Source organism: Akebia trifoliata, chromosome 15 (genome assembly GCF_017979445.1).
Source record: "Akebia trifoliata isolate Shusen 1 chromosome 15, ASM1797944v1, whole genome shotgun sequence".
Lineage (NCBI taxonomy): Eukaryota > Viridiplantae > Streptophyta > Magnoliopsida > Ranunculales > Lardizabalaceae > Akebia > Akebia trifoliata.
The window spans coordinates 4,344,908-4,489,086 of record NC_141389.1 but is presented as its reverse complement, the minus strand read 5'-3'; the positions used below and the strand labels follow the sequence as shown (position 1 = coordinate 4,489,086).

Below are 144,179 nucleotides of genomic sequence, written 5' to 3'. Positions count from 1 at the left end.
TAATTTTTAGAGGAAAAAGGAAGGTTTTTTTTTTTTTTTTTGTTGTTGTTAGATTTTAAAAGTTTAGGGCATTTAAATCATTTTATATTATTATTTATAAGGACTATGTAATCAGCTTATAAAGAGACTTGTCATGTCTATTACTCTTTTCATTTTAAATTTCCAAAGCATTTACATATATGTTTTTAGGGAAATTATTTAATAGACCTTGCATTCATGTTGAAATGTCGATATTGATGATTTATAATTTTTGATCTCAACAATTGGAACAAAGATCAATCTCAGTGGCTTGAATCGTCAATCTTGACAAATTGAATCATGGATCTCATCAATCGAAAGTAGGGTACATTAAGTAATTTTTCCTAATTTTAATAATATCAATAACCTCGCCCCTTGGCACTATAACATAATATGATTTTATCTACCATTATAACCGAAATGCCCCGTCACTATTACATATGTCGGGATTAAATCTTGGAATAAACTACAAAACATGAGGGACACAAAAGGTACAAATTAGTCTTGTATGGGCCTAAGATATTTCTTTATTTCCTTATGTATTGATTTTTATAAATGTTCATGTTATAACCATAAAAGACTTTCATTCGTACTTCATTTGGATTTCTTTGATAGGAAAATCTATTTTCCCAAAAAAATGTGATTTCTCGTGTTTTTCCATATTTGCCAGGAAATTGATTCTATGGAGAAATTTGATGTGCCATGAGAAAATCATTTTCTTACCATTCTTGATAATTTATTTTCACGATGGACAAGAAAATTTGATAATGATTTTTCATGTCGTTCCGCGTGTGATTTTCTCATAGATTTTCCTAGGAATCAATCTTCCATATGGCACTGTAAATGGTCTTTCGAATCTATTTGTACATAGTGTAAAATGAATAGATCGACATGTAAATCATATGCCATGTAGATGGGAGCAGATCTTCTGTAGCGCGAGTTTCCTATAACTCTCTTAGTGCTAACCAACGATTGACAGTGTGCCACATCATCTAGAGAAACACCTTGGTTCGTTTAAATTTTTGAATTTTTGAATTTTTTTTATATTATACAATTTGATCTAATTAGTGGATTCAAGAGGAATCAATGATTTTTTTCTTCTTCTTTTGATTATGGTGTTTTATGGACTTTTTTAAAGGTGCTACAGGAAATTTGTGCTACAGACGATCCGCTCTCCATGTAGACATAATAGGGCCACCAATAGGTGGATGAGACTCAAAAGCTGTCATGTTCCCATTCTAGTGGACAAGATTTAAAATCACAAGTGAAAGAGATCAACTTCATTTAGATAAAAGAGATGTCTAACATATTTCGAGTCCATAACCAAATAATGGGCTTTTTGAGACAATATCCTTAAGGAGAGTCTATAGTCATGTTCGATTTCTAAACCGTAAATTAAAATTATAGTGACAACTCCAATCTTATTAATAAACCCAAAAGAAAAATCATAAGTTCAAGACAAATCCAATGCAATTATCTTCAACGTGAGAGTAAGAAGCCAAAACCTTTACCTCATATACAAGAAAGCTAATATGTGTGTGTGTGCGCGCGCGTGTCTGTTAGGATCTTGATTTTCAACCTGCAAAAGTAAGGTTTGGAACTTGGGATCACATTTAATCTTTGTCAAGCTAGAGCCTAACAATACCCATCCTTCACACTACTATATATATTTGAAAAAATTACTTAAAAGACCCTAGTAGAGGGGTTTATTTATAAATAATTCCTAAGTTTTAGGCGATAACTTGATAGGATATTTAGTAAAATTTTCATTTCTTAATAATCCCTCATTATTGATGAACTCACCGCTTTTTATTTAGAGTTGTGATTTTCTGACGCCTTTTCTGACATATGCTTCCTAACGTGGCATGGGCTTGAACCATAGATCTTTTTCTTCAGGATACACGACTGACTACACATCCCCATAAATATGTGCAATTGTGTCCTGAGGAAAAAGATCTATGTTTCTAGCCCATACCACGTCACGGGGGGTATGTCAGAAGGAAGCATCAGAAAATCATTATTCTTTTATTTGTTGTCGATAATAAATAAAATAATGAACTTGACACTAATAAAACCCACCCATTTTCGAGTTTTTTTTTTTACTAAAATACATGGAAAAATCAACTAAAAAATTGAGATGATGACTTTTTTATATGATTTCAAACCAAAAGAATCATTCTTTATTGATTTTCATTCAAAAACTAAGAAAAAAAGTGAAAAACCCTTAATTTTTTATTACATCTTCAAAATATTTGAAAAACCCCTTGAAAATGGTATATTCTTTTTTCTTAAATATTTTTCGATGTATTATAGACTCTTTGAAACTCGTTTGAGATGCCAAAAATCTATTTTTTATATAATAAAAACGATGAATTCAAACGGTTAGGACATTCAATCATGAGAAATGTGGGAGATGAGATCCAAGGACTGTTAAGAAAAGAAAGAGTTACTAGATGAACTATAAAGAGACCGCCAAAAACTTGGGGACTATTTAGAAAAAATTTCGTCCGCCAAAGTCCTTTAAGTAATTTCCCTATATTTTTTTTTATCGATAATTCTATACTGACGGATTTGAAGCCATGTCTCTAGTATCATCACTCAACAACTTTACCAACTAAGCTAGCCAGCACATGCTATCCCATAACTTATATTGTTTATAAGTATTTTATATATTACTAAACACGTCATAAAATAATAAATTTACCTCATTTTACTATAGTTCAACTATATAGAGAATGGACTCTTATTTTGATAAAATAAAATAACAACAAATGATTCTAAACTGTTGTAATTTTGGTTCTGTGTTTTGCACGAAGAAATTGAAAGAACTTATCGATGAATGAAGCACGGAAAAGTCGTGGTCCTTAAAACTAATTTTGTCCCCTTAGGAATAAATCTCTCGGTGCAATTGAGTTCAAATTTCCAAGATTAAATAGTCACTGTCTTTGCTAACAATGCACTCGAAATATTGTTTCAGAGAGAACAATAGAATAGATAAGAAGAGAGAGATCGAAAAGATTTTTTAATTTATTTTAAACACTCTAGAGCTAGGGCATGATCTGTTTTTATAGATAGTAGGCCCAACGATCCATGTTTGGAATTTTCAAACGTTGGAGGATTCAAACGGTTAGACAGATCAACGGTTAAGATGAGTTAAAATTCAGAAATTAATCTCACCATGTCTTGAATCAATTAGGGTTGAGATTGTATTTAAGAGGTTTAGTTCAGATGGAAGTTTAGGGTCATCCAAGTCCAGTTCGATTTGATCCATTCGGGTCAATGCCAGCTAATAATCCAATATCAGATATGTTTGAGTTATATACGTCACTTTCCATGTGACGGCTGGCAACAAACCGTATTTGATAAAATTCCACGTCGTTACCGTGTTCGCCACGTGTATTTTCTTTTAGTCCTTATCAAAACTTTGATAAAGACATGTGAACTTGATTGGTGTGAAATGTTGTCGTCAGCTCGAGTGAACTTTACGACTTTCTAACAAGTTTAGATCTAAAGAAAATTAGTGGTTAACAATCTAGGGATGACAGTCGACCCGTGTTGACAGTAATGGAGTTCAATTATTTGAAAGAAACGTCCAATAACGGTGTTTGTCGTGCGTGTGAGTTACGGTCAACCCATCTCATCTAAAGGAGAAACTTCTGCAGAATATGACCCAAGTAGTCGGTTCGGATACAATAATATCCGAATCCGATTTTTCTATCGGATATCGGATAATATCCGATTAGAATTCGAATAATTTGTAAATAAAAAAACATAATTTTTTCAATATTAAAAAAAAATTATTATATGATATCATATTTATATAATAAATAAATAAATAAATAAATAAAATATATTATATTATTTATATAAAAAATTAATCAAATAAAGTAATATATATTATATATTATTTCGAATATGATATTATTGGATTCAAAAGTTTAATATCCGATAAGGATTCGAACATATAAAATTATTCGAATTCAAATCTGATATCTGAAATTTTCGAATGATATTTGATTTTTTGACTATTTATTAACATCCCTAGACATACGGACACCCACATGTTTTCAAACTGATGACATATCTCGCTTGACCTTAGTCTTGTCTAATAAATAAATGAAAAATGACTTAAAAACCCTCAATTTGTATTAAAAAACTCTTTTGGAGTTGAATTCGACAAACCTTACTAACACACTAAGGAAAAAAAAATCTCGCTACAAGTCTTGAGATCTTATTTTGCACATCTTGAGATCTTTTTGATAATGGGTGAGACTTAATAATGAGAGGAGGAATAGAAGTGATTCGACATCAAATTTTAAATGGTAAAAAATGCCCTCACTTTTACATTTAAATTTAGTATGCCCCCACTTTAACATTTAAAATTTAATACTATCAGTGTTATTTTCATAAAAATCAATAAAATTATATTTCAAAGACATTATAATGACGTTAATTAGTTTTAAAATTACAAAACACCTTTTTATATTATTTTATTTTCAAAATCTATTTAATTAAATATTTTTAATTACAAAAAAGACCCTTATAATACATACACGTTTGTACATGCCACCTAATAATTATTTTTAATCGATTCAATCTTATCTTCAATCCAATTTTTAGCTCTTTAGACCTCTATAATAAATTATTTTTATCTATTCAAATTATCTTCTTCGTGTAGTTTTCAATCTACCCTTACCTTAAACCCTTAGTAGAAAGTCCTAGATTTTTCTATCCAAAATTTCATCTATTATATTTTTTTTTCCGAAAATCCTATTCTGCCTTGATATTTAAAGATTAATGTAGATAGATTCTTAACGTAATTTCTTTTAGTCAAGAGATTTGAAGTTAGAGTTGCAACTTGGGCAAATTGGGTTGGGGATTAACATGAGCCTAACATAAACTTGGCAAACACCAACTCGTGCCTGTGTCTAACTTGACCTCAAGCATGAAATGCTCAACCCAAACCCAACCCAATTTGAGTTGGTTAGGTTGTTCGGGATGGTAGGATTAATTTATTCCCCATTAGTATTAGATAATTTAGTAATGATAAGGGCTCATATAAAGACAAGTGGTATGTAAAAAAGACTTAAAATTTACTATAATTTGTCTTAAAATTGTGTTTCAAAATTTACATACTAAAATTATAAGCAAATTTAAAAAAGAAAAAGATGATAATTAACTAACGTAACCATCTTTATTCATTGTTAATCATAATTTTCAGCCAAAAAAAAAACAATTAAAATTTATAATATAATCATTGTATGGCAATATGAAATTGCATAAACAAAAGCATTAAAACAAAGCAATTGTTTATTTAATGAAAATAGTCACACATTAGTTTTTGTATATAGGTCTTGCTTGATATACTACGAATCATTTGCATTTGCAAATGATTTGTGATAAATGATTTACAATGCTTGGTAACCATTGGGAACTCTCGTGATTGGTTGATCCTTGTAATACAATTTTTCATGGTGATTTTGCAAATGATTTGCGGTATTTTTTGTACCGCAAATCATTTGTTGAAATTTCCTAAGAATTTAGGCAATCCTTGCAAATATTTTGCAATGCAAATCATTTGCATTGTGTTACCAAGCATCCATAAAATTGATTTAAGAAAATTATTTGCATTTACAAATGATTTGCAGCATACCAAGCACGACCTTAGATTAAAAAAAAGAAGAAGCAAACATATTGAAATATGAATTGTGAATCTGAAAGAAACCAATATATAAGAAATATTTTTAAATTATAACCATATTAAGTTTGGGTCCGGGAAAATTGAGTTATCCGATGCCTATGCCCTAACCCAACCCGATTTTAGTTGGGCATTTTCTTTTGTTGTCTGGAACCAAGATCGAATAATTAATTAAGTTTTAATTTTCTTTCCAAAGGGGATGTATAGTATGTAGAGGTTCATTGTATCTAGTTCAAACTTAAATTCATGAATCCAAATTAATGGATCTAGATACATTGATCAATGTTCATAATATTAATGTTGGTTCATAGATAAATGTTTATCCATTAATTCTATATGAATAAATTTAGAGATAAACTTAAAGTTGGAAGGTATTATAAACATTTATTTAATAAATACGTGTACAATGCATCTTAGTTAAAAGGTTTTGTTAGACATGTATCAATTTATTATGATATATTTTTCCAAGTTCATCTCCACAACTATATAAACTCCTAATCCCATTGATTTTTAAAACTCACTCAGTTTTCACTCTACTATTTGTAAAAAAATTTCTCCATCTTTCTTTTGGACATCCAAAAGAGGCAAAATACAAGTTCCTACTGAGTAGTGCAAACTCATAGAGGAATGTGATTGAGTCCAAGCTAGATTGAGTCTCAAAGATAATGTTGTCGTGTTTCCTTACACAAATGGGAGGCTTCGACTATCTTTAATAAGCATTTACACACCTCTTAGCCAAGTTAATTTGATCAAGAATTATAATTCTTTATTTGTTTCTTTCAAAGAAATCAAGTTTTGTGCTTGATTTCCAACAAAAACTATGTCGCAGACGTAGCCTATCATTATTTAACCCTGTGCCACACTCAAATTAATTCCCACAAACTAAATCAAGTCAATCTTAACAACAAAACCCTAGACTCACCCTAATTCACTTGGCTACATAAATACAAGGAAAATGTTGAAGTGACATTGATAATGTGGATGTAATAAGAGCCATAAATACTTTTCATCGAGATATGTTTGAAAAGAATGTATAGTTATGTATTTATCTCTATATCAACAATGTGTGAATCAATGTCAATTTCAATGTTACTCCAGCACGACTCTAAATATATATTGGAGTCGTGCTAAAGTGATCTCAACATGGGACACACGGAGGACACGTTGACATGGTGACTCGTGCATGTCCATAGATGCGTTTTACTTATATCTTGAAAAAAACACATATATGGGCATGCGCGCACCACCATGTCAAGACGTCCCCCGTGTGTCCCCCACTGAGGTTATTCCAACATTAATCTATAAATTGGTATGAAATATAAATTCTCATCGTGTGTTCATGTAGGGGAGTGTGGTTAAGTGGGTTTCACTTGATATTAGACTTGTGGTCATGTGAGAGTCATGGGTTGTTTTCAGAAATTCCAACACCACCACTTACACATAAAATTAGTATGCTTAGGGTACCTTTTGTGGTGGTTGTTTAATTGGTGATGATCTTCCAGATTTTCAATGTAAATATGAAGACCCTCAGAAGATGTAATATCAAGGGATGATGGTATTCCCCAATGGAATGTAGATACAAACACAACATAAAAAAAGTCCATAATCGATAGACCAAGGTGTCGGATTTTCATTGTAAATATTTTTTTTTTCGAAAGGTTGAAACCATCAAATAAATGGAGGATGAGAGAAATTCGATGGCTCTAAAATGTGTAATTTTATTTTTTGTAGGAAAATACTATGTTTTTGACTCTGGCTATCCTAATATGCCTGGTTTTCTAGTACTGTATAAAGGAAAGCGACATCATCTTAATGAATACCAAGGTCATGATAAAACAACAAAAATTGCAAAAGAGATGTTTTGGGGTATTGAAAAATCTTTTTCCCATCTTGAAGATGATGCCAACATACAGTCTTAGCAAACAACGGAATATCCTCATTGCTGCATGTGCACTTCACAACTTCATTAGAAGACACACTCTCGTAGATGATATGTTTGATATATATGCAAGAGATGACATAGTTGTTCCTAGCGAAGGTGACAATGGAGTCGATAAGACATCTACAAATGTAGATGTGAGCCAGAGACAATGACGAGAAATGAGAATTATGAGAGATGAGATATGTATGATGATTTTCATTCATTATCGCTTACTTATGTTATTTTTTATATTTTGAAACCTTTAAGGAATTAAATTGTATCTTTTTTTTTTAAGACTTTTTTTTTTATATTCATGCTCCTACGCTAATTCATTGTCTAACCTATTAATTTTTTTGGCTGTGGTGGTTGTTATAACGTTGGAGTGGTAGATAATGAGGTTGTGATGTTATTCATCAACATTAATAATGAGAGCTTCGATTGCCACACCAACACTTGCTATCTAATTCTTTGATGATTTACATATGAATTTAGGTGGCATTAGCAAAAGATGGTGTGGCAAAATAATATATATATATGGTCCCGTTCAGCACCCTACGCTTTACCCTACCCTACGTGTTTTGTCCTACATGGGGTTAGAAGTTTTGGAATGGGCTGCTTTTTAGTGAGAATGATCTCATCATAATTCTAACCCCATCAAAGATGGACGGTCCACAATTTTTCAACTTGTAAACATAGGGCTAAAAATTTCGGAATGGACTGATTTTTGGTGAGGAGGATCTTCTAACTGTAGAGATCATCCTCACCAAAAATCAGTCTATTCCAAAACTTCTAACCCATGTAGGACAAAACACGTAGGGTAAAGCGTTGGGTAAAGTGTAGGGTGCCGACCATTTCCCATATATAACTTTTTTTTTTATACCAATCATACTTTTTCTTTTAAAAAGTATTTTTTTCAAAGTTACTTTTTGTAAAATTACTTTCTATTTCAATCCAAACGGATCCTAAAACCTAGAACAAAAATCCTTTTTACAGAGAAAGAATACAAATTTTACTAGAGTTAAAATTGTTTACATTGATCAACCTTGGCTTTCCATGGATTGGACATTAGATGCTGATTGATCGGACATCAGATGTCGATCGATTGGTATATGGTAAAAACCAAAAATCAAGTTAGATTTTTGAATAAAGAATTTCTAAGCACCTATCGTTTAATGGGTCTCTAAGTCACTTTCCATCATAATAATAGAGTTACCGATATGCTATTTATATTTTCAAATTGATTATATGCCTCTGCTACATTATTGTGAGTATTTGAGATTCCTCCCTATATTTGCAAATTGATGTCGCCTTGACCTTTGTCTTATCTTATTAACTACTAGAAAATGACTTCAATGCCCTAATCATCATCATCTTCATTATTGTTGTCATCACCATCATCATCATCCTTGTCGTCACTATTGTTATTATCATCAAGCGTCATCATCATTTCTTTATATTTTCAAATTGATGACATGTCCCCGGACCTTGGTCTTCTCTCATAGCCACAATCACTATTCCTTATCATAATCATTAACAACATCGTCATCTTGAAGAGGTTGAAAATGATTGGTTTTTAAAATAAAAATAAAAAAAAATCATTTTAATACCCTTACGAGTTAATAAAAATCAAATTTTATTTTTTATTTTTTGATGTTCATGTGTTGGACCGATCTTCTATGAGTAAGTATGCCCATGAATTGTGCTATGTGGCATGTAACAATTACACTTCCGCTTAGTGGACCCACTGATAAAAAATTGCTCTGATTGGTGATTTTCAGACATCTACCCATCAAGTCAATGAGTTCTAGGAGTGTCAATGGGTACCCATTTAACCAGAACCGAATACTCGGTTCTGAATTCCTTTTTCTTAGAATCGATTAGGGTCGAGTCTAAAATAGAACTGAACTGATAAAAATCGGAACCGTTAGGTTCTATCCAATGGATACCCGTGAGTACTTGGAATTGCTTTATTTTGTCATTTCTTTCCAAATTATAGATGATTTGAAGTATTTTTTATTTGAAAATAAATACATGTTATATAAAATTTTTCAAGTTTTCATATAAATTATTGATTGAAACTTAAAATGAGTTACTCTTCTAAAAAATTATTAATTTTAACAAAGATAAATTTTTATTTAAAAAAAAAAAAAATTAATTAACTTGTATATAACAAATTATAATTAAGTTAATAATTTTGTTGATAATATGTTAATTTTTTTAAATAATGATTTACATTACTTTTCTTTTATTCGATTCTTGAGAACCAGAACTAATCAGTACCCATGAGCCCAAAATCGACAAAAATAGGAACCAAACTAATATAATAGTTATGGTTATAAATTTCTTAGGAATCCAAGCGGAACCGACCCTTTATTGAGTTCTCATCGGGAAAGTACACACTTTTAAGAAAGTCCGACTAACCTTACAAAGTTAGTAAGGATTACACCCTCACCAAGGGTCCTTAGGCTCAAATTGTGGCATCCAAAAGCATGAGTTGGTGGAAGTTCCGTAGCTGTCTATTTTTAAATTATATGAACTTTAAAATTTTTTTAAAAAAAAGTTATTTTTCACTTGTTGAATTTAAAATTTAAATTTATGAGTTGGTGGAAGTTCGATAGCTATCTATTTTTAAAAGCTTAGATCAAGTTCAAAAGATTTTTTTTTCCTCGGATATGAATTTTTTCGAAGTTCGATAGCCGTCTATTTATGAGTATGTGGTGTTGGATTTCTGATGTTGTGATCCATTTGAACTAAACGACCCTTAGTAAGTCTTAAAATCTTGCTATGTTAGTAAGAAAGGTGTTTCGTTTTAATAAATAATAGTGTAATTCCGGGAAGACCATCATCACTATGTCAAGAACATCTACAGAACGTCTGGATTCGTTTGTGTGAAACTGGACGGTCTGGATCTTGGAACATATGTTCTCTCGAGCTGACGGCAAGAAGGTCTAATCTTTAAGTATGATTTAGACATGCCGCCCCCTCATATTTTAGTGAATATTAGATATAACCCCATGCCTGTTTTTTCTATTTGATATCTTGACCTTTGTCATCTTAATAAACTAATGAAATAGACCTAAATGCCCTCATCTTCAACTTTCAACCAAGTTCCCTTGATTTTCCTTCTACAAACCCTTTCATCTCCAACTTTAAGATTCTATCTATTTCAATCTTCAAACCTTAAAGATAAGATAGGAGTGATACAAATTTTGGATGAAACACTTAAATTTTTTTACAAAAGGTTAAATTTCAAAAAAATATAATGGAATAAAGATAAGATTGAAAAATACCCTACAAGTTGAATTGCTTGAAGAAGTTTGTTTGGGAAAGAAAAATCAAATAAGATTTTTGAGAAAATAAAAAACAACAAAATTTTAGTAAAAAATATTTACGAATTTTTTTTTTTTTACAGATGCATTAATGCTATTATGTTGAAAACGATAAATTGATAATAAAAAGTTCAATATATGAAAATATATATATTTTTTTAACTGAAGAAGAGGGTATTTAGGTCTTTTTCATTAGTCTATTAAATAGAACGAGGTCAAGTTAAACACAGGGGTATCTCTAATACTCACCAAAATGTAAGGGGCATTTTAAAATTACCCAAACTTTAATATTTTCTCTTTAAGGACCAATCATTTAAGTTTGGCTTCTGCACCCTTTCTCTCTCCTATAAAGATTCCATTGACATTGAGAGAGAGAGAGAGAGATGTCGACGAACATTATTTCTGCAAATCCTTCTCTTCTCCACCAACGGTAATTAATCGAAAACCCTATTTTCTATTTCTCTAACTTGCGCCGATGTGTTTGATTTCTTTCCACAATATCTACAATTTATATGATTTTTATTTTCTCTTATTTAAATGGTTGAGATTGCTCATCTTATATGATGTGGAGTCATGAATCCAACGGACTATAATCATTTGTGTGTCTGATTAGAGATACCCATTTCATCTCAGCCGTTAAATTAGATCTCCAGAGTGATCTTTGGGTGGTTTTTGTTATGTGGGTTTGGATTTGGAGGAAAAGCTGTTTAATAGAAAAAAAAAACGATGAGAATCTTGTTTGGTTACAATCATTGTTTTGAAACTCGTTGAGTCTACTCAAAACTTGGACGAGTCGACTCGTCCATTCAACTTATTTGTACCAACTAGCAAGAGTGAATTTTAAATTTTTAATACTTGAAAAACACGATTTCAAGTTGACAACTCGCGAGTCGACTCATTTGAGTAAAAAAAATTACATTAATAAATATTTTAGAAGTTCTCAAAAAATATATATTATGCATAGCTGAATAACTTGATCAAGTTCTTTCATGACTCGGTGCATTTTGGAGCTGATTCGGCATAGCTGATGAATTGACTCAGTGTTTCCATTAAATTTTTACTGAGTCAACTCAAGTGCAACTTGGTCGAGTTTACTCGGCCAACTTTCAAGTTGATTCAATTTTTTACAAAACCCCCCCCCCCCTCTCTCTCTCACAATTTTTTGTTGATGACATTGCCTCTTGACCGGGTCTTCTCATATACTAATTGGAAATTACCTAAATATCCTTTTTTCGACTTCAAACCAAAAACCTCTGAATTTCTCCCTAAAATCATTCGTCAACAACAAAAAAAAACCCCACCTTTACTTGCTTAGCTTCCTTAAAAAGATGGATTTTTATGTATGATATTGTTACCACTTTTCAGCTTAATAGGGAAGGTGGCACTAGTGACAGGGGGCGCCTCTGGCATTGGTGAGAGCATCGTCCGACATTTCCACCAACATGGTGCGAAAGTTTGTATCGCGGATCTGCAAGATGAGCTTGCCCAGCAAGTTTGTGAGTCCCTTGGTGGAGACTCCAGTGTGTGTTTCATCCATTGCAATGTAACCATTGAGGACCAAATATGTCATGCCATCGACTTCACTGTCGAAAAATTTGGCACACTAGATATTATGGTCAATAATGCTGGGATTGCTTGTGGTCCTTCACCTGATATTAGAAATGTGGATATATCCGAGTTCGAAAAGGTGTTTGATGTGAATGTGAAGGGTATCTTCCTAGGTATGAAGCATGCTGCCCGTGTCATGATCCCACGAGCCAAGGGTTCGATTGTGTCTTTGGCTAGTGCTGCAAGTGTTATAGGTGGACTTGGACCTCACACATACACGGGGTCCAAGCACGCAGTTGTGGGACTCACTAAGAGTGTCGCAGCGGAACTTGGTGCACATGGCATACGTGTCAACTGCGTGTCACCATATGCAATCCCTACAAATTTGGCATTGGCACATTTGCCCAAGGAGGAGAGGACAGAGGATGTAATGGAGGGGTTCCGTGCATTTGCGGCGAGGAATGCCAATTTACGAGGAGTGGAGTTGACAGTAGATGATGTAGCTGATGCTGTGCTTTACCTATCAAGCGATGAGGCGAGGTACATTAGTGGGGTGAACCTCATGGTTGATGGAGGGTTCACGTGTGTGAACCACTCACTTCGAGTGTTCCGATGATGAGTACGAGTGTAATGAATGTGCAATAACAGATGTTATTTTATCTGACTACTCTATGTGGCTATTATGTTCTGAATGAGAGCTAGAAAGCAATTTATTAGCAGATGATGTAACAATGCAAGTATTTTAATTGCGATTGCTTCTTCGTAGGTCCCGTCGACCTCCTCCTCAATTCCTCTCAACAGAACTTTTTTCGCCGCTTATAAAAGAGAGTTGTTATGGCACCCCAACTTTTACTTATTACACCCAAGTTCTTAAATTATTTATAACACCCCAATTAAAGATTAAAACACACTATTCAAACATTGCAAAGGCCCATCTAAAATTAAATCTCAACATTACAAAACAGTATAACACTCATTCAAACAATTTCATTAGCTGTTTACAATTATGATTATGACTCATAACATCGTAAACCTAAAAAATGAAAAGCTAGCAAAAAAAATTGAGAGAGAACTTTTATTGGTGGCCCATATTTTACTTATTCTCAACCATTTACTAATGTTCTTTATTTTTAATTGGAGTGTAATAAGTAAAAGTTGGGGTGCCAATAGCAGCTCTCTAATAAAATCTGTTTTCTTATAAAAAGTACCACCAAACGGATATTTAGCAATTTTTTTTTTCATGGTGGTGTGTTTTAATGATATGTGGATGTATACTCCCAAGATTCAAACATTCATAATTGAAGGAAAGAAGCATTTTTAAGTTCTTGTTGATGTATGTAGCTCATATTGAGTGGAACACGTATATAAAGAATATAGGCAGATGCCGGCGTGAAGCCGGAGTGGAGAGAGGAGAGTTTTGTGTTCCAAGCGGAACGGAGCGAACGATGGCATCTGCTAAAAACATATGTTTGCCAAGGACGAATTTTGTAGGTTGGGGGTGCGGGGGCAACGGCCCCGCGATATGGTACATGGGTATTATTGAAATTTTCTAATACCTATTGTACGACTAGAGTTTATTATAAATTCTTATGATGTAACCCTAATTTGACATATAGTGAAAATTCAGTTTCTCGTTTTTGTGGATGTAGGCACATCGTCGAACCATGTTAAATCTGTGTGTTTATTTTATTTCTTTATTATTTTTCTCTTTCGTATTATCCATCCAAATTGCCGCACGTAGCACAACAGTTCTTAAGCTCTTAGACAAAGAACATAAATGAAGAGAAATTAATGAATTTGGAGATGTGGTTTGGTTTTGTTTATTTGTGTTTTGCAGAGAATCAAAAGATCATATGGTGCTACATGTAAGGGGAAAGTGGCAAAGAACCTCTCATGCAATAAGTGGATACAAAAACATGGTAAAATGGAAAATAAATGAAAAGTTAAAGAATGAATGTTGTTTAGAAAGATAGGACCTATAAAGCCCGCATGCCACACCCAAGTGAATTTGTGACCCACATTTACATCCATGCCTAAGCAAGTCTGGCCCAGCATGGTGTGGCTTAACATGCACATGTTCATCTGGTCTCCCCATACTTCATATGTAGTCTTTTACTGGGCAGGTTCCTTGCATTTTTTTCTCCACTAAGAATTCTCTTTAAACCTTACTTTTTCATCTAATTAATTGAATTTTCATTTATCATCTAATTAATTTTTTATGATCCCAAGATCCCTCAATCGTTTCTTTCTCTAGCGTTTCAAGTGTTATAGGTGGACTAGGATCTCACACATATACGGGGTCCAAGCACGAGGTTGTAAGGGCTCACTAAGAGCGTCAGAGGGGAACTTGGTGCACATGGCATACATGTCAACTGCGTGTCACCATATGCAGTGCCTACGAATTTGGCATTGACACATTTTCCCAAGGAGGAGAGGATGGAGGATTCATGGGAGGGGTTCTGTGCATTTGTGGCGAGGAAAGCCAATTTAAAAGAGTGTAGTTGACAGCAGACGATGTAGCTGATGCGGTGTTTTATCTATCAAGTGATGAGGCGAAGTACATTAGTGGGGTGAACCTCATGGGAGATGGAGGGCTCACATGCATGAACCACTCACTTCGAGTGTTCCCATGATGAGTACGAGTGCAATGAATGTGCAATAATCAATGCTATTTTATCTGACTACTACTCTTAATGTGGCTAGCTCTTATGCTCAAAATAAGAGCTAAAAAACAATTTGTTAGCAGAGCATTTAATGATGCAAATGTTTTAATTGTGATTGCTTCTTCGTAGTTCTCCTCGACCTCCTCCTCAACTGTTCTAGATGGAAAAAAAATTCGCCACTTAATAAAAGAGAACAATTTTTTATGTTCTAAGGCCTACTAAGGCTTGATTATCTGAATTAACAAGAAAAAGTAAATCGGTGATCGATGAATTGGACAATAATGGCGTCCCATTCTCACGTAGCACAAGAAAGGAGGGGAAAGATCGAGTGGATGCTCTTCTGCTATGTTCGTAGCTTTGCTACGCAACTTTAAGCTCTCGCCTGGGTGATAGCTCTAAAAGTTTGAGTTTCTGCTTTCGTAGTCTTCATCCAGTTGTTTATATGGAAAGTACCCTCCGTTAACTATCGATCGTAGCTTGCAGTTCTGCCGTTGCCTACTGAGCTCTCCTCCACCTACCTGTCCGTAGGCGTATCTGAGCTGCTATTGGAACCCCAAAGTTTACTTATTACATCCCAATTTCTTAAATTATTATAACACCAGAATTTAAGATTAGAACACGCCATTCAAACATTACAAAGGTGAGTTTCAAATTAAAATCTTAACATTACTAAACATTACAACACTTCATTCAAACAATTTCAGTAGTTGTTTACAATTATGATTAGGCTCATAAAATTCTATGAGCACCACCAAATTATACTTATTCTCAATCATTTACTTATTTTCTTTATTTTTAATTGGGGTGTAATAAGTAAAAGTTGAGGAGCCAATAGTGGCTCTCTAATAAAATCTGGTTACTTTAAAAAATAAAAAATAAAAATACCACCAAAAGAATATTTAGTATAAAATCTTTTCCATGGTGGTGTGTTTTAAAGATGTGTGGATGACTATTCCCAAGATTCAAAAAATCGCAAAATTGAAGGAAGGCAGCATCTCTAAGCTCTTATACTCTTAGAAAAATAACATAAAAGAAGAAATTAATAAATTTGGAGATGAAAAGAACTTGTATTTTTTGTTTGGTTTTGTTTATATGTGTGTTGCAAAGAATCAATAGATCATATGATGCAAAGAACCCTTATGCATAAAGTGGCTACAAAATATGGTTTAGCTATGTGATTTTCGATAATGAAAATCTCATTTATACTTAGTTTGGAGTCGTCACCATTCTTTTTCAGAAGAAAAAAATGTGTGAATGGTCATCCGAAAATAGTTTTATGGAAAATCAATTTTGTATGACATTGTAGTGACTCTCGTTCATGGAAAAAGGGGCATGGTCTACCTAGATCTACATAAGGAGGTTTAGTTAGAGAATAAAGAAGGTGTTAGGTACCCCATTCTCTCCACCCTAGGGTGAATACCTTTAGACTAGGTTATTTTTGAAGATAATTAAAGGAAAGAGAAATAATGTGTGAGAAGCATTGGGGGGGGGGGGCAATGTGTGAACAATGTACCTCTTTAAGAGAAGGATTTAATGGTGATGAGACATGGGGGGTAGTCCTACGGAGAAGGACACCCCTATTTAAGTTTTCACTTTAAGAACATGATAGAGTTGAAATGTTGGCGTTAGTGTTTTGGGGATGTTCTATGATTAGAATTTTTGTCATTCCTTAGCCTTAAATAGATTAATGTTATGACTAGAAACTTTGTATTTCAACTTCAAGAAAGGGGGCTACATGTCTTCGTCATTATTATGTAGATGTAAATGTGCGAGTTGTGTACATTATGATGTATGATAAAAGTTAATAAGGCTTCAACCCTACCCTTTTACAATTAAATTGCCTTACGTATTTTATACACAGGTTGAAGTTCAATCTACTAGAGATGGAAGAGAGTTTTGCAACACATCCTATAACATTCTAAAAGAAAACCAAGGAGGGTAGTAGAAGAAAAGGGATAGAGGAATGCAATTAACTTAAACCAAATCTACCTTAACTCACATTGTGTACTTGTGGTTCTCATTTGCTTCTTTTTTCAAGGCTTTAGTGAAGGCTTTTAGAAGAGAATGAGAAGAATTTTAGGGTTCTTGAAGAGTGGGGGCTTAGAGAGTAGTGCGAAGATTTTTTAGAAGGCTCAAGGTTAGAAAAAGGTTGAGAGAGAGAGAGAGAGAAGTAAGCAAATAGGTAGAGTTTAGGGTTGAGATGAGTGTGAAGACCAAGAGAAGCTAGGGTTTCTTATTCCAATAATCACTTAATTGTTATGTTATATAAAAACTGAACTATATATAAGAAACATAGAAAATAGGAAACCTACCAACAATAGGATATCTTCTAATAATAGGAAATAAGCAAAATAAATAAAAATAATATAATCTAACATCCCCCTTCAAACTCACGATGCTACTGCTAGAAGCATGGAGAGTTTACCAAACAAGAAACGAAAACGTGAAGTGGAGTGCGCCTTGGTAAATATGTCGGCAATTTGCACGGAAGAATGAATGAAAGGCAATGTGATGGTGCCAAGTTGAAAATGATGTCGAGTGACATGACAATCAATCTCAATATGTTTGGTCCGCTCATGAAATACCGAATTACGAGCAATCTGAATAGCACTCTTATTATAGCAATATAAGGGAGTAGGGTAATGAAGAAAAATACCCATATCTGCAAGCAACAAATGTAACCAACTATCTCACAAATAGTAGAAGCCATGGTACGATATTTTGCTTCTGTGGAAGATCTAGAAACAAAAGTCAGTGGTAGACTTGCGATCTGTAGGATCATCAGCCCAAACAGCATCAAAGTACGCACGCAGCTCTAAAGATGAAGTAGATGAAAGTAAAAGGCTCTGAAACTGAGTGCCCCGAAGATACCTTAGAATACGAAGAACAGTAGTCCAATGAACTGTAGTAGGCGCAGTAACAAACTGACTAACTACATGAACAACATGTGCGATATCTGGACGAGTGATGGTGAGATAAACCAAGCTGCCAACAATAGTACGATATAAACTAGGATCCGACAAGTGAGAGCCATCAGACAGAGAGTACCGAGCATTAGTCTCAAAAGGGGTATCAACAACCTTATTATCAGTAAGACGTGCACGCTCAAATATATCAGCGATGTACTTGGACTGGGATAAAATATACCCTTTTGGAGAGGAGGCGACCTCAATGCCCAGAAAATATAGTAGCATGCCCAAATATTTCATTGCAAAGCAACGAGCTAACTCAGACTTCAAAGATGCAATGTCGTCAACATCATCACTAGTAATAATCATATCATCAACATATAAAGAGAGCAGAATACGACCTGCAGTAGTACATTTGACAAATATGCCGAATCATGATGACTAGGATGAAAATCAAGCGAAGTAATCACAGTAGAGAACTTTTCAAACCAAGCTCGCGGTGCTTGTTTGAGACCATAAATGACTTTTCGAAGCCTACAAACTGTACCAGGTTTGTGAGAAATACCAAGAGGAGGCTCCATGTAAACTTCTTCATGAAGATCACCATTCTAAAAGGCATTTTTAACATCTATATGAGATATGTGCCATCGACGAATAGAAGCAACTGCGATGAGCATACGAAAGTAGTCATTTTTACAACAGGGATGAAAGTTTTCTCATAATCAATGTCATATTCTTGAGAGTAACCTTTAGCAACAAGTCGGACTTTGTATTTTTCAATAGATCCATCAGATTTAGTTTTGATTTTATAGACCCAACGAGAACCAATGCACGTTTTCCTGGTGGTAAAGATACCAATTCCCAAGTACGAGTTTGATGCAGAGTAGTAAATTCCTCAACCATAGCATCCTGCCAAAGTGGGTCACGAACAACCTCTCTATAGGATAAGGGCTCAGAAAGACGATGAATAGAAACTAAAAATGAAGCAAAAGAGCTAGAAAAACAAGAGTAGAAAAATCTGGTAGCTTAGTAGACTTACGAACACGTGTAGACTGACGAATAGGAGGAGGAATCGTAGTCTCACGAGATGATTGGGAAGTCGTAGGAGGAGGAACAGATGTATCAAGAACCAAAGTACCATAATCTATTGAGCTGTCAGTGGAAAACCTGCAAAATGCATTATCTAAAACTTGAGTAGCGGGTGGTGCTTCCTCAATGTCAATGGTGAAGGGATCAATGTGAATAAGATCAAGCTTGGTTATATTATGAGGACTAGCAAGAATAAAAAAGAATGGAATATGCTCAAGAAATACAACATGACGAGAGACATATAACTTTTGACTAACTGGATCAAAGCAACAATATCAGTTTTGCCCTACGCCATTGCCCAGAAAGACACACAAAGCAGACCATGAGGACAATTTATTACGCTCGACTTGAGGTCGAAGGACAAAACAGGTAGAACCAAAAACACGCAAAGAAGAGTAATCAAGAGCATATCCATACAACTTCTCAAAGGGTGACAGACCTGAATTGTGTGAGGTTGGAATCCTGTTAATCAAATGAGCAGCAGTAAGAATTGCTTCTCCTCAAAAAACGCTAGGAACATCGACAGACAATAAAAGAAAACGGGCTATTTCAACAAGATGCCTATGTTTTCTTTCTGCAACACCATTCTGTTCGGGGGTATCTGTACAAGAAGTTTGATGAAGGGTACCATCGGAAGCAAGTAAATTAAAAAAATCGTTAGAAGTGTATTTTCCTCCCAAATCACAATGAAAACACTTTATGATAGCCAAATGTTCAGTTTTTATAAGAGCTCTGAAGTTATTAAAAATAGAAAGATAATCAAAACGATGTTTCATAAGATAAACCCAAGAATAACGAGTGTAGTCATCAATAAAGGAAACATAATATCATGACCCCCCTTTTGTGGTTATAGGGGAAGGTCCCACACATCAGAATGAACAAGATCAAATGGAGCAAAAGAAAAATAAAGACTTTTATAAAATGATAAAACATCCCCATCATCACCTTCAAAACATCCCCATCATCACCTTCTCCAGCAGCTCCCAACCACCATCCAAGACGGCCCCATTGTCGCCTTCTTCAGCAGCCCCAATCACCGAAAAAAAAACAACCCATTCCAGCCCCTAAAACTATCCATTGCAGCCCCCTTGTTGTCCCATCTTCTTTTCCATTCAATCTGCAACTCACCGTCCATAACAGCCCCCTCCAACAATCCCTCTCCTTGCTATCTTTGACACCCAAAACGTCCTCCATTGACAGCCCTATTTTAGCCCCACTTCACTCCCATTCCTTCCTTTGGACAGCAAGCACGAGGAACTAAAAGATAAGAGGAAGGGAAGATCGAATAGGGGGGTGCTCAACCAACAACATGTCACTTTCATCCCCATTCTTCTTTTTTTAAGTTCATTCCCATTTTGGACAGCAGTCCTTCACACCACATTCGTTTTCGTCTTGTTCTTCATTAGCTCAACCATCTTCACGTTCAGCCACATCTTCACACAGTCACGTCCACTCCACAAGCAGCAACGTCCCCAACCTCCCTCTATTGTAGCTCTTGCTGCAACGCCTAAGTCACCACTTCATTGCAGTCATTGTCGCAACATCATCTCCATCAAGTCTCTATACCTCTCTTTTTGGATAGCATATATCCATCCTCTCTCATACATTCGAGCAGTAAGCAATCAAAGACTCTGAAGGAACATCACGTAACTCGACTCTTGCAAGTGGTAAGTTCATTTGTTTTTGTCTCTTCTTACGCCCCTTTAATCGTTATTTTATGTGTGGGTTTTTCTTCATGAGTGTTAATTTGTGAATGTGCGTGAGTCGACTCACTGATTTATGTGTGTGCACATGTGAATTTCAAAATCATTTTTTAATAAAGTGGCCATGTGAGTCAACTCACTAATTTGTGTGAATATGGGAATTTCAAAATTGAATTTTTAATAAAGTTGCCACGTGAGTTAACTCACTAATTTCTATGTACATTGGAATTTCAAAAGTGATTTATTAATAAAGTCACCACGTGAGTTAACTCACTGATTTCTATGTACATTAGAGCTTCAAAAGTAATTTATTAATAAAGTGGCCACGTGAGTCAACTCACTGATTTGTGTGAGTACGAAAATTTCAAAATTGAACTTTTAATGAAGTTGCGACTGAGTCGACTCACTACTTTTTTATATACATGAAAAGTTAAAATAATTTTTTTTAACAAAATAAGCATGAGTCAACTCATTGATTTGTGTGTACATATGGGTTTAAAATCGATTTTCTTTTTAATAATAAGCATGTGGATTGACTCATTGATTTCTATGTACATTGGAATTCCAAAATTGATTTATTAACAAAATAGACGTTGAATTAACTCATTGACATGTATGTGTGCATAGGAAACTAAAATTGAATTTTTAATAAAGTTGCCACGTGAGTTAATTTACTGATTTTTGGTGTACATAGGAATTTCAAAATCGATTTTTTGATGAAATTGACATATGAGTTGACTCACTGATTTTGGTGGATATTGGGGTGTGAAAACTTATTTTACTTTTCAAAATGTTGTCAATGAGTCGACTCGCCGATTTATGTTCACGTGACAAAACTGGATTCTTGAAAATTCACAACTTGCTAATTTCGGGGATTTATGGGTTTTTCTTTGATTTGTTGATTTTCCTAAAATCATGGTTTTCTATTCTTGGAAAATTGATATTTATAGATTGCTAATTTGAGAAATTCAATTTTGATAATTCTCTAATTTGAAAAATCCCTTTTTAAAATTTCTAATTTTGAACTCTCAATTTAGGAAATTTCTAATTTCTAATTTAGAAATTTCTTGAATTCCCAAATTAGAAGTTTCATATTCTCAGTTTTCCACTTTAGAAAGTTTTCACAAATTCATATTTTAGTCGATTTGGAAAATCTTCACATATTTGGATTTGTAATTGAAATGTTGCCATGTGGACTTTGAAGCATAGACCAGAATTAAGGTTTTTTCAAATATTTCCATCTTTATGCGAAATTCGAGAAATTATATGATATTTGGGGAATATTGGCCTTGAGATTCGTTTAACACATTCGATATAATTTGATGATGATGGTGACGAGATTGGACCATAATCTTGACTTTAGTCTCTATCCGTTGACCGTAGGACAGTTTGGATCGTAGTAGAGACTGATCATCTCGATCGGGCGGGTTCGGTGCCTAACACCTTTCGAAACCCGTAATCTGACCCCTTACCCATTTCTCTGATCCGTGGACCGACCCGATCTATTTTGGAGTTATTTTTGGTTCCTAGACCTGAACTAGGTGGCGACTCCTTATTCCCTAAAAGTCCCAAATTTATCAATCAGACCCTTATCCACAATTTTGTGGAAAATGGGTCAAGGCGATTTTAGTTACGACGCAAAATTATCCCACGTAATTCCTCAAAATCATCACGGAGGGCCATAAGAAATTGTACCAGTTGTTGCTCGTCTCTACGAGCGATGTAAGGTGAGAATGCTCGCAATTCAATAGATTCTATAAGTTCTAAGTGGTCCCATAATTCTGACATGGCAGAATAAAAATCCTGAATACTTATATCCTTCTACTTAAGAGCACAAATATCTGTCTCCAACTGATACTGTCTTGCAAAGTTAGACTGCGTGTATAATCTTATCAGATGATCCCAAACCTTTTTGGCAGTCTCATACTTTGCCAACTGAGCACCTTTAGAGTGCATAATAGAATTATTGATCCAAGTGATGATCTTCGAATTATCAACTTCCCAAACATCCAACGATTCTATATAATCAGTAGCCTTGTCTGTAGGTTGAATTCTTGTACCCGTAACATAATCCCACATAGATTTGCCTCGCAAATTTTTTTTTTTTTTATAACAGAACTCCAATACGAATAATTTTTTCCATCTAATTGCACACTAATCGACTGGAGAGAATCATCTTTACGAATAGCTATATGAGAAAAAAAAAATAAAGAAGACAAACAAATAATTACCAAATAATAATGAAATCAAACTGAGATGCAAAATCAAACCAGAATCCAATCAAGACGTGCGAAAGTGAGCAAATGGTAATGAAAACGATTGTACGAACGTACAAAAAAAAATTCTTCAACAACAAATTTCTTCAGAAAAATTTTCGAGGCTTCGCTCCGAACCTCAACAGGGATACGTTGCCTCCCGCACTCCCCAACGAACTCACCGTGGAGTTTGATCCACGAAAGCTGTGGCTAAGAATAATTATTCTTCAACAATATGAACAAAATCCATAAGATAGTGGCTTTGATACCATGTGAAAACCAAGAGAAGCTAGGGTTTTTTATTCCAATAATCACGTAATTGTTATGTTACATAAAAACTGAACTATATATAAAAAACATAGAATATAGGAAACCTACCAACAATAGGATATCTACTAATAATAGGAAACAAGAAAAATAAATAAAAATAATATAATCTAATAATGAGGACTTGAGAGTATGAGATTTCTCGTGGAAAATGAGACGTTCTTAAAGGTTTTGTGAGTAATGTAATCCAACCCTAAAGACTTTGAGAAATAACATAAGATTTGTGTGTGAATGCCTTTTAATTTTCAATCTTCTTGAGAGTAAGTGATTGAATCCGATATGGAAGCTCTAGAATCAAATCATTTGGCTAAGTTATGTGTGTTAGACCATGTGACATATGATTTTGGTTAACTTTTAGTGATAGGTGTAAAGTGAATTTTGAAAATGGATGAGGGAAAGACATGAGGAAAGGTGGTAATGGATTTTCATGTAATTATCTCAAAAAATTGAGGCGAATGATAGAAGGCAAAAAATAATTTTGGGAGGGTGAATATGAGAATGTTATGTGTAAAGATAAGCTTTGGACCTTTGGTATATATCTCACAAAAAGGGAATGACATGTGGAAAAAAAGGGACCAAGTGTATGTACTAAGCTCTTTGACTTTTGACGGCAATTTGAGAAATTTTCAAACCTTTTGACAAATTTACCAAAAATCTTAGGCACTTTTCTTTTGAGCTTAGTCTCATAGGGGTATACAATGGTCCTTGCCTAACTAGCTCTTTTTGGGAAGGGCGATGGGCCAAAAAAATGAATTTTAGGGTTGTTGGACCTTTAGTTTGGATACGGGCTAGGATGGGTGAGGGTTAAAAAAGCTTTGGTTATGGGCTTAAATGGATGTTATGGAGAGTTGAAAAAATGGCATGGGTTTTTAGATTTTTATTGAGGTCAAAGATTATGAATTTCTGGAAAGGCTTTTTAAGCTTCTTTGGAAACTTTTTTCTTGGGTCAAGATTAAGCAATTTGAAGTATCCATAGTTGCCCATCTTTATAAGAGGTGCTTTTATTGAGGATGACATGAATATGAGTACTTTGCAAAGGCCTGCAACGAGGCGAGCTACTGGACGTAGAGGGACTGGCAGAGGTGGTAGTCAAAGTTGTGGTAGAGGTGTGTTAGACACTGGATTCCCGTAAAGGCCAATGAGCAGGTGCATGATACTTTGCTCCTTCATGGGCTAGGATATTAATTATCCATGTACGTGCGGATGGATGTTCTCACTTCTTATCCACTGGCTAGCTTAAAAGGACGTTGCCATGTGTTTATTGATACTACAAAGCATTTTTTCGACGATATCAAAATGCAGTTTGCCATTGTCAAATTTGATTCCTTCTTTCGCATTCCTCCTTTCTGGGCTGACTATCCTCTTTTCCTTCGTATGATCAAGCGGTGGTTTTCAGTGACACACACCTTCCATATGCTTGAGGTAGAGATGAACATTAGGTTGTTAGATTTTGTAGCGATCATCAGTATCGCCATGAAGGGGTAGCCTTTACTATCTTATTCTTTTACTCATTTTTTAATAATACCCATCTAACTTTACTATCTTTCCTCTTTAACTCAAAAGAGGATGCCCATGCCTATAAAACTCTAAGTACATATATAATAAAAACACAACGGTGAACCACATTTCCTTTAACCCTCACTTAAAGATAGGTTGAGATTTAATCTTCCTAAGAATTCACTTCTCTTCATTTTTAAGATTACCCCTCCAATTTTATTACATTTCCTTTATTATGTATTTTTTATGAATATCCTTCCAAATTTACTATCCTTCCTCTTCTGGCCTATTATCTCTAAAGGGGATGCTTGAGCCAGTATCCAAAGGTAAACTCTCTTGCATATAAGATATATCTCTACATTGAATCCTTTTATAGGACTAGAGTTTGCCTGTGCCTACTGTACGAGCATTCTCTTTGGGATTAAAGGGGTAAAAGAAAAATAATAATAAAGTTGAAAGGGGTATTAATTAAAAATCTTTGGGGTTAAATAGGTAAGTGAGGGAAAATAATAAAGTTGGAGAGATATTATTAAGAATGAGAGAGAATAGGGAAGATAATAAAGTGGGTTAAAGGGGTAAATAAGGAAATGTAGTAAAGTTAAAGTGGTATTATTGAAAAGGGGTAAAAGATGAAAATTAGTAAACTTGGAGAGATTATTGAAAGGGAGGGGCCGAAGAGAGGAAAAATAATAAAGTCCAAGGAGTGAAAAGGAAAGGGTAATGTCGACTTCATTCCAATGTAGTTGGATGGGACATTTATCCCTCATAACTGTTGTTGGTGTGGGATCCATCATTTTATTTTATTATATATATTATAGTTTGCCTTGTGCCTATGATACATGCATTCTCATTGGGGTTAAAGGGGTAAAAAAAAATGATAGTAAAGTTAGAGGGGTATTATTAAAAAAGGTGGGGTGGAGGGGAGGGGAGGGGAGGAGGAAACTGAAAGGAAATGAAGTCGAAGGGGAAAGAGGAAATGTGGGGTAGTGTGAACCCTACTCAAAATGGGACATTTATCCTCCCACAAAATGTAGCTTAGTGAGACCTACCTTACTAACATAATAAGATTTTCAGCCTTATTAAGGGTCGTTTTGCTTAGATTACCACCTCAACAATCCAACACTACCTCTAAGTTTCATAAAAAAAACTCAGATCCAAAAAAATAAATAATAATAATTCACAAAATAATTTCTTTTAAGCTTGATCCAAGGTTTTGAAAATGGACGGCTACCGAATTTTCATGTAACTCCCAAACTTAAAATTGAAATTCAACGGTAAAAAATAATTTTTTTGAATTATTTTATTTTATTTTTAAAGTTGATAAAATTTTGTCCTCTACAACTTTGAATTGTTGGATCATGTTTTTGGATGCCACAAAGTGAGCCCAACGACCCTTCGTGAGGGTGAAATCCTTACTAATTTAGTAAGGCTAGTTGGACTATTTAATTACATAGATATTTTTGTTAGAAATTTAATGATATTAGATGGATTGTATCTAATAGTAATTAATACATTAATGATAATCATTGTTTTAAATAATTGCCCCAAGCACAAAATCAATCAAACAACCTCATTCTCTTCAATTGATTGTAAATGAGTCCGACTAGCCTTACTAAGTTAATAAGGATTTCACCCTCACTCTTGGTCCTTGTGCTCAACTTGTGGCATATAAAAACATGATCCACTGCTTCAAGGTTGTAGCAAATAAAATTCTATGAACTTTGAAAAAAAAATCCCAAAAACTATTTTTCATGGTTAAATTTGAATTTTAAGCTTTAAAATTATTTGAAAGTTTTGTAGCCATCCATTTTCTCAAATCCTTGGACCAGGGTGAGGGGATCTGAGTTTTTTCGAAGTAACTTAGAGGGCTGTGATGTTGTATTGCTGAGGTGGCAATCCATTTGAGCAAAACGACCCTTAGTAAGGATCAAATCTTTACTAAATTAGTTAGGAAAATGTTTCTCATTGCAAATAGGGTATTTTGATCATTAAAAGGTAGAGCAATCAACAAACCTTCAATAATAAGTGGGCCCAAAAGTGTATCCATGTGCGAAGAAGCAAGTGTGAAGTTAGATAATAGTACTAAACTCCTGAAGTAGAGGATCCTCACTTCAAATTTGTAGGTGTCGATTTATGAACCACCAGATGTTTCTTTTGGGCAACTTCAGCTTGGATTCTATACTTCTGTTCTTCCATGGAGCCAAGCCAACGAACCCATCAAAGATTTTTAACCGAACAAACACTGTGAGAAGGATTTTGGTATTGGGTTTTCAGTCCGAGTGAAAAACACTACAATGGGAACTTCTTTGCAGAGATTTTTGAGCTTTGAGTTTAAAATTAAACCTCCATTGAAGAAGACAAGGAGGAGAGCTTCCATGGAAATATCTGCTTTTTCTTACAGGAAATTTATTCACTTTGCTTTGGAAGAAACCCAAAAGCATACCCATTTAGTTCCTTCACCTTTGCAGGTAAGGTGTGTGTTCACTTCCTGTGTGTGTGTGTTTAGATTCTTGTTACTACTTTTTGTAGAGTGTTTTTTCTGAAATATCTTAATTTGGAAAATTTTTTGGTATGGATCTGCTAGTCTTGATGTTGGACGGGTTATTCATTATTATTTTATTTTTAATTTTTGGTCAGGTTTTCTCTATTTTGAGTTAATTCTAAATATGTGAAGCACTTAATTGGGAATTCTAGTCTTGGTGTTGGATGAGTTATTAATTATTTTTAATTTTATAGCTAAGTTTCTAATTTTTTTTTTTTTTTTTTGCTATTTTTTTTTCCACTATATATGAGTTGTAATTCTATATATGTGAAGCTCTTAATTAGGAATTTAAAATAAACATCGAGTGATAATTTTTATTTTGTCGAGGTACATATATATTAATAAATATATATCAGTTTTACAACTTCCCTTTAGTGGGCAGAGCACAACTAGAACCATCACGAGTGGTGAGTGGGCAGATCAGTTGCCAACATAAATTACAATCACTTCAAGTTGATCTGTTAATTGGTGAAAGTTTGAATGAAGAAGGATATTTTTGCAAATGGAGTGACAATTGAGCTTGATATGCTTGGTGTGTTCGGGGAAGATGGGATTGGCTGCAATGTGAAAAGCAGCTTGATTGTCACAATGTAATTGCATATTGGTAGCAATATTGTGTGCAGAATATAAACATCCAAACACTCACAGATAATTGTAAGAAGGTTGTGTTCTAGAAGGGTCCCATGAGGAGTTTTACTAGAGAGATTGAGCACGGGTATTCAATTTATTAGGTAGGAAACAATTAAAACACATTTGATGGTTTGCTTGAAAATGCAAGGCACAAGGAACTTCAATCAAGTGTTAGTGTTTGTGCTCGACAACGTTGTTTTGTTAAGGGGTTGCCACACAAGTTCGTTGATGGACAATTCCCTTTTTTTTTTTTTTTTCCAGTTCTAATTTGTTAGTTTGTTCAAAGGAATTGAGTTTTAACCACAGAAAACAAATTCTTTAGAAAATGATATATTTAAGACTTGTATTGCCTTAAATAAACAGAAGTGCATTGGGAAAAATAATCAACGATGGTGAGAAAATAATGTGTGTTGGAATAGTCCCACATTGCTTGGGTACTATTGGGATGTGCAATGTATAAAGTGGGGGCAACCCTCTCCGTGTAAGCCGGCTTTCAAGGTTGAGTTAGGCCCATGGACTTTAACATGGTATCATAGCGGGTGTATGGGTTGGGTTAGTATCTCTAGCCTTGCGTGGAGGAGGAGAGCAGAGTGTCTCTAGCCTTAGCACTGAGGGGGAGTGTCGGAATAGTCCTACATCACCTGGGTACTATTGGGATGTGCAATGTATAAAGCGGGGCAACCCTCTCCTTGTCAGCCGGTTTTCAAGGATGAGTTAGGCCCATGGCCTTTAACAATGTGGACCCCAGTGTGTGAACACCCCCCCCCCCCCCCAAAAAAAAAAAAAAAAAAGTGCTTTCTATTGCAACCCTACACAAGTATTCAACATAAAGATGCATATCCAATGATCTTGGATGTTTACTTATTTCAGGTATTTGAACATTGAAATTTTCACGGTAGGCATGCAAAGCCATGATAACAATTTGGACCTTTATTTATTTTGATCAAAATCTATTGCTTTAAAGTATTTTTCTATGCTTGACTAGTTTAATAATTTGAAGTGCTTTCGTTTTGCTATGATTAGCTCCAAATGTGCAAGCTTTGTTGTTCTGCTTAACAGAATCTTTAACCATATTTCTTATTTTTGCTTGATATCAAATTAGTTTACATCACAGAATTCTAACCTTTATTCACTCAGTTTAGTATGATTTTTTGTTGTGATCTTTATGTGTATTCCTGATGGTAAATTTGCATTTTTATCTTTTCAGGAGCAGTACGGCTGCATCAAGTCCATGGATGGAAAAGCAGAGCTTCAAATGCTATCATTTAAAGCTCCCAAAATTCGACTCCTCCGTAGTTTGAGCATTGACGGAAATGAAGCAATGCAGGTAGTATTCTTTAGTAATTCTCTGTTACATATATTGGATGAAGCTCTTACTATAATCCAGTTTTATGTTTGGACTTTTGATCGAAGAGGTCTTTTATTACCATTCAATGTAATTGTTGGCTTGAATTATTGTGTGGGCTCCCTTAATGAAGCTGTTCATTCCATGGAAGGAGTCGCCCCTCAACTTAACTTCCAATGATTTGACCTTCCCATTCTTTCAGGACTTCGTTGTAGTCAGAAATTTTTGGACTAAACTAAACAATATAGAACCCCGTTAGTTAGTATAAGGTGTAGATGTTGATGATGATTAAAAATCAATAGCCAAACTTCTAAAATTGTGTACAAGAATTTTCCTTTTTTTATTTTTTAATACAATTCTTCCAAGGAAAATGAAATTTGGACAGAGGCTATGGTAATGGGTATGACAAGACCATATTTGCATGAGGAGGTAAGACAAGAAACCATGATGTCAAAGAACCAATCTACACGTCGGTTTTATTGACATAGAAATAATTTATTATAGAGCTTTTAGTTAATTTGGTGGTTGTTAGGGAAAAGAAAAAGAGGAGCAAGTATATTGACTTTATTAAGGACATGTATGCTGGAGTTGTAACTGGTATTAGAACAATTGGTGTGAGATAAGGACGTTTTGAGTTATATATTTTGGTTTATTCTAGGATAGACCAAAATCCTTATATATTTGCCCTAGTTTTATGGGTGGATTAATCACTCATATTCTAGTAAAAGTTTCTTGTGTTGTTATTTGTGGTAGTAGTTTTGGTTGATGAATAATTATGAGGGTTGAGATGCTAGTTGAGAATGACTGGCATGGTATTCCCCCAAAGAAACATTCCGAGCCAATCCAAATATTCCCTAGATATTCAATGTGACCAAAATTGGGATTTCTGGCAATGTTCCACAAAGACATTCCAAAATGAAACGAAACTTTGAACCATGATCCCATATCTTTACTAATATAATGAGAGAAGGCAGAGTAGAAGTGGTTCGACAACAAAAATTGAGTGGCCATAAATACCCCCACTTTTATGTTTAAATTTAATATAAATAGGGTCATTTTGGTAAAAAACCAAGAAAATTACAACATGTTGCTTGGTTTTCAAATTTCAAGAGTGTCCTTTTTTTACATGCGCGTTTGCATAGGCCACCTTGTAGTCCCTTTTAATGAACAATGTGTGCCAGAGTAGTCTCTTAAGCCTGCATTTCTTTCTTTTGGGCACCATCTATTATTTTGAGATGCTCAAAATCATTCACATCTCTCTTCTCCTGATCAAGCTCGTGTAACTTGTTTTCTGCAGGTTTTGGATTTTGCGGTGTTTCCTGAACCAGAATTCGACCTACCCATATTCTGTGCCAACTTTTTTACTGCTGCTAGTATGAACATAATTGTTTTGTGAGTTAACTCTATAATTTTTTCCAATTTTCTAAAGCATGACACACTGCCAATATTTAGTCTTATACAACTATTTTTTTAGTTTAGTTTGGAGAGATCTTTCTATTTTCACTAAACCAAGTAACAATGCTGACATGATCTTATCTTGCATGAAACATAACTTTTCCTTTCAATTTATGAACAAGACAAGTCGGTGACATCTTTGGATGAACTTATTTCGTTGACTAGATAGCTTGTTTTAATGTGGTGGTTTGGGAAGTGTTGGTTGGAGGTAAAGAAGTGTTGATTTCGTTTGAAGTTTTTAATATCAGTTTGATAGAGTGGTTCATAGTTCATACAACAACTCTTGTTGGCGGTTCTTAAAAAAGAGACTACGTAGACGAGTTAGATATGACTCATCCATATTTTCATGCCTTGTTCCGAATGGACTTGTTTTACATACACACAAACTGATTTTTAGCTATTGGACATCCCAAATGGCATAGAAATTTATTTTTCTAGCAGTAGTCGGTTGTTAACAAAAGTGAGTACCAACTTCAATGTTGTTCATTCTCTTGTTAAGATACCTCTTGGAGGATATATGGTGCATAGTAGTTGTGGACACGGGAAATCCCTTCTTTGTATGTGTCTTGAAGAAGAAAAAAAACTCAAAAAAGGGAATCCATCAATCAACAGTGAAACTTTCTGCAACAATGTTGTTGATGTCCTCTAGTATGCAATGTTTTTACACACCTTCAAAAAATCTGCTAATGTGGAATCCCAACAAAAGGATATGTCTGCTTTGCAATTTTATTATTTCGTACATTAACTCACACGACTACCTTTATTTGTTTTTATGCTAAAATATAAAAATTATACATTCTAACAATTCTTACTGTAAAAATCTTGTAATATTAGAAATCTCATTTCATTTAGCATTGTGTAAATACTAAAATAATGATATACTTAAATGAACAAAAACTTAGAAGCATGGTTTGGAAATATTTGAGGGAATTACCCACATGTGCCTCCATGTCCTGAATTTGGGAAATTAAGATTTGTATCTCGTATCATACCAGTGTCCTTGTATCTACGTAGGCATCATATAAATATCTTTAGATTGCCTGCAAATTTGTGACTAATCATGGACTAATAGTATGTATGAGTTGTATGACTGCGGGGTTTTTCTTTTTAATATTTTTTATTTGAGCACTGGCACATTTTTCTCTTTAAAATATTCATTTATTTAAATGGGGCAAAACATAACTTTCGTTTGTGCGAGAACTGACTTTTGGAGCGAAACGCAACTTTTGTTTGTACGAACTGACTTCCGCACACATTATATGCAGATTTCACTTAATCGTAAGTTCGATATCTTCCTTTTCCGAATTCTTTGAGATCCTGCATGTGGTAACTCTGGCTATCATCCCTTTTAGCTCCAAACAAATGGCCAATTAAGCATTCTTGTTGTTTATGACAGTTTAAACTCCTGAATTTTATGGGACTTTTCAACTGTCTTGAAGCTTAGTTTTGATTGGCAATTTCTAGGGACCTTAATCCTTTGCATGATGTCATCATTCAAAGTGATTACAAGGAGAAGTACTACAAAAGCTTAGTGCCTCTTGGTGTCAAATATGCCGAGGTAATGGAAATGTCAAGAACTATTTCATCTTCTATCTCATAGTTATGGATCAAGCTTGATTCATTTTGTAGAGTTTTTTTTAAATCATAGTGAGTTTATGCAGCTTTTACCATGGGGAGGCAAGTTAACAGGTGAGTCTTTGAGATTTTTCTCACCAATTGTCATATGGACCAAGTTCTCTTCAAGCCAATACAAGCATGATGTCTTGTATTCTGCATTCATGGATTACTACAAGGTATGAACTTCTAGAATTCTTTTTTATTATCTGATTTACTATATTTTGAAGGCTAGTCATACATGATCTAATGGATCATAATCTGTTAATATTTATTTAGAGAAGCTGCTATTGGCATCCCAACTCTGTTTAGAGTACTATTTGTTAGACATAGGATTTTATACGAGCCTAATCCTTATTGGAAATAATCTAGTTGTTAGTTTAGTCCTAGATGTTTTTTAGTAATAGTTTTTTACTTATTTCTTAAATGTAAAGGCAGTTTTGTCTTTGAACTCGTTTATTATTATAAATTCTTGCCAAGCTTTCAGATTGAGACTTGAAAATTACTTTTTTACAATTCTTCTTGGTATCAAAGTATCTACCGACCCCCTCTTGAGTTCCCCTCTTCGGTTCTTGGGATCTTGACGTTTCTTCTCTTTCTCCCTTCTTCAATACCTCTAGATCTTGAGACCTAATAACCTAGTAGCAGTTTCGTTAGAAGGTGTCCCCTTCGGGGAAATTTTTTTTCCTCGATTCTAATACCCTTAATCGCATGTTGCGATAGGGATTTTATCCGTTTTTCATATTCTGTAATAGCTTTTTGCACTACATTTTTTTTCCTGCGATAGGTTTTTTCTACCTTTCATAGGCTGTTTGGTTCGATTTCTACATCTACGATAGGGTTTCAGTCTATGATAGGGTTTCTCCCCTTACTGCTGTGAAGTCCTACGGTAACAATTAGGGTGTTTGTTTGGTTGTGTGAAACCCTGCGACAACACCTAGGGCATTCTTTTGGCTTGCGGCAGCAGTTAGGTTGAGTTCTGTGTGGCTTGCAACAGGAACTAGAGAGGTATTGGGGGCTTGCGACCACAACTAGGGAGTATTCTGGCCTTGCTACAGTAACCTGGATGTTATTTGGCGGCTTACAACAGCAATAGACTGCTACTGGGTGACTTGCGATAGCAGCAGGATTTTTTTTTGGCTGCCTGCGATTGGGCGTCTGGTTGTTTGGTGATATGCACAACACCATAGCCGTGTTTGGTGGTTTGCGATCCTACTTTGGCGGATTGTGATAACACTAACCTGTTGGTGGGTGATCTGCAACTCTAATTTGGGGGTTTTGTGGTGGTCTGCACAGCACCACCTCCTTGTTGGGTGATCTTCGACAATTTTGGTAGTCTGCATAGTACCACAACCCTGTTTGGAGGTCTGCGACTCTAGTTTGGGGGCTTCTTGGTGGTTGCTTGTGGACTAGGAGCTGTCTTATTTGGGTTGTGTAAAGGTTTACAACAACAACAACAATGCTGTGTGGGTTATTTGTCTTCCTTTTCGTTGAGAGTTATGATATTGCGTCAGTCTTGGTCTCAGTTCGTAAGACTCTATTTGGGAAGTAAAAGCAAATTTGGATGGGTTTTGGGTACTGTTACTACTCGTTGTGGCTGCAGGGGCCGTAGTCATGGTCGAGGGAGTAATTTTATTTGCAGTCTTTGTGGGATGATAGTCCATAAGAAGATCCGATGCTTTCTGTTCTATCTTCATTTGTTGAGTTGTACTACCACTCCTTTGTAGGGGCATCCTGCTCCCCGTGCTGCCACTGTAGATTCCTCACTTATTCCCACCACTGTCTTTCCTAGCACTATTGATCTACAACAGCTTCAGACCCAGATTGCTACTTATGGTGCTGATCAGATCCATACTTGCTCATCTTCGACTGTGGTCTCAAGTATATCTTCTGTATTTCAAGTCACCCAGTCTGGTCCAGCTCACTTGACACGAGTTATTGATTTTGGTGCCTCTGATCACATGAACAGTGAGTCTAGCCATTTCACTTTATTTATTTTTCCTGATACTCATAGGGAGGTTTGCCTTGCTAATGGTTTCCTTACTACTATTTACGGTAAGGTACCATCTCTTTATCATCTGGTATTTCTCGACTCTATGGTCCATGTTCCTTACCTATCTCTTAATTTTTTGTCTGTGAGTATTACCGAATCTCTACATTGCTCAGTGATCTTTTTTCCTACTCACTGTACTTTTTAGGACCTAACTTCGAGGAAGATTTTTGGCAAAGGATATGAGAGAGATGTGCTGTACCTATTTGGATCTCCACATACTACTGTTCCGGCCTTTGTGTTATCGTTTTCTTTCGTTTAGGACATGTTAATTTTCAGCACTTATATTCTTTATTTCTTACTTTAAGAAATTCTTATAGTGGGCGTAAGTTTTAGTGTTCTATGTGTGAGCTCTCTAAATATACTCGAACTTCATATATCCCTCGCATGCATCGGTTTAACACTATACTTGATTTAGTTCATTTTGATGTACGGGGGCCTTCTCATGTTATTGCTTTTACTAGTCATCAATATTATGTTACATTTATCGGTGACTATTCTCGTTGTACTTGGGTCTACTTGATGTGATCTCGGTCTGAAGTGCTTTTGATTTTTGTTAACTTTCTTAAAATGATTCAGACCAAGCATATCATCACCATTAAAGCTCTTTGATCTAATAATGGAAGTGAATATATTTCTAATGGGATTTGTTCTCACCTTCATGAGCATGGTTTGCTTCACTAGTTTACCTGTCCCTACACTCCTGAACAAAACAAGGTGGCGGAACGCAAGAAATGCCACCTTATGAACATTGTCTGCTACCTTCTTCGAGGCATGCATGCTCCAAAATCATGTTGGAACATGACAGTCCTCACTGCGACTTTTCTTCTTAACCGTGTTCCAAATCGCATCCTAGGGGGACAAGTGCCTTTTCATGTTCTTCGCCCTAATAACTCCCTCTTTCCGATTACACCTAGAGTTTTTAGGTGTGCTTGCTTTATTTAGGACCTTACCCCTCATCGCACAAAATTAGATGACAAAGTCATTCATTGTGTTTTCTTGGGTTATTCATCCATGTCAAAGGGGTATCGTTATGATCATATTTCTCATCATGTCATACATTCTATGGATGTCATTTTTTATTTTTAAATGTTCCCTATTTTCATGCAACATCTTCTTTGCAGGACTCTTCTTATGATCCTTCTTGTATAGTGTTGACTTCTCCGATCTTCGATCCAACTTCGCCAGCACTTAAGGTTTACTATCGTCGTCTTCACCCCTCTCCAATCTTGCCAACCTTCTCCTTGAACTCAGGTATATTATCTCCTACCTCTGCTCTTATCCCATCTATTTCTAACTCTCACTTACCTATTGCACTTCACAAAAATAAGCGGGGGTGCGTTACTGATCATCCTATTGCTCAATTTATTTCCTGTTAGGGACTCTTTTCTTCTTATCAGGTCTACCTTACTGCTATTGTTTCTATTAGAGTTCTCTGGTCTGTTTTAGAGGCTTTGCGAGATCCTCAATGGATTGCAACCATGATTAATAAGATGGATGCTTTGCAGAAGAATTATACCTGGGAGTTTTTTTAGCTTCCCTCTAGGAAATGGACTATTGGTTGTAAATGACTTTTCAATGTCAATTATTTGGTGGATAGCACTGTTGATCAATACAAGGTTCGTCTAGTTGCTAAGGGATTTACATAGATCCCAGAAAAAGATTTTGGTGCTACAAGGTTCGTCTAGTTGCTAAGGGATTTACATAGATCCCAGGAATGGTGATCTGACTGAGGTTATCTATATGGACTCCCCTCCTGGGTTTCGTCTTTTGGGAAAGTATGTCGCTTTCTCAAATCTCTGTATGGCCTGAAGTAGTCTCTACGAGCCTGGTTTCATCGTTTTTCTGAGGTTATTTTATCCATGGTTCTCTAGATACCACTCAGATCATACTTGCTTTATTCGTCAAGAATTGGATGGCCGTTGCACCATTGTTCTGGTTTACGTGAATGATATTATCCTGACTGGAGATGATGCACAGTGGATTGACAGGGTAAATATGTTATTGGGTCGTACTTTTGAGGTTAAGGACTTGGGCTCTCTCAAATATTTCTTGGGGATAGAAATGGCCCGCTTTCACCGTGAAATTTCGTTATCTCAGCACAAATACACATTAGATCTTCTTCAGGATACTGGGATGCTTGGTTATCGTCTCGCTTCATCCCCAATAGATCAGAATCACTGTTTTCATGCTGACTCTTGTGATCTTTTATCAGATCCTTCTTCTTACAGAGACTTGTAGGTCGTTTGATTTATCTGACTAACACTAGATCAGACTTCTCCTTTGTGGTCAGTCAGTTCATGCATACTCCGCGTACTTCTCATTTTGATGCCGTTTATCGTATTCTTCGCTACTTGAAGTTGCATCCTGGTCTTGGGCATTTCTATTCTACCACTACTTAGTCGCATTTGTCTTGTTTTACAAATGCTAATTATGCAAGTTCTCTCACAGATAGGAGATCTACCTTTGGTTTCTGTGCTTTTTATGGTGATAACCTTATCTCGTGGAAAAGTAAGAAACAGATAGTGGTTTTTTGTTCTTTTGCTGAAGTTAAGTATTGTGTTATGGCCCTTGATACATGGGGCTAATTTGGCTTCGATCTTTATTGACAGAGTTGGGATTTTTTGTTTTTGGTTATTCTATTTTGTTCTGTGACAACAAGTCTGCTATCATGCTTGCCTCTGACTTAGTTCTTCACGAAAGAACTAAATATATTGTGGTTGATATTCACTTTCTCAGGGATAAAGTTCAATTTGGTGATCTTCAGATAGTCTTCGTACCTTTTTCAAATTAACTTGCCGACATGCTTGTTAAGTCTGTTGGTTCTTCTATCACTAATTCTCACCTTGTCAAAATTGGGTTTAGTTGATATATTTGCCCCAGCTTGAAGGGGAGTATTGAAAATAATTTAGTTGTTATTTTAGTCCTAGTTGTTTTCTAGTAATAGCTTTTTACTTATTTATTATATGTGAGGGCAGTTTTATCTTTTGACTCTTTTATTATTATAATTCCTGCCAAGCTCTTAGATTGAGACTTGACAATTACTTTTCTACAATTCTTTTATCATAATTATAAACAATTGTTGAAGTTATTTGAATGTATTATAATGCTTCGTAATGTTGAGGTAATAACTTGAACAAAACTTTCGTAATGTTTGAATGTTGTGTTTTATTCTTTCATTAGTTTGCGATAAATAATTTAGAAATTGGGGTGTAATAAGTAAAATTTTGGATGCCAATAACAGCTCTCTTAACTTAACGTGACAAGCTTGTTATTGAATGTGACAGGCTTGGCTTGAGCTTATGGACAAAGCTGTGGAGGAGACCAATGCTTCTCGGATTACTTGTAATCGTGCAGCACAGCATAAATATCTAACATGGAGAGCAGAAAAGGTGTTTCTTTTGGGTCCTTGGTCCTCTTTCATTCTTTTTGAGAGTTTATATTGCCTAGGGGTGCAACTTGGTTTGGTTTTGGGATCAAATTGGAACCAAACCAACCTAGGTTGGTTCCACTAAATAAGAACCAGAACAGAACCAAATTGCCCATGGAACTGAACCAAATCAAACTGAATTAAGGTCGGTTTGGTTTGGTTTGATTCAATAGGTTGCCAATACCACATAAACCTTCTTGAAAGCAACGTATAGTTTAATGAAAAATAAATAAATAAATATAATAAACATGAAATATTTCATATAACAAGCCATTATTCGATGTTCTAACTCCTAAGCAATAAGCACAATAAAAAAAAACATCAATCATCCTCCACCTTCTTTCATGCACCAATCCATAATTAAAATATACTTATTCATTTTATAAGGGTTCGGTTCTCGGTTTGGTTTGGTTCTATTCAAGCCAAATCGGAGAGCTCCTTTGAAGCTGCCGCCACTTGACGAGAAGGTAAAGTATCTGAGTGGTAATACCATAGAAATGGGAGCAAAACCCCAAAAGCCTGCTTAAGTATGAAAAAAAAAAAAAAAAAAAAAAAAAACTAAAACACAAAGAGCTTCTTTGGAGGAGGTGAAGAAGGAAAATGGGTTGTGGACATAAAAAAATAGAATGGTTATAGACACCCCAAATAGCATATTTAATTTCATTGTTTTACGTGTTATAAAAAATATTGGTGTGGCAATATAAGCACTTGTCCTTTTAATTCCACACTTGGCACCAAACCATAGCAATTGGCCATAGATTTTAAACATGTGGCTCCAAAACTATTTCCACTATACATAGAAAGCGAAATATAATTTAGAGCAATGTAGTTCAGTAAGGATCAACCATCTTAAAAATTTCTACTTACTTTCGTTATTTCCATCACCAATTTGATAGGTGATAGGTAGAGCTTAGGAGGTAGGGCATTGATTTCACATTTCGGGACCTTAAAATTTACAAAAAACTTGGCTCTTTGGCATAAGGCTTTGTTGTTGTTGGATGCATTTTTATGTCGACCTTACAAATTGTTTATATATAACTTCTTAATACCAGGATCCGGGTTATCAAATTTTGAAAAGGTCGATTGGAGAGAGTCGAGCAAAGGTATCGTTCTTGAATAAGCTTTGCAAAGTTTTCTCGTTTGATTATCAACTTTTAATTTCCCTCAACCATTTTCATTTCTCTACAGGAGTTAGTGAGGAGTTTCCTCTTCAATGGAGTCGATACTCTAAGTAGCCAAACATTTTTGGACTACTTTCCAGACTATCGTTCCGAGGATGGAATGATAAACGAGAAACGAAGCATGATCGGGAAGTCTTTTGAAACTCGCCCATGGGATACGGGAGGAGAATTCATTGGTAATGATCTTAACTGATGGTTATATTCTTCGTTTTTTTTTTTCCTTCATTGTCGAAGAAGTAAGATGTCAATGTCGAGTATGTTTGCATGATAGACTTGTAGCTCTTACTTGAACTTATTATATACAATAATTCTGATTTATATAAATTTTGACTCTGACATATATATGGATTCTCAGATTGTATGAAAAAAGCAATATTTTGTTAAGAAGCTAAACCAATACTCCAAAAAGTCTTAGATCTGTTGGAACGCATCAAATTTAAACCCTCGATCACTTAGGCACGTAACGAACCACAACACTCCATAACTTTCATTCTTGATCACTTAGGCACTTCTCGGCCTCCTATGGTAGTTCTTCCCATCAACTATCACCCATTTTATGGACCTATCAGGTTCCCTATGAAACTAAAATGATTGTGATGTGGGTGTTGTCTTAGATTAGTCGTAAACCGAAACATGCATCCTCTCAGCATTTGAAATCATTTGATTAAGTGTCGTTTCGAGTGTTTTTATACTCGAAAATGATCCAAAATTAATGGAGCTAAACTATACCTTTTACTATACATTCCTACCACAAAAATGTTAGGCCACCCTTAGGTCTTGAGTGTTACATTAATTTGAAGAAGGATCCTAGGGAAGCTTATTTAAAGGATCCTTGTAGGAGTTTAAAAAAAAAAAAAATTCACAAAACTCCTTGGGATTAGTAAAGTTATCAAATCAAGGCATTTGGATCCGGTTCAACCCGATCCAAATCCAATTATCTAAATGGTTCAAATATCCAATTGTTCTGACCCATAAAAAACTCATACCTCAACTGGTTTGGCTACTAAGGGATCGGCTTCCATAGGAACCGACTCCTTCAATCTCTTAATTCACAAGGTGGTTCAGCCTCCATAAGAGCCGACCCTTTCACTCATTAACATAAGATGGTTTGGCCTACTTTAGAGCCAACCCCTTCACTGGTTACTTCATATAGGGTGGTACGGCCTCTTCAATGAGCCATTTTAACCATTTCAGTATAAGGTGGTTCAACCCCTTCAAGGAGCCAACCCTATTTTAATTCATGATAAGGTAGTCGATCTCTTTGAGGAGTCAACCCTTAAATATAATATCTACACAAGGATCAATCCCTTTAGGAGAGTCAAATCTTTCTATCAAATATTATTACTAACACTTCAATTTAGAACTACTCAAGTTGTGTCATAGGGAAAAATTATGATATTGACAAAACAAACCTTAGGTACATAACACGATGGAGTCAAGTCGAGAAACTGAATATAGTCTTCGAGTTGGAGTAGTTACAAAGTAAAAGTCAGTCATTTTATCAATTATGAAGGCCAAGAGAATTAAAAAAAAAAGAGTTAATTTTCACAATTGAGTTTTAGTTTTAAATTGGAAGCTCAATAGCCATCCATTTTCAACATCTAAGATCAAGTTCAAAAAGTTTATTCTTTTATCTACATTTTTCCATGAAATCTAGAAGACTGTTGTTGTTGGATTTGTAAATTTGATCATCCATGTGGTCCCAAAAACCCTTAGTAAGATTTTAAATCTTATCAAGTTAGTCATGGCAGTCGGATTCATAAAGTAAGGTTTGTGGAGGTAACAAACCTATGGAGTAAGAGAATTTTTGTAATAAAATTGCAATACATTGCATTAGGGATGCATATGCTTTGGTTTAGATTCGGGTAAAATTGAAATCGAACCAAACTTGATCAGTTCTACAAGCTTAAAATCAAAATCGAACCGACTACCTCCTAGAACTGAACCAACCCAAATCAACCTTAGTTCGATTTAGTTCTCAGGTCTCCTAAACATAGATATCAAGACACCAATATTCAAATCTTACAGTTAAAAAATATACGATCATCAATGATTTCACTTAAAAGGCACAACAAAAAGAATGACATTGGCAATATAATATTAATATCTTTATAGTCTCAATTATCTACTAAATAACATGAGTGATTTTTCCAAAATTGAAACTCATTAGATGGTTAGGGCCATGTTATTTGGACCATTCAAAATTGTTAGAATACAGAAAGCAAACAGTAAAAGTTATTTTTTGTTAAATATATAATGAATTTGGTTCGGTTCTCGATTTGGTTTGGTTCTATTTTTTAGGATTCTCTGAATCGATAATCAAACCGACTCAATCGATTTTTAAAATTATAAATCAAAATTGAACCAATGAGCGAAAAAATTGAACCAAATCAATCCAAAATGTCTTGATTTGGATCGATTCTCAATTCGAATGGTGTGAAGTTTGAACTATTAAAACACATTATCCCTTCTTTAGATTATCTCTCATATATGGTAGGCCCACCTCTTATTAGCACTCTCCTGTTTAATTTTTGAAAAATTCCCGAATTTTTTATTTTTTTCAATGAAAGTATTATTCTCCAGATTATCGCACTATTCTGAATAATTCATGAATTTTATGTTTGAAAAGAATAAAACGCCTTTTTTTTTTTTTAATATGAATTTTTATAAAACTCGGTGGAAAAAAATACCACTATAACTTGTTTTATGTTGCAAAGTATAAACTTGTAAGTTGTGACATGTAAAACAAGTCAAATTTGAAGCGGTCATACTTCAAAATTTTGGAGGAATACACTTTTTTATGTGACAACTGTCCATTTTATCTTTAAAAAAATAATGACATATCCTTTTACATTTATTTGATATTACACCTTAATTTTTTAAATTGATGATTTGTCCTTTAACTTTGATCTTCTTTTAAAAATCAATGGAACAATAACTTCAATGTACTCATTATCACTACCATCATTATTACCATCACCATTAACATCATCAATTTCATCATCACCTTCGAATTTTTAAAATGAAAACAGATAATACACGTATGAAGCATATGCTTAGGGTTGTCAACGGATGCTTATCGGTTCGGATACAGCAATATCCGAATCCGAAATGTTTATCTGATATTTGAATTCGAATTCGAATCCGACGGATATTCTAAAACTCTATCCGAATTTGAATTCGATTATCCTATCAGATATTGGATAATATCTAATTAGAATTCGAATAATTTATATATTAAAAAAATACAATTTTTCCTTATCCAATTGATTTTTCATTATTAAACAAAACCTATTATATATTATATTAGGTATAAAATAAATAAAATAATATATATTATATATTATCTTGAATAAGATATTATTAGATTCGAAATGTTAATATCCAAATCTGATATCCAAAAATTTTGGATAATTTTTTAAATTCGAATTTGAATTTTCGACTATCCATTGACACCCTTACATATGCTGCATATTTTTCATTTATCGAATTTTTTGCCGAATTTTATAACAAAATATTATAATTCAAGATCGAATAGAACTTGAATTTTTGCCGTATTCCGAATTGCTAACAAGGGGTCACCTACAAATAAGAATCCCAAGTAATAAAATAAGAATTTTATTTTCATGGAAGTAAATTGAGTTGAAGTACTCAAACAAATGAAAGTCTGTCCCTTTGAACAACATCTGAACAAGCTTCCCAAGTAGAAAGGATTAGGACCCACCACTGAAGGGGACGAGATTTCTAGACTCCAAAACACAAAATAAGGGTTTTTTCTAATATTAACAAAAATGGGTGGATTTATTTCTAATATTAACCAAAACGTACAATATTGACCAAAACAGATTGCGTCACGAGTGTTCATGCACGTGTAAAATGCATGGAGATGTCAACTTATCTTTACAAGCACATTTTGCACGTTAAATCATTATTTTAATGGGGGTGTTGTTAACTTCTGCCTTAGGCAAGCATTAAATGCACCAACAAAATCAAAATCTAACTTACTACCTAAAATGCCCTTTTTTCTTATACCAAAAATGCCCTCAAATGATTATCTCCAAGAAGAGTAAAGATAGTTTGGATTCGATAATTATCTGGTTGAAGTTGAATTAGATTAATATGGAAAATTTTATAATAAAAAAGTGGAGATTATACAAAATATGCATTTGAAGTTTCTTCTTGAAACCCACCATTTTCAACCTCTCTAAAAATCTTATCTTCTTTTTGAAGTTTGAATGTTAGAAAAAAAAAAAAAAAAAAAATTTTGAAGACGATGGGTAAAATTGTTATCGCGTTCCTCGATTAATTGAGCAATCATCAATTAATTTGATAATTCAGTGATTAAACAGATAATCTTTAATCACTGAGTTGGAAACTTTAATGCACCTTTCGGTCACACAATGACGAAACTCTTTTATTTAATAATTACTTGTGTTGACAACGCTACCATATATTGTTGACAAATCATTTTTGAAGTGTTAATATTATGTAATAGCTCTATCAACACTACACATCACGAATTGGCGAGCGATTTACGATATGGATGAATGAACAGTTGACACATACATTTTCCAATAATCGGTGCTAGAAATGTTTGACACAAGATCAACAATTAATAAAATAATTTACAATAAAGTAGTAATGAGATTACAAGTATGATTCCATCTGTTTTAATCATTTGTACACTCTTCTCCATCCCCAAATGGCAGGCAGTTCACTTGAACTCATCATCTGCACTAGAAAATTTCTCCGGATTACAATTGGAGGACCGTTCGACGTCGTAGTTAGATTCAACTACATCATCATCGTCTTCACTTTCAGATGTTGAGCTGACACTCATTTCATTTGCCGGACATTCGAGTTGGACACACTCTTCAACCCGACTCTCAGAATCACAATTTCTAATCGATACACCTACATCTTCCTTCTTCACAAGGTTGAATACGATCCCATTACAAGTCCGTTCGGTTTGCAATAGGTCTCCGTCGGTCACCGTAATACTAGAAGTCATGGGTGCTCTAATACTGGCATCCCGTTGATCGAACTCTGTGTTATCCGAGCTTCTATTTGGATCGTTACTCGCAATTGGAATCACAATGTGGTTTAATCCATTGATCTCATCTTCCCTACTACACGATTTGCTCAGTTCCGCATCAACATTCAAATTTTGGATAAAATCGATGAATTTATTTGCCGAAGTTGTTCTCATCAAGGGCCCACCGGACCTCGTCCAAGAATGGAGTTCCATGCTCTCTGACTCACTATCACTTCCATCATGTACATTACGGTGAATTCGGAAATTCCGGCTCGAAGCTCCCCCAGCGTCCGTAAGATTCTCTTCATCGAGGGACCCTGTTGAGTTCTCACGTGCAATACGGTTCCATGAGGGTATTCTTTTACAAGCGTTGAATCTAACTGTATTGGTTAGTCCCTGAGAAGCAACCGCAGCTCTCTCGGAACTCCTCTTGAGCCTACGCATGTGGTTGAGAAGTGCAACACACTCGTCGAGGACAAGTTCGATCCCGCAGTTGGCTTTTATGGTGGAAAGCTTCTCCCATGTGCACCTCCTGCCTTGGTTGGAGGCCTTTTGAAGCTCCATGTGAGATGGGTTTTGTATGATTTTCGAGTACTGAGAGAGAAAACATAAATAGGAAAAAAAACTTAGTTGTTAATCAACCACCACAATCAATATTTTAAATTGGTACTGAAATCATGTTAACAAAAAAAGTTGTTTTGTCTAGCTTTTATTTTTTTTTTTGGAAAAAAAAAATAAAACGTCTTGTACCTCTATGATTAAAAAAACACATATTTTTTAAAAACTCATGATTTTTTTTTTCACTTTCTGAAAAATTCACATTTTTTTCCGTATTAAACGCAGTTTTTTATGCTTTAAACAAGTTTTTTTCACATTTTTTTTCCAAAAAAAAAAGCCAAACACTTTCTTTGCAGCTTTATGGTTGTTTTTTTTATTATTCATATTTTTTAATGTGGGATTTGATACATAATAGAATTTGATGATTCATAAATATAGAAACATGGGATTTGATGATGATATTTTGATGTTATGATTTTCTTTTTTTCAATAGTGCATTATTTTGAACAAAAGATATGTTGATGATGAGTAAACTTTTTTTCGGCATAACAAGTGTAATTATGTTTGAGAACATTTCATATTGAAAACATAGAATAAATTATAATAAATGTCTAACGCATTATTAAATATATGCATTTTTCATAATTTTTAATATATTTTTTATGTTTCATCATTTTCTTTCCCGTTTTCTATGTTTTTTCAGAAGTTTTCCCTTGCCATTTTAAACCCGTACTCTATCTTTGTGACTATGCTGATAATGCAGTCTTAAATATAGAATAGTAAGAAATTTATACGACTTGGGAGCATTTTCTTATCTACCTGAGCGAGTGTGGCGGGCATAACAACAGTGACATCTCCCTCCCAATCTTGAGCGAACAACTTGGCTAATCCCCCTAAAGGAAAGCCAAGTTCTAGTATCTGGTTGCATCTGTGTTTAACCTCCATCTCCGTGAGATGAGCTAGCTACACAAGGAAAAGGATATAATAGTCAGTAGTGTCCACTTATGAATGAAAACAGGTACAAAAGGCCAAAACAAAAGCTCTCTGATTTTTTTCTTGTTAGATTTCTATTTTTTTTGGGTTTAGGATTTTTATATGAGCCTACTCATAGTTGTAAACAATTACTGAAATTGATTGAACAAGTGTTACAATGTTGAGATTATAATTTGAGCCAAACCTTGGTAATGTTTGAAGAGTGTGTTTGAATCTTTACTTGGGATGTGAGAAATAATTTAAGAAATTGGGGTGTAATAAATAAAAGTTGGGGTGTCAATAGAAGCTCTCAAGTTTTAAGTTAGTGAAAGTACCTTGGCAGCAAAGTTTCCTCCATAAGCTCTTATAAAGTCCTTCAGCCTCAACAATGGTGCAATGTGAGGGTTTGCCTGACTCACAATAAAATGGTTGACATTGAACAGCTCTTTAAGCTGCATCATGGGTAAATCACTCTCCAAACTACCATCTCTCCACCTACGCGCCGAAGTACTCGACAACTCATCGGGGCCCAAATGAAACGGTGGATGATAAGGAACAATCTCACCACTTCTATCCTTCGCCATAAGTTCCTGAGCCTCAAACAAACCAGGGAACGCACAAGAAGCTGTTACCGCGCTCCATATAACAACATGAGGTGATGTCAGATAGTTAAGGCATCTAGGTGGCTCATGTTTCCTCGAAGAACAAACCGTGATCCCGAGAATTCGACCTGTCATATCGTATGCCTCTTGGAATGTAAGATTATTTGTGAGATGCCTCAATAACATCTGCAATTGTCTAATCTCGTGAACGGCCCCTTGTGTCATAATTCTCTTAACAACCGCAAAAACCCCGCCCATTTGATCAAAGAACTGTAATGAATGCCAAGAATCCTCGAAGAAGCTCTGGAGCTCAGGCCAAGACCTTGTCGCTACAACGGAACACATTATGGATCCCACACTTGAACCCGCGATTATTCGGGGTAGAAGCTTATGCTCTACCAAAGTCTTCACTACTCCGACATGAAAAGCTCCAAGTGATGCACCGCCACTCAAGAGCAATGCCGTCCTCCCAAAAGCATGCCTCGTCTCATGCATGAACGAAAGCTTTTCTTCCAAGAACAGCTCCTCATAATCTGAGTTGCAAACCATTCTCAACTGCCTAGAGACCTCATCAATGTACTCTTTTATGAGCTTGGGCACTTGGAGCCTACCCTTGTGAAGCTCAGGATTGCACATGTTACCAAGGTTTCTAACTAAATCGGCTCGCATACAGAAGATAATATCTCTCAAGGATCCCTCATGTCGACGGTGCCGAAGCTCTTGGAGTTTGTTCCTCACGAGTTCCTCGTCGTAAAGATCCGATTCATTCGTCTTAGGTGTTTCCTTATCAAGCATTTTCGCAGCGTGAGCCCATTCCTCGTATGACAATGCACTTCTCATCAAATTCCTCCAGAATTTCCTCCGATAAGCCAACTCAGCTCTTACTTTCACATTCGTGTATCGCTTCAAGAAGAAAGCTATAAGTGTCACCATTACCAAGATCCCTTGAGGGTTTCTTGGGTGAAACCACGAGACCACGGGTATGACAGAGTCCCTAAATTTACAGAACGAATTCAATAAAACACGGAAGATCTGTTGCCTTAATTGCGATACTGAGCCACAGAACAAGACCTCGAAAGCAATTGTGCGCCCAACAATTGAAGAAGGACCAATCGAGAATGGATTGACACTGGCTTCATTTGTGATATCCATCTATGAAAGGGTTTTTCCACCTAAAACTGAATTCGAACAATACCTGTATAAATACAAAGAAATGGGAAAAAAGAGAGGAGCTTTTTAATCCCAAAAACTGAGATATGGGTAGTTAATTTCAACACAAACATTGCAAGGTTTGGCCCTCAAGCTCTAAATTACAGATAAAGAGAAAAAAAAATACTAACATGAAATTTTTTTGCCGCAAAATTGAACAAAGGGTATCTCTAATTTGAGTTTTTTGTTTTTTTGTTTTTTTGCTTAAAACCAAATTCGAACAATACCTAAATACCTATATAAATCATTAAATCCAAAGAGATTAAAAATTTTTAAAAATAAAAAATAAAAAAATAGGTGTTTAATCCCAAAACTGAGATATGGGTATTCAATTTCAACACAAACCTTGCTTTCCTGTCAAAGATTTATGACAGAAATTTTGATTTTTGACACAAACCCATTGCAAGATTTGTCCCTCAAGATCTAAATTGCAGAATCCCTAATTCAACTGAATTCTTTCGGCAGTCATAGATAGAGGAGATAAAAAAAATTAACAAGGAATTACTTTTTGCCACAAATTGAACAAAGGGTACCTCTAATTTGATTTATTTTCGCTTAAAAATGCAACTTTACACCATTATCAAGGGCCGAATTGGAAGAAAAAAATAGCAAATAAAACCTAAATAATTAAAAAGGGGTGAATAAGAACTCACCTCAATGAACTTTTCAGAAAGTCTGGCAGAAAGAGTCTTTCACCCCCAAAATTGTGAATTGGGTTCCTTGAAAAGTTGTAAAATTTTCTGAATCACAAGATTTTTGCCCCAAATTTTTATATATTTTTTTACAGTTTTTCCACCGATTCAAGAACTAGAAAACTAAGTTTCCGCCTTAAATCCGAAAAGGGTTCTCAACCCAAAACTTCTTTTATCCACAATAAACACTAAATCCAGAAGACCAAGAGCAATAATCTCAGAAATGAGAGAGAGAGAGAGAGAGACTTAGAATTTAAATAATTGTTGAAGAAGGTAACCTTCTTGAGTCCGAAAAGATCGAATGGATGACCCAAACTAAAACTCGTGACGTCGATCCGAATCAGCAAGAGAGAGAAAAAGAGATAAGGAGGAGAGAGAGAGAGAGAGACAGACAGAGCGAGAGCGAGAGATCCTCTCTGACGTGTCAAACCTACCAAAGAAATTTCAGACAACATAAATTGTCTAGAATATTAGAAATACCTCCCTGAAAATAAAAGTAATAACATTACCATCCGTCTATGAGTAAGGTAAAACACACGTTTTTTTTTTAGCTTCTATTGCTACACCAACCACCGTTTTAAAACTCGATCGAGACCGAGACGTATTGTCCAAGTTAACTCGATATCAGAGTTGAACGAGACCAACTCATAAATCATTTTTTTTAATCGAAATTTAATATCTTACATTTAATTTTTTGATTTTTTAAGTGAGACATCTTAAATGTATCAAAAAAAACTCATTCGAGACGAGAAGCAAAACCTGAGTTTTAAAATGATGACACTAACTTTTACTGACAGCAACTCAAAATGTGTTTTAATTCAATAATTATTTGATAATTTACATATGAATTGAGGTGGCCTTAGCAAAAATTGGTATGGTAATAGAACCTTTATTTTTATTTAATATTATTTATGAATAATAATTTAATGTTATTTCAATAATGACCAAATTGTTGTATTTAGGTAGAAATATGCAATTAATCATGTGTGTGTAGAATAAATCACCAAATGGGTGGTCGAGTGGTAGCACTTCGGGATCAAGGGGTGTGCTCCCCCTATGGTCTCAATTTCGATTCCCACCGACTACTAATATCAGTGGTTACGGACCGTAGGATTAAAATTCTGTTTCACAAATCTTGTTTGGGGAGGAGGGAATAATTGATGCACACAAGCTGGCCCAGATACCCTTCTAATAAAAAATAAAAAATAAAAAATAAAAAGTGCGTGTAGAATATAGATACTTTTTCCTCCTAAAGTTTATATTTGTGGACCACTTGAAATTAATAGATAAAGACTTGATGATATGCTTCTAACCCTCTAGGTCTCATCTTTTATAGGCCTCAATTATTTGTCTCTTCTTAGTTAAAAGTTTTGTCTAGTGGCATCCTCCTTATGGTGCCACCTCAGCTCCAACTCTCTTTGTATCATACATTTTGAATGCGTGGCATTCCCTTCCTTGACACATGTAAAGCATGATTGTGTTTGTCTCCTCTATGTCGACATCATTCACCTTTCTCTTATGATGTGCTAGAGTTGTCGATTCAAATTCTTTAGGATAGGTGGTTTAATCCTATTTAGATGAGGATCTTATCTCAAATTAGAGATTAAATTAGATTAAAATTTATTTTATTAATTTAATTTGAGTTAAATTTATTTTACAACTTAGATTAGGATTATATCTTTTTGTTTGAGAATTTTGATTTTAGTAGGATTTTGTTTTATTTGTTTATAAATAACAATCAACGTGAATCATTGTTAGTAGATAATTTTTAATAATATGTTATTATTTCAAAGAGAGTATTCTCTCTTAAATTTTCTTCTTTCCCTTTTGGATGTCTGGTGCGGGATTGTATTACCCTTTTTTTTTTTGTTTTTTTTTTTATTTGTTGAGAGTAAGCATGTGTTTTTAATTAGAAAATCACAAGAGAATTGCGATTTACTCGACGTTGAAAGTTTAATAATTGGCATAAGAGTGGGACGATTAATTGGGAGAAAGTTTTCGGCATGACTATGCAACGATTTTATTGAAGAAGAAGATGATCGGTGACTCAGGTTTCTTATTTTCGCGAAAACTCAACAACTCTAACTATGATTTATGAAAATTATGTAAGGAGTTGTACATGATAAGTCACGAGCTTTGTGACATGATGTGTGGAGACAACACGATACCGCAAGAAAACCTCGCATCGAAGACAAAGTGAAACACCAAGGCTGGTCGAGCTCTCTACACACTGAAGCAATTTGTAAATTATGACATGCTAGTTCGTATCTCAAATGCGAAGACATCAAAAGAGGCATGCAATATTTTCTCAGGTCTATTCTCAAAGAAAAGCATGTAGCGCCTTCAATTTTTAGAAAAGGGGATTAGAAGCCTAGAACAAGGAAAACGCTCAATAGTAGAGTATTTCCTTCACATGAAGATTGCATACAGGAGGAGTTGTCCTTATTGGATCCGAAAAATAAAATCTCAGATGCTAAGATGAAAAGACTCTTGATCAAGGATTTATGACCATAGTACGCGACATACGTGGCGGCTATTATGACATAATGAAAATGTGTGAATCAATAGATTCGATAGATTGTGTTCAATGGAACACTCTAAATCAATTTGAATCAATATATTCAATTGATAAATAAGTAATAGTTTAAAAGAAAATATAACATAAACCTAAAAAATAATTAAAAGAGAAAAAATAATTGAATTGATTGATTGATTATTGAATTTTCAGAGTTGTAGCTCTTTATATAGATAACTCCATCGTAACAACTTATAATCCTATTAAAATATTAAAAATTAATATTCAAAACATATCTATAACATAATATTAACTTTCTAATCCTATTAGAATTCAAATTGGGGACTTCTAAGCACTTCTAATTATGGTCTAAATAATAAAAACGACTTTAAAACAAATTAGAAATGAACAAGTAATTAAACTCTTAACTTAACTATGAAATAAAAATCCTACTAGAACTAGAAATAGAAATAAAACCTAATAGAATTAGAAAATTACTTAGAGTTGTAGATGTTCTACATCTGACCCCCTTTCTTTGTAAAAAAACTCATCCTCGAGTTATTCTTGAAGGTCTTTTTTCTTATTTTTTATTCATCTCTTGCTCTAATCCACTTTCAACGATATCCATTTTAAGATTTTATTTAGAGAATTCAATTGACCATAGTATATCATCAGTTAAATCCATCACGTAAGCATTATTGCTTATCTTCTTCAAGATATGAAAGGGTTTAACTTTTTTCAATTTGGTATTCTTGTAAATTCTGATTGGCAAACGATATTTACTAAGATAAACCATGACCAAGTTTCATTTTTCATACCTCTTGACTTTTCTATCGACATTGATTTTGTACTTGTTAGTAGTGTAGACACTCAATTTTCGTACTTGCCTGATTAATTAAGTCGTCAACCCGATTGTGACAGTTCCCAATGATGGATGAATATTCCAATATTTTTTATTTGTTACTAAATATGTTTCAAAAATTCAGATGAGGTATTTCAAGCAAACAAAACTTTAGAAACCACGCTACGCTAGGAAAGTATGACCTAAAAACATAAAAAAAACATCATTTTAAGACAAAAAGAACCTTTACAAGAAAAATCGTTAAATTACCAAAATACCTCTAATATCAAAACACCCCTTAGAGCCCATATTACAATTAGGAAAATCATTTCGAACACATAAAATAACAAATTAAAACTAAATAAATCGTTTTCCCAATTTTTACAAAATTTGACAAAATTACGAAAATACTTCTCATAGGATCTGTGGAGGATATTTCTCGCTAGGAACTAAGGGATGACACATGGCACCTAGGGATTCGAGTTTGGTATAGATATACGAGGGTAAACTCGACGAAGAATACATAATATTTACGAGATACGTCCCAAAATCTCCTTCTAAGTTGGAAAAAGGTAAAATTGGTAATGGGATCTAAATGAATCTGAGGGTCCCATCTCTATATATAAATGGACAAATGAGCTAAAAAGCATGAGTTATCCCCCCTTCAAACTTAACTTATCTTTTTGTACTAAATATCTAACTTGGACGTCGGAGTGGGGTCGTTGTAGGCACACCTAGGAGAACGAGGAGAAGGGGTCGCAAGGTCGCATAACAGATATCCCAGTAGGGCGAAAATCAGCATCTATAATTTGGCGTCATCTATGGGAAACGAAACAAGAATCATGAAAAATTACGTGGTATGATTAAAGATCGGATCTAGAATTTTCAATCTGATCTTACCGAATAATAAAGTAAAAAATTCTGAGGGAGAATCTAATCTCATTCGGAGTTCTGGGTGGCGAGAGAAGCATATATGTTGTTGGAACCAACACGATTAAACTTAGGTTTTGAAGGCAGGCATCAGATCCTTCATCTGTATTTTCCAGCACATCCACTCTTTTTAGTATGGGATCAAACTGAGAAGGAAATAAGTAAAGTTTTTTACGAACACAATCGAACACTATAGGAATAGGAAATGGAGGTCTGATCCATTTTCTCATCTTTCAAGTCTTGAAATTGTAGCCATGGATTTCGATCTAAAAAGACAACGCTTTGCGGAGTTGATCGTGAAGTTTATGATGGGGAAATGGATGATTTCGTTACGAAGGAATGGATAACCAGAGGCAAGAATGGTTTGTTGAAGACGATAGTAGTGTATTGTCTAGGTACATCAGCGAGTTGGTTAAGTTCTGGTACTCTAGATTAATGAAAATATGGGACTCACGTGCAAGTGGTGTGAAAAGGAAACGTGTGAGTTTGTCCCCACTCATGAAAGATGACATTGTCATTTATTGCGTGTAGATCAGCAACGCTAAAAGAAAAGCAACAGGTGAAAAAGTCAAAAGGTATGTTTAAAAGAGTAAAATTTGATACATGACTTATACATCAATCTTGATGTATGAGACTGAGATCTTTGTTTCATGTTTAAAAAGGGTAAAATGTATTTTCAAAGACTAAACTTTAGTGTATGGCATATACATCAATTTGGATGTATGAGCCCCTTTTTTCTTGTTAAATTCAAGTAATTAATAACATTGAAGGGATAACATTACTCAATGCTTGGCATGCACATCAAATATTTGATGTATATTAAATCTACACTCTTGTACAAAAAAACAAAAGTTAAGAAGGGTACATTGGACTGATTCGATTTATTGGATGCCCCTAATTCCCAATAAATTGCACCGGTTAGCAAAGTTGCTCGGGGGCTTAGGTAGCACGCGTAATAACGTGTCATGTGACCCTATTTATTACGTGAGCTAACTTAGCATAAAAGTGACATGGGACTCAATACGAGTCTGACTCAGTCACATCAAACTTATTATTTTGGAATCAATTAAGTTGATATACTCAATTAGTACAAATAAAAAAAAATTTGATCGAGTCAAGGTACTTCCGTTGAATTGTGTGGATATTGAATTATAAATCAGATTCGATCAAACCATATTGTTCTAAGCAATGACGCAGATCAACAACATTGGATTGAGAATTAATTGCTTTATTAGTTTATGCAATTATTATTGTTGTGTGTCCATGTTACTTTAAAGATGCAGGATGCAGAGGAACTTGACACACACTCAACTCGTATGGGGAGTCCGGTTCACATCCTAAGTTGGTCGTGCGGGACCACTTAGTGCCACACTCAACTCGTATGGAGAGTCCGGTCCACATCCTAAGTCGGTTGTGTGGGACCACTTAGCGCCACATAGCGCCACACCTGACTCGTATGGGGAGTCCGGTCCGTATCCTAAGTAGGTTACGGGACCACTTACTGTCATACCCGACTCATATGGGGAATTCGATCCATATCCTAAGTCGGTCGCACGGGACCACTTAGCGTCACACCCGACTCGTATGGAGAGTCCGATCCACATCTTAAGTTAGTCATGCGGGACCACTTAGCGCAAAGTCCAACCATATGAGGGTTGGTTTAGGGAAAGCCTTAGCCCTTTACTAGTGCCGAGCCCAACCGAGGGGTTGGTATAACGGAAAGCCTTGGCCCTTCGTGGGAGCCAAATCCGACCTAGGACTTCGATCAGTTATTCTATCATTCATCAAAGTCTTGGATCATTTTGGAATTTAAGCTCAATCTAGGATTTTGATCGGTTATTATATAATTCATCAAAGTCTTGGATCGTTTTGGAATCCAAGCCTGATCTGAGATTTCGGTCGATTTACCTATTATTTATCAAAGACTTGGTCTGTCATGGGAGTTGAGCCCGATCTAGGATTTCAATTAGTTATTCTATCATTTATCAAAGTCTTGGATTATTTTGGGATCCAAGCCTGATCTGGGACTTCAGTCGATTTATTTATTATTTATCAAAGCCTTGACCCGTCATGAGAGCTGAGTTCAATCTAGGACTTCGATCGGTTATTCTATTATTTATCAAAGTCTTGGATCCTTTTAGGATCCGAGTCCGATCTAGGATTTTGATCAATTTTTTTATTATTTATCTAAGTCTTGGATCATTTCAGGATCCAAGCCTGATCTAGGACTTCGGTCGGTTCTTCTATTATTTAACGAAAATCCTGGCTCGTGAGGGGAACAAATCTCGATCGTAAGGAAGTCGACACACAATGAAAATCTTAACGTGTGAAAGGAACCAAGCCCGATCAATGAGGGTTGGGTTAACTCGTCTTTATTTTTTATAACGATTGGTTCGTAAGGGAGGCAAGTCCATCCATTGGGGGTAGATTTAATAGATTTATGTTCCAAACCCGACCATAAGGGGTTATATCTATTGGCTTTAGAGATTTGGTTCGTGATGGCACCAAGTCCAATTGATAATCAAAAAATGACAATTTATGAGGTACGTGACTACGTGTTATGTGGTATCATTCATTTATTCTCGAGCGCTTGGACTAAAAATCCAAACCCCCGAAAGGGGGTATTGTGGAGGATATTTCTCGCTAGGAACCGATGGGTGACACGTGACACTTAGGGATTTGAGTTTGGTATGGATATATGAGGGTAAGCTCGGCGGAGAATGCATAATATTTACAAGATACGTCCCAAAATCTCATTCTAAGTTGGAAAAAGGGTAAAATCAGTAATGGGATCTAAATGAATCTAAGGGTCTCATCTCTATATATAGACGGACAAATGAGCTAAAAGGCATGAGTTCTCCCCTTTTCAAACTTGACTTATTTTTTTGTACTAAATCTCTGACTTGAGCGTCAAAGTGGAGTCGTTGCAGGCACATCTAGGAGAATGAGAAGAGGGGGTCAAAGGTCGCATCACAGATCTCCCAGTAGGGCAAAAATCAGCGTCTATAGGGTCCACTACCATTTCACGTCAAAAACCCATAATTGACACAAACTAATACTCCCATTGAATTTCTTACGAAAAAATGATTTCAAAATATTCCAAAACATCGAAAAATGACTTCGAAATGCAAAAACCCTCTTTGAGGGTAAAACGATAATTTTTCAATTCTAAAAATTTAAAATTTTGAAATTAATAATTAAAACATTAATGAACATAAAGTGGAACCTCAATAAATTAAATTTAAAATTTTAAACAAATAAAATTAATTAATTAAGCCCGCGGGTCAAATTTTAAGTGGTGTCCACTTATTCAAGTGGGGCCCACATGATATTTATTAGAAGGCCCCTCCACTTGGGGTCCCAAAGAATTAAAATATAATCAGGGGATTCTCTAAAAATACTAAAAAATATTCTTTTATTGTACGTAATTATAGAAACCCTAATTCAAAACCTTAATTAAACCCTAATTCGTTTTATCTAAAAGAGACTTAGTCAAACTTAAAAACTCCCAAAAAACTTTATAAATAGGAGCTTCACAACCCAATCTCATAGGTCAAAAGAAACATTAGGAAAGAGAGGTTAGAAACATCCTCCAACCTTCCCAAAATCCTAAATATAAAGCCCCAACTCCCTACCTAACATCCAAACCCCAGTTTTTGTTCAAAAAATACCTAGAAACCCTCCAAAAATATACTGAAACCTTCTAAAAAATACCTAAAAAACTAAAAAATACTCAAATCTAGGAGGAGGACACCTTATTTTAGAGATTGAAATCGGATCTAGTGATGGAGAAAAAGTAGGAAAACTCATACGAGAACGTTCTCTGCCAATTCTAAGGGAACCTATTGTTGCAATCACCTAGGTAAAATAGTCTTTTTTTTAATTTATCATTTAATTTATTTTTTGTTAGGTTTTTTTAACAATGTGATTTTTGGAAAAAAGTAGAGACCGACGTTTGTCGGGTAGGGTTGGTACCTAACACCTTCCAATCTTGTAATGTGATTCCCGGACTCGTTTTTTTTATAGACCAATATTTTCTTATCTATTTAGAGTCAATATTTTAGTTCCTAGACTATAATAACTAGGTGGCGACTCCCAAACCTCAAAAAAATGGATCCGCAACTCACAGATCGAGGGCACATTCAAGTAAAAGCTTCAAGATTCTTTTTCAGTTATTCCTTCAATATGTCATGTTCATTCAAACTCATCCCATAATAGGTTAGATTTGAGAAACTTGCATCAAGAACCAAATCGATATGGTGTTGTATATTCCTTATAGGAGACAATAAATCTAACATTTTCAAAATAAGAATACGAGAAAATTTGTCAATGAGGGATTGCATTTGATTAAAAACTTGAGTAGGAAGGTCTCAGTTGAAAGGTTGCATTACCATCGGGAACACTTGGCTTATTTCCTTTAAGTCATCATTAATGTTGGTAGAAACAAAGCATGTTCCATTCTTCTTGGTTGGTTGGGTAGCCTTGAGCTTTGAACGAGAATGATAAAAGATTACTTTGACACCATTATGTATAAAAAAATAGGTGTTGATTTTGCCTCGGTAGGTGACATCATTATCATGAAGCCAATGCCTTTCCAAGAAGATATGACATGCTCTCATTGGGATGATGTCACAAATAACTTTATCCTTATATTGTCCAATGCTAAAGGAAAATGAGAATTGTCTTATCATATTCTTCTTATATTCATTGTCCACCCAACCTATAAAATAAGGTGTAGGGTGCTGGATAGTAGGTACCTTCAGTGCATCAACTATGTAGCTTGAAATTATATTTTTCGAACTTTCACTATCTATAACCAATTTGCATAACTTATCTTGTACTTTGCATGTAGTTCGGAAAAGACTATGTCGAATAGAAAGATCAACATGTTATACTGGCAATAAATTACGAATTATACAATTGAGATGTTCACCTTCTTCAAACTTCTCAAATTTGACTTTCAATTCAGTTTTAGTGATGAATTCTCTTTCATCAATGGTGAATGTGGATCATAGCAAAAGCTCTGATACCACCTGACGTAACGGAAGTATGTAAATCAATAGATTCAATATGTTGTGTTCAATGGAACACTTTAAATTAATTTGAAACAATATATTCAATTGATAAACAAATAATAACTTGAAAGAAAATATAACATAAATCTAAAAAATAATTAAAAGAGAAAAGATAATTGAATCGATTGATTGATTATTGAATTTTTGGATTTGCAGCTTTTTATATAGATAACTTCATCATAACAACCTAGAATCCTATTAAAATACCAAAAATTAACATTCCTAACCTATCTATAACAAAATACTAACTTTATAATTCTATTAGAACTCAAATTATAGACTTCTAAGCATTTTTAATATGGTTTAAATAATAAAAATGAATTTAAAACAAATTAGAAATAATAAGGAATTAAACTCCTAACTTAATTATGAAATATAAATCTTACTAGAAATAGAAATAAAATAAAACCTAATAGAATTAAAAAACTATTTAAAGTTATAGATGTCCTACACCATATTGCTGGGTGGACGACACAACTTTTTTTTGGATGAGTCAGAAAATTTGCTCATCAACTATGAAATGGTGTTCGTCAAAACTAGTACCTTGAAGATTAAAGATAAGGAATAAGTCATGTTCTCTAAAGACTCCAAAAGTAAGTAGCGAGGTAATTCAAATTAAATCACAATAAAGTTGGATAAAAAAATGGGGAGATACCAATGTCAATAGAAAAAAATGACAAAAAAGGCACAGGATAAATAGACTAAAAAGTTAAGATATCGTTGTGGAAAATCAGGATACTTTGCACACGATTGTAGAATGAAGTTGATTCATGCAAAAGTTAATACAATCACTAAGGCCCCGTTTAATTCAGCTGTCAGAATCTGTTGAAACACTGAAAAGCTTGTTTGATACAACTTCTAAAATCTGCTGTTTAGGGTCAAATGACCAGAATACCCTTAAGGTTAATAGAACACTCAAAATGCATACAAATTTACCAGAATACCCTTATAAATATATAATTACACTAAATATATATAAATATAATAAAATTATATAAATTTTTTAAAAATAATTGTATTAATTTTAAAATATTTATAATTCAAAAAAAATATATACAAAAATTTATAATTCTACAGAAATTTCGATAACATCTCCTCTTAAAAATGGACATATGAAAATTTTCTGATAAACAAAATACCTGCATAATACGTAATTCAACATTCACATTACATCATATATACATAACATATCCACATCACATCATATATACATAACACATCCACATAACTTCTAATTTACATTCCGATATCTTATACATAATAATCATAGTTAATATAATAAGTAAAATTGAAATAAATAAAAACATGAAAAATATACATCCAACAAATGCATACAAAATATATTTTTCATTCTTCTTATTTGACTCCGTTACTTTATCTTGAGGAACATTATCATTGATAATGTTAACTTCATCTGCCCACACAAAAGAACCTGTATGTCTCTATAAAGTAAAATAACACATGAATTAATATCAATCTCACCAAATATAAATATACACCTAACATTAATATCAATATCATATTACCTGTCAAGATGGACACCTATAAAACATCCTCTCATAATTTTCTTTTGTTTTAGCTGTGATTAATGTCATCACTCGACCACATGAACAACATGGTGGATACGTATAATTTGTCATCAATGCTATTCATCATACACAAAGAACATAAATGAATAAGCATAGAATCTTCGAAATATAATTAAAAATAGTATAATCTTTATTCCAACATCGAATAACAGTATTTATAATTACAATACAAAGTAAAAAAATTTAATATTAAAATGCATCAATGATTGCTAGTAAAAATGACATCAACTATTGAATCCCTATGCATTTTCATTATTTGTTGACTCTGACGACCTACTGATGGGGGAACTGGATACTCTTGATCAGTGATCCCATCTTCTTCCTCTTCCATTGCCCCTTCTTCCTCAAATCGAATAAATTCTTCATTGGCAATCGCATATTTTCTAATAAAATTATGCAATGTCATGCAGACCACAATAATGTTTCGTTGTTTATTCAAATTATATGAATGCATCATCTTCAAGATAAGCCATTTTGCCTTCAAAATCCCAAAGGTTCGTTCGATCACATTCCGAAGTAAAGAATGTAAATGATTGAATATTTCTTGTCTACCATTTACTCGTGACCTCATATAGTCTTGTAGATGGTATCGAACACCTCGATAAAGTGATAGAGATAACCTTCCACGAGCGTGGGTACCCAGCATCTACCAGATAGTATTTACCTATTATCCAAAAAAAATTACTTATAGAATTGAATATAAATATATATAATTGACAAACTTTTAAATACAGACTTGGTGGAGGATATGAAAAATTTAAATTGAGAGTATTCAATGTTTCAAGGAAGACCCGTGAATCATTAGCCGACCATTCCCAACCAACCACCACATGAGTGAACAACATGTCAAACGAACATGTTGCCATTATATTTTTGTGAGTCCCTTATGTCCTCAATATTGCATTTGGTCTGCTATTAGTACAAATGCACTAACATGGTTTCATCTATTACTCTAATACAACCCTACATATTTTTTTAATTATATTAACCTATAAACATTAATAAAATAAATATATTTAAAGTGTATGTATATAAGAAATTACCTTAAAATATGACCAAAAACGAGGATTGTTACGGATGTGCGGAGACTTCATTGAGGTCGAGATGTACAATTAAGGACATTGACAAGTTCACAATCGTCAAAAGAACTATGTTGAAGTATTTGCTAACCGTTTCAAGTGAATGAACAAAACGATCTGCAATTACTCTTTGTCCTTGATTATATTCTATTATCAATAGGAACATCGCTATTTGTTCTTGAATAGTAATATATCGTTGCATCTTTAGTAAATCTCGTTCCTCCAAAATGGAACATAGATTCACAAATACATGGCTTTCCATTCTAAATAAATAGTGGCACGTTGTATTATCATTCAGTGTTTTCCGTATAAAATCAATCCCCTTGAACGGACAATTACTATGTTCCTCCCTATCTAAGACATTCTCACAATAAAATAAATAACCTAGGATGACACCTCTCGTGGTTATATTTAAAACACTTGACTCAATAGTATTATTGGTATCATCATTTGAATCCATGGTATCAGTCATATCAACAGTATTTGTGGTATCACATCTGAATCCATTTGACCTGTTTATGGATCCATATTAGTTGTATATACATCCAACTTATAATACACAATAAAATGATATCCACCACATACAATGAAACTCATTATCCACAATATTAATCACAATAAACATCCAATAGTGCAAATAATATTCATCTAACAGAAAATATAATATACGTCTAACAAAAATTAACATATCCATCTAACAGAGAATATTACATCATATTAGTGCAAAAAGTAACTAATGTATATTGTACCCTATAGATGCATCATCAAACCAACATAGATATAAAAGTAACCAAGTATATTGCACCCTATAGGTGCATCCCAAAATCAACATAATATAAAAATAACATGAAAAAATGTCTAAGAATCTCTCCCAACCAGATAATCAGTCATCTCGCTCTCCAACTACCTAAGACGAATATCTATTGATCGTAACTCACGAAAAATCTCTCTGAATTGCTTGTTTTTCATAAACATCTTCAACGCAAAATGATAGAGATCACTATTGAGGGTTATATCTGTTAGCTGGTTAAAGAGGTCGATTGACTCTTGAATAGTGCATTTCTTAATAGAAGTAAGATTGATAGAAGCAGATGTCTGATTGTTAACTACATCTACGAGCTTCTCCAATGACTGGCCAATTCGCATAGCAGTAGTCATCTTCTGCCTACGACCCTGAGGTTGTAGAGTATCGCCACTTCTACGTCGAATAAGGTCTGTGGGTGGGAGTACAGTAGCAGTAGCAGTATCCCCTAACTCATCAGCATCATCAGGAGTAAAGTCTAGAGGTGTCTGAGACTCCGGGGTAAGGTCTCCATGACATCTTCTAGATCATCCCCAAGATTATCTGGTTGGTTTACTGATGTAGATAGCATTGTACCAGATGCAGGCGACTACATCCGGCTACCAGTAGCATATGTGCCTCCAAAGATTACATCTAATTGCTTCGCAAACATCAAAGGCTTCGATCGAAATATTACATCTTTTGGATGATGCTTTAAAAAATAAAAATTCTAAATTATATATAAAAGAAATAAAACAAATTAAATAAATAAAATAAAAGAAGTAACAACCAAAATATACCTCTAACCACCCATCCCACCACTCCTCACTTGCATTTAATGTACCCGTCTCAACATTATAAGAGATGCCAGTATTTGTGCAAATCTTATTCCAACGTCCCCAAAGTCCTTTTTGTCTATCTCACTTATTTTTCATTTGCTCTCTATCATAGTAAACGTTAGTTATCCTTTTAAACTCCTTAACCAATGTTTCATATCCGATCTTACCAAGTACTTTATGTGGTCTCCTCCCCTTTTTAACTAATTCATAGCATATCTCGACCCAAACTTCATGTTGTTTGGGTGTCCAATCTGCTTTCACACTTTTTAAATTGTTATCTTCCATTGTCAATGGTAATAACAACAATAGTGCATGGAACAAAACATGTCATATTCTACTTCAATCTCATCATCAATCTTTTGTAAAATCTTCAGTTTAACAAACAAAAAAAATAACGAAATAAGTAAGAACAATAAAAATATTGTTCTCAATCCCACGGTGAGGGATCCCTGTGTTCTCTATCTTTGACTGTACAGAGTATAGTAATTGACGTGTGTGTGCGTGTGTAAGTTAAAGAGAAGCACACATACATATTTTGATTTTTGCATAATGTATAATCAAAGAGAGAAACCAGGAGGCAATGTCAGGCTATCCTATAGATAGTCGAAAGAACGCACAGTTCTTAGTCCCACGGTGAGGGATCCCTGTGTTTTTAATCTTTGACTGTATAGAGTATAGTAATTGATGTGTGTGTGTGCATGTGTAAATAAAGAAAAGCATTCATGATGCAAATATTCAAACTTTAAAACTCAATTAGTGGTGATTCAGTTCAAACTTTAAAAAAAAACCATCACAATTCTACAACATCTAACAAACATGATTCAAATATTCAAACTTTAAAACTTGGTAAGATTGCCACTAAGGACTCTTTTGCTCAAAGCTAAAATCCAGTTCTTACTCGAGCAAACCTTACATTATGAATCATGCTACAATTATGAATCCAGCCCTTATTGGAATTTCAGAAACTCTTGAAGCTAACCATTGTAATGCATGACTATTTAATTCAACCATGAATATGTAAATAATAAACACACCCACATAATAAACCCTTAAGAAACCCAAACCCTACAAAAATGAAATAAAATTGAGAAAAACAATTCTTTAATTTGCTTAAATAACAAAACTATAATCACATAAACCCTAAATTGATAAAAAAAAAAATTCTTAAATTTTCATGTTTATAGGGTCAGAAAATCAAACCAAATTAAATAAAATTGATAAAAAAAAAATTCTGAAATTTCCATGTTTATAGGGTTAGAAAAATCAAACCAAATTAAATAAAATTGATAAATTTTTTTTTGAAATTTGCACAAAACTATAATCAATTAGACCCTAAAATTGATAAAAATATAATTCTGAAATTTCCATGTTTAGATGGTTAGAAAAATCGAACCAAATTGATAAAAAAAAATTTGAAATTTGCTTAAATAACAAAACTATTATCACGTAGACCCTAAAATGATTAAATTTTTTTTTTTGAAATTTCCATGTTTATAGAGTTAGAAAAATCAAACAAATTAAATAAAATTGATAAAAAAAATTCTGAAATTTGCACAAAATTATAATCAATTAGACCCTAAAATTGATAATAAAAAAAAAAAAAATTCTAATCCATGTTTAGATGGTTAGAAAAATCGAACCAAATTGAATAAAATTGATAAAAAAAAAATTCTGAAATTTCCATGTTTATAGGGTTAGAAAAATCAAACCAAATTAAATAAAATTGATAAATTTTTTTTTTGAAATTTGCACAAAACTATAATCAATTAGACCCTAAAATTGATAAAAATATAATTCTGAAATTTCCATGTTTAGATGGTTAGAAAAATCGAACCAAATTGATAAAAAAAATTTGAAATTTGCTTAAATAACAAAACTATTATCACGTAGACCCTAAAATGATTAAATTTTTTTTTTGAAATTTCCATGTTTATAGAGTTAGAAAAATCAAACAAATTAAATAAAATTGATAAAAAAAATTCTGAAATTTGCACAAAATATAATCAATTAGACCCTAAAATTGATAATAAAAAAAAAAAAAAAATTCTAATCCATGTTTAGATGGTTAGAAAAATCGAACCAAATTGAATAAAATTGATAAAAAAAAATTATGAAATTTGTTTAAATAACAAAATTATAATCAACTAGACCCTAAAATTGGTAAAAAAATTTCAGAAATTTCCATGTTTATAGGGTTATAAAAATGGAACCCAAAATCTCATTTGTCGAGAGAGAAGAGATGAAATTTGCACAAAATAATAATCACAACTATAATCAAAGTAGCCCCTCAAATTAAAAAAAAAAAAATCAGAAACTTCCATGTTTATAGGGTTAGAAAAATCGAACCACAAATCCCGTTTGATTCCGCTGTTTGTCGAGAGAGAAGAGACGAAGTGGAACTCCGGCTACAAGCAGATCTATGCGTGGCTCGATAGAAAGAGAGAGAGCTTCGCGACGGAGAGATCTGTACAAGATCGAGACCGAACAGTTGTGCGCAGCTGTGTGAAAGGCTTCTCGACAGAGAAGAAACGAATATAAGTAGAGAGAGAGACCGTGAGATAGAGAGAGAGGTGTGATAGAGAGAGAGAGAGGTGAGATCGAGAGAAAAATGTGAGATATGTCGAAGGTTCTGTCGAAGAGAATAGAGTAAAGGGGAAGGGGCAAAATCGTCTCTTCACTTCAATCGTTTATTCGGTATTTTATTCCCCGCAAACGCGATTAAAAAAAACGTCTCAATCGAACTTCTCCAATTTGCGTTTCAAAACGCAATTACAAAATGCAGATTTTTAACGCCGTTTTTAACAAACGATAATTACGAGTGGAACCGCAGCTTTTCACCGCAAACGCAATGAAAGCCTCGTTTTGAAGCGGTAACAAACAGGCGCTAAGATTTCTGACATGGAGAAGCTAGAAAGCAAGGGGGAGCCAATGATGAGAAAGACTAAAATCCACAAGCAAACTATGCATCAACTATTGAAACACAAGGTTTATCTGTAATAACAACCATCGAGATGATCAAAGAGCACGCATGCACAGTTGTGGTGGAAGATCAGCATGATGAAACTAATCTAGCCTTAGTGAATTGCACATATAAGCATAATGCAACAATTGACTATGCGAAAGATTGGGTCATGAACTTTGGTTGTTCAAACCACATGACGAGTGATGAGAAGATGTTCAGAACCATGCATTCATATGATGAAAATCAAGTGGTAGTAACAATTGACAACTCACAACGTCTGGTAAAATACGTGGTGATGTAGAAATCATGATGAGATTTGGCAAGGATCGATTATTACGAGGAGTTTACCATGTTCATGACATGGCAAAAAATCTATTATTTGTTTCATAGATAACTAGGACAAGATGGTGCATCTTCTTCGAACCCCAAGAAGTGAAGACATTTAAGAATGTTAAAATAGATGGCATACTTATGATGAAAGGAATGCGAGTAAAGTCTATATACGTAATTTCGACAAAAGAGGTGTACATAAAAAAAATCAGAAAGAACGAGACACTGAACCTCTGGCATGCACAGTTAAGGCATGCAGGATACAAAAGGCTATATGAGATAGCAAAACATAAATTTGTTAGAGAACTTCTAAAGCTTAGTTTTCATTCAAACACATTATGTGCAGGATGTCAATTCGACAAAGCGTATCGACTACCTTTTGAACAATCAAAGTTTCAATCGAAAGAATCATTAAAGCTAGTACACATTGATGTGTTTGGTAAGGTGAAGTACTCGTTAATAAATGGTAAGCTCTACATACCACTTTCATCGACAACTTCTTAAGGTATGTTTGGGTATATTACTTGAAGGAAAAATTTGAAGCTTTCGAAAGTTCAAGAAATTTCATTCAGAGGAAGAGACACTGGTCAGGCATAACATCTATTGTATATGGTTTGATAATGGTGGAGAATATACCTCAAAGGAGTTTAATAAGTACTTGAAACAACACAAAATTAGAAGGTAAATGATTTGTGTAAGCACGCCACAATAAAGCAGAGTAGCTGAATGAAATAATCTACATTTAGATAACATGTGTCGATGCATGTTGTACTTTAAAAACGTGCGACAACAGTTTTGGGCCGAGTCAAAAGGGACAACAACGTATGTGATCAATCGACTACCGCAACCTCAGCTCGAGTTTATTTCTCCGTGCGAGAAACTACTTGGACAGAAACCAACAATAAAACATCTACGTGTTTTCGGGTGTATTTGTTAAATTTTTCTCACAAAAAATCTATGAACAAAACTCAATAAAGGGGCATTGAGGTACATCTGTGTGGGTTACGAAGAGAAAAGGTTGAAGGTGTTGTGATTTATCAACAAGAAAGATCTTTGTCTCAAAGCATCATCGTGGTGGTCAAACAACAATGTTTTGTTATCAAATTCATTATAATTTGAAAATGAAGTTCAAATTTATCTCAATAAAGATGAATCGAAGCAGGGGGAGGTTGATTAGTCCAGATCTGGATAAGACACTCAAGTGACCAAGGTTGGTAATGCTATTGAGCCTGAAAGTTCTCCAAGAAGTCATAGTGACCCTTGGAAAACTATAATTAGTTCACCAAAGAACATGGCATTAGAAGAAAAATATCCTTCACAACTTGAGACGGTAAAGGAAGATGCAGAACTAAAACCTTGGAGATCTTCACGTATAAGAAAACCTAACTTCAAATGCACAGATAGTGCTTTTGCAAAAATCATTATTGGAGAGAAACTTTCTTACAACACCTTCGAAGCCCACAACATAGATGAATCGACTTCTTTTGAAACAACACAAGGAGTCAAGGAGTAGGAAATCACAATGCACGAAGAGTTTATTGTCTTGATCAATAATGAAACATGGGAACTAGTCCCACGTCCTTAAGAAGTAAAACCAGTTACATGTAAGTGGGTGTACAAGGTGAAGAGACTGCCAGATGGAATAGTAAGTCGTTACAAGATGCGTTTTGTGGCATGCAGATTAAGACAACTATATGGAATTGACTTTGACGAAACATTCAGTTTAGTTGCAAAGATCATTTTTGTACAAGTATTTATTGCAATTACAACAACTAAAGGGTGGAAGCTTTGGCAATTAAAAGTCAAAAATGCATTCTTGCACGGAGAGATTGATAAAGAGATATTTATAGAGCAGTCACGTGGATTTGAGGACCAACAGAAGCTGGACTATGTTTGTAAGTTGAAAAAACTCTTTATGGACTGAAGCAAACACCACGAGCTTGGTACGAAAAGATTGTTGAATTTTTAGTTTTTAGTAGTTACATAGTGACACTAACAGATTTAAGCCTATTTTTCAAGCAACAAAATGAGTTGATTACTATTATGTTAATCTACGTGAAAAATTTCATCATTACTGAAGATGACATAGAAGAAGGTACATTTATTCGTGATAATCTTTCAGTGAGATTTGGGATGAAGGAGCTTGGGGAGCTCAAACACTTCCTTTACATCAATGTGATAATGGAGTGTTTTTGTGACAGAAGAAGTGTTCTATAAACTTGCTAGGCAAGTTTGGGATGGTGGACTACAAGTCAATCTCAACCCCAATAGAAATAAATGGAAAGTTGATAAGTGATCTGGGAGAGCTATTGGGGGATGGAACCATGTATCAACAGTTAATCGGAAGCTTAATTTACTTAACGTTGACACGACCAGATATTGCTTATGCAGTTGGAGTGATAAGCAAATTCATGTAAAATCTAAGGAAGCCACATTTATAAACAGTTCAACGCATCTTATGATACGTGTAAAACACAATTGATTTTGGGATTCTCTATGAAAAAGGAATTTCGCATCAAGTAAGTGGGTACTATAATGAAGGTTACGCAAGTGATTTATCAACACTCAGATTAAATGTTGGATACATATTCAACTTGGATTTAGGAGCAGTATCTTTGTGTAATAAGAGACAACCAACAGTGTCACTTTCAACGATCGAAACATAATACAGAGTAGTAGATATGACAACAAAAGAATGTGAGTGGCTCATGTAGTTGATGATAGACATCAAGCAACATAGTAACAATTCAGTTGGACTATACTGCGATAAGGCAGAGAACATCATTTTTCTTGTCCTCGCACTCTAGAGCAAAATGGCTAAGCCAAGTGACATGATCGTCACATTATTGAAATCGGGTTAAATCTAATGACTACTGCCTATGTCCCAACTTCCTATTAGGATGGCGTGTTTACCTCTACGTCTTATCTTCTTAATCATCTACCTTCACCTGTTTTACAAAACAAATATCCAATTGAAGAGTTTTTTAACATCTATAAATTTCTCAAAGTATTTGACTATCAATGTTTTCTTCATTTACACTCTTACAATGCTCACAAATTGGTATATTGATCTCTTCCTTGTATCTTCATTGGGTATTGTTCATCGCATAAGGAGTATCACTATCTTCATCTACCACCAGGCCAGATATATGTTCCTCGCCATGTCATATTTAACGAAGGTATTTTTCCTTTTCACAATAATTCTTCTTCAGCCACTCTTCCACCTTCTAACTTACCACCTCTTTTACCTTTAGATTTACCTACACCTACACCTACACCTACACATAAACCTACACCTATTGTTTCTTTACCCAATTCTCTTATTTCTCTACTACTATTTCCAACCTGCCTACAACCCTTTCTCAATCTTTTTCTTCTGATGTTCCCCATCCTTCCAACCCCCTTGATCCCATACATTCTTCTCATTTAACAGTTCCCTCACCTAAACCATATGCGCGACCTGTATGAATTGGCACACCTACTCACCCTATGGCCACTCGATTCTAATTGGGTATTTTCAAACCCAAAGCACTTACTACATCCAAGCATTCTCTACCATTAGACATTGTTGAACCAAGTTGCTTCACCATAACAAACAAGGATAAAATTAGGCATCAAGCAATGGTTGATGAGATAAAAGCATTTTCTACCATTAGACATTGTTGAACCAAGTTGCTTCACCATAGCAAACAAGGACAAAATTTGGCGTCAGGCAATGGTTGATGAGATAAATGTGTTACTGCGCAATAAAACGTGAACACCTATTCCCCCTCAACCTATAATGAATATAGTAAGTTGCAAATGGGTTTTTTGCCTTAAACAAAAGGCCGCTGGCTCCATTGATTGCAATAAAACACGTTGTCGCTAAAGGCTTTCATCAACAAAAGTGGTTTGAATTATGTTGAAATGTTTAACCCTGTTGTTAAACCATGAACCATCCGTACAATTTTATCAATTGCTATTTCAAAGGGTTGGTCACTTCACTAGTTGGATGTCCAAAATGCCTTCTTGTATGGCTCATTATCTAAAGAACTTTATATGAAGCAACCACCCAGCTTTGTTGATCCTCAACAACCTATCATGTTTGTTTGCTTTAGAAGTCTTTATGTGGAATCATACAAGCTCCACGTGCTTGGTTTCAACGCTTTAGTACATTCTTCCTTGCCAATGGCTTTCTTGGATCACAAGCTGGTTCGTTATTGTTTATCAAATGTGGATCTCATGATATCCTTTACATTTTATTTATGTTGATGATACCATCATTACCGGCTTATCTTCTTTGTTTATTCAACAAATGATTCGTCATCTACAAGATGTTTTTTTTCTATCAAAGACTTGGGTCAACTTCATTATTTTCTTGGTTTAGAAGCTACTCGTGGAATTGATGGTCTTTTTCTCTCTTAACGGAAGTATATATATTATCGATTTACTTCGTCGAACCAATATGGATGGAGCCAAGCCATGTACTACACCTATGGCTAACACATCCAAATTATCAAGATTTATTGGTGATCCACTTTCTGATGCTACATCTTTTAGGAGTATTGTTAGTGTACTTCAATATCTCACCCTGACATGTCCAGATGTGTCATTCTCAATCAACAAGGTCTCCCAATTTATGCAAGCACCTACTGACTTCCATTGGACTATTGTAAAACGGATACTCCGCTATCTCAAGTACACACTTGATTATGGCCTCATGATTACACCTTTTATTAAGCATCAACTTCATGCATTCTCTAATGCTGATTGGGAAGGATGCCCGGATGATCGTCATTTTCAAAGTGGATATTGCATTTTTCTCAGCCCAAATATCATCTCCTAAAGTTCTCGTAAGCAGCCCACCTTCTTAAAGTCAAGTATTGAATCTGAGTTTCAAAGTATTGCTCTTGCCACAACTGAGGTCACTTGGATTCAATCTCTTCTTTGTGATCTTCGTATTCCTCTTGATAGTCCAACTGCTTACGGTGTGATAAGTTAGGAGTCACTTATCTTACTGTTAATCTGGTATTTCACGCTCGTACAAAATATGTTGAAATTGATTTCCATTTCATCCAGAAAAAAGTCTCAAGTCGGTTTCTTGATGTTCGGTTCATTTCCTCTATGGATCAAATTGTCGATGCTATGACCAAGGCCCTTATTGTTCAACGATTTTATCTACTTCGTGACAAGCTCGTTGTCCATCACAGACCGTTATGCTTGAAGGAGCATATGAATGACACACATACGAAGAGTCCACATGATTTAAGAGTCATTACATATAAGGAGCTTTAGAGTTCTATCCACACATTTTGTTGAAGAGTTCACATGATTCTAAAATCCTTAAAGATAGGAGTTCTATGATCTAATGTAAATCACTTGTTATTTATATATATTAAACAGTTCTCTCTCACGTGAATGTGTTGAGAGAATCTTCAAATTGTCTTCTACATTGTTAGTGGGAAAATCATTTTTCTAAGGGGTAGGTGCCTAGGCTGAAAAATTGTGTAGAAAATGAATTCAAGCTTAATAGGTAAAATTATTTTTCCACTCATATCCCATGGAAAATAGGGTAATGATGAGCCTAATATTTAGATTTTGTTGAGAGACACTCGTCAAGATGTTTTGTTTTTTTTTTTTCCCCACAATTGGATCAATTTGGGGGAAATTACTTAGAAGACCATGTGGAAAGGGTTTCTTTCTAAATAATTCTTTACTTTTGGGCGGTATCTGATTTTTGATTTTCCATTTAGTAGATTTTTTATATTTAAATGGTCATTCAACCTCATCTCTGATTATAATATTTTTTGAAGTACCCAAGCTATCATTTTCTCATCTTCTTCGCTTACTTAGGTTTTTCAATGGTGATTGCAATCTTTTCCTACCATCTTTTATGGTGAATGATATACTCCTAATTTTGACGATTTGTAATAAATTATGACTGAAGTTGGGATTCTTAAATTTTGAAGACTTCATTGTAATGCGTAATTCGTGTGTCTATTTTGCAACTATTAATATATGCATTTTGGGTATTTCAATAAGATCAATCCAGTGTCAACGTCTAAAAAAAGAAACAAATCTGAATCACATTTGTAGTGTCGAGTTTAACACTTTTTATTGTTGAGTTCAATATTTTTATTTTGAGATCAACCTTTTTAGGGTCAAGTTCAATACTTTTTATTATCAACAATAAAAAATGTTGAACTCAAAATTAAAATTGTTGATCTTAATAATATATATAAATAAATAATTAATTAAAAATTGAATTCAACATTAAAAAAAATGTTGAATCCGGTGCCAAAATTGTTGAACTGGACAATAAAATTGTTAAAGTGGATAATAAAAAAAATGTTGAACTTGACAATGCAAATGTTATTCTGATTTTTCATTTTTTTTTTTCGTTTTTGTTTTGATTTCATTTTCTCATTTTTCAACTTTAACATTACATAAATCTTTTCAAAATACATATATTATAGTGTCACAAAACGGGCACTATAGTCAAACGTTTCAACAAAATCTTAAAAAATTTAAGAATCCTAACTTCATTCATCATTTCTTGTTGGAAATTGACAAAATGGATCGAAAAGTACACCTAAAATTTCAAAACTATGGGTATACCATTCTCCATTCGTCATTAACCATCAAAAGTCATCATAAAATTATTGCAATTGTCATTGGAAAATCTAATTATGTGAAGAAGAAGAAGAGAAAAAAAGGTTGCTTGAATACTCCAAAAAAATATTAATAAAGATAGATGATTAAGGACTTGAAGGACTATTTAGATATAAAATAAATTTACTAAATAGACTATCAAAATACCCCAAAAGTTAGGGACGGTTTAGAAAGAAATGCTTCCCACAAGGTCTATTAAGTAATTTTTCCATCAATTTATTGATAAACCACTTGTTTGACTTAAGGGGTCAACATTGCAATTAATTGTAGTCTATATGATAGAAAGCAACAATACAAGCCTTTCAGCATTATAATTCTAGATTTCTATATCACATTCATCTATTAATGAAGGTGGGAGGATAAAAATGTTTCTTTGACTTGTATGCAAATTTTTGCAAAATAAAAATTGGTGACAAAGACATTTGTTGCATCTGGCCTGCATTAGAGTTGATTCTAGATTATTTCTTCACGAACGATTGTGCGAGAGTCTATGTGGGTTGTTGCACAGTTGTTTTGCTGAAGAAGATGGCATCGAGAGGCATGCATGGTTTTAAAACTTGTTTTGACGTCTCATCTTGTCCATAAATGACATCAATTCATCTCAAACGAGATTTAGAACAATGCCTTTGAGATGACTTGTCAACTCATCTATTGGTGGACGATACCAAGATGACTCGGATGAGATTTAAAACCCTAAAGGATTTGAGGGATTTGGGAAAAATAAACAATTTTAAATGAGGGCATACTTGCCCAAAATTTTAAGTTATGGTGCTAAGTGCAAATAACAAATAGAAGAAAGGGTTAAACAACGTGAAAGAGCTGAATAAGTGCAACCAAATGACCCTAAATAATAAAAAATAAATAAAATGGTATTATATTAAGTTGTCTATTTAATTTTTTTTAAATAATTATAAAAATATAAATAATGTATAAATCTTTTTTTCGTATTTGCATTTGCACATGCCACCTACTAATATGAAATTAGGTGAACTAATATTTTTGATTGATTCAGTCTAAAAAATACATCTAGGATCTAATCTGACTCTATAATGGATGAAAAAATCTTAGACGAGTAGCGGCCAGGCTGCTTCAAAATTTTGAAGGAGCCATCCTCGAAACATGACATGTAATCCTCGAAACATGACATGTAAATTATTGTATTTATTTTACGTCCCTACTTTTTCTTTAATATTTGAGATACCTCATGGAGACACAACATGTAATCCAAAGGAGAGGATTCTACTGAAATTTTGAATTGAGATGACCACTTAAAAAGGATGAACAAAAAAAATGAAAATTTCACGTAAGATTTAATCTAATATCTCAAATTTTGTGTATTAAACCTTTATTATGCCTCACTAAATTTTGTATTTGGATTCAACTAACCAGTTTATGAATCTAAACGAATTATCTCTATGCATCCCTACCAACTAAGTTCAAACAAGCCGAACGAATCAAGCTCATCTGATTTATCTCAATATTGTCCACCAACAAGACGAATTGACAAATCATCTCAAATTTGATGTATTTCTCAAAAGTCACTCCATTGTCTCATTGTTGAACCAGACGACTCGAATAAATCTGACAACTTGTTTGATATAATTCATCTTGTTCAAGATGTCTAAACGAGTATTAAAACCATGGGTATAAATATAATGAGTCGTGGTAGAGTAACATTGGTGGGGAGGGGTGGGGGTATTTCTAACATGGACGTATGTTAGAACCATAGATAATTTTCCTCGAAATACGAGTGAAATCTTGATGAAAGCATTTATGATTATGACACACATCAACATCAAAAGAGTCCCCCATGATGTAACTTTACTTCAACATAATCCAAATATAATAACATATAAAATCTGCATGAGTCGTGCTCTCGGGTGACCTCATATCGCACTTCTTAACGTGGAAAAGGATAAGAACCATAGATGCTTTTTCATCTGTATCTCGGGGAAACATCTATGATTCACATACATGGTGTGTTGTCACTTCAGCATTATTATTCAATCTTCATGAAGTCACGATAGATGACTTGCCCTTGGCGGTGGTCCACCGCCACCGCCTTTAAGCCGACCATTGGCTACTTTTTTTTTTTTTTTTTCAAATAAAGGTAACACACCATACACGTGTCTCTCCCCCACTACAATTGTCGGTGCCAAGCAAACAATGAACCCACACTCTTCTCTTTTTTATCCCTTTGGTTCTATAAGATTACCTTTTAAGTATCATCGCTTTGCCCACATTAAAGGAAATTACAAAAATATCTGTTACAAAAGCCTCTCTTCCAACCCAAATTTTTAAAGATAAAAAGACTTAGAAGAAGATGATTTGTTATGACCCCAAATAAGAACAACTGGAGGATTAGCTTTGGTGGGAGGAGGAAGTCTTGAGGTGGTAAATTAAAGGGCATTCATGTAATTTCACCTTTAAGAAAATTAGAAATCAAAGACCTCTTATAGTGCAAGTCAGCTTTATATTCCCCATATCAGCTGCATTCAAAATTGATCTGCCCAATAGCTGAAATTCGCATAAGAAAAAAAGAGGCCACCAACACTAACCAAACCCCAAGCTTGGAATCTGTGGTAGTTTGGGTTTCAATAACCATCTTTCCTGGTAAAACTTGTCATCTTTCCTGGGTTTCAACAACAAGAAACAAGACTAGTTTTCTTCTAGACCTTAAACTCCCAAACTCAAAGGAAGAAATCCCAACTCCCATCATTTTACCAAAACCAACATTGAATTCTCATATTCTTTGCTTTCCTTCAATCCAATTCATTCTTCTAATCCCTCTCTTCAGTGATGGTCCAAAGAAAAGCTCATGAGAAGCTTAGCATCCAAGCTGAAACCATGAATTATGTTAAATCCGATATGCAGATCACGACGCCATCCACTCAACATCATTCAGATATTAGAAACAAGGGAGGAGGAGGAACTGAATTGAAGAAGAAAATGAACAAGTCGAGCTCATTCAAAAACTCAGAATTCGAGAACTCAGGATCAAATCCTACAAGACGAGCAAAATCACAATTCGATAAGCTTCGTAGCGGTGTATCAGATGTGTTGCCAAATTATATGAAATCCACAAATAGTTCGAACGCAAGGAAGGAGCATTCACAGGTAAGCTCAAATTATTTTAGAACTACTTGTAATAGTAAGAGTCGGACATTGACGTGTCATGACACGGTGAGGAGTCTAACAAAAACATCGAGTTTGAAACCTGTGAGAACTTTAACAAAGACATCTAGTATGAAATTGGGGAGAATTTCGAGCAAGAACTCGGGGGGTGCTTTATATCCCAACCAAAATGTAAGTAGGAGTACTTGTTCATCAACTCTGAAGGATTCAAAGTTCCCGACATATGTGATGCTTCATTCAGGGGGAACCGAATCTGAAGGAACTTCAATAATGAAGGTTTGCCCATATACATATTGTTCTCTTAATGGCCATCATCATGATAGTTCACCTCAATTAAAATGCTTCCTATCGGCGAGGAGGCATTTGCTGAGAGCCCAGAAGAGTATGAGACAGAAGGGTCAATCCCCAGAAGAGTACGAACGAAAGGAAGACGTTGATACAGGACAAAAGATCTTTAATAGAGATCCAAAGATTTTAGAAGAAGATTTGGCTGACGTGACAATCTCTCCTCTGATAGAAGAAGTGGGCGTGGATTTCTTTGTGGAAATCTATACTCAACCGAGAGATGATATCGATGATGAGAATGATGAAGCAAAGATTGATTTTTCCATGGATGATGATGCTGCCGAGAGCCCGAGAGGTGAATTATCACACTCGGAAATAAGTTGGGAAGACGATCTTGACCAAATAAGTGAATTTGTCCGAGCAGAAACAGATATTTCGATGGCCTTATCCAAACAAATTCAGCGGGAAGTTGAGGACACAGACCACTTACACTGTTTTATACGAAAAGAAACCGATTTTAAATCAGAAAGTGAAAGCCCTACCGAGTCTGAACTTGATGATTCAAACTCTGAGGCCACTGATGTGGACAGGAAAGAGAGGAGAATCACAGCCCCTTCTTTTGATAATGAGGCTGATTGTTCTTCCACCTTCGGAGAAAACAGGGGAAGTATTGATAAAGAATTTGGTGATGGTGATTTTGGACAGAATGATGGGGATCAGACTTCAGAGTTAAGTCTCCATGACCAGCTTTTTTCCATTGAGAACACATTTGAGGAACCAACAGTAACTAAAGAAGAAACTAATGGAGATAGCGAGCAAGATGGCTTCATCAACAGCGGTGTCTCTTCTGCTGCTGCTGAGTACTCATTAGAGGAATCAGTCGCAACCAGCGGAGAGAACTATGGAGTTCCTGAACCAGTCAACACCTTTCTCCAAGGGCGTAGTCTTCTTGGGGATGACAAACCAACAAGCGTCGATGATGTTGAGCATGGAACACTAATGAGCGAGCAGGAAAATAAATCTCTTGAAGATGAGTCAGAAATGGATCCAAATATTGACATTGAAGTTGGTTGCCAAATAAATGAACTAGAAGATGAGGGATTCCAGCACAAAGCCCAAACATCTGAATCTCTTGATTCAGAAACTAATCAAGGTATAGCTTCAAGAGACCTTGAACCAGATCAAGTACTCCCCGGTGAAAATGTTGGAGATGGAGCAGAAGAAAAAGACGAAGTTGAAGATGTCAATGGATTGATGGGGATCCAAATCTCCGGTTCTAGCCAGGTTTTCTCTGAAACCAATCAAGATATAGGTAATGAGGATTGTCATACAGGTGCCGAGGAAGAGAACACAATCATCAATGAAGAACGTGAAAATGATGAACAATTCTCTGAGAATTTTACCAATCTTAAAAAATCCATCAAGGGTGGGGAAGAACCGAGGAACTTCAACCCACGAGAGCCACGATATCTTCCCATGGAACCCGATCCGGAAGCCGAAAAGGTTGATCTCAAGCATCAAATGATGGACGAAAGGAAAAATGCGGAGGAGTGGATGCTTGATTATGCGCTTCGAAAGGCCACTACCAAACTTGCTCCTGCTCGAAAGAGGAGGGTAGCATTGCTTGTTGAAGCTTATGAAATGGTTGTGCCACTACCCAAATATGAAAGCCATCTGCAGCACAAAACAGCTTTTTTGAGCACAAGACCCATTCAAGCTTGTAATTAATGAGGATAATCAAGGTAAAATCAGTGATACCTTTTTTGGTAAATTTGAAGATATGTGTATGGGTGTAAGCTAATCCTTTCTCATTGTTAACATGCAGATTATGATCGAAGGAAGCAACAAAGTATCTTAACACAACCAGTATCACTATATTTTTAGCATAAAGGTTATATTGTTTGATGGTTGCATGAATAGGAATATTTATTCGAGATTTGTTGCAATAAAAAGAAGACAAGTTTGTTGTTTAGGATCTTCAAGGTCCACAGTTGTTGTAGATGGTACTTGTGAATATTGATAACTTGTAACAGTATTTGTTTCTTGTATAATTCTCTCTAGAACCATCATTCGAGCAAATGCACCATCGTTCCATTTTTTTTTTTTTTTTTTGGTATAGGTAAAATCATTTTGTTGAAGGAAATAAATACAAGCTTAAAGGAAAGCTCAGAGGAGGCCGAAGACACCTACCAAGGGAGCCAATAACAATGACCAACACAAACAAACCAAGGCCCCAACCTCCGAAAACCCAGAACACACTTTCCAAATACAAAATCAAGGCATCCCAAGCACACCACCTTCAATGCTGATGTAGCCTTACTAGGACTTAACATGAGCAACCCTCACCCATGTGACTCATATGTTAAAAAAAATGCTAGGATGAACTAGTTGGAACGAATTGGCTTCCAAAGTAAAGCAACGGAGGAAAACCAAAATATTCAAAACGATCACACAAATCTGCTAGATATTCACCCACATCATGACCACCAAATCACAATTGCCTGGTTGCAACAACTAGGACCTCAGAACACCAAACAAGAAAGATAGGTTCTCTGAGCATAATTCAAACTTCAGACCAATTCAAAGAGACAAGATAATTGTGACATAGAAACGCCTATCTGGGTCCAACAAATACAGCAACATGTCCATATAGCTTTTATCACATATTAAGAAAATACCATTGTCTTCGTCATCATCATCATCATTGTCAACATCAACAGAGACTTATCCAACTAACTGGGGTAGGCTAAGTGGCCATTTCTCCTTAAGGCCATATTATAAACTAAGGAATAATTTTAAACATAATTAGTTTATATAAGTATACGGTATACCTATCGGATGATGTGTATAGACAACTTTATATAATGAAGAAGCACCTACACAGCATTTAAATTATAGTTGAGAACAAGGTTCAAAGTGTCATTCCATTTCGGTATGTTTAGAACAGAAAGTATCAGCTTTTCGACAAAGTGGAAAAAGACCATTGCCGTATGTTCTGAAATATGGAATCAAAATATTGGCATGCTTCAATAGTATCAATATGTAAAGGTATGTCTTGTGATACATATTGGTTGGGGGAAAAAACATATGTGAATACCAAGTGCCAAAGATCACATTGGGTCGTAGGTTCGAACCAAAGAGGGGGTAGAAAGGGGAGGAACAGAACTCTATAATACCATAAAAATTCAAGGTATACAATATTTGTTTGGAAACTTTCGGAACTTTGCTAATTGTATTAATGTGTTGGAAGTGTGAAATTTAATTCTACCTGATTAATAACTTGACATTTTTCTTTTAATATTTAGGAATAAAAACTAGTTTTCTAACGTTTCAGAATGAATGCATCGATTTTTTTTTGGTTCCGCCTGATCTCACATTACTGAAACACCAAACAAAACAGCATGGTATCCAATGGCCAAGAGAATCATTTGACCCCTCATGTAAATTTAAACTGGTAATTAGCTTATGGATCTAGAGGTTATGCTTCTCACTTCTAAATGCATGTACCTTATTTGCATTATTTTTATTCTGACATTTGCATATAGTAGATTTGGACCTCTGCTTCCACTTAAATGAACATTGTTGCTTTATGTCATTCCAAAACAACTCGAGGCAATCCTAAAGCCATTTTATTCACTTTGGATAATGTGATGAAAAGAGGCCTCATTTCAGTAAACTTTTGCAGCCTTTGCAGAGTGGATGGAGTATCTGTGAGCCATGTACTTCTTCTCCGTCTGCTAGCTTCCAAGCTTTGGTCTTATTTTCTTGGTTTGTTTGGTGCGAAGGGTTGTCTCCCAATGATGCTTTGGGCTGTCTTTGAGTGTTGGTCTCAATTGGGGAGGGGGGTTTCAATTGGAAACTATGGAGCCTGATCCGTTTACAATTTGTTGGGGGTCGAGGCTTGAAAGGAATCTGAGAGTTTTTTAAGCGAAGGAGCGTGAAGATCAAGAGCTTATCATTGCTTTTTTGGGTCTTGTATTCCATTGGAGTTCAGTTTTTGTTGAATCAAGGGGGGTGTTTTTTGAGGACTTTCTGGGGAAGGTGGGATTGGGTATGTATTCGCTTGGGGAGTTCTTGAGCTCAGTTTTTTTCTCCTTTTCTTTCATTCTTGTTCTCCTTTCTTTGGACTAGTCATCTCGACCATCCCCTTTTTTAATAAAATATCTTCATTCATCCAAAATAAAAAAGGCATTGAAGCTCTAACCATCTCAATTGAAGGATCAAATAAATAACAAAAATAGTCAAACTAGCATACACTCCTATCTCACTAAAAGTGGAAAGGATGGATTAGTGTAGGACTTGAACTAATTTGTTTTCTTTTTCATTTTTTTTTTCTTCAATGCATTAAAAATAAACACTATATAAGGCAAAATTATCAAACAGCATGGTAGGGTTCCAGATATGCAATTGGCATAACAGATGGTAAACAATAATGGCTTTTAGTTTGATGAATAACCTACGACGTGTTGAATCATCAAATATTTCCTCCTAAACTATCAAAATTATGTGTTGAAATAATTAAAAATGGAAGTTTAAAATCTAATATACAGGGAAACCAAAACTTAAATGGAACTTACAAAGCTGCAAAACAAGGAAAATTGCCTATGCAAACCAATTATTAATTAGTTGTTGGTATTAAAGTACATGCGAAAGAACAAAGGACAGCTGCAATTATAAACTCATTGTAATCAATCAAAGAATGGGATCACATTGTGAAGACAATCCAAATTCTTTAATAGAGCCTAAAACCACCCAAGATAATGATATAAATACTAAATATTATTGGACAGTAAATTTCTAATACGAGCCAACGAATTTCCATTATAAAATTAAAATCCCAGTTTTATGTGAAAGGTATCCCACAGTCTACAGTTCAACAGCTGAATGCAGTCTAATTGTAGAAGATTCAAGATGAGATTTGAGCTCCTTAATGTACTTTCCCAGTTGACTACAGCTTGGTATTTCATATGGCATATTAGATTCTTCCTTCAATTCAGTAGACACAATTTCATCATTAAAGGAGTTAAGAGCACCTTTTGTTGAAATAGAATGGACAGACTCGTGCAAGTTCTGAAACTTCTCTCTTGTTTCTAATGTTCCAACCAACTTTTCTTTCAAGTCATCAGGAAGGCCAGCAAGAGCACTTCACAAGGGTTGTAGACATCAAAAAAAAAAAAAACCTTAGAAGGTGATTCAAATAAATAATTTAGAATCAATACAGAATACTGTGGTCTTTACCTGGTAATACCTCTAACAAGGCCCCACTTGTAACCAACAAGCACAGACTGCTTAAAACCATCATTGAAGCCCTCTTGTGCAGAAGCTTCCTTCCCTGATGTAAGACCATCACGATAGCCAATCTAAAAACTCATCAAGAATCACAAAATATCTTTGTTCTCAGAAACACACACACACACACACTTGTAAGGATACTGTATGGAATTGGTTGTGCCTCCTATGCCACTCTCTGTCCAAGTCAGATCCTATAAGCAACCCTTCATTGAAATCGTTGCTCAAAGACCCATCATCACACCAGATGTCATCATCACCATCATTATCTGAAAATAGATGTTTTGTTCAAAAAACAATGTCAAGGATTCAGAAAATTCTGAGAAGCTACCACATTTTTTAACGGTAAAATGAACATCTTCGGGAAGCAATCTCAAGGTCACTTCCAAGCTAGTTGAATGAAATGACCACTACAGATCCAGTTCTGTTCAAAACATGTATGCAGGCTGAACCCAATTAATTATGGGTCTAAAAGTGAATTCAAAACATACAACATCAAAGTGGGCCTATTCTTTTTTAATAAGTTTTAATATATTAGAACTGAAAGGAAAAGGACGCTGAGGTGGCCCCCAAAGTTACAAGGAAGAAGCAAAAAGAAGAAGAAACAAAAAAAACTAAAGCAAACAGAACTCCAAAAGTCTCAACAATACAAAGAGCACATCTCAAAGAACAGTCCTTCAATATTGCATCAGGTTGGATAGTAAATATAGAAAATTTGTATTCCAGAGTACCAAACCCACCTTGATCAATTTACTACAGAACTCGATACATGATCTTACCAACCTCAATACCATTAAATCCAAATAAAATCTATACCAAAACCTTCAATCAGGAAATGTGAGTTTAAATATTTCCTATAACTCTCAATGCTATCCAGGATGCAAACTATCAGGTGGTATGCAATTGTCATACAGAAATGAACATAAGTCAATCCTTTTGAACCCAAATAACATTTGGCCAGTCTCATACCTTAATAGGCAATTTTGTACCCATGCCAAATACCTGATCATCTGGAAGTGGTATGGTTTGAAAAAGGTCTGGATTCACTTTGCAGTCCCAGATATTAAATTTGTTGGGAAGTATTTTTCTTTCCCAAACTAAAATCTCAACCCTAAATTATTTGAAAAATATCTTAAAACACCCTCTATATTTTATAAAATTTGAAAAAAAAAAATTTTATTATAAAAAAGTTCTGAGAAATTCCAATAACAAAATAAATAATTTTAAAAACCCTAAATAATTGTTGATATTTGAGATATCTCCTATGTTTCAAGGTTTAAAATGAAATGTAAATGATACAATAACTAAATGTGTCAAAATTGGTTAAGCGGGTTGACATCCCTAACCTAGACATGACCCATAATCATGTTAGACGATTATGACTCAAACACAATAATTTCGTGTCATTTCCGAGTCGTGTTAAGATTGCCACCCCTAGTTGAAGGCTTTGACCCCAGGTTTGTGGTATTAGCACTCAGAGTCTTTACCAACACACCAATTTAGCAACTTCAAAAACTTTATATCCATATTTGAGAGAGGAGTTTGAACCCAAACCTTTGTTACAATAGATAGTAAAATTCTTTGTCATATGGTTTCAAACATAATGAATAATGTGATTGGATATCTTTTACCACACAACAATTCTTTGTTGTGTGGTAAAACTCCAATGGGATAAGATAGAACTCATAACCTACTGTAAATGCTAATAATATCTAGCAAGTAAGACAATAAAAATAAATTAGAAAATATTGGAATCAGAAATGAGTCCAGCTCTGGTCCTGCACCTGTCAAAAGAAATCCATACAACGAACGTATGAAACGGTTGGGCTGACACTTCGATCAATTATCCTTAACATCTGAACTCAAGTCTTCAAAGTTATGTTCTAACTTTATTGACCTAATAAACAATTTGGTTGGGTTTGAGAATGGGTTACCATGGTACACAAATTTTATTTTCACTATCCGACCCAATAAGCAATTAACCCACACTAGTCTGATTCATGTTTAATTTTCTGATGGGGATAGTGTCACGTTACCAAAGAGATATGGGCTTAACTTTCCACACAACCAACACCTAAGTATTTTTGGTGTATTGGTTAGGTTCCCATCAATTGGTAACAAAGCCAGCACCAAATCTCAAGTTCAAACCTCAGAAGGAGCAACTTGGGAATAGGGTTGCCTTGGGTCCAAAAAGGAAGGTACTGGAGTGAAGGCCTCCACAAAATGGGCACTGGAAGCATTAGAGGAAGGGGCGACCTGGGGAAAGGGCTACCTGGGGTTTCAAAAAGAAACATATCAAAGTGAAAGCCGCTACTCTCTGGTGCAATCCCAAAGAGGTATGGGCTTCACTTTCCACATCACTAACTTAGGTATTGGTTAGATTCGTATTAAATAGTAACTGTGTCAAGTTTGATAAAATTGTGCTCATATGTTTTACATACCTAACACCAATAAGTAACCCCAATTATTAGAAAACTAAGAAAAATTGAGCATTTTTGTTCTATTGTTCATAGCTTGATTAACAAAGTGCAATTAACAAGCACCACATCAACACAAGATACCCCACGGTATCATCTGCATCAATCAGTGGTACCAATCTCGAGTAATGTGAAAAACAAAAACTTCCCCCTCACGGTATCGTCTGCCTCAATCTTAAAAGCCAATCAAAATAAAATTCAAGAATAATTCTTCAAAAGTTTCAAACATCCAGATAGAGGGTATGACAGATTGATCCTAAAATTTACACAATTCTGAAAAATTAAACTGATGAGATTCGAATTTATACCATAGAGATCACCATTCTGGTGACTTTGAGCAGTAGAAATTGGACCCTTTTCAGTATTAGAAAGCTCTACTGCTTCTGTTGAAGTATGAAGTTCCTCCATCACTATGTAATCTACGAAAAAAAACCAAAAAACTCATCAAGGTCTTTAAGGTAAAAAAGTAGCAATTTTTAATTGTTTAAATGTGTGGAATTTTTGGAATCTAAACTCAAGATACAAAAGGGTCTGGTCTATGAATTTGTGGACGAAATTGATTCTAAATTTCTAACTATCCAATCAACTGATGCTTATCTTGAAAATTTCCCTAAAATTTATCTTATCCATCAAAATTCAAAACTCAAGTAATTTATAACTGAAATCAAAATCGAAACTTTTTCTTCTGTTTTACTTGATCAAGAATTCATGTACAGATATAGAAAATAATGATCAAATAAACACAAACTTTTGACTAAAAAATAAGAAATAGAGATCAAGCTAGACCTTTAGAGAAAAGTTGATTCAAGGGCTCCGAAATCCGAACCTCTGTACACCTAGGGCTGAGATTGGAAAGTAAAAGCCTCTATTGTTGAAGCTTCAAAGCATAACTTCAAAGTCTGCGTCAGAGATTCTTGACGAGGAGGAAACTCAAACCATCTCAGCCGTTCGTTGGATGTTAAGGGGGTGTTTGTATTGGATTCTAGAATCCGATTTTTTTTAATCATAATTTGACTTTAGAAATTCGATAATTTGTTTGTTTCAATTAATTATCCTATAAACATAATCATAAATTGGCTATAATCAAAAGCTGGTGATTCTCGTTTCTTGCATTTTGTTGCATAATATTATTTTTCTTTTGCCGAAATCCATTTGGAAAAACTATTAGCCAAAGTAAATTCTGAATGTTAGAAATCAGTTTTTCCTCATTTTGATTTTGACAATCAAAATTTAGAATCTAATATTTTCCGAAAGAGGTATTTTAATTTTAATGGAAATGTAGGGGAGTAAAATAAATTTAAAATGCCAAGTGTCTTTTAATGGGGAGGGTTCCTTCAAATTTTGAAGCAGGTTGTGTTGCTTCAAAGTTAAACTCCACATTTCGGTCACAGCACCACAGCCATTTTACATGTGGCCAGAAAGTCAAAACAAAAAAGAGAGAAAAAATTTCTCTATTAGCCACATTAAAAAAAAAAAAAAGGAAATTTCTTGGTTGATATCGAACTTAAAATAGGGTCTTAGTCGATTCGAGTATAATAAGTTAGTTATCGGATTAACTGATTATTAAACAGTTCAACATCTTAACAGCATAATTAGATTAAGTAGGGACTGAGTCACTGAGATGAGGTCCTTGTTAAAATCTCATGTTTAATTATTGAAAAATTCACGAATTTTTCTTTTTAATGAAAGTATTATTCTTCGGATTATTGAACTATTTTGAGTAATTCATGCATTTTAAATTAGATAATTATAAAAGAGAGTTACTATTGCCACACCAACCTTTACTAATGCCACCCCAATTCCTATATAATCACCCAAAAAATTACATGCAATTGGTGTGACGTTAGAAAAAATTAGTGTTGCAATAGCAACTCTCTTATAAAAACACTCCACGAATTAATAAGGGCAGCCTACATCATAGCTGAATTAATTTTTTGAATGCCAAAAGGTAAATCCAAGAACATTTTGTTATTGGTTTAGTTTATTAATGGTGACAACTCAGGTAGAGAAGAAGAATAGTGCTTTTCATTTGGACCACCTTCTAGCATCAAATAGATGATGTGATGCTTTAGGTTGTTTTTGGATTGAGATAAATGGAGAAAAAGGAAGAGAAGAGAAGAGAAAATCAATTTCTCTCCACCATGTTTGGATTGGCAAGAGAGAATTTGGGACATCTGTGAAATTTTAAAATATCTTAAAAGAGATCTAGGGGCAAAGTTGACCTTATAAAAAAATTTAAAAAGATTTCTCTCCTCTTATCTCCACTTTTGGAGAGAAAGAAAACTCACATTTTTTTTCTCTTTAATTCTTTTCTCTTCTCTCCTCACTTAACAATCCAAATAGGAGAAATGGAGAGAAAGTATTTATTTTTTCTTCTCTTCTCTTCTCTTCATTTTTCTCAATCCAAACACAACGTTAATGTTGTAGATGATAGAATTCTAAGAAATTAGAAGAAGAAAAAAATCTTTAAAAAATTATTTTTCATTGTTGAGTTTAATTTTTTAAGTTTAGAAGTTTGCTAGCCATCCATTTTCAAAAGCTTGGATCAAGCTTTTTCTTTTTTTTTTTTTTTATCTGAGTTTTTCGATAAAATTTAGAGGACTATAGTGTTGGATTGCTGATGTGGTAATCCATTTGAGCAAAACGACCCTTAGTAAGGCTCATCCCGTCAGATTCTCTCTACATGATCAAATGCATTAAGAATGAGATAATTAGCTCTTTGAAGTACATAGAGCTAATTAAAGAAATTCACATTTTGGTATCCACATTTCTCCATTGTGGATTTGAGCTTTATTGGTGCAAAGTGAATAAGGCAATAGATATTTTGGCAAAATATGGGTTTATTAGGTGATAGCTTTTTTGTAATTGAGAATGTAGATAGTAACAATGTAAAAGACAATTTGAAGATTCTCTCAATACATTCACGTGAGAGAGAACTACTTAATATATATAAATAACAAGTATTTTACATTAGATAGAACTCCTATCTTTAAGGCCTCTTCAATAGAATGTGTGGATAGGATCCTAAATCTCCTTATCTGTAAAGCTTTAAAAGCATGTGGACTCTTTAGGAAATCTTCAAGTATTTGGACTCTTCATACGTAACGATATGTAATGGACAGAGAGCTTGTCACGAAGTAGAGAAAATCATTGAATACTGAGAGCCTTGGTCATAGCATCGGCAATTTGATCTATAGAGGAAATGAACCGAACATCAAGAGATCGACGTGAGACTTTTTTCCAGGGAAAATGAAAATCAATTTCAATGTGTTTTGTACGAGCGTGAAACACCAGATTAACAGTAAGATAAGTGGCTCCTAAGTTATCATACCATAACGTAGGTGGACCATCAAGAGGAACACGAAGAAGAGATTACATCTAAGTGATCTCAACTGTGGTAAGACCAAGACTTTGAAACTCAAATTCAATACTTGACCTTGAGACCGTGGGCTGCTTATGAGAACTCCATTAGATGCTACTCAATCAGGAACTCCGCATAGAACAACATAATGTATAGATAGAATTCTAAGTCTCCTTATATATCAAGACTCTTAAAGCATGTGGATTCTTTAGGGAATCTTCAAGTATTTGGACTCTTCATATGTAGGTAGTTGTGACAGTCAAGACATAGACAGACAAGGTGATGAATACACAATGTGAAAAAAGCCCCAATTTGACGGTCTTGGGCCATCAAATTTTATAAAATTCAACAGGCAAAGGTGTCGAATTGGTGTCAAATTTTTCATTGTCAAATTTTTTTTTCGATGCGTTGAAACTATCAAATTAATAAAGGATAAGAGAAATTCGATAGCTCTAAGCCGTCAAATCTAGGAATATCTAGAATTTCGATGGTCCTATGAAAGCGCCCTCGATCCGCGGGGTGCGCGGATCCGCTTTTGACCCTTGAGGTTTGGGAGTCGCCACCTAGTTGTTAAGATCTAGGAACCAAACTGACTCTAAAAAATGCAAACTAATCTACGAAAAAGAAAAAGAGTCCGGGGATCACGTTACGGGGTTGGAAGGTGTTAGGCACCAACCCCGCCCGGCCAAAGCAGGTCTCTACTAACTTTCCAAATAAATCACATTGCTAAAAACCTAGATAAAAATAAAAAAAATTATACCTTTCCGATAACAAGGATTTTGCTCCCTCAGATCTGACAAAAATAGCTCCTTGTACCATACTCATTTGCTTTGTTCTGTCTCCGGATTGGATTTCGGATTTTCGAGATCAAGATATCTCCTTGTTTTTTTATCTGAACTCTTCAAGTTTGTTGCGGATTTAGAGGTGTTTTTGGAGGGTTTTTAGGTGTTTTCTAGACTAAAATTGAAGGAGGGATGTTATGTAAGAAGTTGGGACTCCAAAACTAGGGTTTGTGGGAGGCTAGGGGGGCTTTTAGACCTACTTCTCTTAGGGTTTATGTTTTTATACGAAAATAGGGTATGAGCACCTCTATTTATAGATGTTTTTAGGGGTTGATTTGGATAGAGTTAGTATTTAATTAGAGTTGTGTTTTAGTTAGACTTGTTTTAGGTAGAATTGTGTTTTAATTAGAATTGTTTTAGGTAGAATTGTTTTTAAGTTAGAATTCTATTAAATTGAGTTATTATTTAATTAGAACTCTATTATGACTTTTGGTCCTATTTGATTGACTTTTAATATTTTGACTTTAGTCTTAATTGATTGACTTTTAATATCTTGACTTCAGTCTTGCTTAATTGACTTTAATTTTGACTTCAGTTTCACTTGATTGACTTTAATACCTTGACTTCAATCTTGCTTGATTTACTTTTAATTTTTTAGAACCCCCCTCTAAAATATCTTTAATTCTTTGGACCCCCAAATGGAGGGGTCCTTAAAGAAATATCTCACGAGCCCTCAACAATTTTACTTGAAAATCCGATTGATCGATTTCTTCAGTTCAAAATTTTAAATTAATTTCATTAATGTTTCAATTTAATTATTTAATATTTTATTTATTAATTTCGAATTTTTTATTATAAAAATCGTGAAATTACCGTTTTACCCCCGGAGAGGACTTTTCACATTTTAAGTCGGTTTTTAATGTTCTAGGATGTTTTAGAATCGATTTTTCGTAAGGAATTCAATGGAAATATTAGTTTGTGTCATTTATGAAATTTTTTGTGTGAAATGATCATGAACTTTATGAGGGGCATTTTCGTAATTTTGTCAAATTCTGTTAAAATTGGTGAAATGATTTATTTGGCTCCGATTTGTTATTTTATGTGTTCGAGAAATTTTTCATAAGCGTAACGTAGGCTCTAGGGTTGTTTTGAGGTTAGGGGTATTTTGGTAATTTGGTCACTTTTTAGTGATTTTTATCGTGAAACTTCTTTTTGGTTTGCAAGATGATGATTTCTATGTTTCTGGAGTCGTATTTTCTTAGCGTAGCGTGGTTTCTAAGGTTTTGTCAATTCGAGATACCTCATCCGGATTTCTGAAACATATCTGGTAACAAAATAAAGCAATGGAATACACATCCATCATTAGGAATCATTGCGATCGGGTTGACGAGTTGATTAATCAGGCGGATGCAAAAATGGGGTGTCTACACCTAAACCGTCAAAATTCATTTTCTAAATTTTGTGGGCTTTGGCTTATCAATTTTTTCTGTCGAATTTTTCAGTTTTCACATAGTGATAGATCCAACAAAGAAAGATGGAGGATCATTTGTTACTCTAGTGGTGGAGTTGTTGACAGTAGAAGTGTTGGTAGATGCCATGATTATAGATTGAGAAGATGAAATCGTGTGGCTTATTAGCTCAGATACCATAGGTCCATAACAATGTAAAAGACAATTTTAAGATTCTCTCACCACATTCACGTGAGAGATAACTACTTAATATATATAAATAACAAGTGTTTTACATTAGATAGAATTCCTATCTTTAAGGATTTTAGAATAAAGTGGACTCTTCAATAGAATATGTGGGAAGGATTCTAAATCTCCTTATTTGTAAAGACTCTTAAAACATGTGGACTACTCTTTAAGGAATCTTCAAGTATTTGGACTCTTCGTACGTGTGTCATCCATAGATGATATTCCTCAGGAGTTAACGATTATCCTAATTGAGAATATATGTTTTAATTACTCGCATCAAGCTTGATTTGTTAAGAGAGGAGTCCTTCCAACCCCAACTTATCAACAAAAAATTTAAATAAATAAAAAAAAGAATCTTACTACGTTAGTAAGGAAAGTATTTTTTTTAGAGAGAGAGAGAGAGAAAAAAAAATGGTATTTTATGAATGAAAATTTACTAAAACGCTATTTATTCCATGGTTTTAAAACTCATCCGAGACCGAGACGTATCTCCTAAGTTAACTCAGCATCAGAGCTGAACGAGACCAACTCACAAAATCACCTTTTTAACTGAGATTTAGGACTCATGTTCAATTTTTTAATTTTTTGATTTTTTGAACAAGACGTCTCAAACCTATCGGAAAACTCGTTCGAGATGACTCAATATCGAGTTTGGACAAGATGAGATGCGAGAGTTTTAAAACCATGATTCATTTTAACTTTTACTACTTTGGTAAAAAAAAACTTATTTTCAAAACCAGTAATTTACCATTTTCAGAATTAATTTGAATATTGCACCATTTTGGGAATTAAACATTTTTTGGCATATTTTTTGGTAATTTAGTCTTTTGATCACGATCAGGTGGTCCATTCTTATTATATCTAAGTTTGGATCATAATATTGCGATCCGATAAAAGCTAGATGGATCTCATAAGAGTTCAGTCCAATTCTTATTGGATTGGTCCAAAATCAACCGTGATCCAATTCAGATCCGATCCATAGATGAGCCTTGCGATTTGGTCCACCAAAGAGTAAATAAGTAAGTTAATATCCCACCCACATGGAGTACAATATCATTACTCTTATTCATGTGGTGAAAGGGAAGCTTCGTGAGTAAACAGTTCCATTTAATAACTTCTAAGGAATCTTTCCATGATTTCAACTGAAACTCACGTTCTAATTCTATAACAAACCTCTCTCTCTCCCTCTATCTCTCTTTCTAAAAATATCGTCATTTTCACTGTTTTGAAGCAAACAAAATCTATGAGAATTTAATTAGATAACAAAAATTTGTTAACTTCAATCTTTGTTATTCTTTCTAAATTCAGATTTTTTTTTTTTTAAATATCAAAATAATTCAAAATTACTAAGAAGAATAATCAAGAAAATATGTCTTGATTGCCCAAGAACCCAAATTATCCCTCATATAGCTACTTTAAGAGCTCATCCTTATCAACAAACCACATGATTATGTGGGGATTAGAAATGTATAATTGTTACCTGCACACAACACTCCATGTATTTCTGTTGATTGCGTTGCTACAATAGAAAATTGGCGCGGCAATAAAACTTCTCCAAGTATACATTGGTGGGTATTATCATCATATGGGCTAATGTTCTAGATTTATTTAAATCAAAATCTTTTTCTCTAAAATAAAAATAAGAAAAAATACATATTACAAGTGATAGTAAATTATATATGTTGTAGTATGTATCTTATATTGAGTGGAACGCGTATATAGAGATAATACCCACCAATGTATACTTGGAGAGATTTTATTGTTAGGGACGCTTAATAGGTTAGGGGTGTGGGGGTAACACCCCTGTAATACGGTACAAGAGTATTATTAGAGGCGGAGAAAACATTCTAAGGGAACCCCACTAAAATCAAGTTAAAACAATAAATAAATTAAAAAAAAAAAACAACTCAGATTGTCTTACTATGGGTCAGTTTTCTCAAATGAATTATCTAAGTAACAATCCAATACCATAGCCCTCTTTAGTTTCATCGAAAAATTCAAATTCAAAATTGTATTTCAATAAACAATTTCTTTTGAGCTTCATTAGGGGTGTCAATGATACCCATTTACCCAAAATCATGTTGGTGTTACTGTTTTTCATACATGTTCTTGCTATCTTTTATTGAAAAATTGTATTCAATTGTCCATAGGATCAAATATTTAGAAATTTCTAAATGGCTAAACATTTATTTCTTTTCGGTCAATGAACATGTTTAAACAAATTTATATATTTTTTGGTCAATGAATATGTCTAAATAACCACTTAGGTAAATGATTTTGATTTATTTTATTAATTTATAAAGATGTTTAAACAATCAATTGGATTATAATGATCCATCATTTTGTTAAATTATGAACAATCATTTGTAGGTATTTTGCAAACATGAGCTTATTACTATGTGCAGGTATATTTTGATGGCTTAAATTTCGAACATTATTGTACAGGTATATTTTGATGGCTAAATATTAAGTCATGTTCATTAGACGTATTTTGGAGAATCTCACAACACCATTGTCACTAAAATCCTACCTATACATGTATTTCACTCGAAACTTCAGCCATAAAATTTGAACAAAAATAAGGCAAAAAAATTTATACTTTTTCTAACAATCAAACTTTGATTTCAAAAGAAAACTTACATGATTAAATAATCAAAGATACTAGTAAACAAAAAATTTCAAAAAAAAAAAAATTGATAATTATATCCAAACATTTACAGAACTCTAAAATAGCATCAATTTCATCACCATTGATGAAACTTTATCTACATTAACAATCCCATCGAAGCAATTACACAAGCAAAAAAACGAACAAAAAAACTAGGATTTCAAAAGGTTGGAAAACTTACCTTTCCCAACCTTCAACAGGTTTCTGCGACAGTGGCAGCTGAGAATGGTTTTGAAAAAATTGATCTAGAAACCCTAGATCTAATGTTCTTCACTATAGAGAGAACAAAAATGGTGGGAAAAATCAATTCTTCTGTTTTGATTTCGATTTGCTTCTTTTTCCCTCTTTCGTTTTTTCTTAATTAATCGATCTCTGCATTGGTGAAAAGAAATCAGTGATCACAGAGCTGCGAGTACAGAGACGAGGAAGGTATTCGATTAGGAGCTGCAACGACAAAAACGAGCTGCAACAGTTCGTTGAAAGTTGATAACGAAAGAGGGTTTAGGGTATTTCGATCTTTAAAACTTAAACCGTTTTTGGCGATCGACTTCGCACAGAAGCAAAATAACGAAGTCCCATTTCGACGACTCTTGAAAAGAGCTAATTTTGAGTTTTTTTTATATTCTTATGAGCCGAAACGAACAATACTTATATAGCTTTTTTTGGCTTTTAAAAAGCAATAAAAGCCAGCTTCTAAAATTCAAATGAACAGCCCTTAAATCTCCTTATTTGTAAAGAGTCTTAAAACATGTGGACTCTTTAAGGAATCTTCAAGTATTTGGACTCTTCGTACGTGTGTCATCCATAGATAACATTCCTCAGGAGTTAACGGAATCCTAATTGAGGATATATGTTTTAATTACTCGCATCAAGCTTGATTTGTTAAGGGAGGAGTCCCTTCAACCCCAACTTATCAATAAAAAATTTAAAAAAAAATCTTACTGTGTTAGTAAGGAAAGTATTTTTTGAAGAGAGAGAAAAAAATTATTTTTTATGAATGAAAATTTACTATAATACTATTCATTCCATGGTTTTAAAACTCGTCCGAGATCGAGATGTATCACCTGAGTCAACTCAACATCAGGGTTGAACGAGACTAACTCACAAAATCAATTTTTTGACTGAGATTTAGGACTCATGTTCAATTTTTTGATTTTTTGAACGAGACGTCTCAAACCTATCGGAAAACTCATTCGAGATAACTCGGTATCGAGCCTGGACAAGATGAGACGTGAAACCGAGATTTTAAAACCATGATTCATTCTAACTTTTACTGATTTGGTAAAAAAAATTATTTTCAAAACCAGTAATTTACCATTTTCAGAATTAATTTGAATATTGCACCATTTTGGGAATTAAACATGTTTTTTTGGTAATTTAGCCTTTTGATCACGATCAGTGGTCCATTCTTATTATATCTAAGTTTGGATCATAATATTGCGATCTAATAAAAGCCAGATGGATCTCTTAAGAGTTCAGTCCATCGGATTCTTACTGGATCGGTCCGAAATCAACCGTGATCCAATTCAGATCTGATCCATTGATGACAGCCTTGCGATTTGGCCCACCAAAGAGTAAAGAAGTGAGTTAATATCCCACCCATATGGAGTACAATATCATAACTCTTATTCATGTGGTGAAAGGGAAGCTTCGTGAGTAAACAGTTTCATTTAATAACTTCTAAGGAATCTTTCCATGATTTCAACTGAAACTCACGTTCTAATTCTATAACCAAACACCTCTACCTCTCTCTCTCTCTCTCTCTAAATGTCGCCATTTTCATCTCAATCAAGAGAGATGGATTTGAGTTTTGGATTTCTGGTTAGATCTTCTCTTTTAGTAGTTGTGGGAATATTTGTGGTGGTTTCAATTGTTATTGCAGGAGCAAATGCAAATAATGTAAGTGATTTACAGAACAGAAAACAACAGCAAAATATTTGCAATTTGTTTGATGGGAATTGGGTGTGGGATGACACATACCCACTTTACAGTTCATCCATATGTCCTTTCATTCGTAAGGAATTCGATTGCCAGAAGTACGGTCGACCCGATTCACTCTATCTCAAGTACAGATGGCAGCCCAAGACTTGCAATTTACCAAGGTACCCCTTTCTCCTCCCTCTCTCTCTCATTGTTTAAAAACTCGTTACCAGACCAATATGACTCGGAATTTGTCGAGTTTGAATCGTAGGGGAGACGAGATGACTCGGAAGAGTCAACTGGCTAGTGGTCACAAATGATGGGTAATCATATTGTCCAATGGACTTTTCTTTCTAACCTCATACGACGGTTGAGGTGAGAAGAGATTCTTAGGATTCTTACTAAATTCCTAAAGATCGGTTTTTTGTGTATCCCTAGGAAAACAAAATCCAATCTTTTAACTATGGTCAAAATCTCGTTTGAGGCTCTATAGTTTTACACTATAACTCGTAGTCGTAAACTCATTGAGTCGACTTCAACTCTCAACTTGATTTTAATCGAATTTTAAGTTCGTTAACTCAGAAATCTCAACTGTTAACTCGGAAATTAACATGTCAATTTGAAAGTGACACTATTTCTTGTAACCATGGACAAAGGTCATGAGATACTAATTAGAGAAAATTCCTCGGGATACACTTTTTGTTTTGTTTTGTTTTTGGTGGAAAAGAGCAATCGTGAATCCTGAGATGTACAGATATACGATTCTCAAACTTGTCACAGGAGTCAATTGAGTATGCCACCTAACGAGTCATATTGTAACGACTCTCATTTTAATTATGAAAGAGTGGTGATAATATGACTCTCCCATGTAGCATACTCAATCGACTCCCTGACGAGGGGTGTGCCAAAACCATAAATTTTATGCCTTGGGATACACAACCGTGCATCCTCATAAATATGTGCAATTGTGTATATGGGGATGTGAGGTTGTGTATCCCGAGGCATAAAGTCTATGGTTATGGCACACCCCACATCAAGGAGTCGATTGAGTATGTCTCGTGGGGGAGTCATATTATCACGACTCATTTTAAAGACATGCATAACGATATTACAAGGATTTTAAAGTGATGATCTCAAGAAATCATTGATATTAATTCGAAAAATAACAGTCTCGTTGATTTATAAAAGTAATGATCTCGCTAAAAAGCATGTTTTGAGAATTAAAATAAATAGTATACTGGAATAAGAATTTTTTCATAAAATGACAATTTACCCTATTAATTATCTTTTTGTATTTTTATTTTTTGATGATGGGGGTATCTGAACTTACATCTAACGAGTGGGGCTAGGTTAGTCAAAGCCTGAACCAAGGCATATTGGTCTCTCCCTTGGGCATGTGCAATGCCCATCCATCACACACACACACACACACACACACACACACACACACACACACGATAAGTGAATGTCTCCCTCACGGGCTGCCTCGAGGGTTTATTAATTATCTTATTACATATTAGAAAATTTTCAGTAGTACAATTTGGGAGACCTCACATTCTTAATGGTAGAAGTGTGTGGTAGGCATCTTGACATAAATGTAACATTAAATATTTTTGTAAATTTGAGATGTCTTCAATACACATGGACCATTAGAAATGTGGGGTCATTGGTGGTCTAGTGATGTTTGTCTCCAAAGTTGCACCCAAAATTTTGTTGGCCAACTATAAGGACTATTCACTTCATAAGAGGGTGTGGGGACGAGGCCTATCGCAAAAGGGTGAATCTCTATCTCAAGATGTCAAAAAAGAGTTCTAGAGTTGAAATCTAACAATTGGAACCAAAATACCCCTAAAATTTGAACTTGGAAACTTGATTTCTTTCAATCTCCATTGAGTCAAATTGACAACTCTTGATTGGTTTTGATTCAAATAAAAATATATTGAGTTTATTTATTGAAAAAAAAAAAATTAATATTTTAAAATAAAAGAACTACTATTGACACCCCAACTTTTACTAATTATATCCCAATTAAAAATAAAGAAAATGAGTGAATGATTAAGAATAAGTTAAAGTTGGGGTGTCAAGAGAAGTTCTCTCAAATTATTATTATTTTTTTTTTGAATGAGTTTTATAATGTCAAGATAATAATTTGAGCCAAACCTTTGTAATGTTTGAATAGTGTGTTTTAATCTTTAGTTTGGGTGTGATAAATAATTTAAATTGTTTGGGGTATAATAATTAAAAGTTGGAGTGCCAATAACAACTTTTTAAAATAAAGAAAAATAATTTTTCTAATCTCCACAAAAGCATTTGTTGACTTGATGAGTTTGTTCTACTGAGTTTGGAGAGCAGAATCACTTTGAAACATGATCTTTAAACTTGTCCGAGATCGAGACGTATCGTTTGAGTTAACTCGGTATCAGAGCTGAACGAGACCAACTTACAAAATCATTTTTTGACCGAGTTTTACGTCTCACAGTGTAAATTTTTGAGTTATCTCACGAGACGTCTTAAACGTATCGAAAAACTTGTCCGAGATGACTTGATATCAGAGCTGAACGAGATGAGACGCGATATCGAGTTTAAAAACCATGCTTTGAAATCCAATCGAGTCGAATAAAATAAAATCAGATCGAGTTTTGAGTCAAATCCATGAGTTTTAAAACTATTAATTTATCTATATTTAATGGATTTTGAACAAATGCAGGTTCGACGGTGAAGATTTGTTAAGGAGATTAAAGGGAATGAAGATAATGTTCGTTGGAGATTCTCTAAGTCTCAACAACTGGCAATCACTTGCTTGCCTGCTTCACGCTGCAGTTCCCCAATCTAACATCACCACTGAAACTAAGGACTCCATTTCCACTTTAACGTTCCAGGTTGGTCTAACAATTTTCAGTACACGTGGCGTATAATTAATGGCTGTCACATCAATTTAGTTATCCTTCACCAACAAATAAGTCAAATTAAATATTTTCTGAAAATACCTACTTTTGTCTTTTGAGACGGTTTTATCGATCTGGATTCTGGAGCTGGTGGGATCGGTTTTTGTGGATCCACCCACGTGAATTTCTCTTTCTACATCTCACTGTCTCACGGAGATTTGACGGCCGTTATCTCAATAAGTACAATTGAGATCCCATCTCAGCCGTACGATCTTTGGGCCACATTAAAATTAGGAGTCGTGATCATGATTTTTAAACTCGGTATCGCGTCTCGTCTCGTTCAGCTCCGATATCGAGTCGTCTTGGACGAGTTTTTTGATACGTTTGAGACGTCTAGTGCGATAACTCAAAAAATTGAACTGTGAGACGTAAAACCTGGTTAAAAAATGACTTTGTGAGTTGGTCTCATTCAACTCTGATACTGAGTTAACTCGGGCGATACGTCTCGATCTCGGACGAGTTTAAAAACCATGGTCGTGATAATCTGACGTCCTCATCCCAGAATTGTAGATCAATTGCTTCGGGACACGTAAAAATATTTATGATTCTACATATCCCGAGACAAATGATTAGGGCTCGATTTTGTCATGCAGTTGACGTGTAAAGACATAAAATCATAGAACTTTTTCATCGGGATACACAAGAAAAAGATGTGTAATCAAACCTTGGAGTGGATCGTAACCTCATCAATTTGTGGCATCTAAATACATGATCTGAACTTAGGAAAAAAAATAGTAAATTTGCATTGTTGAATTTTAGTTTTAAATTTAGAGGTTCAATTACCATCCACTTTCAACACCTTCCATCAAGCTCAGAAATGAATTTTTAATTTTAATATTTTTTGAATCCGAAATTTTTCATGAAATCCAGAAAGTTGTGGTCTTGGATTTCCAATTTTATAATTCATGTGGACCCAACGAACCATAGTAAGATTTGAAATTTTACTAAGTTAGTGATTCTAGTCTAATTCATAAAGTAAGGTTGGTTGAGAATCAAATTTGATACATGAGGAGTTTTTGTAATAAAATTGCAACAAATAGGTCTACCCGATAAATCTCTCTATATATGTTTTAAATTTCGTTTAGATGTATCATTTTATACATATACATTTTTATGAGATCTCATGTATCATATTGTATTGCATCGTACACTCAAATAGATCCAGAAGGATATATTATATCCGATTGGTACCAATCCAACTTGACCCACTTAATCCATTGATTCCAATTCTAAATAAGGTAAATTCTCAAATAATTACAAAAAATTTCGATATTTTTGAAGTGTTGCTAATGTAGATAAAGTTATCACATAATCAGGGGCGGAGCCGGAATTTTTCCCATGTGGAGGCAACCAAGAGTAGAAAAAAAATTGTGCGGACAAATAAGAGTGAAAAAATAGTTGTGGGGGCAATTAAAAGAGATTTTTTTTTTTTTTTTTTCTGTGTGAGGGCAATAATGATAGATTTTTTCATCCGTAAGACTTTGAAAATTCTTGCTGGGACAAGTGCCTGCACTGTAAATCCACCCCTGCATGTAATGTCATGGTTTTTAAAATCATCCGAAACGGAGACATATCGTCCGATTTAACTCGGTATCGAAGCTAAACGAGACCAACTCACAAAGTTATTTTTTAACCGAGATTTACAACTCACATTCAATTTTTTGATTTGTCTCACGAGACGTCTTAATATCAGAAAACTTGTCCGAGACAACTCGATATCGGAGATGAACGAGATGAGACGTGATATCAAGTTTAAAAACCATGCATAATGTTGATAATTTGATAACATTTTGTAAACATTAGGTGGTAGTTATATCAACAAATGTAATACTTTCGGTATTTTTGAAAACTTGGGTAATTATTTGGGAATTTACCTTTCTAAATAATAGAACAACAAATTATTGCCGTTAAGTTTGAAAAGTTAAACTTTTTATCTAAAGTGGTTTTAATTTAATTATTTAATTGAAATTCTAAAAATCTAAACAAATTTCTTTTTTGCAGGATTATGGAGTTTCAGTGATTTTATTCTCTTCTTTGTATCTCGTGGATGTTGAAGAAGAAGAGAAGCTTGGCCGAGTTTTAAAACTCGACTCGATCAAGAACGGAGACACGTGGAAGAATATGGACGTTTTGATCTTCAACACGTGGCTTTGGTGGGGCCGTAGAGGAATCAAACAACCGTGGGACTACATTGAAGAAGAAAGCAAGACTTATAAAGACATGGATCGTACGGTTGCCTTTCGTAAAGGGTTGACAACATGGGCCAACTGGGTCGACTCGGATATTGACCCGGTCAAAACTAAGGTCTTCTTCCAAGGGATTTCTCCATCACATTACAAGTGAGTGAGCCTCCTAACTCGGTTGATTATGTTTGAAATGAAGATATCTAGGTGTTGGATTGAAATTATCCAACACCATATCTACATTTTTGCCACGTTGCACACTTTTTTTATCAAACCCATCTTCCCCTAATGTTTGATTGGGGGAATTTACTTGAACCATCTAATTCTTATTTTTCTTAACCATAATTTTAAATCTGGTTGTGTTGACACGGAACTCTTGTCTGATTCAACTTGAGGTGATCAGCTCCGAGACTCGATAGTAGAAAATTCAAATTTGATTCGAATTTGAATTCGAAAAATCGGATATTATTTGATTTCAGATTTCAGATTCGAATTCGGATAGTTTTATATATTCGAATCCTTATCGGATACGGATTCAGATATTAATTAATTTTTTATATAAATAATATAATATATATTATTTTATTTATTATATATAGTAAGTTTTTTTAATAGTGAAAAATCAGTTGGATAAGAAAAAATTATGTTTTTTTTTTTTTTTTGTATACAAATTATTCGAATTCGAATAGAGTTTTAGAATATCTGTGGGATTCAAATTCGAATTTGGATATCAGATAAAAATTTTAGATTCGGATTCGGATACTATTGTTTCCGATCTGATAAGCATCCGTTGACAGCCCTACTTAGAGTAAAGTCATCAACTCAATTGAGTCAACTTGTAAATGCATTGAGTTGTGCTGCTATACTTAATATTTTCATGGATTATTAAAAATAAACATTATTATTTATTTTAAAATACTAAAAACTATTTTAAAATATTTATATATTTAATAAATTTTTATTTGACTCGTCTGAATTATCCGCCAAGTAATCAACTTAGCTTGACTTAATGGACATTCGAGTAGAGTCGATTTTTCGGGATCTTAGAAACCATCCAAATTTTGGATTTGTGACCATGAGCTTGGCCATGATAAAAAATGTTCAAATCTTGAATTTTTGTGTGTAGGCCCAACCAAAATTTAGAATGGGCTTGGCCCAATTTAGATTGGGCCTCAGTTGAGGTAGCAAATGTCGAGTTGGGATTAGGTTTAGGTATTCGACCACCCGATCGACCATGTTTTCATATTTTCTCTCCCTATCTCAATTCACGTTCTTTTTTGGTCTTCTTGATTATCGTTTAGTGGCATGGAGTGGAATGAGCGAGGAGTGATGGATTGCAGTAAGGAGACTGAGCCCTTAAATGGATCGATTTACCCAAGTGGTTTACCTTCGGCGACAATAATAGTGAACGATGTTTTGAGTAGTATATCAAAACCCGTTTATTTGCTTGACGTGACGAATCTTTCACAATTAAGAAAAGATGCACATCCGAGCGTATATAATGGCTTAAAGCGCATGGATTGCACCCATTGGTGCATCCCCGGACTCCCCGATACTTGGAACCAACTCCTTTACACAATTCTTGTAAGTGAACCCAATGTTACAATTTAATGTTGAACCATTGATTACTTTCATTCTCATTATTTGTTTTAATTTTAATTTAATTTTTCAAGATTTAGATTTAGCATTACTTGTCGCAACCCGAATTGCTAATTAGGGTTGAAACCTAACCGCTAAATATAAATAGTATTGATGATTATTATTATTATTTTTTTTTTTTTTGTGCCGTTGGATGAGAATGTTAAATCACGGAACCAAGTCCGACTTGACTTGAAATCCGAGTGATCTAAAAATTGAATTTACCGGGATTGGATTATTGGAGTAGATCTGAATATAAAAAAATTGGTCTAATATAATTCAATGTCCCTTGACCCGATTTGGATCCGGTTTGGATATATTCATCCCTAGATTTGTCAGAATGTGAATGATATATTACTTTGAAAATTATATTTTTAAATTTCTTGAAATATCCTTTATCTACAACATGTATTCTTATGAAATGAAAGGATTATAATGGTAAATAGAATAATATTATATGTTTGCAAGGAACACACCAAGAAAAAAAAAGCTAAGAGTATGTTTGTTACGACTTTTTTCGGTGGCTTTCTAGGCTTTGAGCTAAAAAAAGTCAGAAAAACACGTTTGTTGGTAATGACTTATGCTTCGACAACTTTTGCAGGAAGCCCAAAACTATGTTTTTGAAAAGCCTTGCTAGGGATGCTTTAAGCGAGAGCCACTAATAGAAGCCAACACCAAAAAACTTACGGGGGTAAAATCCTCATTCTTATTAACTCACCTATTAAACAAAAAGAAAAAAAGAAAAAAGAAAAAAGAAAAAAGAAAAAAGAAAAAAGAAACAAATCAATTCAACGTCTCTCTACTATTTTTTCGTCTGCTTTTATAACAAACAAGATTCTCCTGGAAGCAACTTATCTGAGAATGAGCTTCTACTTCTCCTAGACGTAGAATCCTAAAGCAGAAGATGGGATCTATAACAAGCAAAGCGATTTTCATGAATTGGAATTATAAAATATTTTAAAAGGATTTCTCTCCACTTTGGAGAGAAAGAAAACTCATCTTTTTTTTCTCTCATCTTCTCTCCAATTATTTTTTCTTCTTTTCCCACTTAAAAATCCAAACAAGAGAAATGGAGAGAAACTCATTTATTCTCTTCTCTCCATTTTTCTCAATCCAAACACAGCGTAAATGTTTTAAACTAACGGTTAATATTACATTGATCAGATGGTCCAAATGGAGGGTTTCCTTATGCAAATTGTAAAAACTGGGCTGTCAATGGATCGGATCTTGATCAGGTTCGGGTCAATCTGAGACAGATCCGATTGCGTCAGGCACGACTAATTCTCATTGGAATGGGTTCTGATAATTTGGTCTGTTTAATTGTTTGTCCCAAAAAGGATAAAATCCGAATTAATAAATAAAATATATCTATATAACATATACCAAACAAAATTTATAAATATATTTTTTCATGTGTTATTAGATCAGGGCTTGGTTGATCCAAAACTGATCCAATGGACTATCAAATTGGAGCATTATATCGGATCGGGTCCTTATCAGAGCCCAAATACTTGATCCAAACCCAAAGCTATACGATCAAAACGAATTGAATTTTGGGTCTGATTCAATCCATTTACATCTCTAATAAAAAACAGGACTTCATCCATTATTCTTTCTGTAACAAAGAAATAAAATTCAAAGAAGCCTTCCAAGGAATAATTTTTCTGGGATACTATTGTGCTATTGGCTCACCAACATTACTTATAACACATCAATCCTATTGAAATTGAAGGATTGTATATAAGTGAATTTGGTGTGTTATAAGTAAAAGTTGGTGTGTCAATAGAAGTTCTCCCCCTCTCCAACTGATCGGTCCAGGTATCAGAGAGCTAGGTTCACATAGGGCATGGGTTTAATTCTTTCCACCCATGGTTTTAAAACTTGTTCAATTCATCTCAGTATCGTCCACCAACGAGACGGATTGACAAGTTGTCTCAATTCTGACGTGTCTTAAAATTCTGTCAATTGTGTCATTCTTGAATGAGATGACTCGAATAAATTGGAAAATTCGTCCGAGACGACTTGGTCTCTCATTCACGGAGTAGACGAGACGTCAAAACAAGTTTTAAAACCATGTTTCCACCCTTATGGGGGAGTGCACTTATTCTCATGGGGAGAAATCCAAATTATTGTCCAATACAATGTGTCTTCAATCTGCTTTTTAGCTAAGTCAAGCAGTCTCTCACTCTCTTTATCTCATATCATGCTCATCGGCCCAAACACAAGTAGAGAACAGTCTTGGAAGTTTCAAAGAAAATAAAAGAGACCAAAACAAATAAATGAAAGAACACATAATGAAGAACAAAAGATCTTCAATCCTTTATCAAGAACACTATTCCTTTGCTAACAAACAAAACTTCAAAAACTTTATACAACGAAAGAAACACACAAAAAAAAAAAAACAAAAACAAAAAAATCTATCAAAACCCTGCGAGATTGATTCAATCAATCATACCTCCTACACCTCCAAGATGAAACCGAAAAGAGGGCCCGATCATGCCAACACATCACTACACATCCATTCTCCTCCTTAATCCTATACCCATCACAACCATAGCTTTGAAGCAATCTCCTTGCTTGCAACAACCCATAGTAACTCAACGGCACCCGCCCGAACCCAAAAAACTCTAGCCTCTGAACCCACTTTTCGAGCTTCTCGTGTCTCTCTTTCCTTTGAATTCCTTCACATGCTACGATATTCTTAATCTCTTCCCCCCAAAGCATCTTTTCAATCTTAATTCGCTCCATTGATGCTCTTGACACCGTAGATTCTAAGCAATCGAATAATGATCCATAGAAGTACAACGCTTCCAAGAGCCTCTCCATCAGGGTTGACCCATTATGATTCGATTCTTGCTCCGTAACCACCATAATCTTCGGTGATAAGCCCCACAAACCCATAAGAAAGCTTTCCATCCTTGCCGATGTGCGTAATAATGGGGACGATGACGATGAATCGGGACTCGGAATATACCCATTGATCAAATCTTTCTCGAGCAATTCACCTAACGTGCTTTGATTCCTCTGCATGACTCTATGAAGGTGAAACGAATTCAAATTCTTCGGTGCGGGTGAGGTTCTCTTTTGATTATTTTCATCATCGGAAGCCAAGAGTGAATGTAGTTGAAGAACCGAGCTTATAGCCACGGCTTCTCCGGTCTTCACAGGTAGACTTCCAATATCGAGAGTCTCTAATTTGCTAACTATTTGATTGAATTGAAATGGGATATCCAATTTCTCAGCTTCTTCGGTCAATCTAAAAGCTGTTTGTTCCAAAACCTCCTTTTGTTCATGAATGCCCGTAATTCTCAAATGTGGTGGACCTTCGGGTCGTGCACTCAAGGCTTGAAGGAGAGCGATCCATTGTGCGGGTTCGGAGGAATTGAGATCAATAATGTGAACCATCTTCTCCCCTTCCATGGCTTCTATGATTGCTTGGTTTGTGATCACGAACGCTAGTTTTAAAAAGGGGCATAGCTCGAAAAACAATCTACGAACTAAGACTCCTTCAGTGACGGACGATATCTTTGTGGAATTGAGGGCTTTGTGGAGACCGGGCCAGGCTTTGAGAATTCGATCGGCGAGCGCTTCGGTGACGTAGGCAGCAATGCGTTGCATGGTATCGCCGTCGGGGGTGGCAAGTTGGGAGATTTGGTCAAGGCTAATGTTGACATTCTCGAGGCTACCCGTGGCGACATGGTTGGCACAAGAGATGAGTAGTTGTATTAGATGTAATCCACGTTCCTCGGATCTCATTTCTCGAATCCATGGTGATCCTAAACTAGGCGAAAGTGACATTAAGGAGAAGAATTGAAGAGGTGATGAAGATACGGATGATGATCCTTCATCTTGAACCATTCCTTCCAATAACAAGGAAGCTGAAAATTGCCAAAAAAAATTGGAAAAGAAGAAGAAGCTTAGGTTCAGCTCAAATTCATAGAAAAATAAAAAAAAATGCAGCTAAAATTTATCCCTATTTTTGTGTGGTATTCTAACGCTTGAGAAACAAATTTGAACAAGAAACAGTATAGAAAAATGGGTAATTCTTTGATTTTATTTATTTATGTTAAAATTAACAATAAATAAGGTGAATTCAGATGCTTGGATTTTGTCAAAATGGAGATTTAATCTAATGTTAAATGGGTTTCCAATTTTTTAATCATTTCAGATAATATTTGTAGGAAATTCGTGTTCATATAAGAAGAACAGTTTCAACTAATTGACAATGATTTTGAATGAAATTAAAGAAAATTGTATCTCAAATAAAATAAAAATGAGACTAAAATGGGTATCATATGGTTTTGACAATTCAGAAGAAATTCACATACAATAAAAAATAAAAAATAAAAAAATAAAAGATACAAGAGACAGAGCAGTACCAGAAACAGAGGTTTTGATTGGAGTGAGAAGAAGTGATCACCTACAGATCAAGAACTTCAAAACCCAATCTGGGTTTTCAAATTCATCAAAAGCCCAGGAAAAGCCCTCTGTTAATTTCTCTGTTTGCTTCTTAATTATGTCTCTCTGGCTCAATGAAAAGGTATTTCAAAGCCATTTAGGGGGTTCAATATAACTAACTGTTTTGAAGGATTCTTTCGTACCTACGTTGGAGACAACGAGGGGAAGGGAAGGAGTTGTCGTTATTGATTTGTTGTCGTTAGAGGAATATGGAATTTGTGTGAGAGAAGCTCCCACACACACTTCTCTCTGGACTGCAATTTTAGTAGGTTGGACGGGTTATGATCCGACCCAACCCCAAGTATCAAAGTACCCAACCCAACCTGATGTCCTCATTGATCAACCCAAACCCAATTCACCAATTAGGTTGATTTTCGATATCTTTGTCAACAGATGGCTAATTGTGCCACTTGGTGCATAGAGGAAATAGGGAGTTGGGTTGCGATACAACTTCGGGAAGTATCATAGCTACTCTCTTTATCTGTTTGTGTATTTTTGTCTTCAACTTAGGTGGACATGGAATATTAAGAGTTATAGTTCCTTGACAGAACACCCATCCAAACATGCCCTAACAAAACAAAACAAACACTTGCATTTCTTGTTTTTTGTGGGTGAGTGTGAGGATTGCAAGGAGGCTCCCCCCATAACTCCAAAACCCTAATTTGTTTGTTTTTTTATGAGAGGGCATATAGTCCAATAGTTCCATCCATTTGGTATTACTCTTAACATTAGGACAAAGAGACAAGAAAGTCTGAGAAAAAACCAAATGTAGGAATACTTTTGACTCTACCTATGGAACTTGGTGGGAATCCCTAGAAAACCTTTATTTCAAATTTAATTTAATTTTTTTTTTACTAAGAGTCTTGTTTGGTTTTGCTATTGACTTCTGCTTCCAAGAATCGTAGAACTAAAAACGATGGAAGTGTGGATACAAAATTATTGTTTGATGAGATATTTTTTGAAAATTAGTTTCTTTGGATATATTTTGAATTGTATTAGATATTTTCATGGTCATTTATTTAATATCTTAAAAGCATTGTTGTAGGGGTATTTTAGTCATTATAAAATATGATTATCTGATTCTTGCAAATATTGAAATGGGGAAAATGGTTAATCTACTTCTCATTTATAATCGTTTTCGGTTTCCTATAAAATTTGGGAATTCTTAGTAAAAGTCATTTTGATTCTGAAGAAATCCCTTGAATATCATTCGAAAAAATCGGATGCTCGTATCTTGCATGGTTGACATATTTTCTTTTGAGAAATTGGTTATGAAGTAGGGATTTGGTCAATCTTGAGAGAGAAAAGTTAGTGAATTTTGATGTTTGGTAGTTGGTGGCAAAGAGAATAAGAGGTTGGCTATTTGTATGGAAGACTGAAGTTTTAACTTTTGGGTTGTTAGGATGTAGTGTTGAGTATTACTTAGTTGTGGATGTTTACAAGGGCAAATAAGTTGTAGTTTTGTGGGAATTTTAGATAAGTAGGAGTGAACAACTCCTCTAAAACTTCAGCTAAATTTAGGAGATTAAAAAACCTTGTTGTTTTGTGTAGAAAGAACAAAATTAAATCAATGGAAGCCAAGTTGATCTATAGAAATATATAGTGAAGAAATGGGTATTGGACAAGATATCAAAATCATGATTGGGACAACAAACACTAATAATTAGATGGTTTGCCGTATTAGAATTCAACTAATTCTTGGTCAAGAAATTGGAATTGTTGAAAATGAGACAAGTTTAGAGTTTAGCCTCTAGTGCTTGTGTAGAGAGAGAGATGGTTTGTTCTCTTTCTACAAGTATTGTTAGGGGTAGGGTTGTCAATGGATCGGGTACCGATAGGATTAGGGTTGATCTGGGACCAATTCGATCGAACCTGGAACCAATGCGATAATAATTGGATCGGGTTGATTGTGATAACTATCAGATTGGGTCCAAATTAGATCATATCCGATTTAACATACAAAACAAAGATAACATCATATGTTTAAATAAAATATAATATAATTTACATATTTTCTCATATTTTATGGGTTGGGGACCTTTCAGATCAAGATATGGTTAATCCAAGACTTATTCGATGGGTTACCCATTTGGATTCTTATCGGAATTGAAATCCTCAATCAAGATCGAAAATCCTAAATTTTTTTACTCTACTTCATGTGGCACCCTATGATGTGTTTGGGTCACACATGGATATGCGATCCATATAGATAGGTGATTCTTCAATTCATATAAAAGGGTTCTGATTGGATCATTTGACTTTTCCTCGTTCCATCTTGATAGCGCCCAAAATCTGCAAAATAGGTGATCCTTCGGTTCATGTAAAGTACGACCTCGAGATTTGTTATGATTCTCAAGGATTTTTTTGTGCATCTCGAGGTCTTCTGATGGTGGATGAGTTTTAGTAAGGCCTTTTTCCTCACTATCATAGTAAGGGTAGTTGGACTCTTTTTTTTAAAAGTTTTTTTTTTTTTTTGTCATCTTGACAATTACAATGAGAGAAGGTAGAGTATAGGGGTTGTAGGATACCAAAATTTGAAAGACCATAAATGCCCCCAACATCTGCATTTTACCTTAGTTTTGATAAATATTTGACATGCTCCTATATTTTCAAACTGTTGACATGTCTTTGACCATGGTCTTCTATTATGGATTAAAGAAAAATGACCTAAAAAACTTAATTTTTTCTCCCAAAATCAGTCTTCAACAATCCAGTAAGAAGATGATGATGATAATAATAATGGTGATGATGAGGGCATTATGGTCACTTTATTAGGGTGACAACAATGATGATGGTGGTGGTGATGGTGATGATGATGATGATAATGTCGATGGAGGTATTGAAATCATTTTGATGGTATCGAGATCCCTTTTCATTAGTTTATAAAAAAGACCAAGGTCAAGGCATGTCAACAGTTTCAAAATATAATGAGGTATCTCAAATATTTACAAAACTTGGTTGAGTTAGTCAAGATTTTATATTTTTATTAAATAAAATTTTATTTTTATTTTTTATTATTTAAATAATTCTATCAAGTAAAATAATATGATCTCGTGACTAAGCAATTCTAATCTATTATTACATATATACATATTAATAAAATAATTTTCAGCCGTGTTAAGTTTACTTCATCTCAAATGAGATATGACTTGTTCGAGACAACTCAATTTCGTCTATGGAGAAGATGAGATGTCAAACCGGGATTTGAAACCATGTTTCATAACATTTCAAAGAATTGGATAAGCTCCTTGGATTCAATTAGGGATAGTGACAAGGCATTCCCATGAGCTTTAAGGATCCATTTTTTCATTTATGTTATTCTCATTCGAAACGTCGAATTAAAATTGAAAACCAAAAAAAAATTCTTCATTGGTTGAATTTATGGGAAGGTCTCTCAATGGGTGGGTTTCGGTTGGGCTTGGTTGAGCCCTAAAGAGCCGGGTTGTACCTTAGACTAATCCTATTACTCTGTCGGTCCTAACTCGACTAAACCTTAACTTGATATTAATGGGTTTGGGTCGAATAAAAATAACTAAGCTCATGCACACAATTATACTTGAGTCATTTCAATTAGGGCTGCAACTTGGGCAGATTGGAGGGTAGACCCATGCTCAGTTCATGTGGTAGAGCCTTCAACCTGAGCATTGAGTTTGAACTCATTAACCCAAGTTCAATCTGAGCTTTAGCTTCTAAAATCTGATTGAGCTCAAAAATATATAATTAATATAAAAATAGAGTAATGATAATCTGACACCCGCACGTGGTATACTCAAAATACTCTGCTGATGTGGGATGTGTTAGAATCGTAGATTTTCTTTCATCGGGATACACAACTGCACAGATTTATTAGGATGTGCAGGTGTGTATCTGAAGCATAAAGTCTATGGTTCTAGCACATGTCACGTGGGGGAGTCAAATTATCACGATTCATATGGCATGTACTAGAACCATAGATTTCTTGTTTCGGGATACACATCTACACATCCCCATAAATATTTGAAGTTGTGGATCCCGTGGCAAAAAGATCTATGATTCTAGCACATGCCACATCAGGAGAGTATTTTGAGTATGTCACATGGGGGAATCAGAAAATTATTATTCTAAAAATATTTATGTATTATGATATAACCTCGGTTTCCGTTGAGCTGGGTTTGCCCAAACGCGCCCAACAATCAGGTTGAGTTTGGGTTAGCCTGCCCAAGTTGTAGCTCTAATTTCAACTTCTTTTTAAGTTGTCACATTTAAGATATGTAGATTGTTGTATCAAGTGAACTACTTTAACACACTTAGGAACTTGATTCCACTAACGATCCAAAGGCAGCAGTCACGACTCGCGAATAATACACAATTGAATACCTTGCAGTTCCACGATCATAATTATATCTTCCTTGAGACCAACGTCGCCAGTTTATGGGTTGTTTTGCAAGGAAAGTGTTCCCCACAAACACTAGTAGAAATGTTTTTGAAAGGTCCAGTCTAACTTGCTAATTAAGTTGGTTAAAGCATGTAAATGTCAATACCATGACTTGGGTGCAAACCTGCCTTCACCTACAAATTACAAACAACTAACCTCGCTTGCTAGCAAAAATAATTAAATTGTAGAAAAACAAGAGAGAAATTAAGAGAATCAAAACAATTACATTAAAGATGTGCAGTCATAAGGGCTAAAAAAAATACTATATGACAACACCAAAATACCATGGCACATGATATTTTATGATTCAATTAACAAGAAAAAAAGGATAATGCTGAAGTAACCTTAAAATGTACATTGTTGGGGGACATTTCTGACATGAATGTGTGTCTGAATCATATATGTTTTCAAATCTCGATGAAAAGCATATATGATTCTAACACATCCATGTCAGAAATATCTCCCACAATGTAAATTTCAATGTTACTCTAGCACTACTCGAATAAACAAAACATAAGAGTAGACTTGGCCATGGCACTACTAACCCCTAACTGGCTAATTATTTTTTTTTTTAATCCAGTCTTACCTTTTTAGGATAGATATCAAGGTCCTAACCCTTGTTTTTCAGTTAGGTTGGGCCGAGTTAGCAAGTCAACGTGTCCAATTGATACCTCCAAGCTATAGGAATTGCTACTTCCATACCTTCCTCTTCCCCGATGTTATTGAGAACATAATTAGTGGGTAATGATCCATCGGGCGCATCATAGCAAAGGATACAAATTGAATTGGACCTAGAAATGATTTGATAAGAATCAGATCTCAATTGGATTGGGCTGGAATTTGGACCTAATCTAATTAGATTCATACACAAATATAGACAACCTTCATATATTTAAGGGAAAATTACTTAAAGGACTCTAGCAGAGGGACTTCTTTTTTAATAGTCCATAAGTTTTGGGTGATTTCTTAATAGTCCATTGACTAAATTTTTCTCTTTTGAAACAGTCCCTGGACATCATCTCCTACATTTCTCACGATTGAATGCCCTAACCCTTCAAATTCATCATTTTCATCCAAAAAATTTGATTTTTGGCATCTCAATCGAGTTTTGGAGACTCAATTCTATTGGAAATAATTTAAGAAGGAAAAAAAGAAATCATTTTTAAGGGTTTTTTCAAATATTTTGAAGATGTATGTAAAAAAATTAAAGGGTTTTCCCTTTTTTTTGTTCTTAGTTTTTGGGTGAAAAATCAATTAAGAATGGTACTTTTGAGTTGAAATCATCTTAACAAGTCGTTATCTCAAGTTTTTAGTAGATTTTTCCATATGTTTTAGTCGAAAAAATTTTAAAATTTGAAAGTGGATGGATTTTACTAACGTCGAGTTCGACAGTAAAAATTGTGAACTCGACAGTAACGAGAGACCATTAAGAAAGAAAAAGTTTACCAAATATCTTATCAAGCTACAACACAAAACTTAAGAACTATTAGAAAGAAACCCTTCTGTGAGGGTCCTTTAAGTAATTTTTCCTCTATTTAAACAAAGTATATAATATAATTACATACCTTATCACTTTTTGTCGGATCGGAATCCTGGATTAGGATATGGTTGATCCAGAGCCAATCTGGTCGAAATATTATCAAGTTGGATCCTTATTGGTATCCAAATCCTTGATCCAGATCCTTTGGATCGGAATTTGGGTATGATATACAACCCATTGACACCTCCAACATCCACAATATCACCATATATATATATATATTGCAAAGATTACATGAAATAATATCCACATTTGTTGGAGAAAGATTAAAATAATAACTATATCTGTTGTAACAAAGTTTAATGAGTAAAGATTATATTGATTGTAAAGATACAAACCAACCTGTAAGATTCTATTCAATTTTATCTATAAATTAATGTCTCCACCAAATCTGAGGTGTTATGAGAAAGACATTTACTCATCCATTCTCCTTAGGATCTTTCTAGTCTCAACCCATGGTTGATGTCCTCTATCAACCAATTCACGTAAAAAAGGGATATTTATGAAAAAATGATCAACTTTTGTCGAATTTACAATTCCAATTCACTATTCATTTTAATTACCAAAGGAATCTGAGGTTTTTAAAGTGACTAATTGGAAATAGTAACTTTAAAATCGATGAATTCGTTATTGTTCTGAATTTTTTTTTTAACGAAAAAGTGATCATTCACGTTTTGGTAATTAAAATGAACAGTAAGCCGGAATAGTAAATAACTCATTTTCAGCTCACGAAATAATAATTCGCCAAAAAAAATTAATTCCTCGAAATCGGTAATATTGCTTAAGGATTGTTACAACTTTTTCTTGGGGTGCAATTTCCTTGGAAATCCCAAGCATCTCAACCGTCTGGTTGATGGAGAGCGTCAACCAACGGTTGAGGCTAGTGTTTTCAATTTATTTAAACCAAACCATGAAATAATCGCCAACACTCATTCCAGCTATCACATCGATAAAGGCTCCTTATGATGGAATTTTCTGTCAAATAAAATTTATAAAACAGCATAAAACTCTCATTGATTTATCACATATTCTTATTTAACCAAAGATGACATTTACATGATTTGCCCAAAAAAAAATTTTTTTTTTTATGAAACCCAACAACTCAAATCTCCATTTTTTTTTCTTACAAACATGACTACTCTTCCTCCCTTAAAATTTTATAATTTTTGTTTAATTTTCTACTTGTTCATCCTTTTTTGTGTTGTTTCATCTTCCTCTACAACTCTTAAAATCAACTCTACTGCTGCATTTCATGGTTACACCGCAATCTCGGATTTTCGGTTATTGAACCGAAGAACTTTGATCGAGTGTCCTGATCTGAATCCGTTTCTACAAGTGAATATCAGCTCGAATTCAGGACTTTCTAATGAAGAAGTAGTTACGGTGACCGTTAGTGGCGTCTTAGTTCCTTCCGAATCTGATTGGGTTGCCATGATCTCACCTTCTCATTCAGAGTAAGTGTTGAAAACCAAAAGATCGGTTTGGATTCAAAACATAATGATCCATTTGAAATCCAACCATTATCGTTTTTTTTTTTTTTTTTTTTTTCAGAGTTTATATTCTGAAGTTAATTTTTTTGGTTGTTGTTATTGTTATGATACATGATCAGGATGCGGCTGATGTGGCAAGGGCACAGGACCGCACCTCTTTTTCCTGTGTATCTCGAGGAAAAATATCTATGATTTTGTTATCTTGCCATGTCAGCCGTGTACCAAAACCACATGCATTCATCACGACTCTCAATGAAATTATATGACACACCAAATAATGATACTAATATACCAGAAATAGTTGTGATAATCTGACTCCCCCACATGGCATACTCAAAATAATCTCCTAACATGGCATGTGCTAGAATCATAGACTTTATGTCTTGGGATACACATTTGCACATCTCCATAATTATGTGCAATTGTGTATCCCAAAGACTAAAGATTTATCGTTCTAGCACAAGCCACATTAGGAGAGTATTTTAAGTATGCGAATCATTACTCTACCAGAAAATAGTTTTAAAGTAGCTTTGGATAAATTGAAAGGGAGGAACAGGATTTGTTTAGCTGACCCAAAATCTTTGGTGTAAGATTTTGAGGATCATATGGAAAAAAAAAAGTTTAGCTCAAACACAGTGTAATGGAAACATATGATTCATTTAACCAATATCAAATCTTCGGATAACGCTTTGAGGATAGTACGCTAGATGTGTCAATGGGTATCCATTTAACTAGATCTGAATCGAAATCAAAACCAAAATCCCCTGGTTCCGAAACCTTTTTATTGGAACCGATTAGAGTCGAGTGTCATTTCAATTTATATTATAGATGATTTGCGGTTTTCCTTGATTTTTAACGTTAATACATATTATATAAAATTCTTCAATTTTTATTTAAGTTATACATTGAAACTTAAGATGATATATCTCTTCTAAAAGTTTATCCCTGGTAAAGAAGATGAATTTTAATATATATTTTTTAAATTGTTAAACTATATCTTAAGAAGAACAAATAACAATAAAGTTGATACATTTTTAAGATAATATGTTAGTTTTTAGAGGAAAAAATCTATACAATGATTCAAAGATTTTTTTTTTCTCATTCCATTCTTGAGAAATGGAATCAATAGGTACCCAATGGTTTTGGTTGCACTTTTTACATAATCGAAATTAGAACAAAAAATTTCATTATTCTGGCTTTAACTATTTTAGGTGTTGAACTGGAACTGACCCATTGACACCACTAGATGACACACGAGATCTTTTTTCAAATCTTCTATTGACATACCAACTTTCACTAAGAGCATCCCAAAATAGTGCTAAATCTTTGGTGATTTCATATGAATCGAAGTCCTCTTACTAATTTTGTTTTTGATAACTGGACAGGGCCCGTATTTGGGTTTTGCCCAATTCATAGGCCATAGTCTTGTCTAAGGACCAATCCCAGGGCATGTGCAATGCCCGCACATCACTAGCACCATGTAAAAGTTGGTATGACAATAGAATCAAATCAATCAATCTCTCTTTGACAATAATAGGACATATAGCCAATCTTCACCCACCCCCCAACCCGCCATTTAGAGCTTGAGGACAGAGGAGAAGAAATGGAAAGAGGGCTGCAATCATTGAAAATTTAGAATGGTTATCCACACCCTTGATACTACATTTGATTCATCATTTTGGTGTGGTATATAAAACAGTGGTTGACATTAATATAATTAGTTCTCTCTCTCTCTCTCTCTACTTGACATAATTTGAATTATATTATGAAATTTCATTATTTTAAATTATATTATAAGATTTTTATTTTTGTTTCATGGGCAGTGTTTCATTTTGTCCTACGAGTTCTTTCCAATACATGCAAACTGGGGATTTCAGTAGTCTTCCTCTTATCTGTCATTATCCTGTTAAGGTAAACCCAACTTAGAAATAATCAAAAATTATAAACTCTTATTAGAGAATTCTTCGATTAAACTTGTTTTTCGTAAAATTTCAAAATAATTGAATTGTAGGCACAATTCATGAGCAAAGATCCGGCTTATCTCGGATGCAAGAAGAAGGAATGCAAGCAATATAAAGCAGGTATCTGCGTAGTGTCTACTTGCAGCGGCTCATTAACGTTCCATGTCGTTAACATAAGAACCGATATAGAATTTGCGTTCTTTGCTGGTGGGTTCGAGACGCCATGCATTTTAAAAAGGTCGAACACTACGAGTTTCAGTAATCCAAGAGCACCCTTGTATGGTCATCTCTCAAGCATTGATTCAACTGGAACATCGGTAAATATATATTAATTTGGTTTTCTTAAATATTATTTACAGAAATAAAAATAGGTTTAGCGATAACTTAACATGAAATATTATAACTTCAGAGAATTTCTATTGGCACACCAACTTTTCCTTATATAATACCAAACTCTTATAAAATAATTGATTTGCTAGAATATAGATCTTAGTTATTTATTCTTATAGGATCCTTCTTTTTTATTTCAAGAAAAAAAAAATTGAAATTAATTATTTTTTAGAATTTAGAACTTAGTATATATAAGATAATATTTTTTATTATTAGTATCATAAATACTTTATTAGAAAATATATTAATGAATCGATTGAACATGTTTATAATTTAAATATATGTATTAATGATGTGGCTTTTTATCAACAATACTGTTTAAATAGAATATGCTACGTTGGTATAAGATTTCGTTCATTTTTTTATATATTGGTGGTGTTGATTATTATTAAAATAGCTGTTATTGGCACCCCAACTTTTACTTGTCACACCCCAATTAAAACCCCATTCAAAGATTAAAACACACTTTTCAAACATTACAAAGGTTATTGGGTCAAATATAATCTCAACTTTACATAAGATTATAACACTCATTGAAACAATTTCAGTAATTATTTACAATTATGATTAGGTTAATATAAAATCCTAAATCTAAAAATAGAAATCTAGCCAAAAAAATAACAACAACGAAAGACCTTCTATTCGCACCCCAACTTTTACTTATTCTCAACCATTTGATCACCTTTTTTTTCTTAATTGTGGTGTAGGATACCAATTGCAGCTCTCTTATTAATTAATTAATTAGTTATTATTATTATTATGCATTAATGTTATTTATAAGAATTTTAAATGTGAGAATTTGGGGTTATTGCAGATTAAATTAACATGGGTAAGTGGAGATAGAGAAGCTCAACAGGTTCAATATGGGAATGGTAAATCACAGACATCAGAAGTTGTTACATTTACACAAGATGATATGTGTGGTAAGTCTCCCATTTTGCCCACTAACGTTACATCTTGTGGTGCACTTAATGAATATTTTTTTTTGGTTGTTAAAAAATTGATAGGTTCACTAAGTCCAGCCAAGGACTTTGGATGGCATGATCCTGGATACATTCATTCAGCTGTCATGACTGGGCTTCTGCCTTCAAATACCTATTCCTATAGATATGGAAGGTAATTAAGGACTTTTTATTTTTATTATCAATTTCAAGGGCCTTTTAAAAGTTCATATTTTTTTATTAAAATAAAAGAAGATGATTTAAGTATTGGGTGCAACTTGGTCCTGTTCAAACCAAGAACCAAACCAAACCAATAGCTTTGGGGTGGTTTGGTTCAATTCAGAACAACAAGTCACAGTTCGGTTCTGAGTTACAAAAATGGACATCCAATTAATTTGGTTCGGTTATCAGATTAAGCTTGTATAGAACCAAACCAAACCGAGAACTGAACCCTTATTCAATGAAATATATATAATCATTATGAATTATTTTAGGTGTTAGAACATAGATTAATGATCTTTTATAGATAAATTAATGAATTTTTATAGATAGATTAATGATTTATTATATGAAAATTTATGTTTATTATATATTTATTTTTTTCATTGAAAAATGTTACCTACAATTTATAGAATATTGGCAACCCATAGAACCGAACCGAACCAAACCAACTTTATTTTGGTTCTATGAGTTGCTAATATTTTTTAATGAAAAAACAAACATTTAATAAAAATAAAATTTCATACAATAAATCACTAATTTATCCATATAAAGTCATTAGTTTATACTTTACCCATATGTGTGTGTGTATATATATATATATAGGGAAATGTTCAGCACCCTAAGTTTTACCACACACTTTAACAAACGTTTTTTGTCCTACATGGGTTAGAAGTTTTGGAATGGGCTGATTTTTGGTGAGAATGATCTCTATGATTAGAAAATCATCCTCCCCAAAAATCAGCCCATTCCGAAATGTTTAGCCCCATGTTTACAAGTTGAAAAATCGTGGACCGTCCATTTTTTGTAAATCATTTTTGATGGGGTTAGAAGTTTTGGAATGAGCTGATTTTTGGTGAGGATGATCTCCTCACCATAGAGATCATCCTCACCAAAAATCAGCCCATTCCGAAACTTCTAACCCATGTAGGACAAAACGCGTTTGTTAAAATGTGTGGTAAAACTTAGGGTGCCGAACGGGACCCATATATATATATATTGTATAAGGGTTTGATTCTCGGTTTGGTTCAATTCTATGCAAGCTTGACCTGAGAATCGAGTCAAATTGATCGGTTCTCCATTTTTGTAACTCGGAATCGAGTCGCAACTTGTTCTAAATCGAACCTAACCACTGCAAAACTATCGGTTTGCTTTGGTTCTCAGTTTAAACCGGACAAAGTTGCACCCCTAGTCTTCACATCCCACTAACTGAACACATTAACCTTATGGCATTCACAATGCAGTGGGTCAGTTGGTTGGAGTGATCAAATTAAGTTCCGAACACCACCCGCCGGGGGATCAAATGAGCTAAAATTTCTTGCATTTGGTGACATGGGTAAGGCTCCGCGTGATTCATCTGTTGAACACTACATTCAGGTAATGTTAAATTCAAATTTACGTCACGAAATTAAGAATTGGTTCATATGTCACTAACCTTAAACATAACAAATGTTCATATAGCCCGGATCACTCTCCGTGATGGAAGCCATGGCTGATGAAGTCCAATCAGGCAACATCGATGCAGTTTTCCACATCGGTGACATAAGCTACGCTACGGGTTTCTTAGTAGAATGGGATTACTTCCTTAACCTCATCACTCCAGTAGCTTCTCATGTTGCTTACATGACAGCCATCGGTAACCATGAGAGGTAGGCCCACGTAGGTTCGATTAGGGTTGAACCTTAATCGACAAATTGGTTTGAACTTATTGTGATGCTAGCCATTGTATCTTTAAATATTTGCAGAGATTATGCAGACTCGGGATCGGTATATGAGACACCGGACTCGGGTGGAGAATGTGGAGTTGCTTATGAGACGTATTTTCCGATGCCCACTTCAGGGAAGGATAAACCATGGTACTCGATCGAGCAAGCGAGTGTACATTTTACTGTGATCTCAACTGAGCATGATTGGTCCGAAGATTCCGAGCAGGTAGAATGAGGTTTTAACTATTAATTCATGTTTTTTAAGCCTTGTTCACATCTAAATGAAAATATAAAATTTTTGCAGTATGAATGGATGAAGAAGGACTTGGGATCGGTTGATCGAACGAGAACACCATGGGTAATTTTTACAGGGTGAGTATGATCATCACCGTCATCATCATCATCAAGCATTATATAAAAAATTTGGGCTCAAACTACATTTTGTTCCATCTAAAGTCGTCTCTTCTATTAATTCAAAGTTTTTTTTTTTAATATTCGCTCTCATTACTACCACAATTCATATTATATTTTGTCTTTCTCTCACTCTTTTAAGAACCTTTTTCTATTATGTGGAGGCGTAATAAGAGAAAACAAATAAAGATGAAATGAACAAGCTAAGAACACAAGATTACGTGGTTCGGCAAATTGTCTGCATTCACGGAGGAGAGGGAGAAAACCCCACTATCAACAACAAAGATTACACTCTCTTTGTAAAATATTAAAAACCCTACCCCGAAAATACATATAAAGTCCTCTTTGATATTGTTTTGCCTCTTAAAGTCCAATCACAATAAGAATAATGATTTTCTATCTCCCCCCTCTTACATATGTGCTAGAACCATAGATTTTTTTTCCTTGGAATACACAACTGCACATATTTATGGGGATGTGCAGTTGTGTATCCAGAGGAAAAGATATATGATTGTAGCACATGCCACATTAGGAGAGTATGGGGGAGACATCTCACAATGTTTTCTTTTACATTCTTTCTAATAGAAATGGTAGTTGTCCTTCACCACACAGGACCAAACCGTCTCAATCGACATTCCCTTAATTTATCATGTTTCCAAATCTTTTCGATAGTTTCACAAATTCATTTTGTTATGTTTGTGCCTTATATTCTCACGAGAGAGTGTAGCCCTAGTTTTCATGAAAATAGGGAAAGGATCTCATCCTCTTCTATAAATGTAGCTATCTTTTCGAATCACGTAAATTATGTACTTTACTCTCTCTATGTTTGATCTGCATTTTAATATTTTGATTTCTTGCACCTTTTTTGTTTTACACATTCATTTCTAATTTTATTTTTCTTGTATTTTCAATATCATTTCTTTGTTATACACAATTTCTGAATATTTTATAACATTAACTCCATGAATAATTTGTTTGTTTCAGTCATAGACCCATGTATTCATCTGAGAGTGGAATTCTTCCAAGTGTAGACTCTAAGTTTGTTGAAGCAGTGGAGCCATTATTATTGAACAATAAGGTAAGGCTGTCTTTAACAAGACACATAGCTACTTAACTAATAAAGAATGTCAATGGGTGCATGAAGGTCTCATTTTTTAATTTTAGATCCAATCAATAATGGGATCCTTGTTTCACTATTCAATAAGGCTGTAATCACAATGTGAAAAAAGCCCATATTGGACAGTCTAAGGCCGCCAACTTTCATAAAATTCAACGGACTAAGGCATGAATTTTTTATTTATTTTACAAGCCCAAACCATCAAATTAATGGAGGGTGGTAGAAATTCAAAGGTTCTAAGCCGTCGAATATGGGGGACATAAAAAATTTCACTGGCTCTGGGACGTCGAAATTTGGTTTCTAAAATTCGTGGGCCTTGGCCCATCAGATTTTTTTGTTGAATTTTCCAGTTTTCACATAATAAATGGACCAATTTGGATTGGATTGGGTTTGGAATGAAATCCAATAAAAGTTGGATATGTACGTCTAAATTGGGTCTTTATTGGATTTTATCATCGGATCCAAATTTGGTCGAATAATAATATAAACAATATCTATATAAAATATTCTTCATATATTTAAATAAAATGTACATATAACTTTTAAAGTTTATTGGAGCGGGAAATGATTGATCTAGTGATCTCATCGAAATTGACCATCATCCGATTCAAAATCCTCGAACCAAACCCTAAGTTATTGGATTGGATCTGATCCACCATAAAGCTAGTACTATAATGGTATGAATGGGCCGGACAGATAGCCCATCCTAGGAAAAATGAGCTAGATAAAGCCCAGACAAAAAATATGGCAATAGAAACACAGGACTTCCCAATCATCAAATCCCTATCCCAAATGTTTGACGCTGGCTAAACGAATCATGTTCCTCCATTTTATTTTGAACAGACTGATGTCTTTTATCATTGGGACTATAATCAACCTTCGTTGAATGTGATCGATCCATCTCAATCGATTTTCTCTTATTAACCAATTGTATATGAAAATCTATTTCTCTTTATCTATTTACCCTCACAATACTTACAACCCATTTATGTATGTCATTAATTATGTTAACATATCCATTTGGGTTCCCTATAAATGGTGCCCAAGCCCATATCCATTTAATATGGGCTTTAAAGCCCATGTGTTATTTTGACCCTATATTGTTACTCCCCATCACCCAAAGTGGCTTGGGTCTGGATACATAGGCACCTGATCTGAACCAACTCATTGACATCCTTGAGAGTGCACACACACACACACTAAGTATTATGATGTTATAGGCTCACACCATGCTCAAATGGGTCCGATAAAGAGTTGTGATTGTGATCGATGAAACAGGTGGATCTGGTTCTGTGGGGCCATGTTCATAACTATGAGAGAACATGTGGAGTGTATCAAAGTGAATGCAAGGCCATGCCTACAAAAGATGGAGATGGGGTTGACACATACAATCATAGCAACTATAGTGCACCCGTTCATGCAGTTATCGGTATGGCTGGCTTCACATTAGACCCGTTTCCCAACAATGTAAGTAATGGGTCAATACTTAATTTGTACCACATTTCTTATCGATTTGAGTCGAATCAATTAGTTTTGCATTACCTCGAGTCAAGTTTTTCAGGTTTTTTGTTGAATTATGGACAGGTTGATGATTGGAGCTTGTCAAGGATTACAGAATTTGGATACGTGAGAGTGCATGCAACAAGGGAAGACATAAGAGTAGAGGTTAGTATGCATTTTTGTTGTAATACTTGTTGAGTTGACTTGATTGAATTTTAAGGTGACTCGGCTCCCAAACTTTATAGAACTAACTCACCAAGTAATAAGCTCGAAAAATTGGGCTGAGTCCCGTCAAAATTTCGTGAGTTATGGGCTATATTTAATAATCTCTCTTGTTTGTTCAGTTTGTGAACTCAAATACAAGGAACGTTGAGGATAGCTTCCGCATTACCAAAAGGGAGGGCTCCTAAGCTTGTGTTCTCACCTATGATGCGTGGGTATCAGTGTGTCACACACACAAAGAGAGAGAGAGAGAGAGAGAGAGAGAGAGAGAGATTACAATATCTAAGCATCTTAATCAAAATCCATGTATCACTCATTGCTTGATTTGCTCAGTTATTGAAGAGAAGAAAAGTTCTTAATTTAAGACTATTTGTTTTTGTTCGGCAACAACAAAAATAGTGTCCACTAACCTAGGAAGACAAGGATTTTGTTGTCGATATTCAATAGTAATTTATAAATATCACAATCTTAAATAAATTATTTATAAAAATTGTAGGCATCAAAATTTAAATGGGCCCCTTCGCTTTCTAAACTAATGAAAGTCTTTCAATTAAAATTGGGCTCACAAGTCTAAATTGTGACTTATTGATTGAGATGGACCTCATATGATTTGGATTTGAATTTTTACAAATAAAACCCATGATCCAACAAATCCAAGGGATTCACATTAAGTCTTGGGCCCATACACCAACAAATGGGTTAACCCATTGTTAAGTCTAAAACCGACTAAAATGGGTTGGATCAATAACTAAATACCAGTTAAACTGATTATGTTAAAAATCGATTAAGTTGGGGACATATTTGGAAATACCCTTTTACTTTTTTTTTTTATTATAAATAATATTTGGAAATAACTGGATTTGTGGAGTCAAATTCCAAGGTGAAACAAAAAAAATTCCGTTTTATTAGTCATATTTTTTTTTAAATAATGTTTGATTTATTTTTCTTTGAAATCTGGATGGACGGATGGTATAATTTAGTTGGTCTCCACATTATGGCTTAAATTGAAAAATCCTAATTCTCACTCTACAAGGAATTGATTTGGTGGGTACTCTCCTATATTTGGAATTACTTTGTTTTGTCATTTATTTTTTCTATTATAGATGGGTGAAGATAAGGAACTAAATTGATTTTCCTATATTTTTCTATTAGTTTGTTTTATCATGTTTCACGCAACTCAATAGAGCATCGACTTAGATCTTGATTTTGAGTTTTTACTAATCAAACTCTAGATGCTTTAGGTCCCTACCTAAGTGATTGGTAGAACTAGAATCTGATTTTGCCTCTCTTATTAATAATATCTAGTGTAGTTTCAGATTTTCTATTTGAATGGCAAGTTGCTCTATCTTTATATGGGTTTGAGTGGGATTACATGTAAAATGGCTCATTTTTCTTTCAATACTCCTTCCCATTCCAATCTTTGAGAAGAAGCTTGTTATAATCTTCTTTAATTGGATTTTGTATAACTCTGTTGATGCTTAGTTACATTGTATTTATATGTGAAACAAAATTACTGATGTATCTCTTTAGAATAGAAATAAGTTTTGTGTCACATTTGTAATAGATGTTTATTGATGAAGTTGCAGATTATTGGTTGTGGCATTATGTTATCAAAAATGCAATATTTGTTAACGATTATTTTTCCCTCTTTTTTTCTATCCATGCAAGATATAAACCCCTATAACATATTCTAATATTATTTCACTTTTTATTTAATTCTGCTCCTACTGTCTTCACAAATTGCTCCATGTCATGATCATCGAGAAATACAGTCTTTTAATATGAATTGATTTTTTTGGATTTTGTTTCTGAATGACATTTTTGTGCAAAATTTCTTACTCATAACATGTATTACAGATATTCTAACAAGTAGATATTTTCTACATAAATTTTTTTGAATAGCTTAAATGGTTTGGTTTCTATATAATATATATTATATGTCAGTTTGGTGGGTTTTGGCATCCTGACTTGATGGGGGCCTTGGTTTTGTATAGGGTATAGGTTTGTTGTTTAAAGTTATTAAATTTGTACATTTTAGTGCTCTATGTTGAACTAGAAATTTGAGTCATTCATTAGTTTTAGGGGATTGTGATTGTTTTTTTATATTTATTTTTATAAATGATTATATTGGTGAATCGAGGGAAGAAGCTCCATTAGGCACTCTTTCTTTCTCTTTTTCTAAGAAAATGTCAATTTTTTTATTTTTTGCAAAAATTAAATTCTAAAAGATTTACATAATTATAATGTCATTAATGGGATTTTTTAGATTATAAGTCTTTAAAATGGGAACAACATTTTGGACAAGCAGGAGCATACATATCTTTAGGTTATAATTTGATGAAGTCTTTATATAAATATGGTTATGCTCTAATGAACTGGAGTCACGATATTGTCGGGCTCAGAAAAATTGAAAAAGTCGCAGTATCTTTGGACTCGGGATGCCTGTAGGGAGTTGCGGTGTGATTGGGAGATGGTTAGAGCCATAATATTTTCAGATAAACAATCTAAGGAGATGCCACTTAAAATCTCAGAACCTATTGTAGTTCAGAATAAGGTACTTGAGGTGATTGGAAAAGGAAAATCAGTAGCTATGTATGCTCCTGCTTCATCTTCTAAGTCTGACCACGTTGGTGAGTCTTTTAAAACTCCGATTTCAGAGTTGATGACTCTTAACTCGGATTAGATTTTCGTGCCGTCTAAGTTAGTAAATGATATTCCTACTAGTAATTTGGCTTCGATTGCCAAAAACTTGGACTTAGTCATGGTTTTGGATGGTAAACTTGTTGGGGACAATGCAACTAAATCTACTCCTATTTTTAGTCTGGATCATGCCAATGTAGTTATAGTAGAAGATGCTTTTGATTTTGTTACCATTTCTAATATTATTAGGAGTGGATTCTACACTGATTGAAAAACTTTCCCTTCTGAAATCCTCTCATTTGATTAATAAAGAAGGATGATTCAAACATTCCAAGATCTTCTCCTTTGGCCAATAAGGAAGGCTCTTCTCCTTAGGTAATGCCTACTTCTAAGGATAATCAAGGGCAAACCTAGTAAGGAGCTGGTGGGAGCAATTGCCCCTGCAGAACTTTGAAATACCCCTATATTTTTAACTAATTACATACCCCATTTGACCCCACTCCCTCACCTCTCTCCCCATTCACCCCCTCACCTCCCTCCAATTTTTTATTGATAATATTGTCTCTTGACGGGCCTTCTCATATCTTAATTGAAATGGCCTAAATATCCTTTTCTTCAATTTCTAATAAAAAAAATCTCCGAATTTCTCCTTAAAACCATTCATCTTTAAGTTCTTCAACTATACAATTAACCATAGATTGCCCCCACTACAAGAAAATCCTGGCTCCGCCCTTAGATAATCCAAAGCTTGGGATCTCATCATCCCAAGTTGTTTCTCACTCAAATCCGTTTGATTTAAATATCTCTCCTTCTGTTTTGAGTGCTATTGGTTTGGATCATCCATTAATTTCTTACCACCAATTCCCTTGCCAATCAAAATTAAATAATAAAAAGTCATTTAATCCGAGAATATAATAATTTGAATATATAATCTTAAACCAGGACAAAAGGGCCTAATGGAATCGATTAAAAAAAAAAAAAAAGTGTATGCTCGATCACATTCCCAAACAAAGCCCAAATGATTAAACTGCATTTTTTTAATACTTATTTTCTTAATTAGATACTTAGACAAATTGACAAAAGAGGGCTAAATATATCAATTAATTAACAAAATGTAAGTAATATAAGGTGACATGGCAAGTAGGAAGAAGTAAATAACTGATGATATAAGTCACATGAGCTATAGCCAAAGAGGTGTTGTACGGAAGGTAATTGGGTAGAAAGATCATGGGCATTTTGGTCCTCCTCTCTTTGTCTTCCAATTATTATAACAAGGGCAGAACTGCTTGTTACCGTACGTGCCGGGCGGCACGCACAAGCACTTGGCGCAACACTTTTGGCAGAAGAACATGCACGGCTTCTTGTAAGCCGTAGCCGAGCATCTAGTGGTGCAACGCGGCGCACACTCTGCACACATGTAAACCACACACCCTTTAGTCATCATCAACAATGGTTTTTAGTCACTTTTTTATTAGTCTTTTAAAAGAGACCAAGGTCAAACAGAATGTCATTATTTTGAAATTATAGACCCAAACGTGGGGGGTTATGTCCAAATCATTCAATAAAAATAAATTAAATATCAATTTTTACCCATTTAATCATAATCGAATCCAACGAACCGAAGTGTCTAACAAGAATCGAACGGAATAGAAACCCAGCCCAATTGATTCTACACGATGGGTACCCGTAGATATCTAAAAGTAATTTATTTTCCATTTTTTATATTATATATGGTTGTAGATATCCATGCATTTTTAAAATTAATAGATATTACATATATTTTTTTCATTTTTATATTATATATGGTTACAAAAAGAAGATTGATTTTAATTTTTGTAAAAAAAAAAAAAAAATTAACTTTTATATTTACTAGAATAATTTGTAATATTTTTTAAAGATGTGTTATGTTCTTCAGAAATAATTATTTTTTTTCGTAATAATTTGTAAATGATATTTTTCATATATTTTGATTATAAAAAAAAAAGTAAAATAGAATGCAACCATCACTCGAGATTTTTAATCTTATCTATTTATTAAGAACTGAAATTAATGGGTACCCATGATTTTTGGTGGTTCCGATTTTGATTCTAAAACTGTTAGGAACTAACATGTGACATCATGGCAAGGTTACTTGCACAACCATTTTTGCTCATTGCACCTACATGAACACATTTGTGGAGTCCGGTGAGCATAAATGGTGGGTGCAAATAAAACATCAGCATCGGCACTAACTCAATAGAGGATCTAACGCAACTCAGTATATTTTTTAGCTGACTTGGCAAGTTTGTTTTGTTGGATTTTGGGTCAAGTTGAGTCAACTCAAAAAAATTTCGAGCTGGCTTATTGAATTTTAAAACTGTGCGTGCACGCATACACACACACATGTTAACAGAATGTGGCTCACCTTGAGGGTGAAGACTGCCCTGAGTTGCACCATACTGTAATTCAAGAGCTCGAAAAAGTTAGTCATGAGAACTAAGAAAGCTCGAAACTGATTTACGATAGAAATTAATAAAAAATTTCACAAATACTAAAACTCTCACCATGTGAATTTCGCTTGATGGTTGTGGTTGTGATGCTGGTACCATATTACTAGTAGCCTAGGAAACCCAATGAGACAAAAATTAGCCTGAATTACAAACTTTTGTTTTAAAACTCGACTCAAATGTCCATCGAATTGAGTCAACTCGATTAACTCTAAAGTTAATTTGGACTAATCACATAAATGTATATGTATATGATGCACCTTATTCCAGTGCATCATGTAACACATTAAATATTATACCTCGCCCAGTTTTTGAGTGGACTTGGTGGGTTAATTTGATAAACTTTAGAATTATTCAAAAAATTCAGTCCCGTCGAGACTTAATTAAAATATATATATATATATATATATAGAAAAGCATTTGAGGTCCTAAAGAGAGCCAAACAGATAACTTGAGAGAGAGAGACCTGAATTTCAATTAGTAATACAAGCAACATCACAACATATAACTTGATGTTCAAGTTCTTCACCATTGCTGAGCTTGATAAAGAAATCTGTGAGAGAGAGAGAGACAGAGAGTAATTTTCTGTTGTGAGGGTCATAGAAGGAAGTTGAGGAGGTATTTATAGGCCGTTGGGGAATCAATTTTTAAATTTTTTATACAAATGCAAGAACATTACAAAGAATTCCATAGAAAGAGAAAGGGACATAAAGTAATGTCCTACTTTGGAAAATGACTAAAATAACCCTTATATAGAAGGATATACATGGAAATGACCTAAGTTAACTCTTCTTATAATTACAAAAGTTACAGCTTTTTTTATTATTTTGTCTTGTAATACAACATGGTACTTAAATTTGGACATTGAAGGACAAAAGTGAACATGTAATCAAGATATCCAATGGCACATGGAGCAATGTCACGCGCTTGGGTCACTTTAATGAATTGGGATCCAGAATGGTGTCCCGTTTGTATAAAAATGTTAGATGTGTATGTGGCACATTTTTGTTGGAATTAAAGCACCTTAGCCGAGTGAACACCTAGGGAATGACTTGACTAGGAGGTTGAGGTGTTTTAAACACCAACTAAAACATGCCATGTAGAGACACTTATTCTATTTTATTGGAACGGGACACTGTATTGGATCTTGATTCCACTTTAATTAGACCTTTTTGTGTCATAATTTTTGAACTTAGTCAATTCGACAAGAAGTTGAGTCAATTCAAATGGATTGGATTTCAATGAGACTCAGCCCCGAAACTTGATGGAACTAATGTGTCATATCAACTTGATCCATTAAATCAAAATGCACGAGATTTCTAAAAACTCAATCAAGTTATTTGCTCGTATCTAGCTAGTTCTTTAATGACCGAAAGGGGATATTAGCAATCTCTAGATTAATTTTTCAAAAATTCCCTAAAAAGTAGCATTTTGTCTTTTAAAAGCTTGAGTAGCTTTGACATTTTGCAATAACATCTTTGTAACTAATTTTATTTTTTAAAATTTTTAATAGTTACAAAAATTTCATTGCACAATGATCAAAACACCCTTGCTTTCCATATTAAAAACCTAAAAGTATTTTATAGGCATTTGGGAAAAAATCAAGACTGAAGAGGTTGTTAACTTCTCCATGAGATCTTAAATGTTAGCACTCTCCCTATATTGATATATGAGTTGTGAAAATCTGACTTGGACCCATGGCATACTCCATCAACACCTTTAACGTGACAAGTTTGGATATTGTAGATCTTCTCTTCTCGGAATACAAAACTGCACCTGTTTTGAGGGAACCGTAGTTTTGTATCTCGAGGAGAGCATATCTACGGTTTTCGAGCCTGTCACATCAAGGGTGTTGATTGAGTATGTCATGTGGGTAAGTTAGATTATCACGATTCTTTATATATTTTAAATTATTTAAAATATTTTTTTTAAGTATTTATGAACTTAATATATTTTTATTTGACTTGTTCGTGGCAAATGGTAAGTTATCAACTTAACACAACTCGTTGGATCAAGTTGAGAGTTTTCGAGTTTTTAAACCATGACTAGGATTGCCATCTTTGCATCAAACAAGGAGCTACCTTAAGAAGATGGTCCAAACACTCTTCATAGTACATTAATTCGTATGTTGTTCATATTCTAGCACTCTCGTGATGCTTGTGTAGGGTGGTGATCAATCACTATCGACAACATGATGGGAAAATCCTATTCTAAACACTCAAATATGAAGTCGTGAACATAAGCCATTAGTCAAGGTAGAAATCGTTAGACGTAATTTACTTATACATTAAGAGAGTTTTATCTTAAAGTAAATTTATGAAAGTAAGATTCCTAGATCTTGTTGTGTATGCAATGAAACATAACAAGAAAACGATAAATAAATAAAAATTAAGATTCACGTGATTCAACTATGCCTACATCCACAGATGAGAGATGAGAAAGCTTCTACCATAGTTGAGAATAATAATAACCCTAACTAATGAAAACATAGGTTCCCTAATCCAAAACCAGCTTTCTCCAAATAAAAAATTTTATATTTTCCCTTATGTCAAATAATATTCTTATTTGACTATTGTTGTGTTCGAAGCTTGTTCTCCTAAACTCCCTTGAATGTGTTGTCCACGATCTACACCACGTTGGATTCTATGGATGAGTATTTGAAGAACGATACCAACCAGACCTCGAATGCAAGATCGACAAATAAATACACTTTTGTCACTCAACCCTTTTTTATTTCTTTCTCCCATTATTACTTAGAAGTAGTAAAAGTACTATCTAACTAGCTACTTCAAGAGGTAAGCCCCTTTGAGTGAATCACATTAGTTAGTAAGGAGCATGGTAAAAACAAATAATCATATATTTGGCCTAGACTCTAGATAACATTTTTAATTAGTGTAATGATTTTCTGACTTTCCCACATGTCATACTCAAATATTCTCTTATGCGACATATGCTAGAATCGTAGATCTTTACCCCTCGGGATACACAACTGACCATATTTATGGGAATGAGTAGATGTGTATCCCAAGGGATAAAATCTATGGTTCTAGCACGTGCCACATGGAGAAGTCAAATTATCACGACTCTTTTAATTTTAATCTCATGTAATGAGTTTCTAGCTCAACTCTAACAGAAAAACTCATTGACGTGTCATGTGCAAGAATTATAGATTTTTTTTCCCTTGGGATACACTATTGCACATGTTTATGGGGATGTGCAATTGTGTATCCCAAAGAAAAAAAAATCAACAACTCTTGCACATGTCATGTCAGTAAGTTTTTGGGTTGGAAAATCAGCACTCTTAGCATCTTTTATAAATATAAAGTAAATAAGATGGGGCGTAGTTTAGTCAAAAGAGATGTTAAGTTCAAATATAATAAATAAAAATTAAAAGGGTATTATGGTAAATATAAGGAAAATAAAATTTGTAGGGACAAAATAATCCTAAAAGTTTTTTTTTTTAATATTATTTTTTCATCCGTATGTGTAATGGAAATAGGAGGTTGATAGGTTCACATGTGCACTCACATGCCCATCTTAGTCTAAATGGGACCCTCTACTGAATTCACTATCGTCTTCTACCTCTCATCTCGCCTGTCTTTTGTCTTCTTCATAGGCTGATTCTGTTGGCTTGTGGCTTTCAATCTAAATTATCTCTCGTGACTCTATCTAGAAAAAAACCTTACTAATCTCTTATGTTGTTGTGTAGCTCATTTCATGAAGCTCTCTGATAGCCTTGGAAATGCAATACAGATGAACTTAGATTCTGACTTTCTTACTTTGCCCTTCACTTCATCCACTAGAACTTAACAAGGGTATCCACTTGTGATCTCTCTCTCTCTCTCTCTCTCTCTCTTTTTCTCTCTCCTTTTGGATCACTGTTTAATAAGGTTGTACATTTGGGTCCACCCAAATCGAAAGGGTATTTTAGAAAAACCCCTTAGAAAATTGGTGATATTAGATTTACCCCCTTGACCGTAAGACTGGTGTTCCTTTCTATTGATGAAGAGGTGATCTCGTGCTCTTCAAGAAATAGAGGTGATCTCGTGCTCTTCAAGAAATGAAGGCAGAGGCACCCTCTCCTCCTCCCCCCCACCCCCGCCCCCGCCCCCGCCCCCGCCCCCGGGTTCGGTGTCTTGGCTCTGGAGATGTAGCGCAGGGGAGCCCCTGCTTGAAAGAGATTGAGTTAGTGAGGCCCTTCATTGATCTTTTGGATCTTTAATTTCAAGGGGTCCCATGTTGCTCTTTCTTGATGATTTAACAATGAAATTTCAAAAAAACAATGTTGACTTACAGTAAAAGGGTTTAGCCTAGGTCCTGCTTGTTTGAAAATGGACGGTCTTTAAACTCTCAAAGTTAAAATTAAAATCTAACTGTAAAAAATTATCGTTTTTTATTGTTCTTAAAAGAAATTGATCTACATAACTGTGGAATCAGATCATGTTTTTGGATGCCCATTTTCATTCAATTTTGATTTTGAATCTTCTTATTCTTCTTCGGTAGCTTGAGTTGTAGAGGATGGTGAGGGACATTTGTTTTATTTTAAACAAAGGTTGAAGCTTCTACTTCTTCTTTGAGTTTATTTTATTTCAAATTGGGTTTGGGAAACTTGGGTTTCGGTTTATTCCATTTCGTGTTCGGATATGGGTTTCGCTCAAGTTTTGTAAAGTTGAATTGAAATTGAATCGAATAAACTCAGTCTCAATTTGGCCCGGTTTAGTTTTGATCCATAACTTCGAATTGGGTTTCGAGTCAAGTTTCAGGTTTCGATTCTTTTGTACATCCCTACTCTTTAACATGGTTCACATAATATATGTGGTGCGGAGGAATCCCAAGTAACAAAAGGTTCATATATATATATATATATATATATCTATATGAAATATTTATTCTAATTTCTAAGTACCTCAAGCCTAGTATGGGCATGGTTTTAAAACTTAGTTTCGCGTCTCATCTCGTCCAGCTCGATATTGAGTCGTCTCAAATGAGTTTTCTGATATTTTTGAGACGTCTCATTCAAAATATCAAAAAATTCAACGTGGGGTATTAAATCTCGGTCAAAAAAGTGACTTGTGAGTTAGTCTTGATCAACTCCGATAACAAGTTAACTCAAGCCATACGTCTCAGTCTCGGACGAGTTTTAAAACCATGAGTATGAGATGTTAACAATCTTCAAAACTTTTGAATTTTGATTTTTCAAAGAACAAATGATTTTTTGACGTTTCCCTCTGACATATGCTCCTATTTGCCTTTGAGTGGCATGTGCTAGAACCAAAGATCTTTTTCCTCGAGACACACAACTGCACATTTTTCCTCTAATCGAAAAATAGGTTTTTCAACCTCCACTTGTTTGGCTAGAGTTTGTTACTAGCATACATAAGCTTTTTCACCTCTATTTGGTAGGGCAAAATTTGCATAGTTTCGCTTTCGAGCGCTCTAAGAATAGATAGTGTAGTCCCATCAAATATAGTACAATCCTTTCCACCTTTTTAACATTCACGAGTACTTCTTTTCAAGTTTATTATAAAAATGAAAAGAATAATGACAATTTGACTTGAAAATTTTTGCATAGTCTGTACTTGATCGATGTGGAAAGTGCACAAAACCGTAGATCTTTTTCCTTGTGTATCCTGAAGAAAAAATCTATGATTCTGGGCACTTTCCACGTCGACCGAGTATAGGCCAGGTGAAAATTTTCAAGTCAGAATATCGTGATTCAATTGAAAAATCATATAGGGAGCAAAATCAAAAGCGAATCGAACTCACTTCTAGCTATCCATGTTTTGTAGGAAGCATGATGGTCCACCAAATCGTACACACTATAATCTTCAAATTGCCCCATTTAATTTAGGGTGTTATTAAGATGTGCCCTTGTTAAATTGCATTAACTCCAAAATCCTCCATCTGATCAAAATATAATTTCTTTACCAGCCAAGACACCCTCAAATGTTTATTTTATTTTATTTTACTACCTTAAACACTCTCAAAAGTTTATTTTGGAGGAGTTTTAAATGCATCTTAATGGAACCCCTAATCCTTGATTTATCACTTGACCTCCATGAAAAAACTTGAAATATATGGTTCTTAGTCCCCCAATTTTTCATATTCCTCTAAATGGACCCAATTTGTTATTGTTGGCACTCCAATTTTTACTTATTGCACCCTTATTAAAATAAAAAAAAAAGAAAAGAAAAGAAAAAAAAAAAAAAGCCAATGTCTTAGAATAAGTGATAAGTGAAAATTTGGGTGGTCTTTCCTTGTTAAGATTTCTATTTGTTAGATTTAGGACTTTATATGAGCCTAATCGTAATTGTAAATCACTGTTGAAGTTGTTGAATGTTATAATGATTTGTAATACTGAGGTAATAACTTGAACTAAACTTTTATAACGTAGGGATGGATTTACATTGGGGGGTACTTGCCCACATAAGAGTTTTCAAAGTTTAAAAGGATTTATGGGTTATTGCGATATATAACAACGGATAAAAATCTACCACTATTGTCCCCATAAAAAAATTCCACTCTTAGTTTCCCTCACATGGGCAAAATTGCTCCGCCCTGTTTGAATGGTGTATTTTAATCTTTAATTAGGATGTAATAAATAATTTAAGAAATTGGAGTGTAATAAGTCAAAGTTGGAGTGCTAATAGCAGATATCTTATATATATATATATATATGATTAATGCTGAAGTGACCTCACATCGCATATCCTGACGTGAAAATGTATACCAACCATAGATGTTTCCTCGAGATATGAGTGAAATAGCATCTACGGTTCCTATCCACTTTCACTTCAAGATGTGTTATATGAGGTTCAATCTTGACTTGAGGTCACTCGCAACATTACTCTTTATATATCCTCCACCATCTCCAGCAGTTTTAGGAATTATTCAAGACCAGTGCTTATGGACGATTAGGAGAGCACCACATCAATTGGATACTAAAACCACACCGTTCTTCCATTTTCAAAGTTTTGGATCATTATAAAGTAAAGAAAAAAAAAAATCAATCTTTTTATTAAGAGTCATGATGATATGACTCGTCACGTGGCATACTAATCGACTCCTTAACGTGACAAGTTTGGGAATTGTAGATATGTACATCTCAGGATACACAATTGCACTTCCCCATAAAATGTGTATCCCGAGTCGAGATCTACGATTCCCAAATTTGTCTACGTTAAGGAGTCGATTGAGTATGTCACATGGCGAGTCATATTATCCAGACTGTTTTATTAAATCAGATCTAGACCATTAATACTAGAGAGCTGTAGACTCTGTGGTATAGTATAAGAAGAAAAAATAAAGCATAACTTGCGCCGATCCCTTTCGAGTCAGGATTGGGTATACCAATAGATATCAAGTTGACTCGGCCACTATATCTCATTCTTTCCTGAACAAAATAGTTTAAATCATTTTAAAATTATATACACAATCACAAAAACATTTAAATTACTAACAGATTAATTATTTTACATCAAAAGAACTGTTCAATTGATTCGGCTTAATATTTATTAATCAGACCAATATTTTGAAAATATCATATCTCCAACACATAAATGAGATGGACGATTCACATTGACTATCTTATCTCATAGTTTTGGGGACTACATTTTAGAAGGGAAATTACTTAAAAGACCATGTTGGAAGGGTTTCTTTTGAAATAATCTCTAAGTTTTGGACAGTATTTTAATATTTCATTTAGTAAAAAAAATTCTTTCTTAATGGTCCTTGAACCGCATCTCTCGTTATAATGGTTTGAATTAATCAAACTACTATCTTTCTCATCTTCTTTACATAATTAGGTTTTCAAACGGTGATAGCGATAATTTCCTATAATTTTTTCATGATGAATGACTAATGAATAATGATATGTTCGTAATTTTTGAACATTTAGATGTATTTTTTTTTTTAATTTATTTCGACGATTTAACAAAAAAAAAAAACTGATTAGAGATTCTAATTTTTTTGATGATTACATTGTAACTTTTGATTATAGTGTTTCGCATTTATGATATATGCATTCTGAGTATTTCGAAGAGATTTACCCAATACCGAAGTTTTAAAAAAAAAGAGATTAAATGAAGAAAAAAAAAACGAAAAAATCTGGATCACATTTGTGGTATCGAATTCACCACTTTTTATTGTCTAGTTTAACATTTTTATTGTCGAAATGTATCGAGTTCAACATTTTTATTGTCGAACTCATCATTTAGTGTTGAGTTCACAACTTTTTATAGTCTAGTTCAACATTTGTATTGTCGAGTATGATAATTTTTTATATGAGAATATTGTCGAACTCGACAATAATTAAATATGATTTAAAAGCATTGAGTTTGACTATAATCATTGATAAACTCGATGTTTTTAAGTCATGTTCAATTATTGTCGAGTTTGAAAATTTTATAATAAAAATGTTGAACTAGACCATAAAAATTGGTGAGCACTGTTAATAAAGAAAAGTTTTATTAAATAAACTATTAAGATTCCATCCAAAACTTAGGGATTATTTAGAAAGAGACCCCTTTGTTAGGGTACTTTAAGTAATTTTTTCATTTTAAAATCATGGTCCTGCTAAATTGAATCAAAGTATGGTCATAGTTTGTCACCATGTTTTCCTTAAGAGTCTGTTTGCTACGACTTTTTTTGATAGTTTTTTGGGCTTCGAACCAAATTTTTTAGAAAAACACATTTATTGGTAACAACTTTTGTTTCAACAATTTTAGCGGAAAATCCAAAATTGCATTTTTGAGAAGTCTTGTTGGGGTTCGTACGAAAGCCACTATGAGGAGCCAACACCGAAAAACTTGTGGGGGGTGAATTGGTGATTTCACCACTCATTCTTCTTAACTCATCGATTAAATAATAAAATCAATTCGACCTCTCTCTATTACTTCTTCTATTACTTCTTCTATTACTTTTTCAACAGCTTCTATAACAAATAAGATTATTTTGAAAGCAACTTCCTAGACTTTGAGGGCTTATTTGGATTGAATTCTCCAAGTGATTCTGGCTCTGGCGTCTTAACTCATCAATTAAGCAATAAAATCAATTCGGCCTCTCTCTATTACTTTTTCGACAACTTCTATAACAAATAATATTATTTTGAACGTAGCTTCCTAGACTTTGAGGGCTTGTTTGGATTGAATTCTCCAAGTGATTCTGGCTCTGGCGTCTTAACTCATTGATTAAACAACAAAATCAATTCGACCTCTCTCTATTACTTTTTCGACAGCTTCTATAACAAATAAGATTATTTTGAACGCAACTTTCTAGACTTTGAGGGCCTCTTGGGATTGAATTCTCCAAGTGATTCTGACTTTGGTGCCTTAACACATTGATTAAACAACAAAATCAATTCGACCCCTCTCTATTACCTTTTCGATAGCTTCTGTAACAAATAAGATTATTTTGAACGCAGCTTCCTAGACTTTGAGGGCTTGTTTGGATTGAATTCTCCAAGTGATTTTGGCTCTAGCATTTTAACTCATCGATTAAACAACAAAATCAATTCGACCTCTCTCTATTACTTCTATTATTTTTTCAACAATTTCTGTAACAAATAAGAATATTTTGAATGCAGCTTCCTAAACTTTGAGAGCCTGTTTGGACTAAATTCTCCAAGTGATTCTGACTCTGACAGGGAGTTAGAATTAGTTCAACCTGTGTTTGGATGAAAATTTCCTAAAACAATGTATTTCGAAATTGAGCACTTTTAAGTGCTTATCCAACATAAAGGGATTACTGTTTCTTACAAATGTGTGTGTGGGAAGCACTAAAATTGTAGTTCACATGATGAAAACACGCTTGACAAATTGTGAGGTCTATCTGGATTGACTTGTCTAAGTGCTTCTGGATCTGATGAAGGGTCAGAAACACTTACTTTATCGTTTGGACGTCCAATGCTTTAAAAGAGCAACTTTTTAAGAGAGTTAAAATAATGCTCGTATGAAAAGTACTGAAATTGGTGATTCACAATTTTGTTTTTGCGGAGAGCAATTTTTCCATCTTTTTTTTTTTTTTTTGTAGTTCAATATTACCCTCAAGAGTAACAATGCCATCATCGTTTTTTTTATATTGCCCAAATCACAAAATAGAAACAGAGAGAGAGGGGTCTCTCGTTTGGAACCCTCGACAGAACCCTCAATTATTACGATCTCTCTCCTTCCAACAACATCTTCCTAACAGAGGTTGAAATGAGTTTTGTTCAATCTCCTTTTTATTGATCAGAATTGGTATATAAATACAATAGGTAGAATACTAGAAAGTTTGTTACAGATCCTATAAGTTAGAGTCTGTTACAGACTAATTCCTAAGCTTGATAACTACAGCTAATAAACATTTGAATAATATAATCAAATAGTTAAAACTAAGGAGATCAATTAATCCTCTATTATGCCCCCTCAAAATGGAGCTCGGGAGAGAAGTCCAATCTTGAACTTGAGTTGAAGAAAACGTTGTCCGGGAAGAGGCTTTGTAAGGGCATCAGCAATTTGATCTTTAGATGACACATGAGCAACACGAAGAACACCATTGTAAACCTGATCCCGGATGAAATAAAAGTCAATTGCAACATGCTTCATTCTTGAATGGAAAACTGGATTAGAACATAGTTGGTTGGCTCCAATGTTATCACAATAAATTACGGGACAGCAGGGAAGCTTAAAACCAAGATCAGATAAAAAAATAGTAGATCCAATTTAGCTCAGCAACAGTATTAGCAACAGATCGATACTCTGCCTTAGTAGAGGATCTAGCGATAGTTATTTACTTTTTAGAACTCCAAGACACAGGATTTCTATCGAGGTAAACAACATAGGCACCTGTGGATGTAAATGTGTCTTTGTCCCTTGCCCAATCAGCATCAGAAAATGCATGCAAACTAATAGATGAGTCATGATAAATTTGTAAACCATCATTAATAGTACCAACTAGATAGCGTAATAGTCTTTTGACAAAGGACCAATGCTCAGTTGTGGGACAATACATATATTGTGAGAGCTTATTGACAGCAAAGGCAATGTCTGGCCTTGTAATTAAGGCTGCCAACTACTGTTCGATATTCAGATGGATTAGATAGAGAAAAGCCTGAGTTTAGCATGAGAGATGGACTTGTTGGCATTGGTGTGAGAACAGATTTGGCTTCGTGCATCTTTGTTTGTGTTAAAAGCTCCATAATATAATGCCGTTGAGAGAGTAAGACACTATTTTTGTTTGGAACAACCTCAACACCGAGAAAATAAGTTAACATTCCAAGATCTTTGACTGAGAACCGCTGAGCAAGAACAGACACAAATTGATTCACTATGGTGGAATTGTTTCCCGTGAGAATAATATCATCAACATGTACAATGAGATATAGAGTATGACCATCGACATTGAAGACAAATAGAGAAGTATCAGCATGTGAGTTCTTAAATCCAGAAGAAAGAAGAAAAGTTCGAAGTTCATGATACCAGGCCCGAGGAGCTTGTTTCAAGCCATAGATTGCTTTTCTCGGTTTGCAAACATGTGAAGGATTGTCTTTATCAAAAAATCCTGGTGGTTGGGACATATAAACATTCTCTGAAAGGCTACCTTGAAGGAAATCATTGTTTACATCAAGTTGTCTTAATGACCAACCTCGACTTACAGTTTTACTGAGCACAACACGAATTGTGGTTGGTTTAACAACAGGGATAAATGTGTCATGATAATCTATACCAGGACGTTGGTGAAAGCCCTTTGCAACCAGACGAGCCTTGAACCTGTCAACAGAACCATCTGATTTGCGTTTAGTTCTAAAAATCCACTTATATCTAATGAGGTTTTGACTTGTATCAGTTGGAACTAACTCCCATGTTCCATTCTTTACCAAAGCATTGTACTCTTCAGACATAGCCTGATGCCATTTATGATCTTTGAGAGCTTGGGTCACCGTAGTTGGTTCAAGGTCATTAAACTTGAATAGTTGAATATGAAGGTTCATCTTCTTGAGGGGTTTGTGAATGTTGTTATTGGCTCTAGTGGTCATTATGTGAGTGGTTTGGGGATGTATTTCCTGTAGATTATTTCTTGGTGTTGGTTGCTGGGAGGTGATGGGTTCAGGTGAGGTTGATACTTGTTGGGAGTCGACCAGGTGATGCTGATGGAGCTTCGCAAGAAAACTGCTAATGTGCGTCCACTGTTGATGGTGAATTGAGTGGTGATAACAGAGATGTGGAGGAGACACGAGGAGGTGGAGGAATCCAAGTGGTGATAGATTTGAATTGGGGACGAGGTAATTGTTTGAAGAGATAGGTGAAAGGAAAAGAAGACTCAACAAACTTAACATGTCGAGAGACATAGATTTTGGAAGATGAGGGATCAAGACAATAGTAAGCACTTTGAGCTAGGGAATATCCAATGAAGACACATGGTTTGGAGCGAGACTCTAGTTTGTGAGTTGTGTAAGGTCTAAGTCATAGGTAACAAAGACAATCAAATATTTTTAGTTTGGAGTAATTTGGAAGAGTTCTAAAAATATTTTCAAATGGAGAGGAGAGATTGAGTATAGGTGTTGGCATGCAGTTGATTAAGTAGACTGTTGTGGCAACTGCATGAGACCAATAAGTAAGGGGATGACCTTCAGTTAACTCTTCTTATAATTACAAAAGTTACAGCTTTTTATTATTATTTTTGTCTTGTAATACAACATGGTACTTAAATTTGGATATTGAAGGACAAAAGTGAACATGTAATCCAGATTTCCAACCGCACATGGAGCAATGTCACGCGCTTGAGTCACTTTAATGAGTCAGGATCCAGAATGGTGTCCCATTCGTATAAAAATGTTAGGTGTGTATGTGGCACATTTTTGTTAGAATTAAAGCACCTTAGTCGAGTGAACACCTAAGGAACGACTTGATTAGGAGTCTCAGAAGTTTTAAACACCAACTAAAACATGCCACATAGAGACACCTATTCTATTTTATAGGAATGGGACACCGTATTGGATCCTGATTCCACTTTAATTAGACCTTTTTGTGTCATAATTTTTGAACTTAGTCAATTCGACAAGAAGTTGAGTCAATTCAAATGGATTGGATTTCAATGAGACTCAGCCCCGAAACTTGATGGAACTAATGTGTCATATCAACTTGATCCATTAAATCAAAACGCACGAGATTTCTACAAACTCAATCAAGTTATTTGCTCATATCTAGCTAGTTCTTTAATGACCAAAAGGGGATATTAGCAATCTCTAGAATAGGTTTTTCAAAAATTCCCTAAAAAATAGTATTTAGTCTTTTAAAAGCTTGGGTAGTTTTGACATTTTGCAATAACATCTTTGTAACTAATTTTATTTTTTTAGATTTTTAATATTTACAAAAATTTCATTGCACAATATTTAGACACCCTTGCTTTCCATATTAAAAACCTAAAAGTATTTTATAGGCATTTTTGAAAAAATCAAGATCGTAGAGGTTGTTAACTTCTCCATGAGATCTTAGATGTTAGCACTCTCCCTATATTTATATATGAGTCGTGAAAATCTGACTTAGGCACATGGCATACTCCATCGACACCTTTGACGTGACAAGTTCGGATATCGTAGATCTTTTCTCCTCGGAATACAAAACTTCACTCTTTTTGGGGGAATCGTAGTTTTGTATCTTGAGGAGAGCAGATCTACGGTTCCCGAGCCTGTCACGTCAAGGGTGTCGATGGAGTATGTCATGTGGGTAAGTTAAATCATCAAGATTTTTTATATATTTTAAAATATTAAAAAAAATAAGTATATATAAACTTAATATATTTTTATTTGACTTGTTCGAGGCAAATGGTAAGTTATCAACTTAACACGACTCGTTGGATCACATTGAGAGTTTTCGAGTTTTTAAACCATGACTAGGATATATAGCTATCTTTGCATCAAACAAGGAGTTACTCTTAAGAAGATGGTCCAAACACTCTTCATAGTACATTAATTGGTATGTTGTTCATATTCTAGCAGTCTCGTGATGCTTGTGTAGGGTGTTGATCAATCACTATCGACGACATGATGGGAAAATCCTATTCTAGACACTCAAAATATGAAGTCATGAACATAAGCCATTAGTCAAGGTAGAAATCGTTTGACGTAATTTACTTATACATTAAGAGAGTTTTATCTTGAAGTAAATTTATGAAAGTAAGATTCCTAGATTTTGTTGTGTATGCAATGAAACATAACAAGAAAACAATAAATAAATAAAAATTAAGATTCACATTATTTGACTATGCCTATATCCACCGATGAGAGATGAGAAAGCTTCACTATAATTGAGAATAATAATAACCCTAACTTATAAAAACATGGGTTCCCTAATCCAAAACCAACTTTCTCCAAATAAAAAATTCTATATTTTCCCTTACGTCAAGTATTCCTATTTGACTATTGTTGTGTTCGAAGTTTATTCTCCTAAATTCCCTTGAATGTGTTCTCCACGATCTACACCACCTCGGATCCTATGGATGAGTATTTGAAGAACAATAATAACCAAACCTCAAATGGACGTCCAATGCTTTAAAAGAGCAACTTTTTAAGAGAGTTAAAATAATGCTCGTATGAAAAGTACTGAAATTGGTGATTCACAATTTTGTTTTCGCGGAGAGCAATTTTTCCATCTATTTTTTTTTTTTTGGTGTAGTTCAATATTACCCTCAAGAGTAACAATGCCATCATCGTTTTTTTTATATTGCCCAAATCACAAAATAGAAACAGAGAGAGAGGGGTCTCTCGTTTGGAACCCTCGACAGAACCCTCAATTATTACGATCTCTCTCCTTCCAACAACATCTTCCTAACAGAGGTTGAAATGAGCTTTGTTCAATCTCCTTTTTATTGATCAGAATTGGTATATAAATACAATAGGTAGAATACCAGAAAGTTTGTTACAGATCCTATAAGTTAGAGTCTGTTACAGACTAATTCCTAAGCTTGATAACTACAGCTAATAAACATTTGAATAATATAATCAAATAGTTAAAACAAAGGAGATCAATTATTTCTCTATTATGCCCCCTCAAGATGGAGCTCAGGAGAGAAGTCCAATCTTGAACTTGAGTTGAAGAAAACGTTGTCGGGGAAGAGGCTTTGTAAAGATGTCAGCAATTTGATCTTTAGATGACACATGAGCAACACAAAGAACACCATTGTAAACCTGATCCCGAATGAAATGAAAGTCAATTGCAACGTGCTTCATTCTTGAATGGAAAACTGGATTGGAACATAGTTGGTTGGCTCCAATGTTATCACAATAAATCACGGGATAGCAGGGAAGCTTAAAACCAAGATAGATAAAAGATAACAGATCCAATTTAGCTCAGCAGCAGTATTAGCAACAGATCGATACTCTGCCTCAGTAGAGGTTCTAGCAATAGTCCTTTGCTTTTTAGAACTCCAAGACACAGGATTTCTACCGAGGTACACAACATAGGCACCTGTGGATGTAAATGTGTCTTTGTCCCTTGCCCAATCAGCATCAGAAAATGCATGCAAACTAGTAGATGAGTCATGATAAATTTGTAAACCATCATTAATGGTACCAACTAGTTAGCGTAATAGTCTTTTGACAAAGGACCAATGCTCAGTTGTGGGACAATGCATATATTGTGAGAGCTTATTGACAGCAAAGGCAATGTCTGGCCTTGTAATTAGCAAATATTGAAGGCTGCCAACTACTGTTCGATATTCAGATGGATCAGATAGAGAAGAGCCTAAGTTTAACATGAGAGATGGACTTGTTGGCATTGGTGTGAGAACAGATTTGGCTTCGTGCATCTTTGTTTGTGTTAAAAGATCCATGATATAATGCCGTTGAGAGAGTAAGACACCATTTTTGTTTGGAACAACCTCAACACCGAGAAAATAAATTAACATTGCAAGATCTTTGACTGGGAACCGCTGAGCAAGAACAGACACAAATTGATTCACTATGGTGGAATTGTTTCCCGTGAGAATAATATCATCAACATATACAATGAGATATAGAGTATGACCATTGACATTGAAGACAAATAGAGAAGTATCAGCATGTGAGTTCTTAAATCCAGAAGAAAGAAGAAAAGTTCAAAGTTCATGATACCAGGCCCGAGGAGCTTATTTCAAGCCATAGATTGCTTTTCTCAGTTTGCAAACATGTGAAGGATTGTCTTTATCAAAAAATCCTGGTGGCTAAGACATATAAACATTCTCTGAAAGGCTACCTTGAAGGAAAACATTGTTTACATCAAGTTGTCTTAATGACCAACCTCGATTCACAGCTATATTGAGCACAACACAAATTTGTGTTGGTTTAACAACAAGGCTAAATGTGTCATGATAATCTATACCAGGACGTTGGTGAAAGCCTTTTGCAACCAGACAAGCCTTGAACCTATCAACAGAACCATCTGATTTGCGTTTAGTTCTAAAAATCCACTTACATCCAATGAGGTTTTAACTTGTATCAAGTGGAACTAACTCCCATGTTCCATTCTTTACCAAAGCATCATACTCTTCAGACATAGCCCGACGCCATTTATGATCTTTGAGAGCTTGGGTCACCGTGGTAGTTCAAGGTCATTGGGCTTGGATAGTTGAATGTGAAGGTTCATCTTCTTGAGGGGTTTGTGAATGTTGTTATTGGCTCTAGTGGTCATTATGTGAGTGGTTTGGGGATGTGTTTCCGATAGATTATTTCTTGGTGTTGGTTGTTGGGAAGTGATGGGTTCAGGTGAGGTTGATATTTGTTGGGAGTCGACTAAGGGTGATGCTGATGGAGCTTTACAAGAAAACTGCTGATGTGCGTCCACTGCTGATGGTGAATTGAGTAGTGATAACAGAGATGTGGAGGAGAAATGAGGAGGTGAAGGAACCAAGTGGTGATAGAATTGAATTGGGGACGAGTAATTGTTTGGAGAGATGGGTGAAAGGAAAATAAGACTCAACAAACTTAACATGTCGAGAGACATAGATTTTGGAAGTTGAGGGATCAAGACAATAGTAAGCACTTTGAGTAGGGAATATCCAATGAAGACACATGGTTTGGAGCGAGACTCTAGTTTGTGAGTTGTGTAAGGTCTAAGTCATGGGTAACAAAGACAATCAAATATTTTTAATTTGGAGTAATTTGGAAGAGTTCTAAAAATATTTTCAAATGGAGAGGAGAGATTGAATATAGGTGTTGGCATGCGGTTGATTAAGTAGATTGTTGTGGCAAATGCATGAGACCAATAAGTAAAGGGAAGAAAGGCATGGGAGAGTAAAGCTAAGCTAGTTTCAACAATGTGAAGATGTCTTTTTTAGAAAAACCGTTGTGTTCAGGTGTATGGGGTGGTGTGGTGAGGTGAGAAATCCCATTAGTTGCAAGGAAATTAGAAAAGGCTATGTATTCTTCACCATTGTCAGAGTAGAGTGTTTTGATATTTTTGTCAAAGTATTTTTCAACGATTGTTTTAAAACGAATAAAGATAGCTTTGACTTCTGATTTTGCTTAAGTGGATAAAACCATATGTATTTTGTGAAATGATCAATGAAGATTACATAGTATTTAAATCCATCTTTTGAGATTATTGGGAAAGTCCAAACATCAGAAAAGATAGTTTCAAGGGGTTGAGTGGAGACAAGTGTGGATGCAGAGAATGTCAATTTATGACTTTTATTACAAAGGCAAGCATTACAAGAAAAATTAGATGACATAGAGGAAACTAAGCCTAGTTTATTACTAGAAACAATGTGTTTCAAAATTGAAAAGGCTGGATGTCCTAGCCTATGATGCCACTCAAAGGAGGAAGTCTTTGTGTTGGAAAAGGCAAGTAGTGGAGAGGTTATTAGCCACTCATAGACACCATCTTTAGTTCGGCCCTTCAGAAGTGTTACCCCCGTGCAAAGTTCCTTCACAAGAAAAACAGATGGTAAGAATTCAATTGAAACATTGTTTGTATTGCAAATTTGTGAAATTGAGATTAGATTCTTTTTCATATTTGGAACACAAAGAACATTGTTTTATTGAAAAATGTTTTGTTGGGTTGTGAGAGAGGTAGAACCAGTGTGGGTAATAGGGAGACCCGAGCCATCTTTGATCATGATGTCATCTAAGCCATTGTATGGAGTATGCATGGAAAGATTATTTAGATCAGCAATAACATAGTGAGAGGCACCACTGTCCAAGAGCCAAGATGGACTAGTTGGACTAGCAGCATAATGCACCCTTGGTTGCCTTGGTGCAGTAGGATGATAAGTTGGAGTAGTAGAGTTGTTGTTGGGAGATTGGATTGGTACCAGCCGGAATGAAGGGCACCTCTTTGCAGTGTGGCCTTGTATTTTGCAAATCTAACAGTATCCCAAATATGGACGTGAAGAACGAGTACCTGGAGTTGAGGTTGGTTCGCCATTTGGTGTTGTGGAATACCGATTTGGATTGTTGTTGTTGGGTCGCCAAAAGGTGTTGTTGTTGC

General features: G+C 34.5%; 8 protein-coding genes and 1 pseudogene across 13 annotated transcripts; 5 read left to right on the top strand and 4 right to left on the bottom strand.

Moving 5' to 3' along the window:
• Positions 1-11,277: 11,277 nt before the first annotated feature.
• Positions 11,278-13,279, top strand: ABA2 (NAD(P)-binding Rossmann-fold superfamily protein). Its single transcript, XM_086426458.1, has 2 exons — positions 11,278-11,396; positions 12,332-13,279. The coding sequence occupies exons 1-2, from the start codon at positions 11,350-11,352 to the stop codon at positions 13,128-13,130; spliced, it is 846 nt and encodes a 281-aa protein (XP_086282584.1). The 5' UTR covers positions 11,278-11,349; the 3' UTR covers positions 13,131-13,279.
• A 13,785-nt stretch (positions 13,280-27,064) lies between these two features.
• Positions 27,065-39,528, top strand: HY2 (phytochromobilin:ferredoxin oxidoreductase, chloroplast / phytochromobilin synthase (HY2)). 2 transcript variants are annotated; one of them, XM_086425654.1, is made up of 8 exons: positions 27,065-27,425; positions 29,337-29,456; positions 30,772-30,866; positions 32,394-32,487; positions 32,591-32,722; positions 37,881-37,985; positions 39,076-39,126; positions 39,212-39,528. In XM_086425654.1, the coding sequence occupies exons 1-8, from the start codon at positions 27,252-27,254 to the stop codon at positions 39,395-39,397; spliced, it is 957 nt and encodes a 318-aa protein (XP_086281780.1). In that variant the 5' UTR covers positions 27,065-27,251; the 3' UTR covers positions 39,398-39,528. The 2 variants fall into 2 exon arrangements, with proteins under 2 accessions (XP_086281780.1, XP_086281781.1); XM_086425655.1 differs by having other exon boundaries at positions 27,290-27,430.
• Positions 39,529-43,744: 4,216 nt separating this feature from the next.
• LOC147384024 (triacylglycerol lipase SDP1-like) lies at positions 43,745-48,574 on the bottom strand. Of its 2 annotated transcripts, none has more exons than XM_086425787.1 (4): positions 48,234-48,574; positions 46,105-47,549; positions 45,617-45,760; positions 43,745-44,833 (listed from the first exon to the last, which is right to left on the bottom strand). In XM_086425787.1, the coding sequence occupies exons 2-4, from the start codon at positions 47,521-47,523 to the stop codon at positions 43,919-43,921; spliced, it is 2,478 nt and encodes an 825-aa protein (XP_086281913.1). In that variant the 5' UTR covers positions 47,524-47,549; positions 48,234-48,574; the 3' UTR covers positions 43,745-43,918. The 2 variants fall into 2 exon arrangements, with proteins under 2 accessions (XP_086281913.1, XP_086281911.1); XM_086425785.1 differs by having other exon boundaries at positions 46,105-47,566; positions 48,234-48,573.
• Positions 48,575-74,075: 25,501 nt separating this feature from the next.
• Positions 74,076-84,044, bottom strand: LOC147384022 (uncharacterized). 3 transcript variants are annotated; one of them, XM_086425280.1, is made up of 5 exons: positions 83,837-84,044; positions 83,359-83,469; positions 80,718-80,842; positions 80,523-80,644; positions 74,076-76,958 (listed from the first exon to the last, which is right to left on the bottom strand). In XM_086425280.1, exons 2-5 carry the CDS (start codon positions 83,456-83,458, stop codon positions 76,919-76,921), a joined length of 387 nt encoding a protein of 128 aa, XP_086281406.1. In that variant the 5' UTR covers positions 83,459-83,469; positions 83,837-84,044; the 3' UTR covers positions 74,076-76,918. The 3 variants fall into 3 exon arrangements, with proteins under 3 accessions (XP_086281406.1, XP_086281404.1, XP_086281405.1); XM_086425278.1 differs by lacking the exon at positions 74,076-76,958 and adding an exon at positions 79,937-80,427 and having other exon boundaries at positions 83,837-84,022; XM_086425279.1 differs by lacking the exon at positions 74,076-76,958 and adding an exon at positions 79,937-80,427 and having other exon boundaries at positions 83,877-83,901.
• LOC147384023 (uncharacterized) lies at positions 74,664-77,216 on the top strand. Its single transcript, XM_086425277.1, has 2 exons — positions 74,664-77,026; positions 77,110-77,216. Exon 1 carries the CDS (start codon positions 74,664-74,666, stop codon positions 77,010-77,012), a length of 2,349 nt encoding a protein of 782 aa, XP_086281403.1. The 3' UTR covers positions 77,013-77,026; positions 77,110-77,216.
• A 9,232-nt stretch (positions 84,045-93,276) lies between the features above and the next one.
• LOC147384021 (protein trichome birefringence-like 40) lies at positions 93,277-100,360 on the top strand. Its single transcript, XM_086425723.1, has 4 exons — positions 93,277-93,660; positions 96,186-96,357; positions 98,425-98,762; positions 99,908-100,360. Exons 1-4 carry the CDS (start codon positions 93,326-93,328, stop codon positions 100,215-100,217), a joined length of 1,155 nt encoding a protein of 384 aa, XP_086281849.1. The 5' UTR covers positions 93,277-93,325; the 3' UTR covers positions 100,218-100,360.
• A 2,164-nt stretch (positions 100,361-102,524) lies between these two features.
• On the bottom strand, positions 102,525-104,936 carry LOC147384020 (scarecrow-like protein 3 pseudogene; annotated as a pseudogene). The gene is made up of 2 exons (XR_015173045.1): positions 104,624-104,936; positions 102,525-104,122 (listed from the first exon to the last, which is right to left on the bottom strand). The product of XR_015173045.1 is annotated as a scarecrow-like protein 3 pseudogene (transcript).
• A 6,851-nt stretch (positions 104,937-111,787) lies between these two features.
• On the top strand, positions 111,788-120,801 carry LOC147384019 (nucleotide pyrophosphatase/phosphodiesterase-like). The gene is made up of 13 exons (XM_086426253.1): positions 111,788-112,110; positions 113,970-114,057; positions 114,158-114,424; positions 115,312-115,420; positions 115,505-115,613; positions 116,902-117,034; positions 117,119-117,306; positions 117,403-117,589; positions 117,668-117,735; positions 118,759-118,852; positions 120,170-120,358; positions 120,476-120,556; positions 120,736-120,801. The coding sequence occupies exons 1-13, from the start codon at positions 111,788-111,790 to the stop codon at positions 120,799-120,801; spliced, it is 1,902 nt and encodes a 633-aa protein (XP_086282379.1).
• Positions 120,802-124,326: 3,525 nt separating this feature from the next.
• LOC147384018 (Gibberellin-regulated family protein) lies at positions 124,327-126,356 on the bottom strand. The gene is made up of 4 exons (XM_086426957.1): positions 126,206-126,356; positions 125,797-125,853; positions 125,658-125,691; positions 124,327-124,660 (listed from the first exon to the last, which is right to left on the bottom strand). The coding sequence occupies exons 1-4, from the start codon at positions 126,338-126,340 to the stop codon at positions 124,479-124,481; spliced, it is 408 nt and encodes a 135-aa protein (XP_086283083.1). The 5' UTR covers positions 126,341-126,356; the 3' UTR covers positions 124,327-124,478.
• Positions 126,357-144,179: the final 17,823 nt, after the last annotated feature.

Excerpts from the sequence above, each read along its gene's own strand:
- HY2 (XM_086425654.1), top strand. The coding sequence starts at position 27,252 with ATGGGAACTTCTTTGCAGAGATTTTTGAGCTTTGAGTTTAAAATTAAA. Across the intron at positions 29,457-30,771 it reads ACGGAAATGAAGCAATGCAG|GTTTTGGATTTTGCGGTGTT; the intron begins GTAGTATTCTTT and ends TGTTTTCTGCAG. Across the intron at positions 32,723-37,880 it reads CATTCATGGATTACTACAAG|GCTTGGCTTGAGCTTATGGA; the intron begins GTATGAACTTCT and ends TGAATGTGACAG.
- LOC147384023 (XM_086425277.1), top strand. The coding sequence starts at position 74,664 with ATGGTCCAAAGAAAAGCTCATGAGAAGCTTAGCATCCAAGCTGAAACC.
- LOC147384021 (XM_086425723.1), top strand. The coding sequence starts at position 93,326 with ATGTCGCCATTTTCATCTCAATCAAGAGAGATGGATTTGAGTTTTGGA. Across the intron at positions 93,661-96,185 it reads AAGACTTGCAATTTACCAAG|GTTCGACGGTGAAGATTTGT; the intron begins GTACCCCTTTCT and ends GAACAAATGCAG. Across the intron at positions 96,358-98,424 it reads TTTCCACTTTAACGTTCCAG|GATTATGGAGTTTCAGTGAT; the intron begins GTTGGTCTAACA and ends TCTTTTTTGCAG.
- LOC147384022 (XM_086425278.1), bottom strand. The coding sequence starts at position 83,458 with ATGGAGGAACTTCATACTTCAACAGAAGCAGTAGAGCTTTCTAATACT. Across the intron at positions 80,843-83,358 it reads CCAGAATGGTGATCTCTATG|ATAATGATGGTGATGATGAC; the intron begins GTATAAATTCGA and ends ATCTATTTTCAG. Across the intron at positions 80,645-80,717 it reads GGCACAACCAATTCCATACA|ATTGGCTATCGTGATGGTCT; the intron begins GTATCCTTACAA and ends ATGAGTTTTTAG.
- LOC147384024 (XM_086425787.1), bottom strand. The coding sequence starts at position 47,523 with ATGGATATCACAAATGAAGCCAGTGTCAATCCATTCTCGATTGGTCCT. Across the intron at positions 45,761-46,104 it reads GAGGAAACTTTGCTGCCAAG|CTAGCTCATCTCACGGAGAT; the intron begins GTACTTTCACTA and ends TTCCTTGTGTAG. Across the intron at positions 44,834-45,616 it reads TGCCCGCCACACTCGCTCAG|TACTCGAAAATCATACAAAA; the intron begins GTAGATAAGAAA and ends TTTCTCTCTCAG.
- LOC147384019 (XM_086426253.1), top strand. The coding sequence starts at position 111,788 with ATGACTACTCTTCCTCCCTTAAAATTTTATAATTTTTGTTTAATTTTC. Across the intron at positions 115,614-116,901 it reads TATTCCTATAGATATGGAAG|TGGGTCAGTTGGTTGGAGTG; the intron begins GTAATTAAGGAC and ends TTCACAATGCAG. Across the intron at positions 117,736-118,758 it reads CCATGGGTAATTTTTACAGG|TCATAGACCCATGTATTCAT; the intron begins GTGAGTATGATC and ends TGTTTGTTTCAG.
- LOC147384018 (XM_086426957.1), bottom strand. The coding sequence starts at position 126,340 with ATGACCCTCACAACAGAAAATTACTCTCTGTCTCTCTCTCTCTCACAG. Across the intron at positions 125,854-126,205 it reads TATTACTAATTGAAATTCAG|GCTACTAGTAATATGGTACC; the intron begins GTCTCTCTCTCT and ends TGGGTTTCCTAG. Across the intron at positions 124,661-125,657 it reads GGGCAGTCTTCACCCTCAAG|AGTGTGCGCCGCGTTGCACC; the intron begins GTGAGCCACATT and ends ACATGTGTGCAG.
- ABA2 (XM_086426458.1), top strand. The coding sequence starts at position 11,350 with ATGTCGACGAACATTATTTCTGCAAATCCTTCTCTTCTCCACCAACG. Across the intron at positions 11,397-12,331 it reads CCTTCTCTTCTCCACCAACG|CTTAATAGGGAAGGTGGCAC; the intron begins GTAATTAATCGA and ends ACCACTTTTCAG.